Source organism: Podarcis erhardii (genome assembly GCF_964252035.2).
Source record: "Podarcis erhardii genome assembly, chromosome: 3".
Lineage (NCBI taxonomy): Eukaryota > Metazoa > Chordata > Lepidosauria > Squamata > Lacertidae > Podarcis > Podarcis erhardii.
The window spans coordinates 13,843,059-13,987,237 of NC_138507.1; the positions used below are offsets into that span (position 1 = coordinate 13,843,059).

General features: G+C 45.0%; 1 protein-coding gene across 2 annotated transcripts; it reads left to right on the forward strand.

The window, feature by feature from the left end:
- The first annotated feature begins 38,152 nt into the window (after positions 1–38,152).
- SNAP25 (synaptosome associated protein 25) lies at positions 38,153–114,151 on the forward strand. 2 transcript variants are annotated; one of them, XM_081857473.1, is made up of 8 exons: positions 38,153–38,303; positions 89,728–89,864; positions 91,585–91,626; positions 98,482–98,530; positions 104,705–104,822; positions 109,163–109,288; positions 110,088–110,232; positions 112,481–114,151. In XM_081857473.1, the coding sequence occupies exons 2-8, from the start codon at positions 89,793–89,795 to the stop codon at positions 112,547–112,549; spliced, it is 621 nt and encodes a 206-aa protein (XP_081713599.1). In that variant the 5' UTR covers positions 38,153–38,303; positions 89,728–89,792; the 3' UTR covers positions 112,550–114,151. The 2 variants fall into 2 exon arrangements, with proteins under 2 accessions (XP_081713599.1, XP_081713598.1); XM_081857472.1 differs by lacking the exon at positions 104,705–104,822 and adding an exon at positions 104,975–105,092 and having other exon boundaries at positions 38,160–38,303.
- Positions 114,152–144,179: the final 30,028 nt, after the last annotated feature.

The window sequence follows — 144,179 nt, forward strand, 5'->3', positions numbered from 1 at the left end:
CGTTGGCTCCTGATTCGCCATATTGCAACGCTCCCTGGCAACTGCTCTTACCGCTACAGGCTCTTAAGAGCCGCTTCAGACACTATGGAAAGATGAGGCATGGGGACATGCCAGCTCCATCTGAAAAGGCACTGTTTTATTTCTGCACTATTTATTTCCTCAGCGCAACTGCAATATCCTGGAAGGCATTTTGAGACACGGGGGCTGGATGCAGATGACCGTTTGCTGCACAACGTCAGCAGAGAAACCGGGTATGGAGAGGCAAATCTGACTCTGCCAGCCTCAGCTCACACGGTGAGATTTTCTGCGTGGTCAGATGCCACCTCTTGTACGTGGCCTGACTCTACCCCCTATTACAAGGGATTTCTTTTGGGCAACAGCAAAATATGGCACGGTATTCTGGTGCCTTCTCCTCTCAGCCACCTGGAATCCCACTGAGCTGTGCACCTGGCAAGGTTGCTAGAGGCGGCTCACATTTATATTCCTTGCCAATGACTTCTGGGTGCCCAAATTCTTGCAGCTGAGAATTTCAGCACATTGAAGTCTCAGTCGCAGCTTGCCTTCACTCTGGCCTGTCACTCCTATGAAGGTAAAGGTAAAAGACCCCTGATTGGCAAGCCCAAGAGGCTCAGTGGTTTAGCCTCCGTATGACTGAGCTGTGAAGGCTACTCCTCCGGCTCTCCTCCGACAGTGATCAATGACCTAAGCCTTTGAATGAGACTTCAGGCACGCTCTCCATTCTGCAGAGTACCCAGACAACAGCAGAAGGAGACAGAAATATGTACTACATTGCTGCTTTATTTCTCACTATGCAAGACAGAAAAGAATATTGGTCTGCTCTCTGTGAGAGACAGAAAACAACAGGAACAAAAAAACAGGAAACCAGTAACTTCAGCATCCGTCTCCCATCTCTCGGGAGACTTCCAACAGCCTGGAATGTCAACAGAGTCTTGTGACTCCAAGAACTGCACAGTGGCAATAACAGAAACCTAACAAGCACCACCTGCATCCCCCATGATTATACAGTGGTTCCTTGGGTTACAGACGCTTCAGGTTACAGATGCTTCAGGTTACAGACTCCGCTAACCCAGAAATAGTACCTCGGGTTAAGAACTTTGCTTCAGGAGGAGAAAATAAATCGCGTGGCGGCGGCGTGGCAGCAGCAGAAGGCCCCATTAGCTAAAGTGATATCTCAGGTTAAGAACAGTTTCAGGTTAAGAACGGACTTCCAGAATGAATTAAGTTCCTAACCCGTGGTAACACTGTATTGTATGTACATTATTGTATTTATAGTTCAAATTGGGGGGAAAGAAATACAGTAAATGGACAAAAGTACAAAGATGAACAACATGTTTAGTGGTAAGTGTACCCCTGTGTACCCCCAGAAAAAAAGAACTGTATATCCTGAGGCAGAACTAGCCCAATAAGGTCTGTTCTTGGATACCAGCTTTCCAAGGTCTCAGGTAGAGAACTTTCCCAATCCTCATACCAAGGAAGATCCAATTTTAAAAAGCCAGAGTCCTTTGTTAGATCTAGAACAATCTGCATGCTTGCTGTCGCTGAACTACCTCTACCATTAGGCCAAGTGAGGCAGCCGTCTCAGACAGCTGATTCTGAGTATGATGAAAGAGTAGCAAGTACTTATTTGTTGCTGTTGTTGTTTTCTTATTGTTACTATCAATTGTATTGTATACAATGATATGCAATATAATTATACAATGTAATATACAATATGATTTTTATAATATGATATAATAATAAAAGTTATAATTATAATTATAATTTGAATCCATATTTTATATCTCTCCATATTGTCCATAATATTCACTACATTACAGTGTTATTAAAATCCTGCTAATGTTTTCATCTGCTTACAGTAGTCTTCTAGATAATTTTTTAAAAAATTTCCATTCTTTGTTGAAGTTTTGATCTTCTTGCTTCTTGGGTTTCTGGTCAGTTTTGCCATTTTGGCATAGTCCAACAGCTTGGTTTGCCATTCCTCTCTGGTAGGGGCTTTGTCTTCTTTCTGTCTCTGGGCTAGTAACATCTGTGCGACTGTGGTCGCATACATAAAAAGTATTTTCTGTTCCTTTGGGATGTCTGTACCTACAATTCCTAATACAAAAGCTTCTGGGTTGTTGTTTTTTTACAAAAGTTATTTTAAACATTTTTTTTTTCAATTCATTATCTATCATTTCCCAAAATGCTTTTATAACCGTACACAACCACCTCATATGGTAAAAGGTACCTTCTTTTTCTTTACATTTCCAGCAGATATTTGTACTTGTCTAATATGTTTTTGCTAACCTACTGGGTACAATATGATTATTCAATAATACAATCAAAATAATACTGTATTATTTTGACTACTGGGGGGAGGTGATTGCGTGAATTGTTCTGCTTTTTTAAAACTCAAGTTTCAAGATAACTTGACTGGCCTCAAATACTGAGCACCTTAACTTGTGGGGCAGCATTTGATTCTTCGTCGCAGACAGCAAAATGTCTTGGTCTGCCTTGTGAGCTATGACCACAACCAACCCCTCCAGCTGTCAGGGGTTCTAATAAGATGTCAGATTCCTCCATCCCTATCCTTTGGCGCAGTCCAGCTTCCTTTTTTAAAAAAAAAATAGTATGAATCTTCTGGAGGGAAGGGCCTGTGGCTCGCAGCCAAACATTTCTGCCCCCTCGCCAAGTTTTGAAGTAGGCAAAAGAGTTGGGGCGTACATGGCATGATCTAGCCTATGGCAAGCAAAGCTGTCAAGGCAATTATCCAGCCATCGCCAGGACCTGTACGACTAGCAAGTAGGGTGACTCATGAGCTGATGCTGTTCTTCTGGTGGGAAGACTGTTCCAAATTTGTAAAATTCTCTGGAAAATGATCACTAATCATGCTCCCATCTTTTAAGAATCCTGAATTCAAGCCAGGTTTCTGAATTCTGAATTGAATCCCGTGGATCTCTTGTTAAATATTAAGGCTGGGAATCTTGGGTCCAAATGCCTATTTTAAGCATTCCCAAATGATTGCCCACACTCAGCGGGAGTCTGGATTTCTTTCTTTCTTTGAACATTTCCTCTGTGTTGTCTTTGCCACATGGCATTACATAAAGCAAACACATACACACCAATCACAAAATCCTTTTTGGCATGCAGACTTGGTTGAGCAGTTCTTTGGAATTGAGAGTATTTGGGCAGGCTGCTGCTGTATCGCCTGAAATACATGGGGGAATGTTGGAACATCTGGAATTAGAAAGCTGGGAGGAATCAGTTATGACAATGCATGAGAGCCTGTTCCCTTCATTAAAGCAGCAACAAAAATAAAATGATGACTATTTATCTCTTTCTTGGGTTTAGAATTCACTGGTTGAAATTGTTATGGTTTTTAAGATGGGGGTTATGTTAATTTGGAATTATTTTTAATATAATGTTTTTCCCTGTAGCAATGACAAATTGAGTCATTATTGCGGTCTGAGCATGGGCTGTGAAAGTAGTCTGATTAGAACAGAAAGCCTTTTTTGCAGCACAGAGGTGTTGCATTCAAGGTATCTCATAATAATAATAATATAATAATAATTTATTATCTATACCCCACCCATCTGGCCGGGTTTCCCCAGCCACTCTGGGTGGCTTCCAACAAAGATTAAAAATACTGTTTTTAACGCTGTACTGTTTTTAACACGATTGGGAGCCGCCCAGAGTGGCTGGGGAAACTCAGCCAGATGGGCGGGGTATAAATAATAAATTATTATTATTATTATTATTATTATTATTATTATTATTATTATACATTAAAATGTCACACATTAAAAAATTCCCTAAACAGGGCTGCCTTCAGATGTCTTCTAAATGTCAGGTAGTTGTTTATCTCTTTGACATCTGATGGGAGGGCGTTCCACAGGGCGGGTGCCACTACCAAGAAGGCCTTGCCTGGTTCCCTGTAGCCTTTCTTCTTGCAGTGAGGGAACCGCCAGAAGGCCCTCGGCACTGGACCTCAGTGTCCGGGCAGAACAATGGGGGTGGAGACCCTAAAGAATGATGCCTGATCATTCATTTGGAATATATTTTAAAGCTTGGATTGTGGGGGGAAGGGGCTCTGCCTTCTTCAGTATATGAAGCATCAGGTAACAGGTGATGGGGCTATTCAGATTATGTGAAAGGCATCTTTCTACCTGATACCCTTGAGAGCAGGAAGCAAATGTATCCCTCCAGGCCTCTCTAGCTGCCCCTTCTCCTCATGCCAGCTTGAGCCACGCCCCGTAGCAGCCCCACTTTGCCCCCACCTCACGAATGCACTCCAATGTGACACTCAATCTTCCATTCAACAATGCAAGGATTTCTGCTTGTACAATGAGAAGTTTGCCCCTTCTCCTTCACCTCTTTTCATGCCCTCCCCCAGCCCAGATCTGTTCCTGGGGGTCCCCCTGACCCTCTGGAGCAGATCTGGGGAGGGCATGGGTTTGCACAGGGAAAGAGAGGGGGGGAAACCCCATTGTGCAAGCAGACATCTCTGCATTGAGGGGACATGGCAGTTGAATAAAGGTAAAGGCACCCCTGACCATTAGGTCAAGTCGTGGCCGACTCTGGGGTTGCGACGCTCATCTCGCTTTATTGGCGGAGGGAGCCGATGTACAGTTTCTGGGTCATGTGGCCAGCATGACTAAGCCGCTTCTGGCAAACCAGAGCAGCGCACAGAAACACCGTTTACCTTCCCGCTGGAGCAGTACCTATTTATCTACTTGCACTTTGACATACTTTCAAACTGCTAGGTTGGCAGGAGCAGGGACTGAGCAACTGGAGCTCACCCCGCCGCGGGGATTCGAACCGCGACCTTCTGATCGGCAAGTCCTAGGCTCTGTGGTTTAACCCACAGTGCCACCCGCGGCCCTTGGCAGTTGAATACCACCCCACAAATGCTTTCGCCTACCTGCAATGTTGTCCTTAAACTCTGATCAAGCATTTTGCTTGCCTGGATGCAGGACAGAACGGGGTGGGTGGGTGTGGATGTAGAATGTAAAATAAATGTAAAATCCACATTGGTTGCTCTGTCTACTTCTTTCCTCTGGCAAGAGGAGAGCTACTGCCAGTTGGAATAGCACTGGGCTACATGGACAATAGCTCCTTTCACCCCCAAAACCTTTCCTCATCTGTTTGGCCCCTCCCATCTCATTTTCATTCTCATCTTGGCTCACCTGGCCCCTTCCGCTGAGCCAGACATGACCCAGTTGCCTGTAGATTTCTGTAGATCTTCTGCACCCACTGCCCAGATTTAGTATGCACAGAGCAACAATTCTGCATCTTTCACCTACACACACACACACACACAATCAGCAAAGTGAGAGAAGCTTTTGTGGCAATCACACATCTTGGCTTTTATTTTTAGCTCTCCTCGTCTCCTGCTTCCCTTTCAGTGCCGCATTGCTCTGCATACTGTCTCTTCCCCATCAGTCTTGCCAGGGCTGTTTCTCAACCCGGCAGGAAAATTCTCATTGTGATGTTTTGAGCATCCCTCAGGTGCAAATTCTGGCCTGGAGATTTGCATTCAAACCCAGTCCTTGGCATCTGCTTTATTTATGTTAACGAACCAACCCTTCCAGAAAGGTAGCCCCCCCCCCCTTTTAACAGTACCTCTCAGGCCAAATGTTTCTAACCATGCACCCTTCTTGTTAGCCTATTTTTGGTAAATAAATATTTTATTATGGTATGATAGGCTGACAAGCTGTGTTTATTCCGTTTCTGTTCACATGGCCTCATATAGAAGGGGGAGGGAATTATTTACACTGAATGGGTGGCATCTGTTTCTGGCCCCTTAAGACTGCTCCAGTCTTTTTGAGGTCAAGCATTCAAAGTTCTTCATAGCTAGTGAAGAATATGAAAAGCCTTAGGCTATAGAGAGAGAGGAAGGAAGGAAGGAAGGAAGGAAGGAAGGAAGGAAGGAAGGAAGGAAGGAAGGAAGAAGTTATAAGTTATGCAGGAGTTTGTCAATGGCATATGAAGACCTAAAATACTAGTGGACCACCAGATGCTGTTAGACTACAACTCCCATCATCACTGACCATTGGCCATACTAGCTGGAGACTGGTGGGAGTCGAGCATCATAGTCTTATGAGTTCAAGGGTGCTAGACTCCCCTAAAGGCCTGGGTCTGGTAGAGGTTAGAATCAAATAAATACCTGGAGTCTTAACATGGGTGGCAAATTTGGCGAGTGTTAAAATATAAGACAGGCCAGCTTCCTGAGTTCAAGAAATCACCTGGGAGAAGAACCATTACGGAGAATGAAAGGAAAGTAATAGGCCATTAACAAAGCAAATACTCTGTGACAGACGGCAGATGGGTGTCAGCTCCTCCTTCAACAGAGAGTTAGTCAGAAGACAATGCCAGATTTTTAAGACTGAGTTTAGGATTGCAGTGACACTGATGTGACCTAGAAGAGGTTGCAGTCTTTTAAATGTGGCAAGCTGCAGAGAGACAGAGCCATGGTTGGTGTCTGTTATTATCCATGGCTTCAGTTATGGGAGAAGCAAGACACTTGGAGTGTTAATGCTGTGAACCCCTCCATTGCACATATGTGTAAATAAACCATATATCATAAAGACACCGCAGTCTGTGCTGTACCTCATTTCCAAAAGGAAGCATGGACCCTGGGTTAGCAAGAGAGTAACTCCTGGTATCCCATACCACTAGGAGGTTGGGTGCTGTGCAACAATATGGAGGGCCGATGTCAGGGAAGAGCCAGAATGTGCAGCTTCGTCAGTAGCAGGGGAGGCTTCTGAGCAGGAACTGGCAGAAGAGGAAGACAGGGAACTGACACATGAAGCAGAGCAGGGGGTGGGCCGTAGTCAGGAGGAGCAAGGGGTCAGGGATGGTGAAGAGCCCTACAACCCACCAGCGCCAGCAGGGGGCTTTCACACCAGCACATTCAAGGAGGGAAATGAAACTTAAAGAGCAAAGACGTATCGCGAGGTTTCCACACCTACTGTGTTGGCACTGAAATCAAAGGAAGCCACTCTCCGAATCTGACTCGACAGTTTCGGATGCATGATTTTGAACTGCAGCTGTTCTTTGTATATATGTAATAAAGACTGTAAATATCACACTGTGTGTGCTGGAGTTTTACTGCAAAGAGGGAGCACCACCTTTACAGCCACTGATTGCCCATCACTGACCTAAAAGAAATAAATGGTGACTGGATCTAGCTTGTTGGGAAACTGTTTGCTTCAGTTCCAGATATGAGATGCCATGGGGGTGGGGAGTTAATCCAAATGAAAATAAAACTGAATCAGAGCTTGAAAGCTCATGGCAATTTAGTCTACAATCCAGTGTGAAGTTCCATTAAACTGAACAGGGCTTTCTTCTGAGTAGACCCACATAGGACTGAATTGCTGCTGCTGCTGCTGCTGCTGCTGCTGCTTCTTCTTCTTCTTCTTCTTCTTCTTCTTCTTCTTCTTCTTCTTCTTCTTCTTCGTCGTCTTCTTCTTCTTCTTCTTCTTCTTCTTCTTCTTCTTCTTCTTCTAGCTTTAGTAAAAGCTGAACTGTAAATCTCTGAATTGCCAAGAACCAGAATTGGAACTGATTCCCTAAGGTTAAAAAAAAAGTGGGAACCATTTCAGACTAACAGGTTTGATGTTTAATCAAAAGAATGTATTGTTAAATTATCTGAACCCAGTGATTTCAGATATTTTCATTGCTTACTCTGGGATTTTGTTACCTTTGAATGAGAACACAAGAACTTAAGGTGCTAGATTAGGTCAATGGTCCATCAAGTCCCTATTCTCACAATGGCTAGCAAGCAAGACCTGAGCACAAGAGAACTCTCCTTTCCATTGGTTTTCAGCAAATGGTATTCAGAAGCACCAGAGAATTCCTTCTTGGGTACTAGGTTGACAATCCCTGTCCTGGAGCAACAGAAAACAAACTTGGCTCCATCATCTATGTGATAGCCCAGGAGATACTTGAAGAAGGCTATAATCATTTCTTCTTCAGACTAAACATACCTGACTTCTCCCATTTTTCCTCCTAAGACCTGGTCTCTGAGGTCCTCACCGTTTTTGCCATCCTCCTCTGGAAGCATTTTAGTTTGTTGATACCCCTTTTATATTGTCAGCATTACTCAAAACTGGATGTGGGGCATTCATGCTCCTCAATGTGAAGGTGCGGGGTCAGATCTCACAAAAGATTTCAAAGCCAGAGTGAGTATATTACTCATTCTTGAGAGGAGCAAACATAGCAGCACAAAGGAGATGATAACGAGTGAATGCAGAGGGGAATATGGGATGTATTTACTTCAGGACAAAGAAAGGAATGTAAGCACAACCTAATCATGGCTTGGCTCACTGCACTCAAGCTTTCTTAACCCAGGTCAGGGATGAAAAAGGTAGCTGGGAACAGCGAAGTGCCGGCTAATCAAAGATTCTCAAGGGAAAGCTAAAATACTGAGGGAGAAAGAGGGACTGTCACACTGGGTTGCCGGAACTGCCTGTCAAGATGAAAGGAAGTATATAATAAATAACCACATAGCCTGCCTCCCTGCCTGCCTGCCTGCATTAGAGTGATTCAGAATGAAATGGTTGATCAACACACTATCCTTGAGAAATGATCCTGGCTTCTGCCCAAACACACACAGAAGCCCTTACTTGGAAGTAAGGAACAGGTCTTCATTCAGGCAAGTCATGGTACACATTCAGCAGCAGATACAGTTCTCAGGCAGGGCCAGCGCAAGAAATTCTGGCACCTGAGGCGAGCCACAAAGTGACTCCCCCTTCCCCACGAGGGAAGAAGCTGGGAGCAAAGATTGACATCAGGAGCAAAGGGGGTGGGAATAAAGATCTACATCAGGATCCACTGCCCCTGTGGGTCCAGCCACCTGAGGCAGCCACCTCACATTGCCTCACGGGTGGGCCGGCACTGCGCCCAGGAGTCACGATTCAGGAGTTCAGGAGCAGGGCAAAAAGGTCAGAACCGGAAAGAACGGTTCATAGGTGTATGAACGAGTTTTCCCAACCCCTTCCACCAAGCTTATAAAGAGAAGGCATGGCATGATCTCTCACAAGGCTCCCTTGCCTTGAGAATAGCGAGACTTCAAGAAAACGCTCCTTAGCAGCAGGTGCACCTGCTTATACCTACCAAGGCAGTGCCTGGTTTGAAGTGAGATGACTGCGTCCTCTGATTCAACATCCTGCTCAGTCACTATCACTTCCTGTTTAGCCCCCATCCCACCCCACTTCATTGATCAAAGCCCTCTGCATTCACAGAAAGTTTCGAGGGGAGAACCAACATCCATGCTCCCCCTTCCAAATCAACTGAAGTTGGAGTAGAAACGGAAGACCCTCTTCCAACGCAGTTCAGCCACCTCCTTGTTTCTTCTTCCCAATCCCAATCCTGACAGTGCTGAGGGAATTGTGACAGAAAACAGGAAAACTGGGTTGTGAGAGTCCTTTGCTTCAGGGAAAGCACCGTGGATGATGTTCCACTAGGATTTGTTATATTTCACATACTATTTTTGTACCTAACATAGTTTTGTTTTTGTTTTTTACTCTGTGTGTGTTCATGAAAATGTCATGTATGGGATCTCAGAGCTGGAGAGAAATAGACCATGGTCCATCAAGACTTTGGTTATGACTACAAAACCCACATTGCAGTGCAAGTGTGAGTGGAAGTGGATACACGTTTCTATATATTTTAAAGCTTAAACTCTCTGGTGCATTAGCCCACTTTCATGTGTGAAAGTTTCCCGATCGGGGGCTGGGAGGTGGCGTAGGGGCAGGGGAATGAGAGAGTGGAAATGCAACCATAACTAATATTAGAAGCTGTGGATTGTTTTTCCATGAAAATCCACTGCTTTGGGACAGGGGAATTGAGGGAGAAATTAAATTATTTCAATTCATTCATGCAGTATGGTGCAGAGAAAGCTTTATCCTTGCAAAAAAGTGATAGGGAACTTTAAGTTAAATTTGACCAAACTGCAGGAGGCAGTGGAAGACAGGAGTGCCTGGTGTGCTCTGGTCCATGGGGTCACGAAGAGTCGGACATGACTAAATGACTAAACAACATGAAGAAGAAGTTAAAATGAGTTCTGCAGAAACCATCCCACTGTCATTACATCCAACCGCTTTGTTTTGTTGATCTGAACCCAGTGACTCAGAGATCATATGCCTATCTTTGGCTGATTAGATGAAATGCAAAAACATTTTGGTCACAAAACCGGAGTTATTCAAAACATGAGCATGGCATTTTTATTGCAATGTGTCATACCTGTGCAAAAGGTTATGCACATTGAAGAAACAATCCCAGATGCACATAGCACTTTAGCAGCGAGTCTGACTTTGTTTTTCCAGTGTGGGGGAGTTGCTCCTGTGTGGGAGAATTTCTTTCTATTGCAGATCTATACTCTGTGCCATGAAGGAGAACACAGACACACACGAGCGAAGAAGCTATAATTACCAAATAAGCAATAGAACTGGTGCACTGCATGGCAGGGATCCCGATAGAAATAGGATGAAGCCAGAGGGATAAAGACAAGCAATTGTTAGGCAGGTAAGCTTGACAGAACCTGCCATTCCAAAATGGTCTATTAATACACACAGAATGCTTTTGCCTGTACACGCTCATCATTTCTGCATACTAATTGAGTGCAAAATAAGAAGACTCCAAATGTCAGGCTAAGCAGGTCTTACAACCTTTTGATCCTGCTGAGAAATGCAGTTCCACCAGGACTTAAGTAGCTTTCATCCCACCACCATTGCACGACAAGGCCACAATACCTGAAGGAGCATCTCCACACCCATCGTTCTGCCCGGACGCTGAGGTCCAGCGCCGAGGGCCTTCTGGTGGTTCCCTCCCTGTGAGAAGCCAAGTTACAGGGAACCAGGCAGAGGGCCTTCTCAGTGGTGGCACCCGCCCTGTGGAACACCCTCCCACCAGATGTCAAAGAGAAGAACAACTACCAGACTTTTAGAAGACATCTGAAGGCAGCCCAGTTTAGGGAAGCTTTTAATGTTTAACAGACCAATGTATTTTAATCTTTTGTTGGAAGCCTCCCAGAGTGGCTGGGGAAACCCAGCCAGATGGGTGGGGTATAAATAATAAGTTGTTGTTGTTGTTATCCACCCTCCCAGCATCAGGCCGCGGTTTAAATAGACTCCACGGCCACGCCCCCCAAGCTCCCATTGGAGCACCCCCCTGGGGTGACCATGGAGCCATACTCCATCGAGAGGCAGGACACCGCCCCAACCAGCGCTAAAGAGGGGGTGTCCTGCAGCCAGATTTCAACCCTGACCCTCAATTAAGAGGATCCGACTTCCACACAAGACATTACTGTGCAAATACAATGGACATATAAGCATCCTTTTAGATTAGGAAACCAGCACTGGTTGCTACGAGGATCGCCATATTTCTAGAAGTACACAAAGGTTTTTTTCAATTCATTATAAATTATTTCCCAATACTCTTCTACCCTTTTAAAAGTCCACCACGTATGAAAGAACGTTCCCTCAACCTCTTTGCATCTCCAGCACTTACCTGATTCAGTCTTATACATCTTAGCAAGCCTACTCAGAGTTATGTACCACCTGTAAATCATTTTCAAGTAGTTCTCCTTCAAGGAATAACATGCTGTAAACTTCAGATCGCTCTTCCAAAGTTTTTTCCACAGATAAAAATGTATATTATGTCATATATCTATTTTTTTTAATGATGTTTATTATAGTTTCCAATTAATACAAAAAATAAACATACACAAAAAATAATAAAAACACAAAAATACAAAAGCAAAAAAAGAACAATTAAAACAAATATAATTTCCATTACTCATTTCCGTTAACTTATTTCCCAGACCTCCTCTCACCTCCCCCTTTTGTATTCCAATTCCAATTCTTAACTCAACAAATCCTTATTATAACTTATTTATAACTTATTATAACTTATTGCTCAACCTTTACATTACAGCTGGTAACCGCTTAATTTCTGTCCAACATCATTCTAACATTCATTAATTTTGTAATATTTCTGCAAATAGTCTTTAAATTTCTTCCAGTTATGTCATATATCTATTGCCCAGTGTGTCATAGAGACTTTGACAAGCTTGACTTTTGTTTCCCAATCTAATAACAGATTGTACATTTTAGATAAAAGTTTTTCTTTGTTTTGTATAAGCTCTTTTTAAAATTGTGAGCTTTGGTCTGAGAAACCATTTTTCTTATCTATTTTAAACATTTCTCTCTTTTTTAATTTTTATTACATTTTATTGAACAAGAAAAACCTTAAAATACATACAGTACTGACATAGAAACATTCAGTGAATTGTAGAGATTATAGAGTATAAATAGAAAAAGAACAGAAAAAGAAAAAAGAAAGAGAAGAAAAAGAGATGAAGGTGTGAATAGAAAAAGAACGTAATTATATCTGATGTGCAAATCAGTGAAGAAAAGAAATTTCTGACTAAGCCCATTGTACTGATTTATAATTAAACTATTATTTACACAGTGAGATAAAGTTGTTTTTCTTTGACTTAATTTGACATTTTCCAACAAATATTTTATATTGCATGGCTCATTCAGTATCTGCCAGGAAGCTTTTATTGTCCCAGTACCCTTTGAAATATTCCTTAATAAGGATATCCATTCCTTATTAACTTCTTGTGTTGAGTTTCCTTTCACTGTCCCCCTTCTCCTTGCTAGTTGTAAGTACTCTATTAATTTGGCTTGCCACTCAATCTTTGAAGTGATGATTTCGCTCTTCCATTTTTTTGCTGTTAGAATCCTTGCTGCAGTTGATGCATACATGAATAGTGGTCTAAACTTCTTTTTAATTTCTACTGTCATAAGTCCTAAAAAAAATGCCTCAGGTTTTTTAGGGAATGGGATCTTAAACATTTTCTTTAACTCGTTATAAATGATGTCCCAAAAATCTTTGATCTTTTCACATTCCCACCACATGTGCATATAGGTTCCAATACCTTTTCTACATCTCCAACATAACTCTGACCTATTCTTGTACATTTTGGCTAATTTTGCTGGTCTATTATCTATTTTAAAGATTTCATGTAACTGATGATATTGTAGCCAGTCCATAACATGGCTCCTTACAATTTCCATTGATTTCAGTTTAGGTTCTCCCTCTGTGAAATGCAGCAATTCCCTGTAAGTTGCCCATTGTCCCAGAATCAATGTCCATTAAAATGTGGAGTACACACAGACTAACTTGCGTATCAAAGCCCTGTGGCCTGCAGTTCCTCATTGTCCAATAAACACACAAGCACGTGTATTTAGGATTATGGGCTAAAACAGGCCACAACTTTGTTGGTTACAGATGTGAGAAGTTTGGCTTAGGCATTGGGTGAAACCAGGCTATATATTGACTCCTGCCCTTCTTCAGGGAGTCTAACTAAGGGTAAACCACCAGAAGGGAGACAGGGGAGAAAGAGAAGCCCCCCCAGCCATGCCATGGTTTAAGACACCCACAACCATGCCCCCCCCCAGCCCTGATTGGCCGGGCAAGCGTGACGCGATCAGGGTTGGCACGAGGGGGGCATCATGAAAGGTGGGTGGTCTTTTTAATAAAAAAATCCTGCCATAAATTATTATGATTTTTATGTGCAGGATTTTTTTTTTAAATAAATTTTATTAGAGTTTATAAAGATAAATACAAAACTTAATATCAAATATCTTTTTTATCTAACATTAGTCTAAATAAGATTTAGAAAAAAAGTAAAAGAGAAAAAGAGAGAGAGATACAAAGAAAGAGAAAGAAAAAAACTTAAGAGAAAAGATTTCAAATTCTTCATTTGTCTGCTCTGTATAATCAGTACTCACTTCATCCACTCCAATATAAGACCCCAAATGCAAATGTCATTATTTCACTTTTTCCACGCAAAAATCTATGAGAGGTTTCCAATTTTTAGTAAACATTAACAGCGACTTTCTCTGATTAAACATGTCAATTTTGCAATCTCAGCAAATTTTAACAACCATTCTTCCCTTGCTGGTAATGATGAGTCTTTCCATCTTTGTGCATATAATGGTTTTGTCGCCTGCATGATTTTGATATATTTTTTTGGTAGTATGAGGAAGCTTTCAGATTGGCTGTTGCCTGTTTCCAGTCTGAAATAGCATTATCCAGGAACAGTGTGGTCACATAATCATTTTGTACAGGGTACCACATCGAGTTACAATTTTGCATTGTTATGAAGTAGGTTGCATGGTTGCAGTTGCAGTTCCAGTCGCAACTCCACACTCCCCTGACAGTGACTAAAATAAGGTGTTTATATATATATATATATATATATATATATATATATATATACACACACACACACACATACATATACTTTAAAAGTTTATACATTTTACTAATTTTAGACATTTCACTAATTTCACAATCATTTTTACATTTCAAAATATATACTCTTATAAAACTGCAGATTATTACAACAATCCTGCCAATGTTCTTATCTCTTATCTGTAAATATTCCATAAACCATTTCCATTCTTTTATTTTTTAAAAAAATTGTTATCTTGATTTCTTATTCTTCCGGTAAGTTTCACCATTTCTGCATACTCAGTTTTTGTATCCATTGTTCCTTTGCTAGGATTTCTGCTTCTTTCCATTTTGGGGCAAGTAACATTCTTGCTGCTGTAGTCGCATACATGAATGAGTTTCTATTCTATTTTAGGTAGTGAGATGTTATAAAATGGAATCAAGCAGACAATGATCTGGGTTCCAAATGGCCACAGCTTTATTGATTACAGATGCAGGTGGAATTTTGGCTCAGGCATTGGGTGCACATGGGTTCGAATCCCAACTTAGCCATGAAGCTCAATGGGTGACCTTAGGTCGTTCACTGCCTTTCAGCCTAACCCAGGGGTCAGCAAACTTTTTCAGGAGGGGGCTGGTCCACTGTCCCTCAGACCTTGTCGGGGGCCAGACTATATTTTGAAAGGAAAAAATGAATGAATTCCTATGCCCCACAAATAACCCAGAGATGCATTTTAAATAAAAGGGCACATTCTACTCATGTAAAAACACGCTGATTCCCGGACCGTCCGCAGGCCAGATTTAGAAGGCGATTGGGTCAGATCCGGCCTCCAGGCCTTAGTTTGCCTACCCATGGCCTAAACCACCTTGTGGGATTATATGAGGAGGAGGAGAACCATGTATGCCATTGAACTGCCTGGAGAAAAAAGTGGGATAGAAATGAAATAAATATATAAATTAAAAAACAAACCTATTTACATGGAAGTAAGCCCCACTGCACATAACAAAACTTACTTCTGGGTAAATATGCAGAGGAAAAGCGCCGGGGCCGGATGGCTTACCGGCCAAATATTATAAAACATTAAGCGACCAACTATGTCCAACTTTATGTGAAGTTATGAATAATATTCTAAAAGAAGGAAGGATTCCGAATACATGGAAGGAAGCCTATATCACATGAATTCCTAAAAAAGATGTGGACGCCTTAGAGGTGAAGAACTATAGGCCGATTTCATTATTAAATGACGACTATAAATTGTTTGCAGATGTAATGGCAGAAAGATTAAAAAAAGTATTAAATAGCAGAATTCACAAAGACCAAACGGGCTTCCTACCAGGGAGACAATTGAAGGACAACGTAAGAAATGTGATAGATATCATTGAATACTTGGAAACTAGAATAGATAAACAGGCGGCCTTGATTTTTATTAATCCCGAAAAGGCATTTGACAATGTCTCTTGGCGTTTTTTGATGGAAAATTTGAAAATGATGGGGATGGGAGAAAGATTTAGAAAACGTATAGAAGCTATCTACCATGAGCAAAAAGCAAAACTTGTAATAAACAACACTGCATCAGAATTTTTTGATATATCCAAAGGGACTAGACAAGGTTGCCCCTTGTCTCCTCTATTATTTATAACAGTATTGGAAGTACTTACTAAGAGACTGAGGGAAACAGCAGAGGTTAAAGGAGTTAAGGTAGGGACTAAGGAACACAAAATCAAAGCCTTTGCGGATGATATTGTACTAACATTAGAAGATCCAAAGCATAGTGCGAAAGAAGCTTTACAAAAATTTGAAGAGTTCGGTGCTGTGTCAGGCCTTAAGGTTAATAAAAATAAGACCAAAATGCTGACTAAAAATTTAACTAAAGAAGATACTGCAGATTTAGAACAAAAGACGGGAATTATGACAGCAAAGAAGGTGAAGTACCTTGGAGTGTGGATTACAGCTAAAAATATTAACTTATATAAGGATAACTATGAGGTCACCTGGAAGAATATTAAGAAAGATTTAGAAATCTGGGAGAGAATGAGATTATCTTTTCTGGGGAGGATAGCGGTTATCAAAATGAATGTCCTGCCTAGAATGTTATTTTTATTTCAAACCATTCCTGTACTTAAAGGTTTAAAGCAGTGTAAAGAGTGGCAAAGAGCCTTGGCGAGATACATCTGGCAGGGAAAAAGACCGCGAATAAAAATGAAAATATTGGTAGATAGAAAAGAAAGAGGGGGTTTCTCCCTACCAGATTTAAGTTTATATTATGAAGCGGCGTGTTTATTGTGGCTGAAAGATTGGATAAGACTGGAAAATAGGGACATCTTGGATTTGGAAGGCTTCGATAACAGGTACGGGTGGCACTCATACCTGTGGTACGAAAAAGTGAAAGTACATAGAGGCTTTCTAAACCATATTTTTAGAGGACCAATATTCCAAGTATGGGAAAGAAATAAAAATCTATTGGAAAGGAAGACACCTTGGTGGATTTCACCAATAGAGGTGTTAACTGTCAAAAAAAATAATATGGAAGGGAAGAATGCCACATATGAAGAACTTACGAGGAAAACTGATCAAGGCACGAAGAGATTAAAAACTCATTTACAGGGTGGCTGCAATACCACCAGGTAAATGATTTGTTAAAAGAAGATAAAAAGAAATTAGGATTTGAAGACAAAAAAATCTAAATTCAATGTGGAAGTTATAGAAGGTAAGAATAAAATATTGTCTAGGATATATGATATTTTACTGGAGTGGTACACAAAAGACGAGGAGGTGAAGGAGGTCATGACTAAATGGGCGATAGACATTGGTTATAACATCGACTTTGAGAGGTGGCTGGAATTATGGAATACTAACATGAAGTTCATGGTGTGTACGGCACTAAGGGAAAACCTGTGGAAAACGATCTATAGGTGGTACCACACGCCAGTGAAACTGGCTAAGATTTATAGGTTGAAGAACAAAAGATGCTGGAAATGTGGAGAAGTAGAAGGTGACTTCTACCACATGTGGTGGTCATGTAGCAAAGTGAAAGGCTTTTGGGAATCGATCTATAACGAACTTAAAAAAAAAAATTAAATTCACTTTCCCCAAAAAACCCGAAGCTTTTCTGCTAGGAATGATGGGTAAAGAAATTAAAATAGAAGACAAGACATTATTCCTATATGCCACAACAGCCGCAAGAATCATGTTAGCACAAAATTGGAAAACGGAGGTTATACCCAGTATAAGTGATTGGCAGGTTAAAGTGACAAATTATGCCGAGCTCGCTAGAATAACAGGAAGATTAAGGGATCAAGATGAACAGAAATTTCATGATAATTGGAATAAATATTGGATGTATATTGGAACTAAATTTCAGATGACACTGGCGGGGTTGGAATAACTTTAACAGTAAGGGATTACTATGTATAAGAGATAAAATACGTGACCATAAAATTTATCTGATACTTACCAAAGGAGTGGAGGGAAGTCCAAGTCTCGGCAGAGCCTAAAACAACATATTATACTTATGATCTGTGGAGTGGATATAATATGTGCAAGTTATGTAATGGATTTTGTATATGTCTATATGTATATATGTGTAATATTAATAAAAATTTATCGTAAAAAATAATAATAATATTTATCACATCTCCTGAAACCTGATGTGCCATTCTCCCACTTTCAATAATACATAATTCTTCACAATTACAGTCATATTAAAGTTAGAAATAACATTCTAGTTCACCAGTTGCACTCTCTCTCTCTCTCTCTCTCTCTCTCTTTTAAGCTGGCCTGGAAAGTCGGATGATATAACAGGGGATTTTTAAAAACATCTTCCCTTTCACTAAAAATTAAATCTGAGTGTTGCGGGGGCGGGGGAGTGTTGTCATTTTTAGAAAGGAGAGTTGTGAAGCAGGGACTGTTTTCCTAAAGGACCTCCAGCAACCTCTTCACACATCCCCAATGAGAAACATGCTGTAATGAATACATTTTACTGAACATGTCATGAGCTGTATACAGTCGATTCCGTTATAGCAAAATGTACAGGGAGCTCGTATGCTTCTGTGCTGAGGTGGCATTGATGAGTGTACACGTATTTTGTTAAGGAATCACATTCTGAAGACCGGTGTGGTTTCTCTGGCGTCTAGAGTCAGATCTTATTAGCGTTGCCAGGCCCTTCTTTATGTGCAGTCAGCTTTCTTAGGAAATCTGTACATCTGCTTGGAATATTTAAACCTTCTTTCATCTGGTCTCAAGAGGGTTAGGGGCTCCCGGACCATACCTTAAAGGACAAGGTCCATTTCAAGTTGTGAGTGTATTGTATAGACACCTGAGAGTAATGACAGGTCTTCTGAGGAAGACCTGCATGGTTGTTGTTTTTAAAAAAAGTGGGGGCGGGGTCTGGACTTCCTCTATTTAGGGAAATGTTTCCCAAACTTGGGTCTCCAGCTGTTTTTGGATTACAACTCCCATCAAACCTAGCTGGCATTACCAGTGGTCAGGGATGATGGGAACTGTAGTCTGAAAATAGCTGGAGACCCAAGTTTGGGAAACGCTGGTCTAGGGCATAGGTGGGTATCAGATAAATCCATAGGTGCCAGCTCCTAGGGCTGAGGCACTCCCCCCCACAATGTTTTTTTAGGGGCCCCAATTTTTTGGGAGGGGGCGGTCTCCCTCAATGTTCAGAGGGTGTTTGGCTCCACCCCCTGGTGATGTCGTGTGCATGACATCAGGATGTTGCATTGAGCCCCCTCAATCATCTTGAGAACTTGGTGCCTCTGGATGAATCCCAGTGATCCCATTCGTGGATCACTGGCAATTTCAGTTGCATGCTGCATTGAGCAGGGGAGTCAGAATGGGTGGTCTTCAAGCTCCCTTTTCAGATATGTGATTTGGTGGGATTTTATAGTCTTAGCCAACAAGGACTTTCTCCTGTTCTTGAACCAAAATCAATAAATGAATGCCTACTTAGGATCATTTAACACAAATTAGCTCTGCCTCGATGTGGGTGGCGCTGTGGTCTAAACCACTGAGCCTAGGGCTTGCTGATTGGAAGGTCGGCAGTTCGAATTCCCACGACGGGGTGAGCTCCCGTTGCTCGGTCCCTGCTCCTGCCAACCTAGCAGTTCGAAAGCATGTCAAAGTGCAAGTAGATAAATAGGTACTGCTCCAGCGGGAAGGTAAACAGCATTTCCGTGTGCTGCTCTGGTTTCACCAGAAGCAGCTTAGTCATGCTGGCCACATGGCCCGGAAAAACTGTCTGCAGGCAAACGCTGGCTCCCTCGGCCAGTAAAGCGAGATGAGCTCCACAACCCCAGAGTTGTCCGCGACTGGACCTAACGGTCAGGGGACCTTTACCTTTACCTTTTAGCTCTGCCTCAGGTGTCGAGAGATCCTGAGGACACACTCTTGAATTGCCAATTTAAAAACACAAACTGTGGACCAAGGAGATGAGGATAAAAAAGAATGGCTATCCAAGATGGAAGGCATACTATAGCACTGATCAAGGTCCTAAATCACAAGGGAGCTCTATTCAATTACAAATTGGATGGAGAATATTGGCTGAAAGGGGGCTTTTTAGTTCATTGTGAGTCTCACTGACTCCTTGCCTCAGCTGAATCCACCTTAGATGGCACCCAACATTTCTCTGCAGCCCAAAATTGCAGGGGGAGCCTGTCCATCATCCTCAGTCTTCTTACTTGTGAATCCTGCAACACAGTTCAAAAAGCACTGACCTAGAATCCTTGCTAAACGATGAGGGAAGCATGCAGTGAACTCAAGTGAGTGAAAACACCATTGGAGGTAAAGAAAGGAAGAAAGAAGCACATATCCTAGACTTCTTCTGGTGGGAAGAGCTGATACATTAATGCAGGCGCCCCAGGCTGCCTACATCAAGCGATGCTGAAGGAGGGGACAGGCAAAGCACTGCCATGTTTATTATAGATATTTCATCATTACATAACAATAATAAAGCCACACTTAATAAGGATGTAAAGTGATGGTGGAGTAAAAATGTGACATGTGAACAAATCACTCATGAGGAATGCATGGGAAATTGCATGCTTTGGACCTACCATTATTATATAAGTGCTCAAGTTATTTCTGGAGAAGTCGAGGGAGGGAGGGAGGGAGGGAGGGAGGGAGGGAGGGAGGGAGGGAGGGAAGAAATTCCTTCAAGCAGGCTAATCAGCTAAGCAGCATTCAAACCTAGAAAGGCTTCTGTGCGATGCTGTGCAGAGACAACAGTTCTTTGGGACTGCTATCCGAAAAGGAACTTGCTGAGAAGTAAGCTCCGTTTAACTGAGCTGGGCTTACTTCCAAGTAGACCTGTATAGAATTGCAGTGTCAGGTTTCTATGAAACAATGGGAGATGGGTTTTGTGCAAGAAACCCAAGGTGCTGCAGTGGTTAGAACAATGACCTAAGACCAAGGTTGGAGTCCCCACTCAACTATGAAGCTATCCAGGACTGGCTGGACCCAGAGGAATGGTGGGAGACACCTGCTGGGGATCTCCCAAGGGAAGTAGGCTCAGAGACTGGGGATTGATGATGGGATGACAATGAGTGGTCAGGGGGAGAAGACTGGGAAAATGAGTTGTTGGAAGCTGATGGGATAACTAAGCTGCTGCTGCTGCTGCTGCCTCTTCTTCTTCTTCTTCTTCTTCTTCTTCTTCTTCTTCTTCTTCTTCTTCTTCTTCTTCTTCTTCTTCTTGAATTTATATGCCTTCCTATACCCGGGGGTCTCAGGGAGGTTCACAAAATAAAATCAAGAAATAAAACCACAGAATACCTAATAAAAATAAAAATAACAACGAAATAGCCACCCCCCCAAAAAAACCCCACATTTTAAAAGGGCATAGGATGTCAATCAAATAAACCAAAGGCAGGGTTAAAAGGGAACGTTTTTGCCTGTTGCCTAAAGGTGTATAATGAAGGCACCAGGCAAACTACCCTGGGGAGGGCATTCCACAGATGGGGAGCCACTGCAGAGAAGGCCCATTCTTGTGTTGCCACCCTCTGGACCTCTCGAGGAGGAGGCACACAAAGAAGGGCCTTAGAAGATGATCTCAGGGTCTGGGTAGGTTCATATGGAAAGAGGCAGTCCTTGAGGTATTGCGGTCCTGAACCGTTTAAGGCTTTATAGGTCAAAACCAGCACTTTGAATTCAGCTCAGAAACTAATTGGTAGCCAGTGCAGTTGGACCAGGATCGGTGTAATATGCTTAAACCGTCTTGCTCCGGTGAGCAACTTGGCCGCTGAATTCTGCACTAGTTGAAGTTTCCAAACCATCTTCAGAGGCAGCACTGCATATAACACATTGCAGTAATCTAGCCTTGAGGTTACCAGAGCATAGACAACAGTAGTTAGGCTATCCCTGTCCAGACAGGGGCGTAGCTGGACCATCAGCTAAAGCTGATGGAAGGCACTCCGGGCCACTGAGGCCACCTGAGCCTCGAGCGACAGCAAAGGATCCAGGGGGACCCCCAAGCTACGAACCTGCTCCTTCAGGCAAAGTGTAAGCGCACCAAGAGCAGGTGATCTCCCAGCCATCTGGTCGAGGGAACCACCCACTAACAGTGCCTCCGTCTTATCTGGATTGAGTCTCAGTTTGTTGGTTCTCATCCAGTCCATTATCAAGGCAAGACACTGGTCCAGCACTCCCACTGCCTCACCTGCAGATGTAATGGAGAAACAGAGCCGAGTGCCATCAGCATACTGCTGACAACGTACTCCGAACCTCCGGATAACCCCACCCAGCAGTTTCATGTAGATGTGAGCTGGGGGAATCTGTGGCAGAGAGAAGTCTAGAATCAGAGGCAGAAGCTGAAGCAGGGGGGGAGGGAGGCCAAGAGGCAGACAGGAGTCAGGCTGGTGAAGAAGCCAGTCTGTCTTCCCCTTCCTGCTGGACAAGCTCCCTTCCCCACTTGTCTCCCAGGACCAAGAGAGGTATGAAGTGGGAGGAGCAAAGACAGGCACACAGGCATAATCTCCAATAGCTTAGGAAGGACCCGGGGTAGGAGGAACATTAGACAGCTGCAGGAAGGTGGGGACCTTCAACCTCCACAACTGCCTCATAGGGGAAATATCTACTGAGAAGAGTTTCATAGAATCATAGAATCATAGAGTTGGAAGAGACCACAAGGGCCATCGAGTCCAACCCCCTGCCAAGCAGGAAACACCATCATAGCACTCCTGACATATGGTTGTCAAGCCTCTGCTTAAAGACCTCCAAAGAAGGAGACTCCACCACACTCCTTGGCAGCAAATTCCATTGTCGAACAGCTCTTACTGTCAGGAAGTTCTTCCTAATGTTTAGGAGGAATCTTCTTTCTTGTAGTTTGGAACCATTGCTCCGTGTCCGCTTCTCTGGAGCAGCAGAAAACAACCTTTCTCCCTCCTCTATGTGACATCCTTTTATGTATTTGAACATGGCTATCATATCACCCCTTAACCTCCTCTTCTCCAGGCTAAACATGCCCAGCTCCCTTAGCCGTTCCTCATAAGGCTAAGGTTTGTGCTCTTTAGGCCTGGAACTCCTGAGTAGAAGACCTTGGTTCTTCTAAGAACGAGTTAACTTCACTTACTCTGTGTGATTTATTGCTGACTCTCTCCTGACCATGGGTGCCAGCCACTCACTCTTAGCCTAACCTACCTCAAAGAGTTGTTTTGGAGATTAACTGGAGAAGGGAAGAACCAGGTAAGCCACAATGAGCTCCGTGGAGAAAAGTAGGGTTCTAAATGAAATCAATAAATAAAGCACCATTTTTAAAATTACACACACACACAAAACCAGATAAACATTAAAGTGACTGGCTAATCAAAAATAAGGGATGCGGGTGGCGCTGTGGGTTAAATCACAGAGCCTAGGACTTGCCAATCAGAAGGTCGCGGTTCAAATCCCTGCGACGGGGTGAGCTCCCGGTGCTTGGTCCCTGCTCCTGCCAACCTAGCAGTTCAAAAGCACATCAAAGTGCAAGTAGATAAATAGGTGCCGCTCCGGCGGGAAGGTAAACGGCGTTTCCATGCACTGCTCTGGTTCGCCAGAAGCAGCTTAGTCATGCTGGCCACATGACCCGGAAGCTGTACCCCAGCTCCCTTGGCCAGTAAAGCGAGAGGAGCGCCGCAACCCCAGAGTCAGCCATGACTGGACCTAATGGTCAGGGGTCCTTTTACCTTTACCTTTAATTAAAAATAAACATCAATAATAAGCATTAAAAGGTATTCAAGAGAGAACTGAAAGTCAAAGGTGAGGACTCCTGCCAAATCCCTGCTGGAATTAACAATTTTATTATTTATAACAATAAAAGAGTGTTCCACAGTATGGGACCAGTGACACTAAATGGCCAGCTTTAAATTGAAGCCAGTTGGGCCTCTGTAACTTGGGGGCAACTATCAGCACTCTTCAATATGGGCTCAGTGGCTCACACTTATAATGGGTGTATTTATTTATTTAAAATGTAATTTATTATAATACGAAACCTAATTAGTATATGCATATGAGATATAAGTACATGAGATATGTGCTGATTAGTATAAGATTTGTATTTAGTATTCACTTAGATGTTGTTTTCAAGTAATCTCGCAACATATAAGTAGCAAAAGCAACACAAAATCCCCACATCCCAACCGCAAATCGAAAACCTCGCCGATAATCTTTAAGCCTTAAAAGAGTTTAAGACAGTCTTTCCCTGTTCCTTATAAAGGCTTTGGAGCCAACAGCATCTGACACTGAGAATTTTGGACAAAATCCAAATGAAGGGAACATAAAGCTTGTGCAAGCACATTTGAGTCAGGATAATTGGCTTGATAATCCCTTCCCCTGATTTCAGATTCATACTTCATGCCCTCTCTCTAAGAAGAATGAGAAGAACTCTGCTGGATGCAAACAAGCGGTCATCTAGTCTAGTTTCAAGCAGCAGCCAACAACCAGAAGCTTCTGGAAAATTCAGATGAGCAAGGCCTGAGCACAGCAACCTTTCCCTGCCGGTATTCTGAGATAAATTCCCTGTGCATATGGAAGTTCTATTTAGCTTTAAAGGCAGATTATTGCAATGAAGCGGTCAAGCCCCTTTGAGACTCATCTTAAGCCACTAGCCCAAAATGGAAAACGAGAGAAGCCCCAACTAAAGAAGAACGGCAGCATAAACTGATGGAATATGTGCAGCTTGCTGATCTAACATATAGAATAAGAGAACAAGAAGAATATACATTTAAAGAAGACTAGAAAATGTTTGTTGAATACATGGAGGAAAATTGTGTATATTTGAAAACATGGGCAGCATTAAGATAAATTCAACAGTGTAAATAAGTTTTGATGGATGTAATAATGGAATACTGAATGGCTTATATAAAAAATGCAAGGATTTATGTTGTGCAAAATGAACCACAGAAAGAGAGGAAGGGAGGTCATTGCTAGTTTAAGGTTGTTTAAGTGAATTCTCTAAAATGTAAAACATATATATATATATATATATACACACACACACACACAGAGAGAGACATATACACACACACATATATATACATATATATATATATAAAGAGAGTCATCTTAAGCCAGGATCCGCAGCCACTGTGTGTGAGAGTATGTGTGTTAAAAATTCTTTCTTTTGCCTATCCTGAATTTACTGCCTATCAGTTTCATTTGGTAAACCCAAGTTCAAGTTGCTTCAGTGTTGGCTTATGGGATCAAATAAGGCCACAACTTTATTGTTATGGATGTGAATGTTTGGCCATAGGCACTGGGGTAAGTGACTCCATCACTCTAGCCCACCTACTAGCAGTACCACTAAGGGTAAAGCCAAGCAGAAGGCACTTCCTATGACCTACGTCAAATTGGGGCATCCCCTAAGCAGTCCCCGTTGGAGGAGTGGTATGGCCCTAGCCCCTGTCTGGCCATTGGACAGGAGCCACTCCTCCCGGATCCTTTTAGCAGGATATCCTTAATCGTGGAGGGGCAGGCAGAGGCTACAACCTCCCCTCCAACCAAGATCTAAGCTTACCCAATGCCTATCTGCCTTACAGAGTTGTGACGATTGCTATGAGGTAGGAGAAAACACAAATGGTGGAGCCAATTTTGCCAGCTGGGAAAAATTCCTGCCCTGCCCCCAAAATACGGCAACCGACATTACCCATAGCAACATCGTCCCATCAGAAGACAACCCTAAACTAAGGGAGGGAGGGTAGGAGAGCTGGCACAGCAAACAAGAGGCCAAAATGCCAGGCAGGCCTGCAATTTATCCTGGCCCTGGGCACGAGGCCAAGTGCCGTCATTGGGCAGTTGGTCCTGCAGCCAGGGGAACGCCCTCCAATTCCTGCTGCCATTGGCCTATTGGGTGGCAGGAGGATGATCCAGCTTGCCGTTCACTGGTTAACATGGCGGTCCTGGGGCCGTCCTCAAAGCCGCCCACCGAAGAAGATGCAAACGGACTTCTAGTGAAGGAGGAGCTCTATTTGCATTTTTCGTTCATCTCTGCTATGCCCCTTTACCCACTATTTATATTAACTAAAAATGTAAAAGTAAAGAGACCCCTAACCATTAAGTCCAGTCGCGGACTACTCTGGGGCTGCGGCACTCATCATCTCACTTTATGAGGGAGCCGGCGTTTGTCCGCAGACAGTTTTTCCAGGTAATGTGGCCAGCATGACTAAGCCACTTCTGGTGAACCAGAGCAGCTCAGGGAAACACCGTTTACCTTCCCACCAGAGTGGTACCTATTTATCTACTTGCACTGGCATACTTTCAAACTGCTAGGTTGGCAGGAGCAGGGACCGAGCAACGGGAGTTCACCCTGTGACGGGGATTCAAACCGCCAACCTTCTGATCGGCAAGCCCTAGGCTCTGTGGTTTAGACCACAGCGCCACCCGCGTCCCAATTATTAACTAAAAAGCACAGAGCGTAATCTTTTCATCCTATGAAAAGCGTCCCAGCCCCTTGATCATTTGGTTGTCCTTTCTTTTTTTTATTTTAAAATAAGAAGCAGAGAGCCTCCCTCACTCCCTTTCTTAACCTGAGTCCACACACAGGTAAAAACTCATCTTCACAGCTGTTTAGGTCTTGTGGGTTCCCCTCTCCATAAAACATTATTATTTTCAGTTTGCTGAGTCACAGAGTGTTACCCAGAATTTTAAGTAGTCGGACAGACAGCAGCATTACTTTTCTTATATCTGAGAGGAATATCAAGGCAATATAAATTCAAAAAGCAGGGCTAAATAAAGGTTTCAAAAATCATCTTATGTCAAGGGTAGATCTCTCCTGGTTTTGATCAATGTCCTGTCATTTAAGTTGTTCTTTTTTAAAAACCAACACCTTTGTAATGTAATGATAGGCTTTACGGGAGAGGCTTTCTGGAGGAGCGGCAGGTTTCAACATTGTCAATGCCACTCTGGGAAAGTGTTCTAGACATTCAGAATTCCCAAATTCAGGGAGAAGTTCAGCAGGGTAATTTTTGCAGCAGTGCTACTCAGCATCCAAAGCAACTGCCTGGGAACCAGATGCCATTGTGCCATAGGGATATTAATGAGAAGCATTATAGTAGCAAACCTGGAGAGTACAATTTGCTGCCATGTTAATTAAATCGCCATAGCGATTGTGGTTTTTTTCCCCATAGTAAATGTTTTTTTCTGCAATCCTATACACACTTAAGGGACACGGGTGGTGCTGTGGGTAAAACCTCAGCGCCTAGGACTTGCCGATCGTCAGGTCGGCGGTTCGAATCCCCGTGGCAGGGTGCGCTCCCGTTGCTCGGTCCCAGCGCCTGCCAACCTAGCAGTTCGAAAGCACCCTCGGGTGCAAGTAGATAAATAGGGACCGCTTACTAGCGGGAAGGTAAACGGCGTTCCGTGTGCTGCGCTGGCTCGCCAGATGCAGCTTGTCACGCTGGCCACATGACCCGGAAGTGTCTCCGGACAGCGCTGGCCCCCGGCCTCTTAAGCGAGATGGGTGCGCAACCCCAGAGTCAGACACGACTGGCCCGTACGGCCAGGGGTACCTTTACCTTTATACACACTTGCAAAGGAGCAAGCCTTCTGGTTTTGAGCAGTCATGTATAGGACTGCACCTTTTAAAATTTTCATTTCACTGATATTTGTTTGTTTGTTTGTTTGTTTGTTTGTTTGTTTGTTTGTTTGTTTATATCAAAGGCCTGTAAAAGGAGCATTCATGTTGGGGGAAAACTTTTTGCAAAACAGGTATTTTTAAGGGATATGAGCCCAGTAGTCTCCTGTTGTACTTTATAACTCCCTTGCATGCCTGGCCATGAGTGCAATGGAATGGTTGGTTCTCCATAGATACTTAAATGTTCATAAACTACACTGTGTACATGTGTTTATATGGTGTTGCATGAAACAGGTACTCTGCCTATTGTGGGGACACAGTCCAGGCTGTGAGCTCCTTAATTTCAGGGGGGGGGGGTTTGGGGGGGGTTAAAGTGTGTGTGTGTGTGTGTGTGTGTGTGAGAGAGAGAGAGAGAGAGAGAGAGAGAGAGAGAGAGAGAGACTATTTTGTGTTGTTCAAGAGCTTTAAACCCTTTAGGCAGTAATCCTATACTTACTTCTCTGGGAACAAGTCCCACTAAACTCAGTGGGACCTACATCTCAGGAGACATGCATAGGATTCTACTGCAAGCCTGCAAGTCTATACAAAATTTACCTGGGAGCAAAGTCCCTAGTGGGACTTAAGTTTGAGCAGACATGTACAGGATGTTGCTTTTAAAGAGCCTCGGCAGCCATAGTATAAAAAGCTTTCAAAGAGAAGCAAAAAAATGTCAGAGTCCAGTTGAAAATCTCCCATCGTTTGTAGAGTTTCTGTGAAGGTTTCAGTGCTGCAATGCAGTGCTATTTTAGAGAAACAGAATGTGAAATGGAAGCAAGCGGAAGGCATTGTTGGTTACAGAGCTGCGAGGAGATATTGTTTTTCTCAAATGGTTGCTGATTTGTTTTTTGATCTGTATCTCTGAAACCTTTAGCCTATAAAAAAGAACCACACATGCAAAAAACCACAGTGTCCTTCACTGCATGGTTAAAATGTCCCTCTCGGGATCTGTGCATATTCTTTAATTCCGTGAGTTATTGCAGTGAAACTGTGCTTCATTCCAGGCCCTGTTTTAAGTACTGGTTCTGACCTTTAACACCTTCACAGCCTAGGAGCAGCTTGCTTGCTGGTGTTATAGGAAAATCCTTGGGCTCACTTGGGTTGCCAAACAAAGACACCAGCCAGGCATATAGGAGCAAAACAGCAGCCTGTAGGCCTGATCTTTATTAAAAGAACTATTGCAACAGGACTTCTACCCACCACATGGAAGAAGCAGGAAGAAGCCCTGAACAAAGGATGGCTCCCTTTTAAAAATAATTTTCCCTTTTTACCCACAACACCCTTAGTGAAGCATCACATATACATCATAAATAATCATAATCATAATCATAATTTATTATTTATACCCCGCCCATCTGGCTAAGTTTCCCCAGCCACTCTGGGCGGCTCCCAATCAAATGTTAAAAACAGTACAGCATTAAATACTAAAAACTTCCCTAAACAGGGCTGCCTTCAGATGTCTTTTAAAGATAGGATAGCTGCTTATTTCCTTCACATCTGATGGGAGGGCATTCCACAGGGCGGGCGCTACCACCAAAAAGGCCCTCTGCCTGGTTTCATGTAACCTCACTTCTCACAATGAGGCAACTGCCAGAAGGCCCTTGGCGCTGGACCTCAGTGTCCGGGCTGAACGATGGGGGTGGAGACGCTCCTTCAGGTATACAGGACCGAGGCTGTTTAGGGCTTTAAAGGTCAGCACCAACACTGTGAATTGTGCTTGGAAACGTACTGGGAGCCAATGCAGATCTTTCAGGACTGGTGTTATGTGGTCCCGGCGGCCACTCCCAGTCACCAGTCTAGCTGCCGCATTCTGGATTAATTGCAGTTTCCGGGTCACCTTCAAAGGTAGCCCTACGTAGAGTGCATTGCAGTAGTCCAAGCGGGAGATAACTAGAGCATGCAGCACTCTGGTGAGACAGTCTGCTGGCAGGTAGCGTCTTAGCCTGCGTACCAGGTGGAGCTGGTAGACAGCCGCCCTGGACACAGAATTAACCTGCGCCTCCATGGACAGCTGTGAGTCCAAAAGGACTCCCAGGCTGCGCACCTGGTCCTTCATGGGCACAGTTACCCCATTCAGGACCAGCGAATCCCCCATACCCACCCACCCCCTGTCCCCCCAAAAGAGTACTTCTGTCTTGACAGGATTCAACCTCAATCTGTTAGCCGCCATCCATCCTCCAACCGCCTCCAGGCACTCACACAGGACCTTCACCGCCTTCACTGGTTCTGATTTAAAGTAGAGGTAGAGCTGGGTGTCATCTGCATACTGATGAACACCCAGCCCAAACCCCCTGATGATCTCTCCCAGCGGTTTCATATAGATATTAAAAAGCATAGGGAAGAAGGACGGAACCCTGAGGCACCCTACAAGTGAGAACCCAGGGGTCTGAACACTCACCCCCCAACTTTCTGGACACGGCCCAGGAGAAAGGAGCAGAACCACCGTATAACATCACAACTATGTCATAATCTGGGAGTGGTCTTCTGGCAGAAACCTGAGCATCAGGTTTGCCCCCATCCCTCCCTTGACCTCCACTTCACACCCATTAAGTAAAACAAAGGTATGTATGTACATGTTCCTGTCCTCCTGGTCAAGTTAATCACACCCCTTTGTCTTGATCAATATCCTTTTCAACTATTGTCTCTGGAATGGCTACCTGTCTGGCACTCAGGGCCAGGATGCCAGCGAGTATCTTCCATGCAACAGGCTGCTGAGTATGTGGTGTCAGGCTTGAGGGATTATGGCTGCCCACATCCCAGACTTCCCCCTTAGTAGCCATTCCTTTCCTAAGCAGAACAAAGTTGGAATGGCGCAAACCCAATACTAGAGCGATTTTTATATTACTTTCTAAAGTTTTCCCATTGAGCCAGTACAAAGATACATTTATCAGTGAATTGTTACATCTGGTAATGTGCAGCGAGGCCCTTTGAATACAGATGGGGGGAATACTGTATGATGAAGTGTTTTGTGGGGACATTTGCAGGAGTCGGTGGGGTGTATGATGTCCGCTGGAGGGGCAACCCCCCAACCTTTCCATAAATTCCGTTAACACTGGCCATACAAGATATTCAACAGAGGGCTTCCTGTAGGTGCCCTCGCCATCTGAAATAAGACAGGTGGTTTTCCAGAGGCAGGGCCTTCTTGGTGATGGTGTCAGCTTTGTAACATTCTCTCCAGAGGCACCTACACGGCTGTCTTCTCAGTGCCGCAAAGAAGCCCTTTTAACTCTGCTGCTTCCATCCTATGTCAAGGTTGAATATATGTGTAAATAAAACCAGATATCCTAAATACATCACAGTCTCCGTTGGCCTTCATTTCAAGGAAACCAAACCCTAGTTGGGAACAGGCCTTTGTGGAATCTCTCACCACTCAGAGATTGGGGTGTACAGTACTGTCAGGTGGCAGAAGAACCAACCCAGGTTGCCAGGAACAGATAAGACAAGGAAATGTCCTTACCGTCTGCTTTTATTCAATATTTACAGAGAGAGGCTTGATAGCATTGCCCTGAGTGAATCTCCACCTCCTCTGTCTCTCCCATTTCCTCATGAGCCATCACTGTTGTTGTTTAGTCGTGTCCGACTCTTCATGACCCCATGGACCAGAGCACGCCAGGCACTCCTGTCTTCCACTGCCTCCCGCAGTTTGGCCAAACTCATGCTGGTAGCTTCCAGAACACTGTCCAACCATCTCGTCCTCTGTCGTCCCCTTCTCCTTGTGCCCTCAATCTTTCCCAACATCAGGGTTTTTTCCAGGGAGTCTTCTCTTCTCATGAGGTGGCCAAAGTATTGGAGCCTCAGCTTCAGGATCTGTCCTTCCAGTGAGCACTCAGGGCTGATTTCCTTCAGAATGGATAGGTTTGATCTTCTTGCAGTCCATGGGACTCTCAAGAGTCTCCTCCAGCACCAGAATTCAAAAGCATCAATTCTTTGGCGATCAGCCTTCTTTATGGTCCAGCTCTCACTTCCATACATCACTACTGGGAAAACCATAGCTTCATCACTACAGGTGCTGAAAAGTGCCCTCTGCCTTTGACCTCTTTGCTCTCCTACTTTCAAGGCCCACCATGTTCTGGGAGGGGGGGTCTGGAATGCTTTCTAAAGGCACTGAGTCCGTCAGCTGTCACTCCCCTGGTACTGCTTCTTTTTCTGCTTCCCCCTCCTCTCCCATTATTCCTCCGCTTTCCCCCTCATCTTCCTCTGAGCCGTGACCTCCCTCAAACCCCTGCTGTAATTCTGAACTGTCGTCTTCTTCTCTGGAAGGGTCAGGCTGGGGAGGCGGTTTCCACCATTCCTCCTCTGCCCAGTCCCTGACAAGTACAATCTGTAGAAGATATGATCAGGAATAACAGGAAAACTGCAACTCTATGAAATCAAATCACAGCCTTCTTCTCCTGCTTTGTTTTCAGAGCTATTCCCTTACAAGGGAGTAGTGATTTCATAACCGAACATATGCACATCAGTTGGTAAGCTGATTTCCCCCCATTATTTTATTTTATTTTATTTTTTTCACCGAAACAAAATGGATCCCATCCAAAATGTAGTCCTACTAATTGGAAGTCCATAAGAAGAAGCCACCTTTTGGGGCCATTTTAGCCCTGCACTTCTCTTCACTTAAATCCAAGAAAAGTTCAAGCTTATTCCCCTTGATTCTAGGGGCCACTCCACACAACAGAGCCAGGCAACCGTGTTGTTATATGTCACTACAGTGGTACCTCGGGTTACATACGCTTCAGGTTATATACGCTTCAGGTTACAGACTCTGCTAACCCAGAAATAATGCTTCAGGTTAAGAACTTTGCTTCAGGATGACAACAGAAATCGTGCTCTGGCAGCGTGGCAGCAGCAGGAGGCCCCATTAGCTAAAGTGGTGCTTCAGGTTAAGAACAGTTTCAGGTTAAGAACGGACCTCCAGAACGAAGTACTTAACCCAAGGTACCACTGTACTACCTGATTTTGCTGCAGCACAAATTCATACCAGCCGTGTTTCCCTTATTTAATGAAACAGAGTACTTTATGATCTTTATGGCTGTAACCCTGAAAGCTCCCACAGCTGTTACTAGGTATTTGTGCAGACTCAGGGGGAGTCATGATTGTTTTTCTTTGACCACCTGCCCATCCTTCCCTCCCTTGTGCTGCGTTTCAAACTGCTCTCATTTTCAGAAGTAGCTTTCAGGAACATAGGAAGCTGCCTGGTACTAAGCCACTGGTCCACTTAGTTCAGTTCTGTCTACTTTGCCTGGCAGCAGTTCTCCCGGGTTTCAGGCAGGGGACCATCCCATCTTTGCCTGGAAATGCTGGAGATTGAACTTTCTGCATCCAAGACCAAGACTCTACAACTGAGCCATTGCCTTTCCCCAGCTACAGTCCTTCTGTGACATAAGGATGGAAAGAGTATTATTTTGGTGGATAGCCGAAATCCAGCTGTGTGCAGTCCTCTTGGGTTTTGGCCTCTTTTATCCACCAGCTCAGCTTCTATGATGCCAGCAAGGAATATTCCAATTTCACATAGTGGAAATAGACACCAGAACTGAAAGTGAGATGACTTGCCAAATATTTCCAGTAAGGACAGGCTACTCTGGAATTTAACAACAAGTATCCTAGGGCACCAATCAACATATATTAACAGGAAAACATTTGCCTTCCCACAGGGATGCTTGCAATATCTTTGTGGGGAGCGGGTACACAACATGTACAGGGGTGGGAGAGGGGTAAAGTCCTGTTGCACAAGTGCTAATCCTTGCACTAGCACAATTACTTAGTTGAAGGCTGTCCATGATATTATGTCATACTCCCTTCCTCTCATGCCCTCAGAAGTGCACGTTTTCAAATCCAGTTTGAATATGATGTGCCACATTAAAGGTAAAGGGTAAAGGGACCCCTGACCATTAGGTCCAGTCATGACTGACTTTGCGGTTGCGGCGCTCATCTCGCTTTATTGGCCGAGGGAGCCAGCATACGGCTTCCGGGTCCTGTGGCCAGCATGACTAAGCCGCTTCTGGCGAACCAGAGCAGCACACGGAAACACCGTTTACCTTCCCGCCGGAGCAGTACCTATTTATCTACTTGCATTTTGACGTGCTTTTGAACTGCTAGGTGGGCAGGAGCAGGGACCGAGCAACAGGAGCTCACCTTGTCGTGGGGATTCAAACTGCTGACCTTCTGATCAGCAAGTCCTAGGCTCTGTGGTTTAACCCACAGCGCCACCCGCGTCCCTATGTGCCACATTAATTTCTGCTTATTTCAGTAGGCTGAATCTCTTTCCCAGTGCCTTTTTAGAAATGCATCCAGACATGGCTCGAGATTTTTGAGATTATTACAGTGCCACCAGAGTATTTAGTTAGAATATATTAGAAATAATTTGTATTCTGGTGTGTAGAAGGTGGCAGCAGCACTCAGAAGGAATTGTAAGGCTATGCACACATTTGCATCTTAAAATGCTGTGGGATAACCAGCCTCATATAACCAATATGCTTAAATCTAATTAATGCATGGAGGGGTTAATACCATAGAGTAAGCTGTTCTGCTAGGATTAGCTAGGTCACTTCCCTTTACCTTGGGAGGAAATAGGCAACAAACCTTATTGCCCCTTCACCACTGTCTAGCTGAGAAGCTCAGTGTGCAAAGAGGTTTGAACTGGTTGTTCTAGCTCAACCACATGGCTCTCACAAGCCACTCTTGAGTTCTTATATCAATAATTTAGGAATTTTCACCACTTTGTAACTAAGCTAAGTTTTACTGCCTGTGCAACATTTCTGACTGATGTATGAAAAAATACAAGAATCAGACCTTTGAAGAGTTTGTAAGTCAAGCATTTTTAAACTTACCAAATGTGTAGTCTTTTCCTATGCTGGAGGAAGTGGGAAACTCTGGAAAGAACTTGGAAGGGCATATTTTAATGGTCTAACAGCTTATATTTCCACACTGTACTTTGCTGCACATTCTGTGACTTTAAATCTCTGCTGGGGTTCTTTCACCAAAGAGTACTTTCCCACATAGAGGGCAACAGCCAAGTACATTTGGAGGGCTAAGTTGGCTGGGGCAGGGTAGGGGGTCCCACCATCTGCTTTTTGGTTTGAGTTTATAACTTTATTCTAACAAGACTCCCACACCTTAGACTAGCTCTGCAAGGGCTTTCAAATTGCTCCAAACTTGGATCTTGGCATCCAGGAATGGATGGTTTGATTTCCCTCCCTCTTTAACTTCCCACCCCAGAACTCTTAATCATTAAGGTGTCATCTGTTCATGCACTGTCATCCATGCATGTGCAATGGCCATCTCAAATGTACACACCTCAGTTTAACTACAAACTGAACATGGTTTACACTTTTAAATCTGATGGAAGCTGGTTTGAGGGGAAACACTTCATATACTATTTCTCAAGTGCGCATGCACACCAAAGCTCATACCAATAACAAACTTAGCTGGTCTCTAAGGTGCTACTAGAAGGATTTTTTAAATTTTGTTTTTACTACCAACATGGCAGACCAACATGGCTACCTACCTGTATCAAGAAACTACAGGATAGATATGGCTTGTGATGAAATGTCAGGTGTACAATGATTCAAAAGACAAATCTTGGACAAAAAAATAGCTTTTTTTCCTGGCTCAAATGCTAGGCACCTGGGTTATTTATTTATTCATTAGATTTATATTCTAATTCTAAGGTGCTCAAAAGAGCACCACACATGGTTTTCCCCCTTCCCAATTCATCTTCACAACAACCCTGTGAGACAGGTTATGCTAAGAGACACTGACTGCTCCAAGGTCACTCAATGACCCTGGTCTCCCAGCTCCTAGTTCAACACTCTTAACCACTACACCACATTACCTCATGTGGCATGAACCTGGCTTTATTGGAGCTGTAATATGCACAGAGCACAACTAGTGGAATGCATGCAAAACCCTTTTGAACATTTGTTCCCTTCACTTGTCATTTCTATGCTGAAGGAAACCTTACTTGACCTGGCTGCCTTTAGCCCTTAAATGCTTGGTGTTGCCAACGCCCGCCAAAACCCACTTCCTTACCAGACAAGGCCCATTTCCTGTTTCTTCCCCACATCCCTCATGATGTAATCTCCCGCAAGACCAGGGAACTTGTCTCTGTTGCCTGGTAACGTGGCCGACATTCCCCTCCCAAACTCAGCTTCAGGGCCACCCCCACACATCTGTTAGGCATCCTCAGCCTTTTTTTTAAAAAAAACAACAACTAGCAATTGAATCGAGAGCCAGATGGAATGATACATTTAATAACATTTCCTTCAAATGAAGATTGGAGATGTGGTGCAAAAGAACCGCAACACCACATCGCAGGTGATCAGGTGGACTTCAGTACCTGGGTCAATGTGTCTGTGGGGAATGGGGGAAGTAGAGTTAGACAGGAACCTCAGCACATCTTATATAAATAATGATATAATAATTTACTTACCATATATCTTGCTCTTCTGCTAAAAAATACCCTGGAGATGATCAAGATGGTATATGTGGTTCTCCCCATTTCATCTTTGGGGAGAGATAATAATAATAATAATAATAATAATAATAATAATAATAGTAATAATAATAATAATAATTTATTTCCCCAGCCATTCTGGGCAGCTCCCAACAGAATATTAAAAACATGACAAAACATCAAACATTAAAAACTTCCCTAAAAAGGGCTGCCTTCAGATAACTATCTGACTTTCAGAAGACATCTGAAGGCAGCCCTTTATTTCCTTGACATCCGATGGGAGGGCATTCCACAGGGTGAGCACCACTACCGAGAAGGCCCTCTCTCTGGTTCCCTGTCGCTTCACTTCTCACAGTGAGGGAACTGTCAGAAGGCCCTCAGAGCTGGACCTCAGTGTCTGGGGCTGAACAATGGGGGTGGAGACTGTAACTGGCCCAAAGCCACCCAGTGAATTTCATGGCCTAGTGGGGATTTGAACCCTGGTCTACCAGCTCCTAGTCCACTACTGTAACCGCTACACTACACTGGTCATAAAACTATATGTCATAATATGGTTCGCTAATGCTTTCCCCTGGACAATGGAAATCAAATGCAAATCACACAGGCACTGTGGGAGACCAGAACTGGCACGCAGCATATGCCCTTTGCATCGACTGTGTTTGCAAATCTTTCAGTAGCGTGAGTGGCATGATATTGTACTATGGAGCCATGCGCAACCACACACCCCCTTGCTCCATATGGCCTTTACACTATGGTTCACAAGTGTGGCCCTGTGCTCTGGATCATTGCACAATCGCCTCAAAGATCTCCAAAGACGGCACCTAAATAAAGATTTTCATGGGCTGTCCTTACAAATACGTATCTTTTGGGAGGTGAAGTTAGGGGGCCTAAGTTATGTTTAACTTGTTCCAAAAGTGTCATCCCATCTCATTTCATTCAATGGGAGTTGTGCTGGTGCAATCGAAAGAAGGAAGGACTATTCTCACAGCCAATGTAAGCCAGAAAACCTGGCAAAATCAGGCTCTTGTTGGAGCAGCAGTACAGATCACACAGACTGTTGAAGAGTCTTCTTTATTACTTGTTCTTCCTTTCCTTGTCACAGACCTCCTTTTCCTCGTTTTAGAACACCTGTATTTAAATGAGGTGGTTTTTGTTTGTTTTTGGGTGGGAGAGCTATCCTTTCCTGGGTTTTCAGTGCACAATTAACTATCAAGGTTTTGGTGGGGAGGGAGGGGTGAAGGAGAAACAGCAATGCTCAAAGGGGGCCAAATAATCTGTATTTCTGCTTTTCTCCATGTTCCACACAAGCTCAGTGCTTGACAGGCACACTTTTAAATTTTGCACGGTATTTGATCTCTCTCCTGGAGGGCCCCATGAATCCAGGCAGAAATGTTTTTTTTAGTGGGGAAAGATACATTTCAGTCTCAACTCATAACGAAGCTTAGTTTCATTATGATTCTGCTAGACTGAAGTAAGCATGCAATGGTGTGATTGATGCTTGTCTTAATAATCTAGGAGTAATACTTTACGTATGTCATTAGATATGGATTAAATAGAATGTGGCATTTGGGCAGATAAGAGCAAGAAAGCCTTCTCAGAGTTTAGCTTAAGCTTTTAAAATGAGCAAAATAGATACGATCTGAGAAATTTGGATTCATTCCATCCGTGTACTGCTGTTCTTTAGACTAAGAGTTTTTATACACTGTAAATATAAAAAATAACTTTTGAGGTTTTAACAGCTACTCTACAGTGTAAAGCTGTCGACAGGAATGTAAAAACAAAACAACAAGGCGATTTTGTTTGCGTCCCCTTTGCTAAGGAGGAGGGGTCCCAACCAGACAGATTGGCATAATTAAAGCCCCTATGCAAAGTTGGCTTGCTTGCTGGGGGCACAGAAAACAACACAGAGAAGGAGAGAGAAATCTTACATAAAAATAGAAGCCCACGTCGACGGGCCATATATGGAGTACTGGAGACTTCAGAGGAATACCCTTTTCGGACCACCCCTTTGGCGAAAACAAATCATTACCGCATTATTGCTCTCCCTCCCCGCCCCCAACCAAAGCTTCAGCTAACAAATGCCCTGCAAAGGTGAACAAGATATCTTCAGGCTACGGTATGCACTAGGAAAGGTCACGCCCCGTTGTGTCTCCTTTAAATAATTTCAAAACAGATTTATCACTTTTAATAACCGGTGGAGGAAAATGCAAAGGATTGCGGTACAGTGCAGCAACAGCAGCAGCTTCTGATGAGTCAAGCTCCCACAGACGCCAGCCTGCCTCTCCAGTTCCCCTCGCCCCCACCCGCGCGAGCCCTCCTTTCCCTCTCCTCCTCCCCTCAGTAGATGTCTATTAAAAGCTGCTGACGTTGGAAACGACGGCCATCTTTGATGAGGGCACAGCTCCCATTCCATTGAAGAAGGAGACTCGGGGAGGTCAGCAGCGGCTGTGCTTACTTCCCGACTGCAGCAGTGCACCCCAGTCTCACAACCTTCGTCGGAGGCAACCGGACAGAGCTCTTCTGTAGCCAAGGTAAGAGAAGCACCGGATAAAAGCCTCAAAGGAAGCCTTTTCTCCCCCCGCTTCCCCCGCTTGCAAAGGTGTGGAGGAAATATATTGCTGGGAGAGCTGTAATCTCACCAACCATGTTGTTGTTTTCTGACTGAGCAAAGAAGAGGAAAGGAGAAGAAATGAAACCCTATTTCACATGGCCGATTTTTTTATTCTTATTATTTTATGTTGCTGTGCGTTTTAAGAGTTTTCCTGCAGCCTTAACTCTTTGTGCGTGAGGGGGCGGGTTAGGGAGAGAATACTTAAACCTATATCGTTTCTTCTTTTAAGAGATGGTGGTTGTTTTCCTGTCTGGGAACAACCAACCTCTCTCTCCCGCGTTGTCGTGCATGGCTCTCGTCTGCGTATCTGGCGCTGGAGTGTCGAGGTGGGATACGATATCGGGCGGAGGTTGGGGTTTTCTTTTCGGTTGTTTTGCCCCCCCCCCCCGCCTCCCCGCCCTCCACATTGGCCGACAGCCTTCAATGGCAGATAGAGGTTCAGCACCCTGGATAGCGGCTACGGCTGCGGACTGCGTCGCAGCGGCGGTAGAAATCCATCAGGGCAGCTTGCGCAGCGAAAAGCTTCACTGCAGCAGTGGGCTTCGATTCAGCACCTCGGACAGCTAACCTCCTGCATGGAGACTGTAGGGTCGTGGTCAGCACCTTGGACAGCTCTCGCCTGGTTGCAGAGACCCCGACTTGCAAATAACTGCAAAATGATAACGTGAAGTGGGGGGGGGGGGAGTTAGAAGGCAGGGGACTGAAACCAAACTTAAATATGTCAGACAGATTGTATGTGCGCGTGTAGAGGCACATTAAAATCTTTAAAAGGCGACGCCGATCTAGTTCCAAGTTTCCAGCTTCTCCTTTGCGTCTTTTTGTCAACAATGCTTTACCCCCCCCCCACCGCCCAGCGGTGCCTCTGTTTACACGCCATCACCCGAGATCACGCTGTTTCTCCATCTCAGAATATACGCATTCATCGCCACTTAGGAAAGGCAAAAAGCAAAAAGCCTTTCCTAACCTCCGTATTGCAGAGTCCAGAGCTGCGAAACCTCGGCTTTTCGCTCACCCCCCAAAAAAACCAGTGGATCCTCGTTTTCCTGCGAGGAAAGCCTGTGTTTAAGCAGATAAATTCTAAAAGGTGACGGGGGAGGGGAAAGCGGTGGGGGAAGGGGCGTAAGATAGCTTTTGGTGCCTTCACTTTCCAATATTAAAGTTCGTATTATTTGCTTGACACGTTGTGTGCTCTGTTTTCAATAAGTTAAAAAAATCGGGTATTTTTTTATGTCTCTCCCTCTCTCTCCACCCACCCCGCCCACCTCATCACTTTAATGACGACGTTTGCAATGGCCAAATTGCTAAACTTCCATTGGGTTTGAAAACAAACCACTCGTGAGCCCGGCGCCCTGTAATTTTCCCATAGACTGGGTTGGGCACCTTCATTCATCTTTTCCTTGCTAGTACACGTCGGAGGGCCATTCCTTCGAGGCTATGGGAAGCAATGGGGCCAGAGCCTCTGGGATGCAGTAGGGAGATCGGTGCTGGATGTGGGGGTTTTTTTAAATAAAAAACAAGAACAACTGGCCAACCCACTCCCAAGCCCTCGACCGGAGGGGAGGGGAACCGAGCGAAGAGGACTCTGGTCTCGTGTGCACCGCAGAGCTTCCCTTAACTGTGCGTGCATCTTATGTAACCGATTTGCTGGAATGTCTAAAGCAACATTCCTGGCCCACATAGAACATGCGGGGTTCAGAACTGTCGACGCTTCTTCTTGTCATGGGGGAGGGGTTGCATTGAGAGGAGAGAAAAGGACAGCGGACCGGGGGCCCCTAAGCAAGGAAGCTTCAAGGGAGATTGTTTACTTAAGTGTGGGGGGAGCAGGGTATTCACAAATACAGCTTTGCGCTTCCTCGGAGCTCCGGGCCACAGAGCGCTTCACATGTTTGCGTCAGAGGAAAGCTCTTACGTGCGAAATCACCAGTAAAAACGATTCCTGTTGGTTTTCTTCTTCATCGCAGGCGAAGGGGTGAAGAAGAAGAAAGCGAGCGGGAGGGGAGGAAGCCTGCAGTGTTACAGGGGGCGGGGGCGGAAAAAAAAATCCTTGCGTCTGAGACTGATAGGAAAACCAGGGGACCGTGAGGCTTTGTTTCCATCTTAGCAGCGTCTCTGGATAAGTGATGCGGGGCGAGATCTCAGGTGGCGCCCATTCATGGCTGCAGGGTGGAAAGAGAGAGAGACGCGTCAGCTCAGCTCAGCTGACGGATTAAGAGGGCTGATTGAGAAAACTCCCGGAGATCAGGCAGCAAGCACCAGATTTGATGCGCCCAGCCCGACGTTTGCTTCCCACTGTCACGTTTCCTGGCCTCTGCGTCCATCTGCTGCATTAACTGCTGGCGTGGAGGAAGCACGTTGAATCAAGGGGTGCCTACATCGAAAAGAGGCTACTTAGCTGGGAGTGGTGAGGTGCGGTGACTTCTTCCTGTCTCCCACCCCCCACCCCACCCCACCATTCGGTTGTCTAAAAAGCTTTCAGGTCCAAATCGCAGTGGCTCTACTGAGCAGAGCTTGTTTTCCGCTCGGGTCCTGGTCTTGGTGATAAGAATCAGGTGGGGTTATTATTAATCTAGCTGGCGACGGCTGCCCAAGGCCAGATCTCCCAGCAGATATCTACGCAGCAAAACAGAAGCGAGCGAGACTTACCACGTGACAATCTAAACACCTTTCCCTTAATCGATTTGTTAAACAAATTAACCCCTCCATGAGATTGTTGTTATCGTGTTTTTGTTTTTGTTGTTTTGTTTTAAGGTGTGGGCTTGTCAGGTCCATCTGGACAAAGCAGGGAGGGGAAGAGGGGGGTGGTTTGAAGGATGCTGTCGCAGCAGACAAGGCGAGCAAAGGGTGTCTTCCTCGGGCTCACGACGTTAAGCAGCAGCAATGTCCTTCGGGTGCCTCGTGACTCAGAGAATGGGAACCCAGAATAATCTCGAGGAACCGCGAGCAGCCAAGACCGAGCAATCGTGCCTCGCAGTAGGAAGGAGAAACAAGGTGGGAGTGGAGAATGCAGCTGGCAGATCTGAAGAGGACCGATTGGGAGGGATGTGGGGCAGGCTGTAACCCCAGAACCTGATTTCGATGCCAAGCCCATCATGGTCTTGCTGCTTCTGAAGCACAGATTCTGCTTGAGATCTTCCCATAGGCAGCTGGTTGGTCTCCCATAAGAACATATCCTTATGAAGCAATAACAGCGTTTCTAAGCATGGGCAGAATGCCTTTCTTGCAACAGCCAGGTCCAGGAAGGTTCTCCATGTATGACTTCCAGGTGCCTGGATATCAAACAAATGAGAAGATGGACCCTAAAAGAACTGACAGCGTCACGTTGCAGTGGCTGGCATGTGGAACAGAGACAGAGGGTGCACCAACCAACCAGCAATGCAGACCTGGAAGCAAACAAGCCAACACAAGCAGAAGTGGAGACCATCTCTTAGGGAACAACCTGAACAAAATCTTTCCATTAGGACCTGCCAATGCATAATTCCACAATGGCTTGTTTGATTGCCAAATGTTGCAGGCAGCGGGAATTGGATGAAGCTGATGGCTGCTGCTTTTGCAAAGAGTGCAAATCAGCCAGGAGGATATTTCCAGACTGCAACAACTGAGATGACTTTGGGCCTTTGGTTCCAAAGAGCTGTCAGAGAGGGTATCCCAAAGAACGAGTAATGCATGCCCATGTGTGTCAAGATTATTATTGTTGTTGTTGTTGTTTATTAAATTTGTGTAATGAATTTGTAGCACCACTACAGAGGGCCTTCTTGGTAGTGGTGCCCACCCTGTGGAATACCCTCCCATCAGATGTCAAGGAAATAAACAACTATCTGACTTTTAGAAGACATCTGAAGGCAGCTCTGTATTGGGAAATTTTTAATGTCTGATGTTTTCCATTTTTTTTTTATATGCTGTAAGCCGCCCAGAGTGGCTGGGGAAACCCACCCAGATGGGTGAGGTATAAATAATAACAATTATTATTATTATTATTAACCCTTCAAAACTACCTTCTCCTGAGTCAGAACACTGATTTGTTTAGTCCAGGCTGGTCGTAAGCTGACTCAGGCAATGGTTTTGCCCATTCCTAACACCCAAGTTTCTCACTCACTCAAGGATTTATGGCAAGGATTTGATGTTTAGTTTTATATCTTGGAGCAGCTAACTTTTTTGCCCTGAACATTGGCTACCCCTCAGAGGGTTATATGCCAGTGATGAACTGAAGTAGGTGTGGTCAATGTGCACACACATGCATGCACCCCCAACACACACACACATGCATATGGACCACACTCCCACAGCAGAGTGTTTTTCCTGCCCGTTGCTGGCTAGGAGTCTCTTTTCTTACTCCAGTGCTGCATTGGGGAAGAAGAATAAATGATTGATATGCCTTTTTAATTTGCAATGACGCCTCTTCCCTGTCTGATGCAGCAGCATTGCAAGAAAGTCTTAGGGCTCGGCGAACAGGATGCAGTAATGCTTTGGGTTTCCTGTTTTCTTTGAGCAGTTGTATGTCTTTAAATATTATTCACAGATGGGGAGAGTGATGTTATGCTTAGGTTCTGCTTGCTATGGGCATCTGGTTGGCCACTGTGAAAGCAATGTGCTGGACCAGATGGGCCTCTGGCCTGATCTTCTGTTCATTCACATTTCCTGCTCCCTTTATGTTTTGATATGAGCAAATGCATATTTGAATATAGTATATGTTTTTTATATTACATGCATGCCTTGCTCTCAGCTGCCCATCCACTTTATGCTTTTCCTCTGTGATATTCTTTTGCCACTGTAGGTGGATTGGGTTGGGAACTGAAAATAATACCAGGCAGGGAACCATCTGACATTTGAACCATTTTCCCAATCTAGGAATAGCAATTTTTAGCTTCTCATAGACTGTTTAGATTGTGTCCCACATGTAGTATAGTGTTTTGCCTGTTGGTCATTTCAGTTCTCAGACCTACTTCCAGTGCCAAGATAAACTAGCAAGGGGTGAACTGGCCACATCAAAAATCATAATAAATATCCTCAAATCAAAAATAAAAACTTGTGCTGCTTTGTGAGACTCATGTCATGATAGCCAATAGCAGGCTTCCTCCAACTCGGCCCTCCAGATATTTTTGGTCTACAACTCCCATGATCCCTAGCTAGCACGACCAGTGATCAGGGATGATGGGAAATGCAGTCTCAAAACATCTGGAGGGCTGAGTTGGAGGAAGCCTGGTCAATAGGGTGCCAACGAGAAGTTCTCATAATTTATTACTATTCAGTTTCTCACCCACCTTTCCTCCAAGGAGCTGAAGGTGGCATACATGGTTCTCCCTGCCCTCCATTTTACTATCACAACAACCCTGTGAGGTAGGGTAGGCTGAGAGAAGGTGACTGGCTGAAGGTCATCCAATGAGCTTCATGGCTGAGCTGGGATTGGGCTCCAGGGTCCATTATGTCATGCTGCTTCTCAACTCCTGTTAGCATAGCATAGCACAGAAGGTGTCAGGTTGGCTACCCCTGGCTGTGTGGCTGCCCCTGGTGGCACTGTGGTCTAAACCACTGAACCTCTTGAGCTTGCTGATCAGAAGGTCAGTGATTTGAATCCCTGCAAAGGGGTGAGCTCCCATTGCTCGGTCCCTGCTCCTGCCAACCTAGGAGTTTGGAAGCACACCACTGCAAGCAGATAAATAGGTACCGCTGCAGCAGGAAGGTAAATGGCATTTCCGTGCGCTCTGGTTTCTGTCACAGTGTTCCGTTGTGCCAGAAGCAGTTTAGTCATGCTGGCCACATGACCCGGAAAGCTGTCTGTGGACAAACGCTGGCTCCCTCAGCCTGAAGTGAGATGAGCATCACAACCCCCTAGTCGCCTTTGATTGGACTTAACTGTCCAAGGATCCTTTACCTTTTTACCTTTTCTGTGTGACAAAAACAGAGGAAGGCAATTCAATCTTTGGGTTGGGGCAGGTTAAAGCGGCTTTCTGCAGGTGACACCATAAGGAAGAAGGGTGGGTGGGGATGCTTTAATAGTGCAAAAATCAATGCCTTAATGGTTAGCAAGTGGGAGCTGTAGTCCAATGACATTGGAGGGCACCCTGCTGGCTACCCCTGGAGCAGCCAGCATATACTGTATGCACTTAGGAAATAATTTAAGCATGTACTAAATTGCATGGCAACATTTTCCATTTCACAATAGGGAAGTGGGAGCTTAGCAAGAGAGACAAAACACAACCGCAGCAGCTCCATGTGATGTATCTGTGGTTGGACTGCACCACATCAGACTGTACTGAATGGTTGAATGCCCCTGCTGCATAAAGCAAATCAAAGTTAGCATGTGCCTAGCTAGATCATTCTCTCTGACATGCCATTACCCACCCCCAAACTCCATATATAGCCTTCTTCTGAGTCAACAAATTGCGGGCATTCACCATCCCATTCCTCTTCTGTACCATCTGAATTGGCCATACAGTCTGGCCGCCATCTTATAGCATGGAGCTGCTGATTGTGGAGCTTGGTTTCCCAGACAAATTCTTAGCCGCATTGTTGAACCCGAGCCTTAGGGCTCAGCTGACATCCTTTGACAGAGTCTTGAAATATCATTACTGACATAAATTGATGGAGCTGAAGTGAATTCATTCTACTGTAATTAATTTCTTCTGGTGTTGATGCTGGACAATGGCCTGAGCAATCTTCCTTGCCAGCTGAATTTAACTTACATTGATGAACATCTCTGCTGAACAGAGCTAAACTGTTTGCATTCTAATTTACTGGACTGGGAGGGCAGTATTTATATATCTGCATTTCACCTCTGTAGCCAGCTAGATCTTTAGTAAGCAGCATTTAAATGTTATGGCTCATGTGGGGAAACCCCTGTCATGCAGAAGACCTTGCTTTTCCGGCTTTGACTCTATACAGTGGTATCTCGGGTTAAGAACTTAATTTGTTCGGGAGGTCCATTCTTAACCTGAAACTGTTCTTAACCTGAGGCACCATTTTAGCTAATGGGGCCTCCTGCTGCCGCCGCACAATTTCTGTTCTCATCCTGAAGCAAAGTTCTTAACCCGAGGTACTATTTTTGGGTTAGCGGAGTCTGTAACCTGAAGCGTCTGTAAACCTGAAGCATCTGTAACCCGAGGTACCACTGTACCTATTTATCTGGGAGTTAGTTCCCTTGAACGTAATGGGACTTGCTTCTGTGTAGGCATGTATAGGGCTCTGCTGGCAGGATCTTCCACACTGGGGGCTATCATCCACCCAATTATTTCTTGCTCTAGGGGTGAGTGTTACAACATTGCTTCTCTGTCATAAATGCAGTAGGAATGTGCAAAGCAGAGCATGTTATATAATTCCAGGACATGCAATTCCAAGATGCAGTGTTGATTCTCCCATCTCAGCCAGTTGGGAATGACGCATACAACCAATTTTCTACCTCCACTGCAATTTTTGGAAACCTTCTGCAGTTTAAACATTAAGAGGCTACCCATGCACGCACATGGGTGAAATATATTGTTATGCCTCATCCCCTTTATCATAGCTTTATAGTGTCCCTTCTTTGGCAGTGGTAGATGCGGTATCTCATCTTTCCCAGTTGCAGAAGCTGAATTTCTAATCCAAGGGGAAAGAAAGACCAGAAGCAATTTGTCCTGAATGTTTCACTGTTACTTTGGATGATGAATTCTCATCTGGCATTGACCAAATTGAATTCATGCTGGCTGCAGCTATCAAATGCATTTAGCTTTTCAGCTGGAACTATCCCAAGCCATGTGTGTTTTGTGTTCTAAAAAGCCCCCATTAAAAACTGAGATCTGGGCATCAAAATCATTTATAACCACATTAATGACACCTAATGGGAATATGTTGATTTACACCCATCAGGTATTTTTTCCAGTTATATGTGTGCCACTACATTCATACAAACTGGTGATTTAATCTCAGGATTGCAAATCTGATTTTTCTTCTTCTTTTATGCATTCATTGTTTCATAGATTTTGAGGTATTAGAGATTAAACTGTTGTGTGAATAGGTGAAATAGTTTCTCCTACCCCGACCAAAATGCATTTCTTTCAAACTGTGAAAGTGATGGCGTGGTTGAGGGGTTTGCTAAAGAAAGAATATGTAGCCCTGTGCTAAAGGGGAAGAGGGTTAGTCTTAGGAATTGGGTTTGTTGCATTCCTGGAAGCAATCATTTTTGGTCAAACCTTATGCCAAGAGTCTGGTAATTCTGGGTCAGAATCTCCCCTTTCTAGCAAGCAAAAATAATTTTCAGTTGACAGGTTCACACATAAGAATCTAGTGCTGATGTTGACAATTTGAAAATATGAAACTGCTTTGAATATATGAAAATTGAGCCCCAAACACTGGCTCATCAGGCTCAAGAGAAGACATCCTTTCAAACCCTTCTGCTACCCAAGAACCTCTTAAGTGCAGATAGTGGGACCTTGTGGGCTATGAAGAAATGCATCTATCAATCTTAAGCATAAATAAATAAAACTAATGGATGAAAGCAAATCTCTTACTTTGAAAAGAGCAGCATATTTTGCTTGTAATCATTGCCTTACCATGTCTGCAGGTAAGCCAGTCCCCCCTGCAACCTGGTGCCCTCCATATGTCTTCAACTGGTAGGGATGATGAGGGTTGTGGTCCAAAACATCTGGAATGGGGGGAGGCTGATGTTAAACTTTTGCTAGATTTGAGAATTTATTAATTTTGTATACCACCCTTCATCCACAGATCCCAGGGCAGTATACAAATTTAAAAATTATATGACTTTGCATTGAAGAATAACATTTTTTAAATGCACACACACACACGCGCACACACAAATCATTCTATTATTGTTCTTCACTGTGCCTGGGATATGACTCAGCAATAAGAATATTTACATGTGGAGGGAAGGAACTATCATTGAAAGTACACTTCTAACAAGGGAGGGAGGGACCGTTTGTATACATGTACAAGTAATTATGTTTTGCATGTTGTTTTCATTTTTCTAATATTTAACGTCCACTATTTACTGCTAGAGAAACTGGATAACTTTAGAATGATTGTAGCTGAGCATAGAGGGACGCGGGTAACGCTGTGGGTAAAACCTCAGCGCCTAGGACTTGCCGATCGCATGGTCGGCGGTTCGAATCCCCGCGGCGGGGTGAGCTACCGTCGTTCGGTCCCAGCTCCTGCCCACCTAGCAGTTTGAAAGCACCCCCAAGTGCAAGTAGATAAATAGGTACCGCTTTATAGCGGGAAGGTAACGGCGTTTCCGTGCGCTGCGCTGGTGCTGGTTCACCAGAAGCAGCTTGTCACGCTGGCCACGTGACCCAGAAGTGTCTCCGGACAGAGCTGGCTCCCGGCCTCTTAAGCAAGATGAGCACGCAACCCCAGAGTCGGACACGACTGGCCCGTACGGGCAGGGGTACCTTTACCTTTACATGAGCATAACTACTGATAATAACTGTCAACTTCTGTCTTTAACCATGAATACAAAAAGATGCTTCTTTACATGTGATTTCTGACATGACTGCCTTGTATTTGGTTTCTCCTTTGAAGCCTGTTATCTAATTTAGAAATGTGCCATTAGAGCCACAAACAAAAGGAAAACTTCTCATGAACCGTATCAACAAGATCAATAACTATTAGCAGAGCTTGTTTGTAGTCAGTAGGCTTCAACGCATGCATACCCCACCTTAAAACAAAAAAGTTCCCTAGCCATATCAAGACTAGTAGGAAGTCAGTGGCAGGGAATATTTTGCATTCCATATCCAGAGCTATATTCCCTCCAGTACAACATTCTGGAGGCCAAATAATAATAATAATAATAATAATAATAATAATAATAATAATAATAATAGTTTATTTATACCCCACCCACCTGACTCGGTTTCCCCAGCCACTCTGGGCGGCTCCCAACAGAATATTAAAAAACACAATAAAACATCAAACATCAATGCCAATGGTGAGAAGGACCAGAGTCAAAAGTGGGAAGGGCAAAGGATGTGGTTCTTACTTTCGTACAGTAGGACTATATGTTGGTGTGATGTGAACAGTGAGTTAAATTGCACAGGCTTGAGCTTGAGCTCTAGCATATTCCCCAGGCCTGGATCTTGTGAGATAAGGGTGCCAGGTGCACTGGGTTACCATAGCAACACCAGCAAGGTTGAATGTCTGACTTGTTGAATCATTCAGCCTCCCATTGGTTCAGGAATTAAGCCTGCACGTGGAGGCAGGCATAGTAGTCTCTAGGGCATTGCTTTCATTACGTCTTGTCCTGTTGCACATCTATGCACTGTTCTCTTTGCTGTCAGGGGCTGACTCTGCGAGAGTCAGGAGAAGAGGCTGTGGGTTTTACACAGCAGCGTTTGCTAGCATGGTGATAGTATTAGGGGATCTTCCTGCATGTATGTATCTTCAAAGGCCAGAAGAAATGCATATATAGTAGACAGTAGTGTTTTGCTGCATCTTAGAAACACCTTTTTACTTCGAACTGTGCGGGAGAGGCGTCCTCGCCCTCCTGTAATCGGGAACTCTGGGAGAAGCTGTCTGCTGGTGACAGGGAATCTCTGGAAGACTCTGCTGGGGCTCTGCATACTCTGTTGACATATCACACTGGTTGAGATGTGGTGACGTCAGGGAGTGGGCAGAGGAGGAGTGGTGGAGACAGCCTCCCCAGCCTTTTCATTCCAAGAAAAAAGAAGAGGAGTGAGCTGAGGGTTTGGGGGGGGGGCAAAGCAGTGGGATCGCCACTGGCACTGCCCTTCCAAGGGCTTGACAATCCACCTACCTATAGTTGTCACATTATCACGCTGTGACTTGGTGCATGGAGCCCCTCTGAAACAATATGGGGTGGTTATGTAATCATCTGAAGTGCCTTGTAGAGTCTGCCCAACATGTATTTAACTCCACAAATAAACTGCGTCACCAGCTAGAAAGCATTTCCTCTCTCATCATACAGGGCACAATCTATTTAAGATGCTGATAGTCATTATCTAGTGTTGTTATATTGTATCCAGTGCATATTTTTTGAAAACAGGCAAATGGCTCCGAGAGAGATGGATTTTGGATGCGGTAGCAGTTAGTGTTTGTGAAAGCCTGTTTGTCCTGTACCCTTTAGAAAATGAGAGCATAATGAAACGGATTGGAAAAACCTCCAGGGTTCTGAGTAGTCACTGAGCACTGATACATAGATGTCATCTTTCATGTTGTGCTGTAGGGAAAGCTTAACATTTTTTTTTAAAAAAAGAATTCTACACTGTGCAGGGATTTCTAAGACATCAATATTCTCTCCTCCCCTCTGGTGGCAGAAGCCTATTAGGCTATTGTGTCCATCTATTCTGTATCTCAAATTTCACAGTTTCGGTCCCTGCCCTGAGAACACATTCTGACCTTGAGAATGTCCCATTCACTTATTAATAAAAAGTACACCCTTATATTTATGGCCACAGAAGAAGTGACAATCCATTGCAACCTACTGTTGTCAAGGAGAAAAACGGCGCCCGGGGAAATTATCATTTGTCGTTACTGAATCTATCATGTTTGTGTACCACCGTTCCCTCAGTAAGATAAAGGTGGTGTCTAGAGATGGGGAATAAATGTGACTCTGTTCAGATTCATGAAGCTGAATATATCTAATCTGTGCTTTCCAAAATAATTTGAGCATCGAAACACAGCCATCCCTCAAGATTCACACTTATCTGAATTTTGTGATGCAGTTCTCCAGCCAAGCAGTGTTTATAAAAATGCATATATTAGGGAAAATGTGTGCAAAAAGGAATATATTTGTGAAAATGATATACAAAAATGCATTGCTTGCAAAAAAAGTGCATATTAGTCAAAACCACAGGAAAAAACCTATTAAAAACACTAAAATATTGAAGGATTTTCATGAGGATTTTTTTTAAAATGCAAATTGCTGCAGAAACATGAAGAACAGGAATTAAGATCAGAAAGTGAGAATCTTAGAGAAATGAAATTAACAGACCCTTCTATCCCTAGTGGTGAACATAACCTCCCTCCCATTGGGTATAGGTTAGACTGATATATTGGGATTGGTCCAAGCTGAGATAGAGAGCTTCATGACTGAGAGTGTATTTGATTTAAATCTCCTAATTCAAAATCCAGTGCTCCAGTCCCTATACTACACTGGGTACATGAAGGGTGGAGCTAAGCAGTTTTTACTGTGCAGCAGAATAGATTGATAACACTCAGCTATCTCTCTCTCTGTGTGTGTGTGTGCGTGTGCGTAAATACTAGCTCTCTGAAGGAAGGACCTTAGCCATTGTTAGATACTCAGAGCAGACACAATGTATTTTGATGCCCTGGGTCAGAACAGCAAATGGTGCCCCCATCCCAAAGTCAAGACGCATAATACTAAAGGCAGGCAAGTTATTTTGACATCTGAGGCAGAACATTCAACAAGCACCTCTCCTACACCCTAGCAGTAAAAACACAATAAAAACAAATTACATAACTAACATTTTGCTGCCCTTTCTTGACACCCAAACTCTGCTGCCTGAGGTGGTTATTTTACTCTGCCTAATGGGAGGGCCCTCTGCCAACCTAGCAGTTCGAAAGCATGTCAAAGTGCAAGTAGATAAATAGGTACCGCTCCGGCGGGAAGGTAAACGGCGTTTCCGTGCGCTGCTCTGGTTTGCCAGAAGTGGCTTAGTCATGCTGGCCACATGACCCGGAAACTGTACGCTGGCTCCCTCGGCCAATAAAGCGAGATGAGCACAGCAACCCCAGAGTCGGTCACGACTGGACCTAATGGTCAGGGGTCCCTTTACCCTTTACCTTTAATGGGAGGGCCAGTCTGAGTGCATTGCAGAACAGGCTGGTAGCATTCAATGGATCTGTAGATATGTATTTATTCATATAGGTTTAAAAATGAAGACTACATGCATACTGACACTCTCTCACACACACATACCAGTAAATATTTGGGACCCAGGAAATGAGGCCAATATTTTGATAATTATCAGTTTTCTCATTTTGCTCTGGATTTGGATGATGACTGGCTGGACGCAGAGGAATGCTGGGAGGAACCAGTTGGCAAACCACCAAGGGAAGAAGGCTCAGAGCCCAGGGAGTGGCAGTCGGACAACAATGAGTAGTCAGAGGGAAAAGACTGGGAAGAGGAGGTGTTGGAAGCTGATGAAGAGACAGGGCTTAGTGAGCTGGGAGAGTCCGTGGCAGAGAGAAGCCTAGAATCAGAGGTAGAAGCAATGAGGAAAGGAGGAAGAACAAGACGTAGATATGAGTCAGGCTGGTGAAGAGTCACAAATGTATCCCCCTCCTGCTGTGACAAGCTCCTCTCACCACTGTCTTCCAGAACCAGAAGGAGACTGAAACGATCAGAGCAGCAGCAGGCTGCATGTGGGCACTGTTAATAATAATAATAATAATAATAATAATAATAATAATAATAATAATAATTAATTTATACCCTGTCCATCTGGTTGGGTTTGCCCAGCCACTCTGGGCAGCTCCCAACAGGATATTAAAAACATGATAAAACATCAAATATTTAAAGCTTCCCTAAACAGAACTGCCTTCAGATGTCTTCCAAAAGTTGGATAGTTGTTTATTTCCTTGACATCTGATGGGACTACCAAGAAGGCCCTCTGCCTGGTTCCCTATAGCTTCACTTCTCACAGTGAGGGAACCACCAGAAGGCCCTTGGAGATGGACCTCAGTGTCTGGGCTGAACAATGGGGGTGGAGATGCTCCTTCAGGTATACTGGGCCAAGGAGAAAGCCATTGAGAGGAGGGGACTTAAATGACTGTGAGGAGACAGGGACTTTCAGCCTCAGCAACTGATTCATGGGTTAAGACCTACCAGCAGGGCTTTTTGCAGCCGGAACTCAGTTCTGGCACCTCTCAGGTGGGCACCATTGCCATTCTAAGAGAACAAGGGAGGTGTTTGTGGTGAGTTCTGGCACCTCTTTTTCTAGAAAAATAGCACTCCCTACACGAATGAGGTGCTGTGCTCATTAGGCCTAACATTCAGCCAAGTCTGTGCAAAATGTGTTTTTGTTAATAAAGAGTTAACTCCAACTTTGAATGGTGTGATTTCCTGCTAGCTCACACTTTGACACATACTGATATCAGAAAGAGGACTAATTATACCTTGTTATGATAGCCAGAAATAGCAAGTAGTCTCATGGCATCTTGAAGAGTATTCTGGCTGGCCTTACATGGGCAAGAGCCTACTTTGCCAGACGTGTGAAGAGGTCCAGAAAAAATTGTGTGTGTATATACCACTATGAAAATGCAATCTAGCACAATGTAGCAAAGGAAATGCAAGGAATTATAAAGTCAGGTGTAAAAAATATTACAGTCCATTTAGAGTGATGAAGGTAGATGCAGAATCTATTGACAGTCTTTCTGCAGATCTATTTGTCCTAAATTTAATTAATTGGGTTGGGAGTTATGGTTTTATCCTTCCTCAATTCTTCTTCCATATTTCTCATTCTATTTAGCTTTTTGTCAAACATTCTCTCAGCTTTATCATTTGACCTTCCTGAGCTCCTCTAAAAATGATTGATCCGGAATCCTTAGTCCAAAGTTTAATAGTTTCAGCAAAAATGGTGGGGGCAGAGTGAGCCACTGGAAACTCATAGCTGAGTCTTTTTGGTACCTTAATTGGGTCTCCAAAATAATAATAATAATAATAATAATAATAATAATAATAATAATAGTAATAATAATAATAATAATATTTTATTATTTATACCCCGCCCATCTGGCTGGGCCTCCCCAGCCACTCTGGGCGGCTTCCATAAAAACCAAAAATACAGTAAGATATCACACGTTAAAAACTTCCCTGAACAGGGCTGCCTTAAGATGTCTTCTGAATGTCAGGTAGTTGTTTATCGCTTTGACATCTGCTGGAAGGGCGTTCCACAGGGCGGGCGCCACTACCGAGAAGGCCCTCTGCCTGGTTCCCTGCAGCTTTGCTTCTCGCAATGAGGGAACCGCCAGAAGGCCCTCGGCGCTGGACCTCAGCGTCCGGGCAGAATGATGGGGGTGGAGACGCTCCTTCAGGTATACTGGACCGAGGCCGTTTAGGGCTTTAAAGGTCAACACCAACACTTTGAATTGTGCTCGGAAACGTACTGGGAGCCAATGTAGGTCTTTCAAGACCGGTGTTATATGGTCTCGGCGGCCGCTCCCAGTCACCAGTCTAGCTGCCGCATTCTGGATTAGTTGTAGTTTCCAAGTCACCTTCAAAGGTAGCCCCACGTAGAGTGCATTGCAGTAGTCCAAGCGGGAGATAACCAGAGCATGCACCACTCTGGCGAGACAGTCCGCAGGCAGATAGGGTCTCAGCCTACGTACCAGATGGAGCTGGTAAACAGCTGCCCTGGACACAGATTTAACCTGTGCTTCCATGGACAGCTGTGAGTCCAAAATGACTCCCAGGCTGCGCACCTGGTCCTTCAGGGGCACAGTTACCCCATTCAGGACCAGGGAATCCTCCACACCTGCCCGCCTCCTGTCCCCCAAAAACAGTACTTCTGTCTTGTCAGGATTCAACCTCAATCTGTTAGCCGCCATCCATCCTCCAACCGCCTCCAGACACTCACACAGGACCTTCACCGCCCTCACTGGTTCTGATTTAAAAGAGAGGTAGAGCTGGGTATCATCCGCATACTGATGAACACCCAGCCCAAACCTCCTGATGATCTCTCCCAGCGGCTGCATGTGAATGTTGAAAAGCATGGGGGAGAGGACAGAACCCTGAGGCACCCCACAAGTGAGAGCCCAGGGGTCTGAACACTCATCCCCCACCACCACTTTCTGAACACGGCCCAGGAGGAAGGAGCGGAACCACTGTATGACAGTGCCCCCAGCTCCCAGCCCCTCAAGACGGTCCAGAAGGATGTTATGGTCGATGGTATCAAACGCCGCTGAGAGATCCAGCAGAACTAGGAAACAGCTCTCACCTTTGTCCCTAGCCCGCCGGAGATCATCAACCAGTGCGACCAAGGCAGTTTCAAGTGAAGCACTTTGTTTGATTTTTGCCTATAAACCAGCTTGAAGATAATGAAGATCTTTAAGTACCGGTGGAATATTTTCATCATGACAAACAACTTGGCAGCCATCAGGGGTGCCAACTTGAGTAAAATATGGGGCCTTACCTGCCCCATATAATCAATCACAAGACACACTGTATGCACACCATTTGAATGGCAAGGCCCATCAACTTGGGGGGGCAGCCCCCTCAAATATTTTATTGGGGGAGCGAAAGAGCCCCTAGGAGTTGGCTCCTATGGCTGCCATATTCTAGAACCACTGAAATTTCCCAACACTTTTCAGAGGTAGCCCCATATAGAACACATTGTGGTAATCATGCCTGGAAGTTATGAATAACTGTGGGCAGGCCATCTTAGACATTCTAAACTTTGTGCAAATGAAACCTTTTAGATGCTTTGGTCCTTGACATACATCTATAACAATATGAAACTGATTTGATTACAAAGGACTTTGACATGCCCCTTAGATGATTATGGACAAGTGTTTTTCTCTTACATTAGCGCCTATGTGCAATGAAAAGAAGATAAAAGAGAGCGCACTTGATGAAGTATAAAGTAAAGCCATTGCACAGTGGTTGCAACCTATGGCTCATTGATTGGCAAGACACAAAGATTGGTATGTTTTAAGCCCCCTTCACCCCATTAGCGTAAAACTTCCTGGTATATTTCATCCATCTGGTAAGTGTGAATTATAGAGGAAAAGCCAGAATTATTCGTGAAGCTGACTCCATCTAGACTGCAACCACAGGAATCACTATGGCAATATCTTTGTATAGCCCAGTTCATTCCTTTCTCTCTGTGTGTGATTATATGCACTTGTGTGTAGGAGAATACAGGCCTTGGGACAACCTCAGTGCAAAGAGTGAATGACATTGTAATTCCTTCCTCCTGTACAGCTTTAGTGTTTGTGAGTCTAATGCAACACAGGATGAAAGAAACCTCTTGACCTCTATCTCCACCCCACCAAATCTAGCTCTTCCGAACAGGTCCAGCAGGTCAATGATGAACCCTCAGTAGTCTAACTCTCTAGAGATTTTGCATGGGGAATGTGTAGGCCGATTATTGCATCTCTTTAATGTTTCTTCGTTTTTCAAATCTAGCATCCACAAATCAGCTTTCCTGTTGTTAGCTAACAGCACAGCTGGTACCAGCCTGTGTATGCCCAGATGCCTGTAGGAAAGCAATGTTTGCAGAGGGTGGGTATTTTAACGGCAGCTCAGATGGCATCTTATCAGAGAGTCAAGCCTGTGAACAAAGCAGTAAATATTGTCACACAGTTGGGTGTGGCATTTGAAATGCATGGTGGAGACCCGGCAGACTTTCACAGCATGCCAGCAGCAAATCAATGTTTTGGATTGACTCAAGGTGTAGAATGTTTGAGCAAATGTTCAGTGGGTTTCATGAGAGGGGGCTGGAATATTTCTGAGATGATACAGCTGAAACGATGCATCCTCAGCAAATATTTGAAAGGTAACAATAATAATAATAATAATAATAATAATAATAATAATAATAATAATAATAATAATAATAATTGCCCCTGAAGAGAACATTCCACAATAACCGCTCCCCGCTTAAAACGGGGGGCGCCCTTTGCGTGGACGCGCGCAGCCACTAGATCTGAAGCGGCTCCAACAGCATAGGCTTGGCTTTGCCTCCCTCAGGTGGGATACCTAGAGGTCTCCGCCTATCTCAGTCAATTGTCCAATCCCACCTGGGGGAAGTGTTGCCAAGGAGAACAGGCCAGGCAGGGAAGGGATTACCTGCCCACACAATAGAGGGAGGATCTTACCTGGGAATCCTCACTTGGCTCCAGAGCTTCTCCCGCCCTACCCACCCTCAGTTAATGTCTTCTTTTGCAGGTTAATTTTTCTTCACGGGTTTTGCAGGTTAGCCTTTCTTCACAGGTATGCGGGCGCTGCTACGTTAAGGTCGCTGTTAAAGGGCCGGAAAGGAATTTCCCTGCATTGGCAGGTTTCGCCTTTCCTGTAGCAAAACGTCACAACTTTGGCGGTATCAGGCCTTGGGCGGAATTCTTTAGTCCATCTCCCTCTTTGCGGCGGCAATACCAGGGTTCCCCGTTAAAGGGGTTTCTGAAGGGAGGCTTTGACCGTACGCCGAAAGGTCATCATTGCTCTCCCCTGCGGCGGCGTAACGGGGGCGGCTATCTCTGCTTGAACATATGTTCTCCAGAGCCAGCCCATCCCCCCCACTCACACTGGATAACCCTGATGCTCCCTAGGCTGGGGACTGGGGAGGGAGAACGCCCAATGCCTGAGCCAAGGTCTACCCACATTTGAAATTTAATAAAGTTGTGGCCAATTTAATCCCATAGCACGTTGTCTTGAGTCGTTATTCCACATGACAGGGGGGGGGGACCGTGTGGGATCTGGGGACTCCGCCTGTCCACGCAAATGAGGAGTCAGGGCAGAAAAGGCTCATTCTTGTGTTGCCACCCTCCAGACCTCCTGTGGAGGAGGCATGCGAAAATGGACCTTTGATAATTATTGCAGGATGTAGGTTGGTTCATATGGGGAGAGGTTATCTTTGAAGTACTGGGGTCCTGAGCCATTTAAGGCTTTATAGGTCAAAGCCAGCACTTGGAATTGGGCCTGGAAACTAATTGGCAGCCAGTGCAGTTGGGCTAGGATTGGTGTTATATGCGCAAAATGTCTTAGTCCAGTGATCAACCCAGTTGCTGAATTTTGCACCAACAGAAGTTTCTGAACTGTCTTCAGAGGCAGACACATTCTAGTAATCTAACCTAGAGGTTAGCAGAGCATAGACAACAGAAGTCTGGCTTTCCGTGTCCAGATAGGAGCATAGCTGGGCCACCAGTGAAAGCTGGTGGAAGGCACTCCATGACACCGAGGCCACCTGAGCTTTCAGTGACAGGATGGCTCCAGAAGGACTCCCAAGCTGCATACCTGCTCCTTCAGAGGGAGCGCAACCTCATCAAGAGCAGGCAACCTCCTGTCTATCCAGTCTAGAGAACCACCCACTATAAGTGCCTGTCTTATCTGGATCGAGCTTCAATTTATTGGCTTTCATCCAGTCCATTCTTGAGGCAAGTCCAGCACACCCACTGTCACAGTTGCAGATGTAAAGGAGAAGAAGAGGTTTGTGTCATCAGCATATTGCTGACAACATACTCCAAAACTTTGGGTGACCCCACTCAGCAGTTTCATGTAGATGGTGGTGCTGGTGGGGATTCAAACCCTGAGGAACCCCACATTGAAGGTTGCACAGGGCTGAAAGCACTCCCCAAGCATCACCCTATGGAAACAACAATCTAAGTAGGACCAGAACCACCAGAAAGCAGTCCCACCCACCCCTAAAACAGACAGCCACTACAGAAGGATACCATGGCTGATGGTATCAAAAGCTGCTGAAAGGTCAAGGAGAATTAACAAGGACACCTTTGCCCTGTCTCCTCACAGAGATCACCATCCAGGGCAACCAAAGCAGTTTCTGTGCCAAAATCAGGCCTAAATCCCAATTGAAATGGATCAAGAAAATCAGTTACCTCCAAGAGCACCCATACTGATAATAATAACCCATAATTATGGTACACATTGTTTATGGTCTAAGAAAGCCTCTGTATTTGGGTCCAACCTAAGGATCTAGCCCAGAAAAGAAACTTTTGAAATCATTAGAAAATGATGCACAAGAAAGAAGTGCCTTGATTATCAACATCATATGCAAGAGCTAGCGTGTTCAGACTTCCTTATTTATTTATTTCTCATATCAAGCCAGAAATGGTTCAATTGCACCTAATTATTTAGCATGGAAAATGAAATATCAAGCAGAATGTCACAGGGAGCCAACCAACTCATCAGCAGTTCAGTAACTGTCTGACCATCTAAAGAGAAACACTTGAAGTATGACTCAGCTGTTTGTGTGGGATGATAATTTGCATCCAGTCATTTCTAATGGAATGTGGCCTCTCTTTTTCATTCATGGATATTCCATTAGCATGTTCCCAAGACAGGTAACCTGCTTACAATTAATTGCTGAATTTCTACAAATAATCACTGCCTTATGTTCTGGGTTTCTTATGAATTCACTGCAGATATCCAAGTTTTAACCCTGCACTGCTTTGTTTGCAAATGGGAGTCATATCATACGTACACTGTTCTATAACGCTGATGCTACGTGTTGATATTTATTTACTTGCTTACTTACTTACCTTAGAAATGTTGTTTGCATGTGAAAATCCTTTGAGAAAGGTATAGGTTTTGTATTTTTCCTCCTGTAAATATGTTTTATTTCTTTATTTTGCCTCACATTCTTAGCACCCACGTACACCCACAGAGTTATATAAAATGCAGCACAGCAAAATCTGGTAGCTATTAACTTTATAAGATTGAGTAGTTAAGTGAAGGTACTCAAAGTCCAAGCATGAGCTCTGTTCAGCTCAATTTGAAATTGGCTTGGTATTCATAAGCTTTCTTGATGAGTATTGGGGGAAAGCTAATCTCCTCTCTGGGGGTTCTGTACAAACATGTAATGTTGGCACACATGACCAGCCCACCCATGAGGCAAAGTGAGGCAGCTACTTCAGGTGGCAGGATCCACGGGGGCAACAGATCATGAACCCAAACATCATGAACCTTCTGCTTGCTTCTTTCACACAGAGAAGCTTCCAGAAGCTTCCAGAACCCTCTTGAATTAATTTGGATAGGAATGATCTCTACACCTCAGATCAATACTTTCTGCACTAAGAAATGCAAACTGACACTGGGTTCTCCTGGGCTCTGCACCCGGCTGGGGTGATTCAGAACAGGGGCCCTTCGCTTCCACAACAGCTGTTGGTTTCCACTTCAACTGTTGGGTAAGGTTGATTTTATTCCCCACCTTACTCCCAATGTAGATCTTCACTCCCCCCTTGTTCCTGAATTAGATCTTTACTCACCCTTTCTTCCCTGGTGGGGGTTGGACGCCAGTTTGCGGTCTGGCCGGCACATAAGCTAATAGTGCTACACATGTGCATTACAGTGGTACCTCTGGTTAAGAACTTAATTTGTTCTGGAGGTCCGTTCTTAACCTGAAACTGTTCTTAACCTGAGGTACCACTTTAGCTAATGGTGCCTCCCGCCACCGTGGCGCGATTTCTGTTCTCATCCTGAAGCAAAGTTCTTAACCCGAGATTATTTCTGGGTTAGCGGCATCTGTAACCTGAAGCGTCTGTAACCTGAAGCATCTGTAACCCAAGGTACCACTGTATTGTATTGCTCCCTGGTGTTCTGTTTTGAGCCCCAGACAGGGCTTGGCTTGGTTTCAGTAGCACCCTGGACAGCTCCATGCAGAGACTCCATAAGAGCAGGGCTCAAATGTTGTTTCAGCACCAGGCATCCTCAAGCTGAACCTGAGGAGCTGCAACTCTGTCTCAGTAGCTACCACTGCTTTCCATGTGAGAAATCTCTTCATCTAACGGGGCACAGCTCAGTTAGAGTCTTCAGAATCAGAAGAGGGTAGTGCACCAGTGCTTTGGGTTCAGTATACACACTTGGGGCTCACCCTGAGAGCAATTTCACCCTGAATCCTTGACTTCATCCCCTGAAGAAGAAGAATCATTAAGAAGAAGCACTTAGGTATCTGGAGTATTATGTCCATTTATGTGTTACACATATACTAGAGTATGCAACCAGGATGGTGAGGGAGAAGCTTTAGGAGACAGTCAGCTCTTCTGCAAGATGCTGCTTCACAAAATGGCTGACACCCCAAAAAAGGCTGCCCCAATTCCAAGCAGTGTTTTATAACAACAAAATGAAGCACGAAGCACGAAGCCAAAGTGTGAGAGGAAGCAACTTCTCCCTTTCTTAGGCAGAGGCCCAACTGAATCTCGTACCTCGTCTTGTCAGTCTTCAGCAATGAAAGAGGATTCAGCATTTCTGTCTTATGACTGTAACATTCTAGAGCTGGATTGTGCAGCAGACAGAAAATCCTTGCACAATCCATGTGTTGAAAAAGGGCAGTGAGCATTAAATATTTAAAAAGCAGCTGATTTTCCAGCATTATTTAAAAGGAGTTGCAGTGCAATCCTTACCATGTCTCCTCAGAAGTAAGTCCAGTTGCAGTCAGTGGTGCTTACTCTTCTGTGAGTAGGGTTTGCTGACTGAATAACCTGTTGTTGTTTTTTGGAACACGTACTCAGAATGCAGAATTCAGAGTGCATATATTTCTGAGGCCAATACTAGGTTGCATCACAATCACCAAAAAATATTATTATTATTATTATTATTATTATTATTACTACTACTACTACTACTACTATACCCCATCCATCTGGCTGGGTTCCCCCAGCCACCCTGGGCGGCTCACAGCATATATCGAAACATAATAAAACGTCAAACATTTAAAACTTCCTGATACAGGGCTGCCTTCAGATGTCTTCTAAAAGTTACCTAGTTCTTTATCTCACTGACATCTGAAGGGAGGGTGGTCCACAGGGAGGGTGCCACTACTGAGAAGGCTCTCTGCCTGGTTCCCTGTAACCTCACTCCTGGTGTTTCTTGTCATCTGAGTTGTCCGTTGATTATATCTCTTTAAATATTACTTCATCTGACTGTAAATAAAGAGAGATGTTTACTTCTGTGTATCGTGAGCTAGGATTATATTCTAGTATTGGTAATGAGACACCAAAGCAGAGTTCCAGAGTCTAATAGCTTTGCAACAAGGCAGCATGCAACAGTATAAATATTTTGTCTTTTTGATACAATGGTGCTACCCTCTGTCTCCGTGCTCAAGGACAGAAGAGTTATTGGACGTATCTATCATTCCCAGGATAGAATACCCACAGTCTAGGGGAATTTATGGGAAGAGTCATAGCCCAGAGGTAGACCATCTGCTTGCATGCGTCAGTCCCTGGCATTCCAGGCAGGGAAAGATAACCCTAGAGAGCCCTTTCCATTCAGTGTATACAGTATTATACAAGATGGACGGTTGGTCTGATTCAGTAAAAGGTAGCTGCTTTTAGAAATGGCGGAACTGACAGAGAAGATCAGGAACCAGGAAGAACAAGTATTTTTTAAAAGACTGGAGTAAATTCTTAATTTATTTAAAAGACCACTGTAAACAGTTAAAATCATGGGCAGGGATGTAATGACACTTCTAATGTGGAACTAATTATGGTAACTATGGCTATATAACAGATGCATAATGGTAAAAGATGCAGAAACCCTTATCTTAAATATGGAACCCATGGAGGGAGGGAAGGAGGTTCGATGGTGCAAAAGAACCTTTTATTTTAATGTTTGAAATGGTCAAAGCTAAACCAATAAAAAATGTTATTAAAAAAATGAACACCCCCCAAAAAAGTTAGCTGCTTTTGACCATTAAAAACAGTGGTGCAGTTTCATGCCTCGCAACTGTGTCTACATTCCTGATTTCTTAGAGCAAGCTAGCAAAGAAAACATTTGCCAATCTTGATTTTTTTATTTTGAGGGGGGGGGGAATGAAAAGAAAACAAATGCTCCAATCATGCACAGTTTGGCATATAAATTGAATCATAGCAGTATCGTGACAAAGGGAATAAAGATGAGATTTGCTTTCTGCTGCGGTGGTGGTTAGCACATTTGCTGAGAAGAATCACTGCTTTGCTGAATATTTTTAAAGTAAAAATAAAACCACGAGCATCTCAAAACATATATACATATTGTTACAAAAGTTGGGTGCCACCTCCGCCCTCTGCTGAGCGATAGCAAGATCCCAGGGGGTTCCAGGGTTTAGGTTCCTTCAGAGAATTGGGACATGGCAGAGACTGTTGTAGCTTTAATAAATATGGTTTATTCACCTGTTTACACCTTCAGTCTGCATGGAGGGTGTCCAGATCTCATAGCATGAACATTTCAAGAGGGGCTTGCCCTCCACAGCAGGGCAGCCATGGAGTTCCAAGCCATATCTCCCAGATAGTCCTCACACAGCCTGCCCAAGCTGGATCCCAGTCTTTCTTCCTCCTCCTTCTCCCCAGCAAGACTCCCTTTCCCAGTCACCTCACACCCAGTTACCCTGGCAACCTTCCCAATCCCCAGTCTCTGTTCACATCTCAGGGCAAAGGGGAAGGGCAGTTCTCTTGCATTGCCAATGTCTCTCAAGGGCCCTGTATTGTTTCTTAATGGCCCTTGCTTGGCCAGGTCATTTTACGTAGGCTAGCTCAAGAATTCCTCTGCAGCTTGTATTCTATCTTCATATTCCAAATATGCAAAATCCTGCTGTTTATTGATTTCTAGGGTTTGGGGCTGTCCACCCCACTCAAATCTATAACAATATGAAAAAAGGAAAGATGCTGCAGTGTCCAGCCTCGGTAGACCTGTTTGCTGCTGCCCACATCATTTATAGCCCACCCATCTGGCTGGGTTTTCCCAGCCACTCTAGGCAGCTCCCAACAGAATATTAAACAGAATAAAACTTCAAACATTAAAAACTTCCCTAAACAGGGCTGCCTTCAGATGTCTTCTAAAAGTCAGATAGTTGTTTATTTTCTTGACATCTGATGGGAGGGGATTCCCTAGGGCGGGAGCCACTACCAAGAAGGTTCTCTGCCTGGTTCCCTGTAATTTTGCTTCTTGCAGTGAGGGAACCACCAGAAGGCCCTCGGAGCTGGACCTCAGTGTCCAGGCTGGACGATGGGGGGTGGATACCTTCAGGTATACTGGGCCAAGGCTGTTTAGGGCTTTAAACGTCAGCACCAACACTTTGAATTGTGCTTGGAAATGTACTGGGAGCCAATCTAGGTCTTTCAGGACCGGTGTTATGTGGTCTCAGAGGCCACTCCCAGTCACCAGTCTAGCTGCCGCATTCTGGATTAGTTGTAGTTTCCGGGTCACCTTCAAAGGTAGCCCCACGTAGAGCGCATTGAAGTAGTCCAAGCGGGAGATAACCAGAGCATGCACCACTCTGGCGAGACAGTCTGCAGGCAGCTAGGGTTCTTTTAAAATGAGATTCAGAAGTCCTACAAAACACAAGTGAGTGAGAAGATTAAAGATTTTTTAAAAAAACAGCAAGCAATATGCACAAACCAAGCAAGCGCTTCAAATTGCCACTTGGAAGCTCTCAAGAAGCGGCGAAGTGACTTCCCCAGGTAGCCTCAGTTTGCACAGCCCCGCAACTGATCGATCCGTGCACAACCTTCTCCCTAACTCTGCCCAAAACCATCCAATTTAGACATAGCTAGCCTATGTGGCTTACCTAACTGACTATGTGCAAATCATTCATTACTGGGTATGTGCAGATTATTCATTAGTCACCCCCTCCCAGTGCCTCACTTTCTCAAAACAATGTCCAACATCAAAGAAGGCACCTAGCACTACCCCTTCCTTCCAACTGATTAGGGCATTAAAGGCTGTTCTCATCAGTGGCGTAGCGTGGGGGGTGCAGGGGGGGCCGGCCGCACCGGCCGCAACATTGGGGGGGGCGCTTGCCACCTCCGTAGTCGCCGAAGAGCCTCGGGCGCAGGCTGTAGCAGAGCCCCATGTCTCGCGGAACCGTCGAGCTGTGTGCACGTCCGGGCTGAAGGCGTCCGGCAGGCAGCGGCTCTCAATGCTCACTGCGGTCCCCATGCGTCAGGGCTGCGGAGGGCGCACCAGGCAGCCCCTCCTCACAGCCCCGCCGCCGCCACTGCTGCTGCAGCTGCTGGGCCATGTTGCATTTTCCTCGCCTCTCTGCCCTCCTCCTCCAGGCCAGCGGCGTCGTTTGGGCGGCAGCGCCAGCGGCAACTCGCCTCAGATCACCTGACACGGACCCACCGCCGCTGCCGTGGCTACCTTACCGTAAATACCCCAGCCCAGGCAGCAGCAAGAAGAAGCTGGCAGCGGTGGCAGGTTAGGGGTTAGGGGCGCAAATTACTTGCCTTGCCCCGGGTGCTGACAACCCATGCTACGCCGCTGGTTCTCATGTCATCAAAGAACTTAACAAGAGATAAGAAGGGGAAGGAACAGAGGCAGTAAGGGCAACCATGTCAGATCACTAACTCCTCAAAATACAATTTATCTTCCAGACAGATTGCCTATACAGTGCCCTCCAGTGGACCTCAGCTCCCATCAGCCCTGACCATTGATCATGCTGCCTGGGACTGATGGGAGTTAGAGAGCAACAGCATATGGAGAGCATCATGTTGCCTGCCCATGCTTTATAGCATAGCTTTGTTGCCAGACTGTTAGAGTAACTGCTTTTCTCCAGAAGTGGCCATGCATTCAATCCTGGTAAGCCTGGCTCATAGCCAAACAGAGGGTGTTTAAGTTATTGCTTGTCCACTTTATTTCCAAACTGAAATTTCCAGCCCAAAACACATCAAAGGTGCATGGAAGTAAACAGAACCTTCCTAGGAGCTGGATTTAGAAATCCACTGGTAAATCCAGAGGATCTTTAAACACAGTCATTCACACTGGAGCCTACTCCCCATTTGTTGCTGCCACTTTTGGAGAAACAAAAGGAACATCACAAGCAGATTTTTTAGGCCAAGGAAGTTAAGGTTGCAATGCACACTTAACCTGGGAAGAAACCCCACTGAACTTGAGGGGCCTTACTTCTGAGTAGGCATCTTTAGGAGTGCACTGCTCAGCTATCATGCGACAATTACAGTTGTACCTCGGAAGTTGAACAGAATCTGTTCCGGAAGTCAGTTCAACTTCCAAAACATTCAGAAACCAAGGCACAGTTTCCGATTGGCTGCAGGAAGCTCCTGCAGCCAATCAGAACCCGCGTCCGACGTTCGGGTTCCAAAGAACGACTGCAAACTGGAACACTCACTTCTGGGTTTGCGGTGTCAAAATGTTCGACTCACAAGGCGTTCGGGATCCAAGGTAGGACTGTGCAATAATTATCTGAATGGTTGTCTGAAGCCATCAATTTGTGAAAGAGGCACAGCTAAATATGAACATCACTTCCATGAACTCCCACCTCCCATCTCCGCAAAAAAACTTATTTTACTCATGTTTCTATGCATCTACCTGTAGATTCTATATGCACACCCACACAATCCCTCCACCTCACCTCTCATATACCAGAATAACAATGAAAGAAAAAGACTCGGTATGAATCAGCTTGTTTTATAGTTCTCCTGCCGCCTGGTAATAAAGCAAGGCAAAGATTGTTAACGTAACAATTAGTTTCAAGCAGTTAGCTTGCAGTTGGATTTTCCCTTGGCAGGAGTGTCATGGGGGAATGGGGAATTCAGGTTCACTGTTAGAAAGGAGAAGGCTGTCGAGGGAAAAGTACAGGCTGCAATTTTCAAATTGTTTGCTTCCAAGTTGACATGCTTGCTCGATTCAGGCACCACACTAAGGCATGGTTTGTGCTAACAATTGTTTAGAACGGAAGCCTATACCTACCCAGACCTGCAGCCACGTGCTTCTCTGAGTGCCGTTGCCAAATGATGATGGGTGGCTATAAGAAACAGAGTGTTTTCTTAGTGGTAGCACCCCAAGTGTAGAACGCCCTCCCCAAAGCAGCACGCCTGACCCCATGTGGATTTCAGTGGGTTTAAGGTCTTTTTGCCCTGCTGTCATCTCTATGGTGGGCATTTATTCCCCTGCTGTTTTACTCTGGTTATGAGCATGTGTTGTTTGTATTTTTGGTTTAAAATAGCTTTGTTATAAATCACCAGAGAGCCTGACAGGAAATAGTTTGCTCGGCAGAGCTGGGGTGGGGTTAGGGATGTTCTGACACCGACCTCACTGTCGGCCAGGTCAGTTGGCTTTGTTGCCCCCTGGCCTGGGGGAGGCAGGTAAGATCCTCCCCATATTGTGTGGGCAGGGTGGTCCCTCCCCCTACCTGGCCTGATCACCTTGGCAACGCCTCCCCAGGCGGGATTGGGCAGCTGGCTGAGATAGGCAGAGACCTCCAGGTATCCCACCTGGAAAAGGCGAAGCCAAGCCTGTTTTAATGGTGCTGCATAGGGTCCAGAGGGCTGCGCACGACCCCACATTTATTGTGTGGGGAGCGGTCATTGCTGAGATGTACCGAGTGCCAACCAGCTAGAGGGCTTTGCTGCTTGCAAGCCACCGGCTAAAGTGATGTATCACATCGCATTTTATAATGACACAGAAAGGGCATTGCCTCCACCTGTGGGTCAGTCCTTGGCGCATGAAGGTAACGAGATGAGTTTGGCAGCAAAAGGAAGAACACCTGCTCAGAGTTTTGTCCTGTGAAGCTGCATTGCAGCAAGCTAGTGGCATTGAGCGGGTAGAGGCGTTGTAGAGTCCTGACTCCATTTGAGGCCACAGCGCACCAGGGATCACGCCAGGCAACGGGTGAGAGACCACTGCGATGGCAGAAACGGCAGCGCTGCTTGGGATTCCTCTTATTCTCCAGGAACTTAGAGCTCTCGAGCCAGAGCCCCGCGGATAACAGGCAGAAAGGCGCAAAGTGCTTTGTCACCCAGAGAGATCAATTTTTACACTGTTCTCCAGGAATCTGCAGTGGTGTCTGGTTCCCCTCTGTGCTTACCGCAGTGGATGTCAAACGCAGCGTTTGTCTTACTCATGCTTGCCTTGAAATGCAGCCCGGCTCTCTGAGAGAGGCCTCCCTGTAGCATTGTAGCCATGATGATGCTGATTTGTGCCCGCATGCTGTTTCCTCGGTGGTTTTGTCAAATCCTCTGCCTCATCAGGCCAGCTCCTTCTAAGGCAGGATGAATTCAAAGCTTGGCATCCTCAGTGCCACCCTGTGGTCAGCAAGACTCAGAAAGCCTTGTGACTAAGGCCATTTTTTTAATTTTTAATTTTTTGCTTTCGAGCATGGCTGCTGGCTCTGAGTCATTCCTCCCCCTTTGGCCCCCACCGCTTTTTTAATATGTTGCTGTGGAGTCACTTTTATTAACATTGCTCTTGGCCTGGGGCCCAATGTGCCTCTAATTCCTAATGACAAGAGTCTAATGTGGCTCCTCTGAAGGTTACTTTGGATTCCTAGCCATGTAAATAAGAACAAATGTAGCCCACGGAGCATTTGTGTGCAGTCTAACCTGCCCTTTTCATGGGGGGGGGGGGCACTTCTGTATAGGCTTATAGAGAAATGTAATGCTTGTTTTTCCACCGCTCTTAATGAGTGCTGCTTTTAACGATTGCATTTTGTGGTTTTAGTATTCTGTATTGGGTTCCGGTTTCTTTTGTAAGCTGCTTTGAGTATTTGTTTTAATTGAAGACTGGGGTAGAAGCTGTGGGCATCCGTCTGTCTTGGGAGATAATAGAAGGGGAGACCTTGTGTAATGCCTGCTGTGGCTGTAGAGACTGATACAGGAGGGGTAGAAGGATTAAAACAATTTGGAGACACAGTTCATTTCTTGAGGAAAGGGACTTCTGGTGAGTGCTGTCCTCTGTCCATGGTCCCTAGCAGCCTGCCCGGGCAACAGCCACAACAAGGGCGTTCCACAGGGTGGGCGTCACTACCGAGAAGGCCCTCTAGCAGTGAGGGAACCACCAGAAGGTCCTTGGTGCTGGACCTCAGTGTCTGGACTGACCAATGAAGGTGGAGATTTCAAGGTGGTAAACATAGGCATTTCAGATAAAAATGAAAATAATTTATTATTTATACCCCGCCCATCCCACTGGGTTTCCCCAGCCACTCTGGGTGGTTCCCAACAGATTAAAAACAGAATAAAACACCAAATATTAAAAACTTCCTAAACAGGGCTGTCTTCAGAATCCTTCTAAAAGTCAGATAGTTGTTTATTTCCTTGACATCTGATGGGAGGGTGTTCTACAGGGCAGGCGCCACTACCGAGAAGGCCCTCTGCCTGGTTCCCTGTAACCTTACTTCTTGCAAGGAAGGAACTGCCAGAAGGCCCTCGGAGCTGGACCTCAGTGTCTGGGCTGAACAATGGGGATGGAGACGCTCCTTCAGGTATAGTGGGCCGAGGCCATTTAAGACTTACAGGTCAGCACTAACACTTTGAATTGTGCAAGGAAACATACGGGGAGCCAATGTAGGTCTCTCAGGACTGGTGTTATACGGCCACTCCCATTCACCAGTGTAGCTGCCGCCTTCTGGATTAGCTGTAGTTTCCGGGTCACCTTCAAAGGTAGCCCCACCTTTGGGGCTATGAGGAGGACAGGGGTCCTGTGTTGGTAACTGCATACATTTCAGTAGGTTTAGCTTTTGCAGGAGAGAATTTCCACTTCTAAGATGGCTGTTGCAGCCCTCTTGCTGGGCTAGAACTCCAACCACCCCAACCGTTGGCTATGCTGCTTGGGACATAGATTTGAAATCAAGCAACATCTGGGAATCCACAGATTCCATCCACCCCTGCATTAATGGTATAGGAAGCTCTTCCTTCTCTCATCTTATCACCTGAATTGGTTTTAGGGGTAGAGTGTTAGATATTTGAGATCCCAAGAGAGGGAGGCTACTAAGATTACAACTAAGATTGCTACATCAACATCAGCTGTCACTCAGATTGATTGATTTGCAATGTTCACATTGCTAGAAATATACTCTATATCCTACAATATTAAACAAAGTCAGAAACTTCAGCTAGTACAGAATTCAGAGGCCAGGTTGCTCACCAGAGGGTTTGAGGATATTACACTGATCCTGGTCCAACTGCACTAGCTACCAATTAGTTTCTGGGCCCAATTCAAAGTGCTGGTTTTGATCTATAAAGCCTTAAACGGTTCAGGATCACAATACCTTAAGGACCGCCTCTTTCCATATGAACCTACCTAGATCCTGAGATCATCTTCTGAGGCCCTTTTTCGTGTGCCTCCTCCTCGAGTCGTCCGGAGGGTGGTAACATGAGAACAGGCCTTCTCTGCAGTGGCCCCCATCTGTGGAATGCTCTCCCCAGGGAAGTTCGCCTGGCACCTTCATTATACACCTTTAGGCGCCAGGCAAAAATGGTCCTTTTTAACCAGGCCATTGGTTGATCTGATTTACATCACTTCTTAAAATGTGGCTCTTTTCTGGGGGGTGGGGGGGTGGGGAGGGTGTTATTGGGTTGTTGTTTGTATTTTGATTATATATATTGTTGTTTTTATGTTGATCTTTTCTGTGTATCGCCCTGAGACCTCCGGGTATAGGGCGGTATTTAAATTTAATAAATAATAATAATAATAATAATAATAAGTCCCAAACAACTTGATTTGGGGCACAGCTGTTGTTTATTTGCTACATTTGTAAGTTTCATGACTAGGCAGAGATCTGATTCCAGCATTTGGTGATTCCAGTTCTTTGCTCTACCCCAGGCATAGGCAAACTCGGCCCTCCAGATGTTTTGGGACTACAACTCCCATCATCCCTAGCTAACAGGACCAGTGGTCAGGGATGATGGGATTCATAGCCTGAAAACATCTGAAGGGCCGAGTTTGCCTATGCCTGCTCTACCCACTACACAAGACTGCCTTTTGTTTTTTCTGTGGGATTCCTCTTTCAGAGCTGCTTGAATCATTTTCTTACGTTTCAACTCCTGAACCTTTCAGTGAATATAAAGGTGGCCAGGGAAAAAGAGTGAGGGGAGGAATAGTAACCCCAAGCTGCTATTTGATAAGATTGAAGTGAAATGTATCTTGAAACATTCTCTCACTCCCACTGCTGCATTTCAAATTGCACTTGCATGTCGCAGAACACATGCGCTCCCAAGTTCACAATGTTCACGCTGAAGTAATACACATGAAAATACAGTATTTCTCAAAAAAAGGGCAGGTTGGTTGTGGATTGCCGGTTGTGGATTTCAGGTAATGCATTCCGTACAATGTTTCTCCGATGAAAATAGGGACATCCCATTCCATAATGATAATTTTACTTTTTTTAAAAAAAAAGTATGTATTTGTTTTTTAAAATTAAAAATTTTCAGAGCTATATCAAACATAAATCATAAAAACAAGATTCCAAGGAATCTCATGGGCTTCCCTCTTCCCCTTTGTGGGCCCTATTGTTAGTCATTTCCTCCTGCATCTTTTGTAATAATCCAAGTCTTTTACATCCCCATTGTGTCCAGAATTCACCCTTAAACCACAAGTGATATTCCAATCCTGCTAACAATTTTTACTGTTTACAATGGTGTTTAAGATAAGTTATACATTTTCCCCATTCCTCATTATATATATATAAAGCAAAATAAAACATTAAACGCTTTAAAAAAACACCTTCCCTATACAGGGCTGCCTTCAGATGTCTTTTAAAGGTTGTACTGTTATTTATCTCCTTGGCTCGGGGGTCACAAAACTCCATACCCTTCATCATTTCTCCAATGAAAATACGGATGTCCTAAGAGAAAGCAGGACATTCCGGGATCAGATCAGAAACCAGGGTGGCTTCTGTGAATCCAGGACTGTCTCTGGAAAACAGGGACACTTGGAAGGGTCTGGCAATGGCATTTGTAAATGGCTTCACAAACCATCAGCAGGAGTACAGAATAACAGGAGCCTGTACCCAGGCTGTAATCTAATCTTACAGATTTCACAAAAATGCCTTCTGCTGAATCAAACCTCTGATCTGTTTAGCTCAGAACTGTCTGCAGCTATCCCAGGTTGTCAATCCAAAGCCTGTCTCAGCTTTGACACCTTTTGACTAAAAGTATCAGGGATTTGGGAAAATATGAGCCCTGTATACGATCTGTGATCCCTTTATACAATCACAGGAGTGAATGAATGGACAGTGAATCTGCATGTAACAATAGAAGGAATCAAGGTGTTCTCTAAGTCAGTACATGGAGAGAAGCAGTTCTAGGAAACACCAAGAGAGGATATAAACCCAGAGCAGAAGCCATTTTGAATTCAGTTGTAGCAAAGGTATCACATTTATTCATTTCCATCCTTCAGTCCCTTGTGTTGTCATTTTACAAAGTTTGCAGCAGCAAACAGGGGAACTCGGGGAGCTCTGTGGACAATCGCTTTGTGAAATAAGATCCAATATATATATAGGTTTTACATAAATTTATACATTATAACTTTAACCGTTTCAAAACATTAAAATAAAAAGGTTCTTTCAAACCTTTGGAACTCCTCACCTCCCTCCATTTCCAAAGAAAATAAATTCCTTTTTTTTCGCTCTGTGTCTTTTACTGTTATCTATCTGTTATATGGGACGTGGGTGGCGCTGTGGGTTAAACCACTGAGCCTAGGACTTGCCAATCAGAAGGTCGGCGGTTCGAATCCCCACAACGGGGTGAGCTCCCGTTCATTGGTCCCTGGTCCTGCCAACCTAGCGGTTTGAAAGCACATCAAAGTGCAAGTAGATAGACAGGTGCCGCTCTGGTGGGAAGGTAAACAGCATTTCCAGGCGCTGCTCTGGTTCGCCAGAAGGGGCTTAGTCACTGTATACTGGCTCCCTCAGCCAATAAAGCGAGATGAGCGCCGGAACCCCAGAGTCGGTCACGACTGGACCTAATGGTCAGGGGTCCCTTTACCTTTACCTTTATCTGTTATACACCGAAATGCAGTAGCAAAACAAACCTAAAGAAGGAAATCAATAAAACCTTCTGCAGAGGGGAAGGGCTTGATCCTTGGATAGAAACAGTCTGAGCAGAAAGGATTTAGCTTGCTGCATCTTTCCATTAATCTGCTGCTCACGCGACATGCTGATGCCGTAGAAGCCTTGCTGATTGGTCACGGGGAGACGGAGGGGGGTGCAATTTCAATGCCTGTATTAGTACAAGATAAATCCTCTCCTGCCAAGCTATGATTTAATCACTGGAAACACAAAGGTTGTGTGTTTGTGTGTTGGTTTGTGTTGAGTACTCCGAGGGGTGGAAACGAAATTTGGTGTTCAAGTTCTTCTATCCTGGCTTCCCAAACCAGGCGTGTGCAACCAGTTTAGCGTCCTGGAAATATCAATGATTTCCCTTCTTCTCTTTCCATGGTTCATTTTGCATATCATAGATTCCTGCATATTTTACAAAAACTGAACCATTTAATAATAATAATAATAATAATAATAATAATAATAATAATAATAATAATAATAATAATAAATTTATGCCCCGCCCATCTGGCTGGGTTTCCCCAGCCACTCTGGGCAGCTTCCAACAAAAGATTAAAAATACATTAAAGCATCAGTCATTAAAAACTTCCCTAAACAGGGCTGTTTAATACTTAACATTCCATTAATATAGCCATCAAATGTTATTTACACTGTTGAATTTATCTTAGTGCTGCCAGTGTTTTCAGGTGTACACAATTTCCCCCCATATATTCAATAAATGTTTTCCAATTCTCTCTAAACAAATGTTCTTCTTGTTCTCTAATTCTGTATGTTAAATCTGCAAGCTGTGCATATTCCATCAGATTACGTTGCCATTCTTCTTTAGTTGGGACCTTGCTCATTTTGCATTTTGGGGCTAACAAAACACGGGTGTGTGGTTCTTGGGGCTTCTTCGTAATAACATTCCTGCGTGCCGTAGCTGAGGACCAGAAATCTGGAAGTGAACCGGCACCATGCTTTGGAAACGAGCAAATAAGAATTATGCGTCTGTGGGGTTCTGTTGAACACTCCTGTGGCTAATATAATTTGTTAGTCAGCCTACAAATGTCAAACGCTATCAAATGTGTATGAATAGCAAAGCTACGGGTTTTTATGCAGTCGTCGGCCTCAGCTCCGAAACATTATCGCAGGAGCAATTTGACCTCCAATTAACGGATTGGCGTGAATGCTTATATGATTTTGTCTTTCAAGTGGATGAATATGCCTGCCAAAAGGGATGGTGGCAAGCCTAAATCAAATCATTTGTACCTTTTCTTTAACGAGTCACACCTGGAGAACCCAGGGATTTTATTTCCAACGTCAAGCCGTTGCTGTCTAATGATCACGTTGGGAACCATTGACTATGGTGAATGTTTGCTTACTTTGCCTGGGCCAACAACTAATGGAATGAGCAAATACAGTGCTTTTTTCCAGGGGGGGGGGTCGCAGGGGTACGCATGCCCCTAAACATTTTGTGAATCTTTGTACTTTTGTCCATTTACTGTATTTATTTTTCCCGATTTGAACTATAAAATGGTGGTTTTATTGAGTCAAAATGAGAGTACCCCTAAACATTTTTATTTTTTTTAAGAAAAAAAAAAGCACTGGGCAAATGTGTTGACTATCTAGGGTTCTGAGGCTCTTGGGACCATTCCAGTCAGATGTCAAGGGATGGAAAATGATAAGGAAGACACAGCACAGAGCTACAATCAAAGAACTTCCCCCTTTTCCAGATGTGTGATACATAGGCAAATTTATGCAGTCTTCACCAACTGATTCATAACTAAGCAGCATCATACCACTTTCAAGAGTCAGGGCTTTCACCCAATAAGATCCTGGGAACTGTAGTCAGTGGCAGACGAAGCCTCTCTGGCACCCGGGGCAGGGCGCCGAGGGGCGGGGCAAATCGCCAGGCGGCGTACGTGAGACGCTGAGGGAGCCGGCGTACAGCTTCCGGGTCAAGTGGCCAGCATGACTAAGCCGCTTCTGGCGAACCAGAGCAGCGCATGGAAATGCCGTTTACCTTCCCGCCAGAGCGGTACCTATTTATCTACTTGCACTTTGACGTGCTTTCGAACTGCTAGGTTGGCAGGAGCAGGGACCGAGCAACGGGAGCTCACCCTGTCACGAGGATTCGAACCACTGCCCTTCTGGTCGGCAAGTCCTAGGCTCTGTGGTTTAACCCACAGCGCCACCCGCGTCCCCCTATTACCCTTACAGAGCAACAGTTCTCAGTACAGTTTAGCAACCCAATTGCTGTTCCTGGCAACTCTGAGAAATGGGGGGGGGGGGGAGTAGGAGGTCTCCTCACAACCCTCAGCGCCCTTAGCAAACTACAGTTCCCAAGATCCTTTGGGCGAAGCCGTAACTATTTAAGGTGGCATGACGCTGCTCAAAATCTACAGTGCAGATGGAGCCTAACGCTAAAACAATTTAATAACTTATAGTGCAATCCTCACCATGTCACCTCTCTTAAATTCAACAGGGCTTATTCCCAGCTAAGGGGGGTTAGAAATGGTAGCCCGAGATTGTTTCAACTGCCTAACTCCTAATTTTAAAGGAGTATTTGATAGAGTTCATTTAAATACAAGAGGGAAGCCTCTGGAAAGAGAGTAAAAATGACCACCTCAAGCTACAACTGCTCAGCAACGATAAGAAGTGTATTACCAAATATTCATTTGCACACTGAGGACTGTTTATATTCAGTGCTAAATGCAAGTCCTCTGCTTTCTGGTGATCCACTTCAAGTCAGGTGGGTAGACTACCAAACCAATGTGATCCCATGTCACATCTGGAGGGGGGGTTGGTTTTTGCATTTTGGTTAAATGGGAAAAATACTTTAGGGTAATATCACAGAATCACAGAACTTAAGAGCTGGAAGGGATCCAAGGGTTATCTAGTCCAACCCGCTGCAATGCAGCAATCTCAGCACATGGTTTCCCATCCAATTTGAAACCATACCAGACCCTGCTTAGCTTTGTAAGTGTGCTAGTAGTTTTATTGCGGCACCTCTAGGAGGGGTTAACAAAAAGGGGAAATCCTCGGATGCCAAGAACCAGGTTAGAAAACTCCAGCAGAGATTATTTTAAAATCACAAAATATGCAGCAACATAAAGCCTAATTTACCGTTAAATCCATAAAATATCCCCTTCTAAATTGCTCCCAATTTTCCCCAGTTCCCTTAGCATAAAGAGAGATGACCCATTTAATAAGTTTTGTTTTTTTAAAAAAGTTTACTTACAAATTCCTCAAAGGTCAGAATCATGTGCTTTTCCATACAACAGCAAGAAAAGACAGGCAGTAGAACTTAGGTTCTAAAACAGTAAATATTTCTAAATTATTTGAAACACAAAGATGGCTTGCTTAAAGCCACACAGTCTAAGCTTGGAGCCTCCAGATTAGACCTCCTTACTGGTGAGATTCACATGGTGGAAGTAGGAGAACAAAGAGTTTGGTAACCCTTCCTCGCCCAAGGAGAGGAGGTGTGACCTAGCTAAACCTGGCAGGACAACTTAGTCTATGGTCTTAACCCCTTCATGCATGAATTAAGCATGCTGATTAAATGAAACTGGATTTATCCCACAGAGGGCACAACTGTGTTACCCCTGCCTTCAAGAATGGACACACACTTGTGTGGGTCAGCCAATGATTACTCATTCAGTTTCGGTGGAGGGACGGGAGGATTGCAGGATTTAAGAAAAAGCTTGGGGAAAAGACTCTGCAGGCTGACTTTGTCTGCTGATCTGCACATCTGCTCTGTGAAAGTTCTGGCATGTGATCTCGCCTTCCAGAGGGATTCAGGGAGCTGCTCCTCACAGTTCACGGAGAAGGTCCATGTGACAGGCCTCTGTGCAGGCGGCACGAGGGGGTGGAAGCTGCCTGTTCCCTCCTCCCTCCCTCCCCTTTAGTGCTTACTCATTTGCCTCAGGGCTTGCCACAGAGCCGCTCAGATCCTGCTTATTAGTCATGACTGTACGCTGCTTCGATCAGTTGGCTTTGTAAGATGACAAGGCTCGATTAAAACACAGTCATATCTGGTGGCTGAAGGGAGATGGTGAGGGCAGAGTGTGCGTTCTATGCACGCATTATGCACAGCAGCTAACATAGAGGGGTGGGTGGGGACTTGCATGGCTGTTTAACATTCCTAAGCTCCACACACACACACACACACACACACACACACACATACACACCTGCCACAAGGAGTTAGCCAGTATTATGCATTAGCACACATGTGTGGGTATGCATCAGATGATAGTGGAAAGCCTCCTCTGTGTGTGCATCTTTGCACATGTGTGTGTTTGCACACATGTATAAGCACAAACATGTGTGTGTTCATATGCAAGGCTGTGTGCATGTTTTCTCCTGGTGAATTTATTATTATTATTATTATTTTGCATGCTAGATCAGATACTTCCACTGAAAGCCGCTCCTTCTGCTTACATCATAATATTAGTGTCTCCGCTGCTCAGAAAACGTAAAGGGTGGTGGCGATTTCTTCTCTTCGCTGCATTTTTTATTTTTTAAAAAATTAATACAGCAGCCATTCTGCAATGATATTTTGTTTGCTTAGCTTTTACTCAGAGCCGAGAAGGAATAAAGAGATGCACATTGCCAGAACATCAGGCAATGAAGTGGAGACTAGAAAAGAGAGAGAAGGAGAGCTGTTAATCATCCGTTCTGTGAAATACAAGAGCAGAATACTAGTTCTCTGTTGTTGTCAATTTGGAATTATCTTGTTATGAGTGGGGGAATGGGGTGGGGAGTAGGCTGTCTGCAATACCCTTCTAACTCCTAGATCCAGTGTTAAAATATAACCGGGCTAGCTTTCTAATGAGCCGATCACCTGGGCGATGGGCCAGTAAGAGAACAAAGGGTTAAGGGGCTTGGTGCTAGATGGCAAATGGATGGGGGCTCCCTCCCTTAACCAGAGTTTGGGGGCTGTGATGTGAATGAGAGGGAAAGCAGCAAACTGGAGAGAGAGCACAACGTTTGACTTCTGTTTGAATCCAAGGCTGCATGTGCTGGTCCCGGGGGGGGGGGGTACCGTGCGGCGTGGTCTGAGTCCGGTCCTGGGTCGAGGGTCTGGAGGCTGTCAAGGGCAAAGCGGGGTCCAAGGCAAGGATCCGGGCGTGGTCAGGAACTCCAGAAGAGCAGGTCAGGGTGCTGGCAGGAACAGGCTACCAACAATGTTGCTCCCGCAACCTGGGACTGGGCTGGCTGGCCTTTATCTCCTCTGAGGCATAGGGCGGCCCCGGCCCACAGGTGACCCGCCTCTCCTGGCCTTAAGGCGAGCACTCCTCCTGCGGGAACTTAGTTCCCTCTGCCTCTCTGCCCTGAGCCTCTGCAGCTCTGGAGAGGGTGGAGGGTTACTGGACCCAGAGGCAACCTCACCTTCCCCTGACGGAGCTGGGAGAGGAGCACCTGCAGGCAATGGGTCCTCAATCACCTCTGGAGCCAGAGCGGATTCAGCTGGTGTCTGCTCCTGAGGATCCGGCACAGGTGAGGGCCCTTCAGGTTCAAGCCCCTGCCCCGGCTCAGCCGGCCCTGGGGGCGGGGACTCCTGTGCAGGCTGGGAATCCTCAGGTTCAGCCTCTGAATCCGATTCCCAGGCCATCACACTGCAGCTATGGGAGAAACAGGACCCTCTTGGAGTGTTAATGCTGTGAGCCCCTCCATCACTGGCTCAGGTTGTATATTTGTGTGAATAAACCATATATCCTCAAGACACCACAGTTCCTGGTGCTCCAAAAGAAAACACAGACTCTGGAATCTCCCACTGCTCAGAGATTGGGGTGCCATGCAACAATAGGTTACCAGGGTAGAAGTTAATCATATTTTTACATAACCAAGGCCTCTGTTTTGTTCTTGTTGATGCTGCTGCTGATAATGATGTTTTAAAAAACAAGCACTGCCTTAGCTTGCAACGCGTGCATTTGAAAAGAAAAACAAAACTTAACATCGGGGGCAAATAAAGCACACAAATAAAATATCCGCTGTTTGTTCAGGCAACAGAGCTAAAATGTATTTGGGTTGGTTTTCACTGCCTTTTAACAGAATATCCCCAAGGCAGCTCTGTCTTGTTGATGCTGCCCCTGTGTGCATGCTTTGAAAGGGGCCGGACTTTTAAAAGAGAACCTTGTCTGTCCAATGTGCTGGTTTTGCTATGGAAAATTACAGTACTTTATTTGACTTTCCTGCAAGGCATGCACACACTTCAGCTGGGTTGCCCTGCCAAGATTGCTAATTCTAGTTTTCCTTTGTTATGGGAAGAGAGACGAACTGTGGAATAACAGCACGGCATCTGGGCTGGAATAAAACTGAGCATTAATAGAATACTATCCAAGTATTCTATTTCAAGTTCATAATAAAAGGAGCAGCACTCGATTGCTGGGCTGTGTTTGTTTGACTTCCTTTCGTTCTTAGGCTGAAGTCTGAAAACTGATGAGTAGCCTCTATTGAATTTCACTGGGGACGTGGCGTACTTTGTTTTGTGGCCAAACCATAAAATAAACAATCTGAGGCATATGGGATCAAGGGAAGAATGCATTGACTCGGTGCAGCTGTATGATGCTCTTCCACATGGAGCCATAGTTTAACATTACATGCTAACCGGTTTAGCATATGACTCAGGGAGTTCCAGATTTGACTCTTGCCATTGTCTTGAACTCTCTGCAAGTCTCTTTCTCTCAGCCTCAGTCTGGTGTCTGCAATATGGGCACGATAATGGTTGTTTGCCTACATAGTTGTTGTAAGGTTGCAGGTTTATATACATTTGAAACACTTGGATGCTAAAAAGAAAAGCAGAAAAACAAAGCAATTATGATGCATTGAGGGTGTGGTGCATCCTTCTGTCTGAACCCTCTTATCTTTGTACATACAACATTCAGGAAAGTTTGGGGTTTGCTGTTGCTGGGGGTTTTCAAGGAGAGAGAACAGATTGGAACTGCTGCAGATATGAACCCCGTTTTCTGCAGGTGGAAGGTGCCTTCAATGCACATATAACCAACACTGAAAAATTTGGATATGTATTACATGGGCATTACAGTCATCATCTCAGTGTCCTTGAACACATTGGATGCAGCTGTGTGTGAACATCCCCATCCAAAACTATTGGGCGGAATGAGGGCCAGAGCATTCTTTGAATCAAGTAAGAGCAGATGAGCTCTGTGGTCTTCCCAACCAGTTGTGCGAGGTAAAAAAAGTACATTGGGATTTGAACCGAGTGGGCCAACTAAGTTTTACTCATAGTAGACCCATTGAAAATAATGAACTAGCCCAAATTAGGTTAATTATTTTCAGCAAGTCTGCTCTGACTAAAACCTAAGGCTTATCCACACTTACGTTTTGCTCTGCACTATCCAGGCAGGTCCACACTTAAAAGTTCTGTGTCCAAGTATATGCTTTGTGTGTGTGTTTGTGTGTGTGTGTGTGTGTGTGTGTGTGTGTGTTGCCCTGAGCTTTCCCCATGAAAGCCCGCTCTTTAGCGTTCAACTGGAGCAAATGTCAAACTGGGATTTCTGCAGATTGCTGTTTGTGCCAAGTGAGCTTTAAAGAGTGGGCTTTTGAGGGGAACACTCTGGAGCAAAAGGAAAAAAGGGCACTCAGACACAAAGCTTTAAAGCACGACCTGCACCTGGAAAGAGTTGAGGAAAAGTCAGTGTGGATAAGCCCTTTGTAGGGGACGCAGGTGGTGTTGTGGTCTAAACCATTGAGGCTCTTGGGCTTGCCAATTAGAAGGTCGGCGGTTCGAATCTCTGTCCTAGCTCCTGCCAACCTAGCAGTTCAAAAGCATGCCAGTGCAATTAGATAAATAGGTAGCGCTGTAGCAGGAAGGTAAACAGTGTTTCCATGTGCTCTGGTTTCCATCATGGTGTTCCATTGCTCCAGGAGCGGTTTAGTCATGCTGGCCACATGACCCGGAAAGCTGTCTGTGGACAAACGCTGGCTGCCTCAGCCTAAAAGCAAGATGAGCACCGCATCCCCATAGTCACCTTTGACTGGACTTAACCGTCCAGGGGTCCTTTACCTTTACCTTTACAGAAGACTCCATGATAAAATTGCTGCTTGCATCAACAATGGCATCATTACAAGAGTTATGAGTAATCAAAGATTTGATCCTGTGCTTGGAGAGGTCAGATTACATTGACATCAGCCCAACCCAGAGCTCTTTAAAAAGAGCTCAACACCTGACCTAGTAGGTATGATGCAGCAAGCATTTGAGAGCTAACCTGAGGCACTCCTGATGTCAACTCCCATAAGCATCAGCCAGCATGACCAAGGGTCAGAGGAGATGGAAACAGTTTTGCAGCAACATCTGGTTAGCTATCCCTGGCTTAGCGCTTGAACCATGGATCCATTGGATAGATTTATTTGTTGAATTTGACCAGAGGTTATTGAGCCGAGGAGAAAAGGAATCGTGGCTTGCAACCGTGGTGTGCATCATAGCCTTTTATTCCCCAGGAAGAGACACAAGGAAAAGAAGGACCTAAATTCCCCACAGCCTGTAGTTCCACAGACGGAGAAGTGAACAAAGGATATTTCTCACCAAGAAAAGACTTCTTATACTTTCCCTTAGATCTCTGCACAGATAGATTGAGCAGAACAGAAGTGATTGTGCTTCTGAGTATTTCTGAGCCATAGGACTTCACCACAGCTACCCTGAGGGTGGGAAATGAATTTCCCAACGCCGGATCTTCTCTCTGACTTAGCTTCTGCCCCCAGTGGCTTGGCATCTGCTCCTTGAAAACTCTTTCCAGCTAGGAAAAATTGCAGAGAGCAAGGCGTGCAGCACTATTTAGAAGTTCTTTCCAGTACAGTGGTACCTTGGGTTAAGAACCTAATTCGTTTTCGACATCCGTTCTTAACCTGAAACTGTTCTTAACTGGAAGCACCACTTTAGCTAATGGGGCCTCCTGCTGCTGCTGCACCGCCGGAGCACAATTTCTGTTCTCATCCTGAAGCAAAGTTCTTAACCCAAGGTACTATTTCTGTGTTAGCGGAGTCTGTAACCTGAAGTGTCTGTAACTTGAGGTACCACTGTACTTGGGAACGGTCATCTATCTATGGGTAGATCCATCTGGTATGAACCAGATGAAACTCAGCAATTTTAGTGTGATTCAGAATTAATGTGTGGAGTAAGATTCTACAGCAGGTTCCCCTCCAATACTAAGGGTTATTTCAATCCCGTTGATTTCTTTATTTATATATATAGTGGAACCTTGGTTCTTGAATGGCTTAGTTGATGAACAAATTTGCTCCTGAATGCCAAAAACCTGAAATGGTTGCGGTTGTTGGCTATTGTTTCCGGGGCACCTGTGCCAATCGGAAGCTGCGCCTTGGTTTTCAAAGTCAAACAGACTTCCCGAACAAATTATGTTCGAGAACCAAGGTACCTGTGTGTGTGTGTGTGTGTGTGTGTGTGTGTGTGTGTGTACAGGGCTTTTTTTAAAAAAAAATATATCTTTAGGGGTACTCTCATTTTCCTACTCATATTGAAATGTTGTTGTTGTTGTTTAGTCATTTAGTCGTGTCCGACTCTTCGTGACCCCATGGACCAGACCACGCCAGACACTCCTGTCTTCCACTACCTCCCGCAGTTTGGTCAAACTCATCCTGGTAGCTTTGAGAACACTATCCAACCATCTCGTCCTCTGTCGCCCCCTTCTCCTTGTGCCCTCCATCTTTCCCAACATCAGGGTCTTTTCCAGGGAGTCTTCTCTTCTCATGAGGTGGCCAAAGTATTGGAGCCTCAGCTTCAGGATCTGTCCTTCCAGTGAGCACTAAGGGCTGATTTCCTTCAGAATGGCTAGGTTTGTTCTTCTTGTAGTCCATGGGATGATCAGCCTTCTTTATGGTCCAGCTCTCACTTCCATTCATCACTGCTGGGAAAACCATAGCTTTTACTATACGGATCTTTGTTGGCAAGGTGATGTCTCTACTTTTTAAGATGCTGTCTAGGTTTGTCATTGCTTTTCTCCCAAGAATAAATAATGCCCCTCAATGAGGCCAAACTTAGATTCACAAAATGTTTAGGGGTATGTGCACCCCTGCATCCCCCCAGAAAAAAGCAGTGCATATATATAGATATCGTTTTCTGTTTTACAATTTAAAATACTCCTTTTACATCCTCAAGATATCAATGACTTCCCTTCTTCTCTTTCCATGCTTCCTTTTACATATCATAAATCCCTGCATATTTTACAAAAACTATACCACTCAGTGTTCCATTATTGCATCCATCAAAACTTGTTCATGCTGTTGAATTTATCTCAATGCCGCCAGACATCTGAAGGCAGCCCTGTTTAGGGAAGCTTTTAATGTTTAATAGGTTATTGTATTTTAGTGTTTTGTTGAAAGCCGCCCAGAGTATACAGATGGGCGGGGTATAAATAAATTATTATTATTATTATTATTATTATTATTATTATTATTATTATTATTATTATTATTATATTATGTGGGGGCGACCTTATCTAAATTATATAATTTGGTATTTGAATGATTGGTATTATTAATTGTATTACAAATTAGCATTATTATAATGAGGCTATTATTGGATTATAATTGAAAATTAATAAAAATTACTATCAGCAAAAAAAAAAAAAAGAAGAAGAAAGAAGGAACGATAGTATAGAACACTAAAAAAGAAAAGAAAAAGACTGACAAAGCTATTTGCCATTTATTTTGATGGGAATGTCAGAACCCCAATCACCCAACTGCAGGATATTGCCTTGTAAGCTATAAAACATTATTATAAAATTGATTCAATCTAAAAATGGTTTATTCTAAAAATGGTTACACAAGCAATGTTATATATAACCAACTATAAATATTCTTTTTTTTAAAAAAAAAAATCACAATGAAGTCCCATTTGGGCATATATCATCAGGATAGCTGAGCTTGCATTTTGCCAACAAGTAGGTCAACACAGGGTTTGATGGCTGTCACCCATAGTCTCAGATCATTATTGATATGTAGCCTGCCGCTGTATTTCATCTTCACAGCAGTCGTTGCTGAAAAATCTGTCTTGCAAAAATATGTACCACCAAATGGCAGCAGCACAAATATAGCTTCATCGGCAAGGTCAGTGGAAACTCAGTAATTTTAGTAACATGAAGCCAGAATTCAGGTAACCTCTCTTCCAAAAATCTATCATTGAGGGTCCTATGTATCACATGACAATGGGTTGTCCTTCTCATGTAGTCAAAGACAACTTGGCGACATCACTTGCAAATTGAGTTTTGCACCCACTTGAACGTATGTTTCTTTTTAAATAAATAAATAAATTATACTTTTCAAATTTATACATTTCACTAGTTTTACAATCATTTTGACATTTCAAAACTTGACTTCCTTCCCCCTCTTTCTGTGGTTCCTTAAATTTATTCTTAATATCTTCTGCATATCCAAATTAACTTAATTTGCTCATTTATTCGTCTTCTTTAAATATATACACTTATGAAACTGCAGGTTACTACAATAATCCTGCCAATGTTCTTATCTGCTTACAATTTATCTGTAAATATTCAATAAACCATTTCCATTCTTTTATAAACCATTCAATAAACCATTCAATAAACCATTTTATAAACCATTCAATACAATTTATCTGTAAATATTCAATAAACCATTTCCATTCTTTTATTTCTTATTCTTCTGATAAGTTTCGCCATTTCTGCATATTCCATAGGTTTTTGGATCCATTCTTCCTTTGCTGTGACTTCTTTTTGTTTTGGGGCAAGTAACATTCTTGCCACAGTAGTCGCATACATGAATAAGTTTCTATACAGTTTAGGTAGTTTTGTCCCTATAATTCCCAAAATTAAAGCTTCTGGTGTTTGTTTGTTTGTTTGTTTACAAAAGTTATTTTAAACATCCTTTTCATTTCATTGTACAGACGTACCTTGTTTTGCGACCGGGATCTGTTCCGGAGCCCCAGCCACTAGCCGAAAAGGACGTAGGGCAAAGCGCCACATCTGTGCATGCATGTGGTGTGGTTTACACTTCTGCGCATGCGGGAAGCGCAATTTAGCGCTTCTGCACATATGCGAGTGGCAAACCCGGAAGTAACCCATTCTGGTACTTCCGGGTTTGCCGCGGACGTTCGCCGGAATGGATGCTAGACAAGGTGGACGTTAGCGGAGGTATTACTGTATATCATTTCCCAGTGGAAAATGAACTTCTGTTTCTTCAGCAGAAAAGGAGTGACAAATTTTGACTAAACAAACTTCAAATCACCCTTGGCTAAACTATTAATTAGCCCTGGTGGCAGAACTGGTGAAACTACAACTAATCCAGAATGTGGCAGCTAGACTGGTGACTGGGAGCAGCCGCAAGACCATGTCCTGAAAACCGACATTGGCTCCCAGTACGTTTCTGAGCACAATTCAAAGTGTTGGTGCTGACTGCGTCCTTTATCACCTTAACCATCATCTATGTTATATCCAATATAATACTTATCACTCATGCAATTTGTGAAAATTAATCCAGGTAAATAAAGATTTTAGTTGGGAACAATGTTGTTTTAAAATACCCTCTATAACCTTCCCACGCCTTTGTAAACTTTTGGATTGTTTGATTCCTTCAATGGGATTTTATCTCCCTTCCAATCTCTGGCAACCAACATTCTTACTGCTGTTGTTGCGTATTAAAATATCATTTTCTTATCACCTGGGATCTCTGTGGACAAAATACCTAGATGGAAGGTTTCTGGTTTTTTGTTTTACAAATGTTTGTTTGAACATTTTCTGGGTCCTGTTATTAATCATTTCCTCCTGCATCTTTTATGATAATCCATATCTTTTACATCTCCCATTATGTCCAGAATTCAACCTTAAACTACAAGTGATAGCCTACTTATGATTTTAACTGTTTACAATGGTCTTTAAGATAAATTATAAATTTTCCCCATTCCTGCCAATGTTCTTATCTGTTTACAATTTATCTGTAAATATTCAATAAACCATTTCGATTACAATTTCACACCCCTCCACAAAGGAGTCTTTAAAAATACCCCAAACCTGGGGGCTTAATTCATGGATGATGAAATGATCTTGAAAGATGTTGTCACCATCCTTCCCTCATATTTGGCTTAACGCTACGATAAACTATTTTTCTAGCTGCTACAATGAGTGGTTGTCTGAGGCTCTGAGCATCAAACAGATTCAGAATCATTACCTGAGAAATTTTTTTGTCTCTCCCTTCTCTAGCCTATGCACCACAGCACAGCTGTAACGTTAATTGCACGCAATTAAGACAATTTATTGCAAAGATATCAATTAGTAGTAAATTGTGCAGATTCTGCAGGGTCCGTAGCTGGAAATCTGGAATTATTCTTCTGTGCAACGTACTTTTTGCAAATGAGTAACCTTGTTGAATTGCTCTGCTGTTTCTATAAATAAAGATAAGCCAGGCCTCCTGGGGGGCATCGTAAATTATGACTAAATACTGGTATACAATCCCCTTTTCTTAAAGAAATCATTTGCGGTGCTTTACAAACACGGATGACCTTGTCAGAGCAATCCACATATTACAAAACACTTTTGCTGTTCTGACCCCTGAGGAGCTGGATGTGGGTGGTACAGCATATCGGAAGCTACACTTCTAGGAATAAGGAAAACCTCTGTTATAAGACAGCATCTTAAAAAGTAGAGACATCACCTTGCCAACAAAGGTGCGTATAGTAAAAGCTATGGTTTTCCCAGTAGTGATGTATGCAAGTGAAAGCTGGACCATAAAGAAGGCTGATCGCCAAAGAATTGATGCTTTTGAATTCTGGTGCTGGAGGAGACTCTTGAGAGTCCCATGGACTGCAAGAAGATCAAAGGCATCCATTCTTAAGGAAATCAGCCCTGAGTGCTCACTGGAAGGACAGATCCTGAAGCTGAGGCTCCAATACTTTGGCCACCTCATGAGAAGAGAAGACTCCCTGGAAAAGACCCTGATGTTGGGAAAGATGGAGGGCACAAGGAGAAGGGGAAGACAGAGGACGAGATGGTTGGACAGTGTTCTCGAAGCTACCAGCATGAGTTTGACCAAACTGCGGGAGGCAGTGGAAGACAGAAGTGCCTGGCGTACTCTGATTCATGGGGTCACGAAGAGTCGGACACAACTAAACGACTAATCAACAACAACAACTGTTATAAGAATCTCATATATAAAATAAATATTCATAAATGCAGTGCTTTTTTCTAAAAAAATGTTTAGGGGTACTCTCATTTTGACTCAAGAAAATCACCACTTTATAGTTCAAATTGAGAAAAATAAATACAGTAAATGGACAAAAGTACAACGATTAACAAAATATTTAGGGGTATGCGTACTCCTGCGTACCCCCAGAAAAAAAGCACTGCATAAACGTACAAGGCAAACACACATACACAAGCATATAAACCACGTGTCTGAAACAGTACAGGAGAACAATCCTGAAGCCATTTTGACTCTCCCAAATTAACCTCAAATATTTCTCTGCAAGGAGGAAGGAAATGGGAAAAGCTTTCCAATTGTATTTGGACTGTAGGGGCTTACACCTCGGGTAAGTATCTGTTAAGCTAAGCAAACTATCAATATGCATAAGAAATTCAGGAACTAAACCACAGTGGTACCTTGGTTCTCAAACTTAATCCGTTCCAGAAGTCTGTTCCAAAACCAAAGTGTTCCAAAACCAAGGTGCGCTTTCCCACAGAAAGTAATGCAAAACGGATTAATCCGCTCCAGACTTTTAAAAACAACCCCTAAAACAGCAGTTTAACATGAATTTCACTATCTGACAAGACTATCTAACAAAAAGCAAAAGCAAATCAATAATCAATGTACTGTACTATAAAATAAATAAGACAGTATTGTATATGATAAAAATTAAAATTAATTGTTTTTCTTACATGCACTGATGATAGTCATTGTTTGGATGTGGGGCTTTTATCCATTTCCGCAGTCACACAATCAATCAATCAGTAGCTGAACTGGGTTCCGCACAGTCACAAAAACAAATGAACCGAAAAAGCCTCAAAAACAAAAAAGCAAAATAAATAGCAAAAACAAAAGCGCCAAATACAGTGGTACCTTGGTTCTCAAACTTAATTTGCTCCAGACGTCCGTTTGACTCTCAAAATGTTTGAAAACCAAGGCGCAGCTTCTGATTGGTGCAGGAGCCTCAGAAACAATAGCCAACAGCTCCACATAAATGTCATGTGTGCCATCTCTGTCTCTGGCCATTTCTGTGTCTGTCATTTTTTTGCTCCACCCATCTGCACATGTCTATTGCGTCTTCATTGCCATTCCTGGTTGTTTTTCCTCTTCATATTCTGGTGGGTTCCCGGGATGCTCCCCCAATCTCTACCTACCCCTCCCTTCCAAGTCAATCTTCCTGTTGACAGCCAGATTGCAGCACAACTACAGTGGTACCTCGGGTTACAGACGCTTCAGGTTACAGACTCCGCTAACCCAGAAATAGTACCTCGGGTACTCGGGTTAAGAACTTTGCTTCAGGATGAGAACAGAAATTGCGTGGCAGCAGTGCAGCGGGAGGCCCCATTAAGTAAAGTGGTACCTCAGGTTAAGAACAGTTTCAGGTTAAGAACAGACCTTTGGAACGAATTAAGTTCTTAACCTGAGGTACCACTGTATTTCTGAAGTGGAGGAGACACTGAAAATACATTCATGTGGAATACAGTTTTGACAATCTGAGTCTCCGATATAACGCTTGATGGCTTATTTAAGGTTTGTTTGGTTTGTCATGTCTGCGAGATAGCGGTTATGTCAACATCCAGGCAATTGCCTCTTGTTCAGATTTAATTAACAGATGCATCTCAGTGAGAAGAGTCCTCTCTCCCACAGTGGTGATGCGTCATCGAGGAAAAGCGATTTCATAAACTGAAATCCTCTCACTGTCAAGGGGCCCAGGTTTCGGAGGAGTTCCCTGATGCCAAGTTCATCCTATCAACTAAAGTACGGAAAGAAGGAGGGCACAAGGAGAAGGGGACAACAGAGGACGAGATGGTTGGACAGTGTTCTCAAAGCTACCAGCATGAGTTTGACCAAACGGCGGGAGACAGTGGAAGACAGAAGTGCCTGGCGTGCTCTGGTCCATGGGGTCACGAAGAGTTGGACACGACTAAATGACTAAACAACAACAACAAAGTAGTTTAGATGCTCTCTGAAAGCTGGGTCAGCCTTAACCGCTGTAAATTATGACTGATGGACTTCAGTCCTTATAGAAGACAGGTGTCAGTTCAAGGACTCAGCTCCCCCCCCCCCTTCCCACACTTTGGCAGTAGATAAGTAGAACAAAGCGAAAGGAGTCTCTTACCAGTTAGAAATTTTAATGATCACAGCGAGAGAACAAAGAATCCATTCCAAGGGATGAAGGTGCTCCCAATTAAGGGTTCCACCCACTTCCCCCCTAGTCATCCATGTCACTTCTTCGTCTGGCAACCTGATCTTGCAACCTCTGTGCTTTCTGTGCTGCCACCTTATCTGCTCTCCTTGACCTTGGGCTGAGCAGATGGGTGCTTTCCAGCGAAAGTGCGTCTGTTAACTCTCTGCCCCAGTTCTTCTTCTCCTAGCTGTTCACCACCCAGTTCTTCCCAACTTCTGTCTTCTGAACTATGTCCCTTTGCAAGCCACTGTTCCAAATCTATACTGTCCCCCTGCTCCTGGGAAGATTCAGGATCCTGATCAGCAGCAGGGGGGAGGGGGAGGGGGAGGCTCCCACCATTCCTCATCTGTGCAGCCCTCCTCAGCACAGTCCCTGACAACAGGTGTGCTTCATCAGTTTATGCCAATAGTGAAATTTCACCGTTAGGAATTTATGGGACCTCCCATGGTGTGACATAGAAAAAAGAAGGGTGTCCTTGCTGCTTTTCCTCAGAAGCTCTTCCTCAGTGGGGAACATTTTGTGCTGTACAACATCCATGATCAGAAAGCATTATGGCATTATGGAAACCAGCTTTGCAAGCATGGCAATGATGCTCAAGGAATATGTTCAGCTTGTATTCCAATGTGAATGGACCTGTTCCATACCTCCTTTTTCAATACACATTTTCACATGGATTTGAGAGTTTCTAAAAATCTGCACAATAACATGGAATGGGGTGTGTGGAACAGACTTTAAAATGTGCGATTGACATGGACTGGAAGAAGACTGGGGAAACTCAGTCAGATGGGTGGGGTATAAATTAGTATTAGTATTAGTATTATTACTTAATAAGTTATCAAGCACCATTACTTTATCCTTTCCTGAGGGCATAGGGGGTAACAGAGAAAGCCATGTCCCCATATTTCTTCTTTCAGTGAAGACAACTTTCATGCAGGACAAAGACTCAACCCACAGTCCAACCATTTCTACTCAAGTTTTGAAGCTTGGGGAACGGGAACAGCTGGGGCTTTGTGGTACATTCTGTTCCTTATAAATTGCTGTTTTAATTCTGTCACCAACTTTGGATAAAGTTCTGACCATCTGAAGTAAAACGTTGTTTGTGAGATCTTTCCTTGCAGTCACTTTGCATCAGATTAGCAGCTCCACGGAGGCTGACTTGGTGTCTTTAGAAAACAGAAATGAATCAGTTCTTCTTCGTGATTGCACCAAGGAAGCAAACATTTGGGTTCCTATTGAAGAGGGTGACTAATACCCCAGAAATAGAACAACATCACCTTGGGAACAATCTATGACTGTTCTCTAGCTCATAAGAATTGCCTGGCACAGTTAAATGATTTGACGGTGAGAGCAGTAATCTAAGAGGGTTCTTTGAAATTACCTGGCACTGACGCACGGATATAATCCAGAAGAGAATTGTTTGTGTGAGGCCACTAATCTAATGTTGCTTTTCAAAATGATCATCATAGCATGCAAATGTCCAGAGTGAAACCTGTTTGATTTCGCTTCACTGAATTTATTCCTCTTTCTCTCTTTCTTTCTTTCTTTCTTTCTTTCTTTCTTTCTTTCTTTCTGTGTTCTAGGCTTGCTGACAGGACCAAGGAAATTTGCTTGACGCAGAGGGCCAGCCCACACACCCACAGCCAAAATGGCCGAAGATGCTGACATGCGCAACGAGTTGGAAGAAATGCAGCAGCGTGCTGACCAGATGACCGATGAGGTGAGGAAAATGTGGCTGGAATGATAAGCAGGGGGGGGGGGAACCACAGCCTCCTCCTGCAGCCTGTTGTCTGCAGGCTAAGATCCTCACCCAGATAAATGTAGACTTTTTCTGTTGCTTCCTGCTTTCTCAGCTCCGTCATTTTGATGTTCTGAACTCAGAAGTGAGAAAGCTGCTGCTAGACCTTCCACCATCCTTAGCCGTTGGCAGGGGCGGAGGAAGGGGTGTGTGGTTCGTACGGACCACCGCAGGTGTCACTCCTGAGGGGGTGACAAAATGCCAGGCGGCACTCACCATGGGGCCTGCAGCGCGCCCAAGCAATGCATCTCTCCTGGGAGAGACGCTGTGGTTTGGGCGCACGCAGGCTCCATGCTGCCCAAATGGTTCGCCCGCTGCCTCCCCCATCCCAGCAGTAGGGCGGCTGAGTGGGAGGAGGCAGGCAGACTCCGGAGGCCCCATGGTGTGCCCCACCCCTATGGGCAGCTCGCCCTAGGCGCCCAAGTGGCTTCCTCCGCCCCTGGCCGTTGGCCATGCTGGCTGAGACTGATGGGAGCTGGAGTCCAAGAGCAAGCAGAGAGCTGTGGCTTCTCCACCAACTAAAGAAGCAAGAGTTTGAACCCAGGGCCTTCTGCATGAAAAACCAGGTGCTCTACTAATGAGCTGTGGCCCTTCTCATGAAAGAATGCAGAAGAGTAATTCCAGAGGGGTCAAAATATTGTCCAACAACAAGGCCTCTCCCAGATTCTGCTGTTGACTTTGTGAAGTCTTCATGTAGGAAGGGAGAATGCCTCTGGTGACTTAATTTTTTAAGTGTCTTCTGTTTGTTTAATACATACCAGAAAGTGCAAATTGAGTCATTTTCCTGTGCCTTTCATTGATGCACCTCGGCAAGCAAAGAAGAACCTGTGGCCCTCTAGAAGTGGTTGGACTTCAGTTCCCATCAGCCCCAACCAGTATAGCCAGTGACCAGGGATGGTGGGAATTGTAGTCCACCAATATCTGGAGAACTATAGGTTCCTCTTCTCTGTTCTAGGCTTTACAACCAACAAACAAGCTAGGGCATTTAGCTAGGTACAGATCTAACAAGCTTCTTTGGGCAGCCTCTTTGAGCAGTATATTGGGTGGGGAAAGGTGGCATAAATTATCTAAATAAGCAACCACACATGTACTGCTCATTGAAGGTATATTGCTCCTGGTGGGGTTTAGTCCATGATATGCCGCCATCACAAAGAACTCTAGAATGAAGCTTCTCCCCCATTGGTGATACATTTATCACCAATGCTTCTCCCAACTAACCTGCAAATTTTTGGTTGTAAGTTTCTCATGACTTCCTCTACTTAGAACCTGGGCAAGAACCTTGTCCTTTTCAGACACCCAACCTGAAGAAGCCATAGCCTGTTGTAGTATAGTTGGAAAACAATCAGAAGAGTTAGTGTGGTATAGTGTTCGACTAGGACTAGCAGGACCCAGATTCAAACCCCTGCTTCACGAAGCTCACTGGCTAATTGTGGGCCAATCACTATCTCTTAGCCCAGCCTATGTCACAGGGTTGTTGGGAAAATAAAGTGAGAGGGGAAAGAGAACCATGTAAATAAATTAAAACAAGACAGATGTCATCATTTTTTTTATTTGACGTATTTATGCTCTGCATGTTTCTGAGCTGAAACGGTTTAGCAATTCTAACTCTCTTCCTCTGTTTTTTCCCCCATTTCCTTCTCAGTCACTCGAAAGCACTCGCCGTATGCTGCAGCTTGTTGAAGAGGTAAGGAATCCACGGCTTAACTTCAGTGTTTTCTCAGGAATGCTGAATGGTTTGCAGGAGTTGACCCATCTCAAAGCCCATGATGCAAATGATGGCGAAGGTCACACTCACTGGCTCCTGGAGATTGTCCCATCTATGGAATGACCTCTCTAAACGCAGTGGTTTGTTTTTCTTTCAAAGCACTTCTACAGTTTTGGGTGAATGCACATGCTCATCCAGCATACATTAAGCCAGGTGGTGGTTCCCCCTCCATGCTCATTGTCAGGAACGTGACCCCCCAAAGCGCAGCGGAAGAGTCAGCCTAAGAAACTAAGCTAAGCGAGCAAGAGGCCAACTCTGCAGATGAGAGCTGGCTGTCAGAGTCTAGAAAGGGCAGCCCAGCCCCCCTCCTTCTCAGGAAAGATGTTATCTCACAAGGAGAGGGAGAGTTAGAAGGTGGCCAGAGCATTGCCAGGCAGCCAGCAGATAAGCCAGTGTCTGATGCTGTGTCTTCTGGGAGTGGGGAGGAGGCAGGCCAGCCATTTAGTCTCTGTACTAGGAGACTGGAGAAGCTCAGAAACAACAGAAGGGAAGGAGAAGAAAGGTGGGATTTTGGCGTCCTTCCTGTTGGAGGAGGGACGATGATTCAAACCGTTCAGCTACTGTTAATGCAAGCTGGCAGGGGCCGTGCTCTGGATATTTATCTTGTAAATAAACATACATAAAAGTGAGGGAGAGTCATTGCTGCTTATCAGACAGCTTGCCTGCCAGAGATCGTTATACTCATAGGCACATAGTTTTCTGGTAACATGAAGGACAATGCCATACAACGGAAAGCTTCCAGAAGCTGCTTTTTGGTAGTGTGGCAGAAAAATACATAATACCAGAAATGTTGTATTACTGCTGTCCTGTTAAGATGGATAGAGCCAACAACTTTCAATTTGACATGAGTATGAATCCGTCAGATTGGCAGGTATCAAAGTTGGCTTTCTCTGTGGTGAGTCATGAATTCAGAGCTCTTTTTGTCCATGCTGTCACTTCTGGATGGAGGTGGTAGCTCTCATTGCACCTTCCCTTTCAAATGCAATGCTGTCCAGAGTAAATGCAACCCAAGCCTGCAAGTGCACTCCAGATTGTGCATAAAATAGGCTCCAGCACTACTGCTCATCAACTGATAGGCAATAGAGCTGGATTTGGTGGTCACATACCCCATGCCTGGGCTGGGCATGGTGTTTTGAAGTCCTGAGTTTGGGACTTCCAAACTCCTAATTGCTTGGCGACAAGGTGGGCATTCCTGCCCCCTTTCAAATTTGGGCCACAAGACTAGACCCTGGCCTGCATGGAGCCCAAAAGGTTCATGACCCCTGAGCTACTCTGCCCACCAGCAGCTCTCAGATGAGGATCATGCCCGTCAGCTGCTTTCTGATCTTTCTTACTGGAGATGCCATTGACTGAGCCCAGATACCGGCTGAGTGCAAACTATTTGCTCTAGTGCTGAGCCTTTCCCCTGTTGATGGTGATGTCTTAGCTGTGATCGTGCAGCAAATTTATAACAGGGCACTGGGGCAGAACGAAGGCCTTTTGCAAAGGGGAAGAAGGCAAATTTCACATACAGGTCAGTGTCACCATTTTTGGAGCAGACATCCTCTCCTATTGAAACATTTGACCTCTGGGCCAAGTCTGGAGGAGAAAAACATGAAAGAAAAGGCCAGTTCTCATGATAAATCAGCTTGGCATTTAAGCATGCTACTTTCAGAAAAGAACAGCTATGCAGGGAAATGTCATGAACTACTGGTGTTAGAGATGGGCTTAATTTTTGTGCTGTTCTATTTTTCATTTTTGCAGTGATAACGATTGGGAGGGTAGGGGAAGCATGTATAAAATCTTCTCCCAAAGATCAGGACTGTCCTAGCATAAAGCTGCAGTCCTGAGCACATTTACTTAAGAGAGTAAGCTCACTGGCCACTGGGAGGGCCATAGCTCAGGAATCTGCATGCATCAACATTGAATGCAGAAGATGCCTGCTTCGAACCCTGGTGCCTCTAGGTGGGGCTGTTAGTATTCCCTGCCTGAAACCACGGAGAGCCACTTCCATTCGGTGTAGACAATACTAAGCTAGATTGAGTCATTACTCTGATTAGCTTCAGACTTTAGATTAGCTTCAACCAGAGTCAGGGCCTTTTCAACACTGGCTCCGGCCTGGTGGAACGCTCTGTCTCATGAGACCAGGGCCCTGCAGGATCTGATTTCTTTCCGCAGGGCCTGTAAGACAGAGTTGTTCCACCTGGCCTTTGGCTTGGAGCCAATTTGATTCCCTCCCCCTCTTTCTTTTTCTTTCCTCCTCCTGTGATGAGGCTGCATTTTAATATTTTAATGTTTCAATATTTTAATGTTGTATTTTAATCTTGTTTTTAAGTTGTATTCATTAAACTTGTTTTTATTATTGCTTGTTAGCCGCCCCGAGCCCAGCCTTGGCTGTGGAGGGCAGGGTATAAATAATAATAATAATAATAATAATAATAATAATAATAATAATAATAATAATAATTAGTGTAAGAAATCTTCCTATATGCCTAATTAATGCTGCACATCACCTTTTCCTCTGAAGTCATGACTCTCTTGAAACACACACACAAATGCACACATTATGGCAAAGATTTTTTCCCTTGTTCGCATGCCCCAGTGGAAATGAAAAGGTTTCTTTATGATGGGGGAAGGTTCTCTAAAAAAGGGCTCCATTTTTTTGCAGGAGTCAAGAAATGAGCAGGAGTGGGTGGCTTCTTGGGGGAGATGGTTGCCTTCCAAGTGATTACCTTTCCATATTTTAATGGGCCATTGGGCTATACCAGCCTTTAACCTGGTGCCCTTCAGATCTTTTGGGCTACATCTCCAAAACGTAGTAGCCCAAACCATGTGGAGAGCACCTAGGTGGTTAAGGCTGGGCTACAGTGTGGTGTCAACACACGCAAATGGTAAATAAGGAGCTCCTTGTACAGCTGGGAGGCGCAGGACTGAGAAAATAAATTGTAACTCATGCCTAAGAAATGGTTCTGCAGCCATTCTTGTGTCCTTAGGCAACTGACACATCCTTTTAGTGTCTTCTAACTGCTGGCAATGTCAGGATGTCCTAGTAGTTTAATGTCTCTCCTACCTCAATCAAAACAAGGTTGCTACCCCAGAGTAAATGGAATAAAATGTGTTTAATTGCCTGCTTTTAGACTGTGTACTCTGTTCCTCCAGCAGACATGATATGTTCCCTTTCGATCTTGAGGAGTGCTTATGGGAGATGCTAACATACAAGTGTTTGGAGTGGTTTCTCACACACAATCTCTTGCTGCACATCCCATCCTGTTCAGGGGGGTCTCCTGACCCCCAGGAGAGGCTTTTCATTTCCATGAGCAGGTGGGAACAAGGGATGGACAAGTCCTCTTCTACCATCCCCTTCCATGAGCTCTTCTTAGCAGGGCTGGCCCACCCATGAGGCAGAGGGAAGCAGCTGCCTTGGGCGGCCAAAACTCCCAAGGTGTTACCTCTGTGGGTGCCCACTGTCCCCCTGCCTCCACCGGTGGCAGAGAAGCAGTGCCACCACCAACACTGATTCCCAGTGAGATCTTGCAAGACCTTGCCAGAACCTACAGTAGGTGCCGCCACTTTGCTTCTTAGGATTCAAGCCTTTCCCTTTGCTTAGACAACTTTTGACCCACCAAGCTGAAACCATAACATCTCAGAGAGAGAATATTCTCATAACTTTTCCGAGAGCTCCCCTGTCCCCCCAGCCTCTTCACTTTTGGGGAAACTCTGCCTCCCTCAAAAGAGACTGTTCAGTGAAATCCTCCACTCCCTATCCCTGTTTGACTCAGCATGGGTATTTGTGAGGGCCATTCTCCATCAAACTATGTGTGGCATTCACTAACCAAGGTTCAGATTCTGTTTCCGGTTCTCACTCAAGCAGAGACTATTCTTTGTCTTGTCCACATTCCTGCCTCTGCCTTCCTTCACCTTAATCTTGATTTCTGGTTTTTTAATATTGTATTTATTTACCCTTATTGTGACACGAGTGGCGCTGTGGTCTAAACCACTAAGCCTCTTGGGCTTGCCGATTGGAAGGTCGGCGGTTTGAATCCACTCGATGGGGTGAGCTCCTGTTGTTCTGTCCCAGCTTCTGCCAAGCTAGCAGTTCGAAATCACACCAGTACAAGTAGATAAATAGGTACCGCTGAGGTGGGAAGGTAAACAGCATTTCCATGCGCTCTGGTTTCCATCAGGTGTCACATTGCACCAGAAGCAGTTCAGTCATGCTGGCCACATGACCCAGAAAGCTGTCTGTGGACAAACGCCGGCTCCCTCGGCCTCAAAGCAAGATGAGCGCACAACCCCATAGCGCACAACCACATAGTTGCCTTTGACTGGACTTAACTGTCCAGGGGTCCTTTACCTTTTTTTACCTGTAGAATATCACCCACTGACTCCATGACAAAATTGCTGCTCCCATCAACAATAGCATCATTACACGAGTTATGAGTAATCAAAGATTTGATCCTGTGCTCCGACAGGTTAGACTAATTGAGTTCAATGGAAATTTGACTGGACTTAACTGTCCAGGGTCCTTTAACTTTCACTTTTTTTTACCTTATTTACCCTTAGTATTAGCCACATATGCATACAGAAGTAATAATAATAATAATAATAATAATAATAATAATAATAATAATATTTATACCCTGCCCATCTGGCTGAGTTTCCCCAGCCACTCTGGGCATTTCCCAACAGAATATCAAAAACATAAAGCAAGGCCTCATGTCGGTGGTAGGTGGCAGAGGGGGGAAATGGTGGAGCAATGAATGAAAACTAACTTGGTGGGTGTGCTTACGCATCACAATTCTCTGTCCTTCACCCAGGCAAGCAAAAGGCGCTGCCGAAATTTAATAATACATTGCAGCCAGGCAAAAACACCCAGGGTGGAAAGCAGTGCCAATGAGGGGTGCGGTCTAGATAGACTGGGTGTGGCCTGGAGCAGAACCAGACAAAGAACCCTTGAAGGCCACATTCTGAAGTTCTCCTCACATGAAGTTCTGCCTCACATGAACACCCTACCAGATAGTCATGCCCTGTAGGAGAAGGGAGACGATGTGATCTTATTACCCCATCATTTGTAGGAGAGACTAGAGGAGAATATTGTCCAAATGAGGCCTAGGTCCACAACACTATTAGTCCAAGGGTTGCACATATTTGATATAAACCATTTCTTAGCTGTTTTGCCCACCTTGGTGTTAACAGTTCTGTTCCCATTGCAGAAGGAAGAGGATCAGAGCTGCCGCCATTTTGTTTTCTATCCTAGGGTGCATTTTGAATTTTCGGAAGTTCAGGGTAGCTACCGCCATAAAATATGGCAGCCACTCTGAACTGGTCTTTGACTATAATAATAAATTATTATTATTATTATTATTATTATTATTATTATTATTATTATTATGGCAGCCACTGGCAGAGGAAGAGGAGTGCGGGGGGAGCACACTGCCCCCGGTAGTGCGATCCCGGTGAGGTGCCATCGCGGCTCCCCACCCCCCACCCATGCTGGGCACCACGCCCCCAGGATGTGTTCCACGCCCCCAGGACACGCAGCATCCCTGCCCCCGCCTGCTCTCCACCCCCACCCCCACCCAGTGCTGGAGCATGAAGCTCCGCCACTGATGGCAGCTACAGAAAAATACAACCTTTGACAGAATGGGTGAATTGTTCCTCCAACAGCTCATTTGATTGGAGAGGTGCAGTCTAGACAAAGGGCAGTGGCTATTCCATGCAGCTATTCCATGCAGCTCTTATTTTTAAAATCTGAGCTACCAGGGGAAACTCCCCTGTTTCTTTTCTTCTTTTTTAAAAAATGTCTTGCAATAAAGCTAAAGGTGATTTATTCAAAAGCAGACCCCAAGGCTTAAAAATGCTGCTTGGGGGCTAGAGAGGCATTGGAGATTAACAAAGTACACCTATGTATGTATAATCAGAAGTAAGAATAATTGAGTTCAATGGAAATTACTCCCAGACAAACAAATGAAAAAACAAAGAGAGGAAATGGACCATTTCACCTTGAATTATGGGGTCCATTTTACAAATTTTAAATCACTGTTTCTCCCCAGCCCCAAAATTTGGTTCACACATCCAGTTTTTTTAAGACGAGCCTCGCTTTTCCTTTTGCTCCTTCTCAAACTGTCAAGTATTGCAATGAATACTAATGCAGTAGAGAATCTTCCATTTATTTCATAGTGTTAATGGATGTGATTGAGGAATTAGATTCACTTAGCATTTAAAGCTGAACCTACCTGATTCACATTCCCCCAAAACAAGATGCAAACCGAAACACAGCAATCCCTCAAAATTCACATTTTTCTGAATTTTGTAATGGAGTTCTCCAGCAGAGCAATGTGTTCAAATACGCATATGCCAAGGTAAAATATGCATTAAAATGCATATATTAGTGACAATAACATGCGGAAATGCATTATATTAGGGAAAATAGAAATCCTGAAGAAAAAATGTCTATATTAGGCGAAATTGCATTTGAAAATCTGTATATTGGGATAAATTTTCACAAAAATGCTGATGACTTCTTTTTTACAAACATTGTAAGCAAATGTAGAAATGTGGAGAAGTAAATTTAAGACTGGAAAAATGAGAAACTAAATGAAACCAACTGACAGCTTCATCATCTCTCATGTGATGGGTTCCTGTTGATTCCCTTATCCCTTGCCATTCCTTTCACTGTTGATCTTTGAGCTTCTAATTTTTTTCCAGATCTAGGGTTGCTTGTTCTCCCACTAATTTCTTTCTTTCTCTATCTCTGTCTCTTCGTTTCATCCTCTTATTCTTACTGGAATGTAGAGCAAAGATGCTGGTATCAGGACCTTGGTTATGTTGGATGAGCAAGGAGGTAAGTTCAGATCATTTACATCATCATCATAATTATTTTATTATTTGTGCCCCGCCCATCTGACTGGGTTACCCCAGCCACTCTGAGCAGCTTCCAACAAAGATTAGAAGTCAAAAGCATCTTTTTAATGAAGTGAATGATTAACTGTAGATATCTTTTAAAGGTATCAGTAACGCATGCATGTACGAACCTGGTTACCAGTGACAGAAAGCTGAAAAAGTCTTTTCCCAGCATTCATCGGAATCAACAGGAATTCCTGAACCCAACATTTCCAAAATAACCCCACTGCTTTTTAGAGTGTGTGGTTTGAAGACTGCAGCCTTTCAATTTTGCCCATGCTTATCTACACAAAGTATCTGTAAGCCAAAGCTCTATAAGTCCGCAGTGCGCCTACAGAATTCTGCACAACCTGACGTTGCCCCATCATCTTTGAAGTAAACAAACATAAGCCTTTGCACACATGGAACATGGACAACATTGAACAGAATGGGGTACATCCACCTTGCTGTTGGCTCACTAGAGCTCTCTCCAGAGTAGTTAAAGCGAGGCAAGGGTGCTTAGTAGTTCATAATCAGTTTGACTGATGGAAGCTCCATTTCACTCCTAAGTACAGGTTACTTGGGGGATCAAATTCTCCAAACTCTGGATTTAAGAAGTAATCCCGATACTCAATTCCTATTGAGCATTGAGACCTAAAGGGCAAAGCTGGTTATAGAGAGCATGCAACCATATTGTTATTTAACCAAATTTGTATCACTTTTTTTTAAAAAAAGCGTTGTGCAGGTTGGATAAATGCGACTTGGGGAAAATGTGATTTGCCTATTGTGTGCAGTTGGAGCAGCTGGGCCTCTGGCTGTCTTCGGGGACCCCTCCTGTCATTTGTACCTTAGCAATGTATGCCTCGGCAGATGATCCGATTAATGAAACCGTTTGTTAACCTTGCCATGTGATCTTTTCCCAGATGACTCTGACAGCTGAAGTTACTTAGGATTGTTAGGTGTTATATAGAGGATTCTGATATGGATCATTGGAACGTGCAGATGACAAAGAGTATCACATTCCTGTGCGTGCCATACCCCTTTTCCCTGCCCGGTTTTCTTAAGGCACCTGTTTACTTTGATGCTGCGAGTAATTTGCAAGACAGAAGCCTCCTGAGTCAACTTCAGTGAAAGCGCTATATAGGAGAACAAGGGTTTATTTCTGGTATAGAAAGCAAGTGCCTTTGAGGTCATCAGTGCAGTGACGTGATGTGCTGAGTGTGTAGCCCACATGGCAAATCAGAAAGCACCTCCATGAAGCCTCTTGGTTCCCTTGCTGATATCTTGAGGAATTCAGTTGCATGTGAAGATCCCCAAAATAAAGACACAATAGACACAGAATTTAGTTTAAGGTTTTTGGCATTAATTTTGGCCACAACTTAATTGATTACAGCATGTGAGGCATTGGTTGCAGACTACATGAAGCTGCACAGTGGCAGGAACAGGACCGACACTGGGCACCACCATATGTCAGTAAGAGAAAGGGGAGCAAGAAGCTGACTTCCATCTCACAGCTCACCCCAGATGCTTCCAGGGGCTCTGGTGTGGCCCTAGCCCCTGGACAGGGTTCGGACAAAAGCAAGGAGAGCCTCTGGATTCCTTTAATGGAATTCCCTAGCAGCAGCAATGGAGGGGCAGGCACAGCCAACCACTTTCCCTCCATGAAACATTGAACCAATGCCTAACCGCCAACCTTACAAAGTTGTGACGATTTGCTACACGGTAGGCAAAAACCAAATGGCAACAGCCAATCAGCCAAATGGCAAAATTCCTACTGGGCCCCTGCTCCAAAACAGACGACCCCTACACAGGCATAGCAAGGCCAAAGAACAGCCCTAAATATAGGGTGGGAGGGTGGGTGATCCGATGCACGTCGCAGAGAAAGCTGAAAGCTCCCAGCAACGTGCAGCAACTTAAATAGCCCCTCAGTAGCCAATAGATGAGCCAACAGGCCAAATTTCTGCCCCAGCAACCGAGGGGCAACCAATGGGGTGTTGTGGCTATCCAGACGGTCACACCCCACAACAGGGAGGCAGTTTAAGTGATCTCACCGCAACACATGCCCTCCATGATGGAGGACACGATCCGCCATTAGAAGGGTTGTTAAGCACATTTAAAGGGTGTGTTTTCGTGAGACGTTTTGGCATGTCCCATGTATCTAATTCTGCTCCAGGTGAAAAAAAAATCCAGTTTCAGTTCTATATGCTTTGGTTGCCTATCAATGGTTAGTAAAACCAAGCCCAAAATGATAAGACTACACTAGTGGCCAAAATTGTGGAAACCTTTTGGGAAAAGTGTAATTCTGAGGTTTGATGGCTCACAATACCATTTTGTTTTAGAGTAATGCCATAAAATTATATATCAATGGAAAGATAATTTAATGAAGAATGTAATGCAACAAAGTTTGTTCAATTATCTGTATTCTATCAAAAGTTATAGCCAAATAACTAGAAAAAGTACAGCTTGCTTAGGTAGATATGCAGTAGCTTTCCTTCATGTGAATGTAGCCAATGAGCATGAGTGTTTAGAGAGCCAATCAGGTGATATGAGCCATCAAACCTCGGAAATGCACTTTTTCCAAAAGGTTTCCACAATTTTGGCCACTAGTGTAGCTGTGCTAGAGAGAGCATAATATGCAGTTCTGTCCTAAACACATTTACTCAGAAGTAAGTCCCACTAATCAATAGATTTTATCCCGTAAAAAGTGTGTTCGGTACTGCAGCCATAGGTTCCCATTCCAAAAACATATAATTCAGTCACTGTGGCTATGTTACATTGAGTTATATTAGGGGTCAAAACTGGATTAAGTCCAAGCGCTTTAGGTTAATTGGAGTTTACTAGGTCTTAACTTGCAGCAGGTCTTGGTTTTGCTGAATTCTGGGACACACTTTCAGTCCTAGGCTCATCCCCACAACATACAAAGTAAACAACAAAAGGCCTCTGAGCATGTACAGAGAGCTTAGCCTTCGTAATTGAATAATGTTAAAGTGTGCATGCAGCAAGTGATTAAGGACATGGAAGTCATGCAGGAGAGTTTCCAGGCATGCATGAGCCACTGCACCTTTCTGTGCGGCAAAATTAATTGTCTGTTGCATCAGGCATTCTTCCTGCGCATTCTCTCTACTCCTGGCAATTGTCCCTTAGCTGGCTGCTCAAGTCTTGAAATAGAAACAGGCAGCTGCTGCTTCTACTCCAAAGCCACCTGAACATTGCCCTACACTGAGGTCATCCTCCTGCAGCTAACTAAGCTGGCATCCTGGAAGATTTGCACGGGCAGAGCAATGTAAAGCTGCCCTCATGGCAAGCAAACTCTGCCCTTATGTACCTGACTCTTCCTCTCTTGTTCTCTCACCTATTTATTCCACAAGCTCACTCAAAGCAGGACCCTGAAACTTAGATTTTATTTGATTTTACTCATTATATTTCTACGCTGCTTTTCATTCGTGTGAATTGCAAAGTGGCTTGCAAGCAAGCAATAACTGTAACATAATAGAACATCGGAAATGCAATGTAAATCATATAGAACGATTGACAAATCGTCAATAAAACAATTGCAATCTGTCCCAATCATGCTATTGGCAAAACACCTAAAAAATAAGCTAAACAACACAATTACAACAAAATTCTTATTACAGTCGTACCTTGGAAGTCGAACAGAATCCATTATGGAAGTCCATTCGACTTCCAAAACGTTCAGAAACTAAAGTGCGGCTTCTGATTGGCTGCAGGAAACTCCTGCAGCCAATCAGAAGCCATCGAAGCCCCATTGGACGTTGGGCTTCTAAAAGAACATTCAAAAACCAGAACACTCACTTCCGGGTCTTGATGGTTCAGGAGCCAATTTGTTTGTGAGCCAAGGCATTTGAGATCCAAGGTATGACAGCATAGGATTCACAAAGTACTATTTTCCCCTCTCCCACAAACCAGTCTACCAGTGCTCATTGTACAGAGGAGGACTTTGTAAAAGCTCAAGGGCCTTGATTTCCTCCGCTATGAACATGGATGGAATTTTCTCTTTATGTTCTCATGTCTTCCTCTGTTCCATGGATAGTTAAGGCCTCCAGACTCAAACTCTCATAATCACTAACAACTGGCTGTGTGGTTTGGGGCTGATATGAGCTGTGCATCCTAGTTCAGGAGTAGACAATATGGTGCCCTGCAGAGTACCACTCCCATCAACACCAGCCAGCACGGCCAGTGATCAGGAGTGATGGCAGTTGTTATCCAGAACATCTGGGGATCACCGCATGGGCTACCCCCGTCCTAGTTTATGTAGCCTAGACCAGCAGGTACTCTACATGCATAAGACCCTATGTTCAATCTTGCTTAGGAATGAGGGAGGAATTTGGTTCCGTAAGGCTATTGATGGAAATCTATCCAATTAATGCTTTCCGAAACAGTATGCAAACCATTCTTTTCTCTCTCTCTTCTATTTAACTTCAGGAGCCAGCCTTGTATTTGTTGTTTGTGAATCAATTTCTTCTTTTCTTCTACTAATCTGTCGAAACATGCATCTATATTTTCGTTCCAATCTAGAAAATGAGAATACAACTTGCTTCAGGATTCTAATATTTCATTTCTTTTCCCTGAGTAGCTGCGATGATTTTTCCTCCTTGGATTAAAACGTTTCTTTCCTATAACTGGCTACCACACTGTGTTTGAAAGCTGGGCTCTGAATCAGATTGGTCTCTTAAGGAGAACCAACTTGGGATAGGCCAGTAAAGTGATTTGGTCTACACTGGTGTTGAAACAATTGACTAAGAGGGTGGTGTCTGACCAAGTTTTACTCAGTAGACCCATTGAGATTCATGACCATGCCTAAGTTAGGGCCGTTTATTTCAATGGGTCTAATTTGAGTGAAACAGTTGAATACCACCTATTGTCAGTAAGGTGGCAACTCTACCCATGCTTAGATTGTGCTGCATGGTTGCTTCTGCAATCTCAGCGCATATCATTACATTGGTGTGGGTTATTTTTGCTTGTGTAGATGTAAAAGTGGCATGGAACCACTGTCTCCTGCTTGAGAAAATGGGGGGGGTGCAATTTGTGCTACCCTAAGTAAGCACCAGGCTGAGGGTGTTCATGAAAGTCATTTATTGTTTGCATGTGAACCCACTGTGATGGGCCGGATAGTTATGTTAAACTGTTATGATGAAAAAACAGGTTAACTCCACTGAAGTAAAAGGAATTACATTGGCCTAATCATGTCCTGGAAGTCATGGCAAAATGAGGTATGCAGCAAGAATAGGGAATTATGCTAGTCAAAAACAGGAAAATGCAACAGTTTGTATCCTTATGTAGTCCATCTGCTCTGAAGCTACTTTGGAGCAAATAGAAGTCCTCTCATCCACTTCTCTGGGCATCAAACTAGGTCTGCCGATTCTTGTAGTTCCTCCTACTGCAGTGGGGTTACTCCTGAAGTATAACAATGTCACTGACAGAGGAATAAGACCCATGGTCTTCTCTTCTTTAGAGATGGACCACGGCCAAAAAATCAGATCTGAAGAGCCTCAGTCTTTGAAAAAGTTTGTATCTAGACATGGATCTTAACTCAACTCCTCATATCCATTCTTAATACCATTATTAACTGTCTGCTTTCCCACCAACTCTCAAGTCAAACCAATTACATTTTCAACCACCATCAAACTCATAAGTGGAAGTACTGTAGATATTTTCCATGGAAGGCCACCATTTAAATTGTGTTGGAGTTTTTTTTGTAATTAATGTACATACATACAAGGTAATAACCCCATTTCTTTCTTTCTCTTGGATACCATTGATGTCTTAGTATCTGGATGTATAGTATTATGTTTCTGGATACTGAGGTATTTGGTAGCACCTCCACGTTTACATCTTGTTCAAATGACTAGATCTCATTTTATTTTTTATTTTCATTGTATGTGAATGTGTGTGTGCTTTACCATATTAGCAAAGGGCCTCACTCTTCAGCCTCTAGGTTTGCTTCCATCTTAGCTTCAATGCATCATTTGCAATTAATGCATTGAAATCCCCCTATCACGATTCAGTTTCTCCATCAAATCATTTGTTCATGTTCTGTTGAAGACAAACAGCTGCAACCGCGAAACAAAACAAAAGTACAATTCATTCCATACTGTCACCCCTTTGTCCTGACCAGAGCAACTCGATCGTGTCGAAGAGGGCATGAACCATATCAACCAAGACATGAAGGAGGCCGAGAAAAATTTAAAAGATTTAGGGAAATGCTGTGGGCTTTTCATATGTCCTTGTAACAAGTAGGTACTGGGTACCAGCTCTGCTCTGTAATGTCCAGTTCTTTGTCATGAGTGAATGTCTGAAGTTTTATTTTCTTTTTTGTCTTTTTTCTTTTCTTTGTCCCTTTCCATCTGCTTCATACTGTGGGGATAAAATACTTGTGTTTAATCAGAACAACTGGAGCGCATCGAAGAGGGAATGGACCAAATCAATAAGGACATGAAAGAAGCAGAAAAGAATTTGACGGACCTAGGAAAATTCTGTGGTCTTTGTGCCTGTCCATGCAACAAGTAGGTGTTGCCTGCCTGCCTGCCTGCCTGCCTGCCTGAAATTTTGAGCACCCAAGGCTGATCGCAAGCTAGCAAGCCTTGTGATGCTCATCCTTGCTTAAGGCACCTGGGCAGGATGAGCATGTGGCATGCAGAGAGAACAATTCTGGTTCCAATGCGTTCATCTCATAGCGTAGACCAGAGGTTCCCAAATTTTAGGGACCGACAAACCACTCTTGCCCTGCTTTTATGAAAATAAAAAATAAAACCCTCCAAGGTTCCTCCTCTTCTCCCCACTGTCAGCATCCAAATTCCCAAGCGCTATGGATCCAACCTTTTATTCCCAAAAGCAGTTACCTGGAAACTTGAATGTTGACACTGGGGGTTTTTGGCTTCACATCAGTCCCAGTGGAGAAGAAGTGGCAGATTGCCCTTCCCCTCCATGGATGGTCACTGGTGTGACATGGGAACGAGACGAGGTCGGGATCATGGTGGCTTCGTTAGCTATTTGAGAGCCACATGCCATCATCTCAGAGTTCACGAGTGGCTTATGGGTTTAATGTTTGGGAATCTTTGGCAAAACAGTGAGATCACCGTAGCTGCATTTAAAATCAGGCATACCACACTGAAACCTTCACTGTGGACACTTTTAAATGATGAAGATTTCAACATTTTACAGAGTGTGTACTATGTCGTAATAACCTAAGCTTCAAAAATTATGGCGCTATCTCAGAATACTGACTTTTCTCTCTCGTTCTCAAGCTTTAAAGGGAATGCTTTCTTGACCATGAGCTGTGCTCCAAAATTGCATAAAATGACCATTTGGAGCCAAAAACAATACCAACATCCTATTTAATCAGATAATCTCTCTTTGCGAGGTCTGGAGACGTGCCGTAGTTTCTTGTCTGATCCCAAGAAATGGGGAATTTTTAAATTTATTTATATATATTGGCAGGAAAACTAGACCCATTTTGCTAATTGTCGTTCCCCAATTGGATAGTGTACACCAAGCAGAAATGTTGAAATGTGCTGGGTTTGCTTGCATGTTATTGTCACAAAATGAAAATGCAGCATTAAAAAATGTGATGTCTGAACTTTGGAGGGAGGCAGTAGACATGAAAGAACAGGCTTTCTGATGGATAGCATACTTAGTATGCACTGACACTGCATGAAGGAATTACTAAAAATACAGTAATAAGTAGGCTGTCCCAAATGGTGTGTATGTCAGCGAGTGACTGTGTTCAAGTGTGTTTGTAATCTTCTGTTTCAGCATTTCATTAGTCCAGCTTTACAGTAGGATATTCCCCTACTCACCTGGGGTGAATAATAATTCCTCTGGGTGAATAAATTGCCAAACATTTCTGGGAAGGTATGTTTCTTGTTCTGATGTGCAAGGCTGGATCAGTCCTTCAAAGCAAGCAGCAAAAACCAGCCAGAGCCCTTGCAGAACTTAAAGAGAATATTGAAACAGGAGATGCCAAAATCTGCAATGGCAGTAGAAAGTTTGGATGGCTGAACTTTATGCTGGCTACCCTTTTGCATAGATAAGAGAGTCAACCAGTGGGTAAAGTTGTGTGTGTGTGTGTGTGTGTGTGTCTGTCTGTCTGTCTGTGTGTGTGTGTTGAAAGGGGGAAAGAGTCTATTGTCCTAAGCAGACCTGACAATCTAAAGGAAATTCTAATCTCAAGTGTCAATTACTGTGCTAAAAAAAGTCACCTGAACTAACAAAATCCAACTAGCATTCAGGCTGGTAGAATTGTTTGTTTACCTGTTCAGTCATGTATTATTATTATTATTATTATTATTATTATTATTATTATTATTATTTGTTAGCCACTTTATACCAAAAGAGTCTCAAAGAGATTTAACAAGACAAAACCCAAACAGATAAAATCAAGTCAAAGCCAAAAAGATGACCAACAGCATACAACACAAAATTTCTGGATTGCTTATCAAGCAACACAGCAACTTCTTCTAACAATCCCTGCTAGTATGCAGCCTGTTCATCTGTATGGTTATTAAGAAGCACACCCTAATGAGTTTTATGGGCCTTACTACCAAATATCCCTAGGATTTCAGCTGGACAGCACAACCCTAACTATATTTATTCAGAAGTAAGGCCTCTTGATTTTAATGCAACTTACTTCTAACTTAACAATGCAGTCCTAGGCATGTCTACTCATAAAGAAGACCCACTGAGTTCAATGGGATTCATTCCGGAGTTGACATTGAGGGCAATGAAACTAACACCTAGGTCAGCAAGTATATGTTTGTGCTATTAAGTCCAATGGTGGTTTATGGAACTACAGTCAAACCTTGGTTGTCAAACGTAATCCGTTCTGGAAAACCATTTGACTTCTGAAACATTCGACAACCGAAAACTGACAGCGGAAGCCTCAATAGAATAGGGAAACTCAAAACAGAAGTCATGTAGCCCGTTTGGCTTCTGAAAATCGTTCAAAAACCAGAGCAGTTACTTCCTGGTTTTCAGCTTTCAGCAGCCAAAAGAGAACCGAGGTTTGACTATAGTAAGGATTCTTCATTCAGCCCACTCAAGTCTCCAAAAGCACCCAGCTTAAAACAACTTTCTTCGTGCAATTTATAAAATAAAGCACTCATTAAAAGTGTTGTTGATTAGCACATTGTTTGAAATCTATGGCCAAATGGAAAACGTTGAACAGTGTTCAGATCATACATGCCACTATTACGAAGTAGCAATATTGGACATTTCTTACTAACGGCACCCCAAATTTTCAAATTCTCCTTTCTTCCCTCAGATAGGAGAGCTTCATATTTAAAACACAGACTTGTACATACCTCATTAATAAAAGTAATTGCCATCTTTGGTTTAAACCCCCAAGAGAGACTTCCTGAAAGGCTGATAATTCTGACAATGAGCTTCCATCACGTCCAATTTGTAATCTCGGATAGCTTTTGTTCTGAAACAACCCAAAGGAATGCCGCGCATGCTAATATTATCTGTTGCCTCCTGGTATGCCTGGATTTTAATTTCTCCGTGGCGACTCAGTCAAAGATGGCTCCTCGGTTGCCCTGTGCAATTGAATTCACAACGTGGCTCTCCAAGACATGGCTTTTCAGGGCTGAACGTTTTAAGATTTGCAACATAGCTGAAGATCCATTTTTGCCTGTGTCCCACTCGCTGCGTAGGCTGTTACTGCTAGTGCATTAACAGAATGTTTGAACCACTGGGATTAGCTGTGCTTTACGGAGAATGCTTCACTTTCTTATTCATGCCTGTAGCTGGTGCATGAAAAAAAATTATATCTAGAAGAATTTCCCTTTCTGATGCTCAACTGCTACACATGCTTGTATTATAGTTATTTATCTGTTTCTTCATTTTTCCCGCACTCATCCCACTATGGCCTAATTTTACTTTTTGTCTCTGTGGACAAAGGTTTGTACATCAACTCTGGATGTATATTCTTTCCAAGTACCGATATATTATTAAAATATCTAATCTAAATTGCCATATATGACCCCAGAAGGCAAACAAGCCAAGATTGATTTCACTGGAAATCACTGAAAAGTTTGGCGGATACAGAGGTTTATTGTGCCACACATAAAAAAGCAAGTTGGCCATGGTTTTGTGTTCAAAAGAGACCAGATCTGTGTGTCTTTTAATCTTAATCTGTCGCTGTGATGTACACACTAACCTCTGTGGTTTCTGTCTTCATGTCTGTACGGCCGTATGTTCTCTGTGTTATATGTCCAAATATCCCATGTGTCATGAAATACAGGTTTTCTAGTTGTGTTTCATTTAAAAAAAACAACAACAACAACAAAAACGCAAGCCCAAATTCTTGCTGACTTGGCAATCACAGGCGACATGATTGGAAATGAAATTTCTAAACATTGCAGTCGTTGTGGCAGCAAAACGATGAAAATGAAATCAATCCTTTTGTTCAGTTGTATGATATATCGGTATACCAGACTGTCCCGTCCCACCCCCTTGTATGAAACGCTCATTTGCTTGACTCGGCTCTTAGCTTGAAGAAATAACAATAGTCACATTTCTTGCAGTTGCTTCCGCCCAGTTTCTGCTTCGTTACTCACCGTCTCTTTTTGCATAGGCTTAAATCGAGTGATGCTTATAAAAAAGCCTGGGGGAATAATCAAGATGGGGTTGTAGCCAGCCAGCCAGCACGCGTTGTGGATGAGCGAGAACAGATGGCTATCAGCGGTGGATTTATCCGCAGGTGAGGCTTGTTCTGGGAATCTTATTTTTACCCATTCTTACTCCGCTTTCTTTCCTGTAACTGGCACATTCAGACCATATGGTCCTATGGAGAGGGTTTATGGTGATGCTGTACTGTTGTTTATTCTCCAAGTTGACAACATCCAAGTCAAATGAGTCTGAGTCTTTTGTAAATTTCCACTGACATCCTATGTCCTATGTGGGAGAGGTTCTGAAAAAACTTCAGATTGGCCCACAGGTTGGTGGACTTGTAAAAGGGTAAAAGAGTACAGTGGTACCTCGGGTTACATATGCTTCAGGTTACATACACTTCAGGTTACAGACTCCACTAACCCAGAAATAGTACCTCGGGTTAAGAACTTTGCTTCAGGATGAGAACAGAAATCGTGTGATGGCGGTGCGGCAGCAGCGGGAAGCCCCATTAACTAAAGTGGTGCTTCAGGTTAAGAACAGTTTCAGGTTAAGAACAGACCTCTGGAACGAATTAAGTACGTAACCAGAGGTACCACTGTACTGTACTAAAAGAGTACAGTGGAACTTGGGTTACGTACCGTCATCCTTACGAATGCTTCGGGTAACGTGGCAAATTACTATCTCAGTCTTTTAAGGGTGTATATACCACACTTTAGGATAAAATCTTTCCTGCGTGGCTTAGAGATGAGCACCTGTTTCATGACTTTCTGAAAGTAAGAAGCGATCAAGTGCATTGCTCTGAACAGGCAAAGAAGTCTAGCAGTTTGGAATGAATATGTAGCTTTATGATACAGTTCAGATCACCTTTACTCCTTACTGCTTGACAGGGTAACAAATGATGCCCGAGAAGGTGAGATGGATGAAAATCTGGAACAGGTCAGTGGCATCATTGGAAATCTCCGTCACATGGCCCTGGATATGGGCAATGAGATTGACACACAGAACCGCCAAATTGACAGGATCATGGAGAAGGTAAGGGCTAACCTGCTGTTCGTACCCTATATTCCTTGTTCTGAGCATGATAATAAGTTTTTCTTTTCTGGATCAAAATGTTGGGATAAAAACTAAGAGTGTGTTTAATTTCCCCTCCAGTTTGTGGGGTTGTAGGGGTTGTAGGGATGCAGGTGGCACTGTGGTCTAAACCACAGAGCCTAGGGCTTGCCGATCAGAAGGTTGGCGGTTCAAATCCCCGCGACGGGGTGAGCTCCTGTTGTTCGGCCCCAGCTCCTGCCCACCTAGCAGTTCAAAAGCACGTCAAAGTGCAAGTAGATAAATAGGTACCATTCTGGTGGGAAGGTAAACAGCGTTTCCGTGTGCTGCTCTGGTTTTGCAAGAAGCGGCTTAGTCATGCTGGCCACATGACCTGGAAGCTGTCTACGGACAAACGCCAGCTCCCTCGGCCTATAGAGTGAGATGAGCACGCAACCCCAGAGTCATCTGCAACTGGACCTAATGGTCAGGGGTACCTTTACCTTTACCTTTTGGGGCAAAGCATTTAGCTTCTATGCTAAAGTGATGGGTGCTGGGACTTCCTTTTTAGCAGTATATAAAGGCTTCAAGGCATAAGCCTCATGGCATTTGCATGAAATTTGTTTCTGGTCTAGATAGATACCTCTAGGCCAGCCTTTCTCAACCTTAAATTCCCAGATCATAGAACTGTAGACTTGAAAGGGACACTGAGGTCATCTAGTTCAGCCGCCTACAAGACAGGAATCTCAGCTAAAACATCCATGACAGATGGCCATCCAACATCTGCTTTGAAACTTCCAATAAAGGAGAGTTCCCAACCTTCCCGAAGTCTTCGGTTGCCTCAAAAGATAATTCCTCCATAATGCATATAGGACTAGGTATCAAAAGATAAAATCAGAAAAAAAATTGGTATCTCACCATGCGCAAAAGATAGGAATGTAAGATTGAGACTGCCATAAATGCACACCTTCAGGGAATGAAATCTGCAGCTAGGTAATTTTCTTTATCCAGTAACTGAATGTAGTGACAGATCCTCACCGGACTCGAGAATAAGTATAGCAACGTTAGCTTTTCAATGCCCAGCTGTACCTTTTGTTAAGGGAACTGGAATGGCCCCTTTCAATCCAAATATAAAATGCGTCATGCTTTATCCTGAAGTTCTGGAACTCCTCGTCACTGCAGAAGACCTTTTTACACATGCACACAGTAGCTATCAGTAAGTGGAAAGTTCAGCTCATCTGAATGTGAATTTGGCTTTATTGTCTACTCTGCATGTATCTAGAATCAAAGAATCATAGCATTGTAGAGTTGGTCATCTAGTCCAAACCCCTGCAATGCAGGAATCTCAGGTAAAGCATCCATGACTGATCCAACCTCTGCTTAAAAACCTCCAAGGAAGGAGAGTCCACTACCTTCTGAGGGAGCCTGTTCCACTGTCAAACAGCATCCTACTGCCAGAAAGTTCTTCCTGGTGTTTAGTCGGAATCTCTGTTCTTGTAACTTGAAGCAGAGCAGGGGAAAACAAGCTTGCTCCATCTTCCATGTGACAGCCCTTGAGATATTTCAAGATGGCTCTCAATCTCCTCTGTACCAGGCTAAACATACTCAGCTCCCTCAACTGTTCCTCACAAGGGTTCGTTTCCAGACCCTCTCTCATCTTGGTTCCCAGATGTTCTCGAACCATAATTCCCATCGTCCATGACACTAGCTAGAAATGATTGCTTGCTTGCTTGATTGATTTTTATACTCTGCCCTCCCTGGCCAAGACCGGGCTCAGGGCGGCTAACATCAGGTATAAAAACAATTGATTAAAATAGAACTTAAAAACAAGATTAAAATACTACTTAAAATGCAGCCTCATTTCAGTGGAAGCCCAGATCAAAAACTGTTTGGGGGGAGAAAACGTCAAATCTTCACCAAGGCCAACTATCCAGACTAGTCCTACATGGGCCAGAAAAGCCAAGAAAGTCCCCAAATAGGGGTTCCATCACAGAAGGAAAAGGAAAAGAATGATAGTTGTAACCCAACAATTTCTCGGAACCCAAGGTTGAGAAAGGCTGCTCTAAGCAAATAAAGATGGTGGTTTGTTCGTTTCTCACCAGCACTGAACTTTTTGTGCACCCAGCTGCACTCTAAGCAACCTGGGTCATCCCCAGGTAGACTGGACTGGAATATTACTCAGGATAAACTTCAGCCAACTCATTTGCACCTATTCCACAATTACATCTCTCTCTCTCTTTCTCCCATCTAGGCTGTTTCCAACAAAACCAGGATTGATGAGGCCAATCAACGTGCAACAAAAATGCTGGGCAGCGGTTAGATGTGCCCCTGTGCTGATTCTCCTTCTAAACACTGTCCGCAAGGGCAGCACTTTCATGCTTTTTTCTCATGGTATTTACCAACTAGGTTTGCACACATGCACATATCAAAAACACACACACACAACAACAACCACCCCTCTCTTTCTGCTCTCCCAGCCCAGCCCATATCCCAGTTGTAAATGTTGTCCTGTGTAGGTTGTCAGCTTTCCAAAAATGATACTTGTAAATTATTATCTTCCAGATCTCTTCCTTTCCAAAGGTTGTATATAGTACTGATTCGATGGCTATAGCTCATGACAACGTTTGATATATTTGTTGGATTTTCTATTGCCCCCTCCCTCCCCTCTCCCTCTCCCCACATTTCTTTCTGTCTGTCTGTTTTTGGTTGGTGAGGTTTTTTTAAACAACAACAACAACAACTTTATGATGTTTTTTGCTGAATGACAAACAAATGTAGGAATGCTCAACGTGCTGTTAAACTTTTAACTATACAGTATTGTTCTTGTAAAACTGTTAACATTCCACAGAGCCACCCGCAAGAGTATTTTCTTTGGGTGTCATGTCGTTTAAGCACTTAAGAATTTGGTGTTTTTCTCTCTTTCTCTCTCTCTCTTTCTCAGTTCTCCATCGCTCTCTCCATTGGTCGTTATGAGTTCATTGATTAGACAGTGTGGAATTCTATAAGTTATAACAAGCATTGCACTAAAAGAAATAATACTAATAAATAAAAAGTGACGTGATTTTATGCATTTATTGCATGAGAAATAGACTTTTAGACTCCTTAACTTAAGTGAGACTTTTCCATGGCAGTAGCAACATCGACAACAACAAAAAGAAAAAAATTAAAATTAGCATGCTCCGTATTGGGACACTGTCAGGACTATGTTATAATACCAGCAAGTTTGCAGTAGTGCCATTTATTTCTTCTTGTCAATATATATATATATATTATATTATAAATATAAATATATATAGTTATGAGCCATGTTCATTTCTTTTCTTTTCTCTTTTTCTTTTTTCCCCTTACTTTTAATTTCAAAAAGAGATGGATTTGGCACTCATTTAACCATTGCCAGCAAATTAAATGTTTGGCTGATACTATTGTCGAGGACAAAAAAATATATATTTAAAAATGAAGAAAAAAGCATCAACAAATAAGAAATAAGTGTAATATATATAGTTTGTCTGCTGCTTTCAAAGACTGTCTTTTTTCGGGGGGGAGGGAATTGCTGTCATATGAAATGTTGCAGAGAAATGTAATTTTTATAAGGCTCTCTCTATCTTTCTAGCTACTCTCTCCCCTCTCTCTCTCTCTCTCTTTCCATTTCTCTCCCCCTCCCCCAATGTGGTTTGTTATTGGTAGAGTTCTCTGTTTGCTTACCTAGAGCTATGCACACCAAAATCACTGCGATGTTTAGTAGCTGTTATTAATTAAAAAAACAAAAAACAAAAAATAAACTACATGAATGAAAATCTAGATAAAACTGTGAGATTAAATATAGTTGCCGCATGTACTATGAAATTCCTTCTGTCTCCTGTCAGTTTGTGATGTGATTGACATTTTGTAGCTAGTTTAAAAATATTAAAAATTATAGACCCTCCGAAGGCTTTTTTCTTAATCTGTTTTTGTTGGCTCTTTGCTGCTCATCCCTTGTTATTCACCACCCATCAGGAAAGAAAGGGATTCTGTGACGATCGGGGGGACCAGGTGATTCTGAGCAAGCAGCCTGCCTCCCGAAACGCAATGGAAATTTTGTGTTTGAGGCGAGCAGAGAAAATAGCCCTGCCCTGCAGATCTGTGGCGTTCCTGCAGCCCTAGGATATTTCAGTTCTCCCTCTTGTGAGGGTAGAAAGAGAGAGGGAGATGCTGCTACCCTGGGCTCCTCGCCACCTCCGTGGAATCTCCCCTAGATTGCGCCAGGAGATGTCTTGCCAAATGCAAGGTGCTTCTTTTAAAATGAGATTCAGAAGCAATACAAAACACAAGTGAGTGAGAAGATTAAAGATTTCCTTCTAAACAGCAAGCAATATGTACATACCAAGCAAGTGCTTCATTCTGCCACTGGGAAGCCCTCAAGAAGCAGTAAAGTGACTCAGTTGGCACGGCCCCATGACCAATTGATCTGTGCATGAACTTCTCCTTAACTCTGCCCCAAACCATCCAATTTAGACATAGCTAGCCTGTGTGGCTTGCCCGACTGGCTACATGCAGATCATTCATTAGTGGCTATGTGCAGATTATTCATTGGTGGCTATGTGCAGATTATTCATTAGTAGCTATGTGTAGATCATTCATTATTGGCTATGTGCAGATTATACATTAGTGGCTTCGTGCAAATCATTCATTACTGGCTATGTGCAGATTATTCATGAGTGACTATGTGCAGATTGGGACGCGGGTGGCGCTGTGGGTTAAACCACAGAGCCTAGGGCTTGCTGATCAGAAGGTTGGCAGTTCAAATCCCCGCGATGGGGTGAGCTCCCGTTGCTCGGTCCCTGCTCCTGCCAACCTAGCAGTTCGAAAGCAGGTCAAAATGCAAGTAGATAAATAGGTACCGCTCTGGCGGGAAGGTAAACGCGTTTCCGTGTGCTGCTCTGGTTCGCCAGAAGCGGCTTAGTCATGCTGGCCACATGACCCGGAAGCTGTATGCTGGCTCCCTCGGCCAATATAGTGAGATGAGTGCCGCAACCCCAGAGTCAGTCACGACTGGACCTAATGGTCAGGGGTCCCTTTACCTTTACCTTAATGTGCAGATTATTCATTAATGGATACGTGCAGAGTATTCATTACTTGCTTCTTGCAGATTATTCGTTACTGGCTATATGTAGATCATTCATTAGTGGCCATGTGCAGATTATGTGCAGCCATTAGTGGCTATGTGCAGAATTATTCATTAGCCACCCCCTCCCAATGCCTCACTTTCTCAAAACAATGTCTAACATCAAAGAAGTTACCTAGCACTATCACTTCCTCCCAATTGATTAGGACATTAAAGGCTTTTCTCATGGCATCAAAGAACTTAGCAAGGGATAAGAAGGGGGAAGGAACAGAGGCAGGAGGGGTAACCATTTCAGATCACTAACTCCTCGAAAGACAATTTATCTTCTGGATAGATTGTCCATACAACTCGGTGAAGACATGGATCCAAAACAAGCAAAACGCAGTGTTGCAAAATTTGGATGCCCCCAATCTCTGCCACGCTGTGGCAAGTTTCTAGGTGGTCCAGGCAATCCCCAAGGGTCAGTATCCCTGCGAGAATCAAGATGCGGCAGAGGCTATCATAGCTTTAAGAAATCAGATTCATTCACATATTGGCATGGACTGCTTGGATGCAGAGGAATAGTGGGGGGAATCAGCTGGGGAACCCCAAGAGAAGAAGGCTCAGGGCTCAGAGCCCAGGGAATGGTGGTGGGATGACGACGAGTTGTAAGAGGGAGAAGATTGAGGAGTTGTCAGAAGCTGAAGGGGTAACTGGGCTTAGTGAGCTGGGGAGTCTGTGGCAGAGAGAAGTCAAAGGCAGAAGCTGAAGCAGGAGAGTGGGTTGAGGGAGGCCAAGAGGCAGAGATGAGTTGGTGAAGATTCATAGGCATCTATCCCTCCTGCAAGCTCCCCTCCACCCTGGTCTCTCAGAACTAGAAGAGGGAAGAAAAGAGTGGTGGAGGCTCCTCCCCCTCCCAACCTTCTCCCTTTTCTTCCTCTGACCACTCATCGTTGTCCCACCACCACCAGTCCCCAAACTCTGAGCCTTCTTCCCTCGGGGGTTCCCCAGCTGGGTCCTCCCACCATTCCTCTGCACCTAACCAGTCCCATATTTTCACCTGAATTTAGATGGAGGGAGCCCAGATCTTACAGCATGGTCATCTCCAGAGGGGTTTGTTCCCCACAGTAGTGCAGTTCATGAGTGCAAGGCATCTCCCCCAGCCTGCCTTCAGCCAACTGGCCAGATTCATTCCAATCCTCATGCCACCAACTCTTCCTGAGACATCGCACCCAGTTACCCTGGCAACCTTCCACACCTCCTGTTTCTGATCGCACCTCATGGCGGGGGGGGGGGGAGAACAGATCTCTTGCATTACCAATGGCCTTCAATCATTACGTGGTCTGCCAAAACCTTCCGCAGTTTTCAAGTAGTCCATAGGGTGTTTGGGAACTGCTCACTTAAGGCATGCTGAATCATAGAATAATAGAATTGTAGGGTTGGAAGGGACCACAAGGATCATCTAAGTCCAACCCAAATCTTTTGTCCAACATGGGGTTTGAACCCACAACAATCAGATTAAGAGTCTTGTGCTCTCCCAACTGAGGTGTCAATGGCCTGTTTTATTTCTGAATGGCCCTAGCTTGGCCAGGTCATTTTGCTTAGGCTAGCCCAGGAATTCTTCTGCAGTTAGCATTTTCCCTTCATATCCTGAATAACCAAAATCCTATAATTTCTCTCTGCTATTTACTAATAGACTCAGTTACCTCATAGCTGTAACAATACACTAGACCTGAATCGTTAACACAAATAGAAGTCATTAATATTGCAGTAATTGAAATTAATAAGATTTTGGAATGCAGATACCATAAAAAATCATCAAACCATCAAGTCTAGCACATGGGGGCCACCTAAATTATTTAGTTTGGTATTTGAATTATTGGATTTTATTAACTGTTTTATAATTTGGCATTGTTATAATGATTATTCGTTACTGGCTATATGTAGATCATTCATTAGTGGCCATGTGCAGATTATGTGCAGCCATTAGTGGCTATGTGCAGAATTATTCATTAGCCACCCCCTCCCAATGCCTCACTTTCTCAAAACAATGTCTAACATCAAAGAAGTTACCTAGCACTATCACTTCCTCCCAATTGATTAGGACATTAAAGGCTTTTCTCATGGCATCAAAGAACTTAGCAAGGGATAAGAAGGGGGAAGGAACAGAGGCAGGAGGGGTAACCATTTCAGATCACTAACTCCTCGAAAGACAATTTATCTTCTGGATAGATTGTCCATACAACTCGGTGAAGACATGGATCCAAAACAAGCAAAACGCAGTGTTGCAAAATTTGGATGCCCCCAATCTCTGCCACGCTGTGGCAAGTTTCTAGGTGGTCCAGGCAATCCCCAAGGGTCAGTATCCCTGCGAGAATCAAGATGCGGCAGAGGCTATCATAGCTTTAAGAAATCAGATTCATTCACATATTGGCATGGACTGCTTGGATGCAGAGGAATAGTGGGGGGAATCAGCTGGGGAACCCCAAGAGAAGAAGGCTCAGGGCTCAGAGCCCAGGGAATGGTGGTGGGATGACGACGAGTTGTAAGAGGGAGAAGATTGAGGAGTTGTCAGAAGCTGAAGGGGTAACTGGGCTTAGTGAGCTGGGGAGTCTGTGGCAGAGAGAAGTCAAAGGCAGAAGCTGAAGCAGGAGAGTGGGTTGAGGGAGGCCAAGAGGCAGAGATGAGTTGGTGAAGATTCATAGGCATCTATCCCTCCTGCAAGCTCCCCTCCACCCTGGTCTCTCAGAACTAGAAGAGGGAAGAAAAGAGTGGTGGAGGCTCCTCCCCCTCCCAACCTTCTCCCTTTTCTTCCTCTGACCACTCATCGTTGTCCCACCACCACCAGTCCCCAAACTCTGAGCCTTCTTCCCTCGGGGGTTCCCCAGCTGGGTCCTCCCACCATTCCTCTGCACCTAACCAGTCCCATATTTTCACCTGAATTTAGATGGAGGGAGCCCAGATCTTACAGCATGGTCATCTCCAGAGGGGTTTGTTCCCCACAGTAGTGCAGTTCATGAGTGCAAGGCATCTCCCCCAGCCTGCCTTCAGCCAACTGGCCAGATTCATTCCAATCCTCATGCCACCAACTCTTCCTGAGATATCGCACCCAGTTACCCTGGCAACCTTCCACACCTCCTGTTTCTGATCGCACCTCATGGCGGGGGGGGGGGGGGGGAGAACAGATCTCTTGCATTACCAATGGCCTTCAATCATTACGTGGTCTGCCAAAACCCTCCGCAGTTTTCAAGTGGTCCATAGGGTGTTTGGGAACTGCTCACTTAAGGCATGCTGAATCATAGAATAATAGAATTGTAGGGTTGGAAGGGACCACAAGGATCATCTAAGTCCAACCCAAATCTTTTGTCCAACATGGGGTTTGAACCCACAACAATCAGATTAAGAGTCTTGTGCTCTCCCAACTGAGGTGTCAATGGCCTGTTTTATTTCTGAATGGCCCTAGCTTGGCCAGGTCATTTTGCTTAGGCTAGCCCAGGAATTCTTCTGCAGTTAGCATTTTCCCTTCATATCCTGAATAACCAAAATCCTATAATTTCTCTCTGCTATTTACTAATAGACTCAGTTACCTCATAGCTGTAACAATACACTAGACCTGAATCGTTAACACAAATAGAAGTCATTAATATTGCAGTAATTGAAATTAATAAGATTTTGGAATGCAGATACCATAAAAAATCATCAAACCATCAAGTCTAGCACATGGGGGGCCACCTAAATTATTTAGTTTGGTATTTGAATTATTGGATTTTATTAACTGTTTTATAATTTGGCATTGTTATAATGAGGCTATCATTGGGTTGTAATTGAAAACTAATAAAACTTATTATTATCAATACCTGAATTCCACCCCCTTGGATTTTAGGGGAGGAAAGCAGGAAAGGTCAAAGGAGCACAAGGATGCTCTGACCTCACTTCCGCTTTGCCAGCACAAGCAAAGGACAGGAACTTCTCTCTCCCACCCTCTCCTTTATGGTTGTGGCTTGAATCGTGAGGATTCCACTCAACAAAGTGTGGAGTTACAGGACTCACCGGAAAAGTGGACCTTCTATGAAGAGATGGAGAAAGGAAAAGACGGGGCATCAGGCTGGTCTTTGTGGAGAGGGGGGCAAGAACAAGGGAAAACTGGAAGGGGCAAAGTAGAAGGGCTAGTTATGCTGGCTGCTGTTTTTGCTGCCCACAATGAACAGATAATCTTCATACACCCCTCTCCTTTCATGCATTTGAAAGGCTCTGCTTTGCAGATTGCAGAAAGAAGAGTTTTTGACAAGCAATGGAGCAACTTAAGCAAGGGAACCAGCGATGCTTTTCTGCAGGGATGGAGGAAGTGGGACTGTCTGCCATTAGCCCTGGCCTGCATGGCAAATGGTCAGCAATTGTGGGAACTGTAGTTCAGCAAGATTGGGAGGGCGATGCAGGCTCCCAATTCCTGCTTTGATGCCCTCACATTATGGGACGCTGGTGGCGCTGTGGTCTAAACCACTGAGCCTCTTGGGCTTGCCGATCAGAAGGCTGGCAGTTCAAATCCCTGCAACGGAGTGAGCTCCCATTACTCTGTCCCAGCTCCTGCCAACCTAGCAGTTTGAAAGCACACCAGAGCAAGTAGATAAATAGGTACCACTGCGGCAGGAAGGTAAACGGCGTTTCCATGCACTCTGGTTTCCATCATGGTGTTCTGTTGCGCCAGAAGTGGTTTAGTCATGCTGGCCACATGACCCAGAAAGCTGTCTGTGGACAAACCCTCGGCCTGAAAGCGAGATGAGTGCCACAACCCCTAAGCCCTTTGACTGGACTGGAATCATTATTCTTTGTGGAAAGAAGAAAAGAAAACCAATAAAAAAAATTACCAAACCCCCAAAAGGTTTCCTTGGGCTGCGTTCTTTAAAGGCCAGATCTAAATTGAGGAAAGGAAATAAAACAATCCCATCCAGTGTACAATCCCAGTCATGGTCCAGCAGGCAAACAGCTGGAATTGAGGAATCAGCATTCTAGAGACACTAAATAGCAAATAACATTCCAGTCAACCCTGACCTCTGGTCTCTTGTTTCCTGTTTTGATCGTCTGCCTTCTGCGCGGAGGCAACGTGGATTGTACTTTGTGTGGCACAAAGGGGGAAGGGAGGGCGTCGGACTCCCATCCATTAAAGGCTGAGCTGAAAATATACCCAAGTGGGGGCTCTTAAATGAAGCTCTTCAAAGAAAGTGCAGGATTAGACTGGATTAGCTGCCGACGTCACAGAGCCACACACAAAATGAGTTATGTAATGTGATTCTCTTTGTAGTGCAGCGACTGGACAAGTGTGCAGTTCCTAAGAATGACAGAAATGGAAGGGAACCTCGTGTGGTTTCACTTAATGGGATGCAAAACAGAATAAGCAAGAACAGGACCAAGAGGGGGGAAGGATATTTTGACAAGATGTTGGCCTCCATGTGTATCAAAGGACTGCTGTGTTAGCAGCACCAAAGCGACCTCCCCGAGGCACAATTCTAGGCAGTGTCTAGTCTAAGGAGATCCTGGGCTGCCCAAAAGATAAGACCCCTCTCTTGGCCTCGCTGATGTGGTCCAAAGGAGAGCAAAGCAAGACGTTTGACAAAGGTTTGGCTGCAGGAGCTGCTGGAAGGAGGCGTACAAGGCACTATCCAACCGATTTAGGAACTAAAATCAGGATTTGTATTGGGTTTATTCCGAGCCTTTTCTTCTCCCACAGGTATTCTGCAAAGCAGTGGAGGTTTAGAATCACCGTTTTCTTTCTCCTAGATGTTACAGTGATAGTTTGGCCCAAAACCCTACGTCGTGCGATTCACTCAAAGACGATGCCAAAGGCTGGCATATGGCCGCCTGAAACTATTAGCAGTGAAAATGCCACGTTTCGTGATAGGCCCTAAAATGAGTCCTCCATGCCCTCTGTGCCCTCGGGGTCACAGTTTTGGCCAAAAAACCAACATCGTACAATTCACTCTATAACAGTGCCAAACACCTCCAAATTGCCCCCTGAAATGTTTGGCACTGCAAACGGTGCATTTCCAAGTAGCCAACAAAATGAGCAGTAAAGAAAGAGAAATATTTGTTTTCTACCCCTGGATATTTTGGAGATAATCAAGCCATGAAGCCAGGTTTGAATGACGCAACAAGCTGGACTCTTACGGTGTGGCAGAGCAAGAGGGAGGGAGGAACATCACAGAGTTTTTGCACCAATATACTGCAAGTTCATATTAAACTATAGTTTGTTTTAAACCATGGTTTAATGTGGCTTGCGGGGATGCGGGTGGTGCTGTGGGTTAAACCACAGAGCCTAGGACTTGCTGATCAGAAGATCAGCGGTTCGAATCCCCGCGACGAGGTTAGCTCCCATTTCTCGGTTCCTGTTCCTGCCAACCTAGCAGTTCGAAAGCACGTCAAAGTGCAAGTAGATAAATAGGTACCGCTCCGGCGGGAAGGTAAACGGCGTTTCCATGTGCTGCTCTGGTTCACCAGAAGCGGCTTAGTCATGCTGGCCACATGACCCGGAAGCTGTACGCCGGCTCCCTCGGCCAATAAAGCAAGATGAGCGCCGTAACCCCAGAGTCGGTCACGACTCGACCTAATGGTCAGGGGTCCCTATACCTTTACCTAATGTGGCATGCAAACCAGGGCATTATGAATCCAAACTGTAAAAGACACTGACTTTTTACTGGGTCTTTTACTCGTTGTAACACTTTAAAATCTTTACCACAAGCTTCTGCCCCCCCCCCTTTTAACTAAGCTTCTATTCTGTCCTAAAAATAATCCATCTATTTTTTTCCTGGGGAGAGAGGATCTTTTCATGTGATTATGATAAAACCAAATGCATTTGCTTTCTCTGTACAGAAATAATCCTCTTGGCTGAGGCTCAGAATCGAGTCGTGTCTCCGCTTCCCTCAGTTATTTGCAGAAATCTATTTCTTGCACACCCTGAAATTGCATTTTTGAGGCCTAGCCATTGCCACCGGGTTTGCTGCTTCTCTTGCTGCAGACCAATGCCCCCTTGCTGAAAAGAATAGAAATAAAGGGATGAAATTAGGATTTGGACTGGGTTTTTGCTTTGCTAGGAGTCAAAGATGTTACAAATCTGCAAAAGTGTCTACAAGGCCTCATGGGAGAAGGGGAAGGGGAAGGATGATTTCTAAGCAGATTTGCACATTTATTTTCCAGTCCTGACATATGCAATTGAGTCTTGTCACCTTCTTAAATGCTTTGACGGCTGCTGTGTGTGAACAAAGCTGCCTAAATGCTCATTCATTTGGGGGAAAGCAGAAGGCAGGCTAATCCTGTTTCACTGATGTTTTGAGAAATCTGACATGTTCGAATTGAGGGGTGTGTTCAAATGAGCAGGATTATTGGGATTCTAGCCTTTTACAACCGTCACACAAAGACTTTCTAAGTGGTCTAAATGCCTAACCGTGAAGCAGTAGAGGCAGGGGCATAGCATGGGGGGAGGGGGGCTGCTGCTGCTGGGACGTTTGCCCTGGGTGCATTGCGGGGGTCTGATCACACCACCCACCACCAGCCAGTCTTGCGCCACTTTGCAAGGCTGGGATCTGATGCTCACAGCTGCTTTGAGGAGGGCAGCAAGAGAAGGATGGCATGAGAAGCCACCTGCACTTCGATCCCAGGCCCTTGGGGGTGTGGCTGTGATCGAAGGGCAGAGGACGTCATTCTCACGATACAATACGATAATCTTTATTGTCATTGTTCCATACGGAACAACGAAATTGAAAATCTACATCAGACATTCAGAAACCAACAAGCCTGCTATCCCAGCTATCCCAGCCTGGTTAGCCCCCTAAAAACTCTGATACAGTGGTACCGCGGGTTACATACACTTCAGGTTACATATGCTTCAGGTTACAGACTCCGCTAACCGAGAAATATTACCTCGGGTTAAGAACTTTGCTTCAGGATGAGAACAGAAATTGTGCTCCGGCAGCGCGGCGGCAGCAGGAGGCCCCATTAGCTAAAGTGGTGCTTCAGGTTAAGAACAATTTCAGGTTAAGAACGGACCTCTGGAACGAATTAAGTATGTAACCAGAGGTACCACTGTGCCCCATAACTGAATACAATATACTCCCATAGAGACTACCTTACATTGTGTTTAAAACCAAAATCACATTTGGAGAGAAACTGTTTCTCAGGTGGCTAGTCCTAGTCTTTATAACCCTGTTACCTTCTTCCAGGGGATGCGGGTGGTGCTGTGGGTTAAACCACAAGTCTAGGACTTGCCGATCAGAAGGTTGGCGGTTCGAATCCCTGCGACGGGGTGAGCTGCCGTTGCTCGGTCCCTGCTCCTGCCAACCTAGCAGTTCGAAAGCATGTCAAAGTGCAAGTAGATGAATAGGTACCGCTCTTGTGGGAAGGTAAACGGTGTTTCTGTGTGCTGCTCTGGTTCGCCAGAAGCGGCTTAGTCATGCTGGCCACATGACCCGGAAGCTGTACGCTGGCTCCCTCGGCTAATACCAATAAAGCGAGATGGGCGCCGCAATCCCAAAGTTGGTCACGACTGAACCTAATGGTCAGGGGTCCCTTTACCTTTACAGTGGTGCCCCGTAAGACGAATGCCTCGCAAGAAAAACCCGCTAGATGAAAGGGTTTTCCGTTTTGGAGGCGCTTCGCAAAACGAATTTCCCTATGGGCTTGCTTCGCAAGACGAAATGTCTTGCGAGTTCCTGCGGGTTTCCCCCCCTTTCCCCCCCTTTTCCTAAGCCGCTAAGCCTCTTATCAGCTGATCCGCTGATAAGCCGCTTATCAGGTGATCCGCTAAAAGCCGCTAAACCGCTAATAGCGCTAATCCGCTAAACTGTCAATGGGCTTGCTTCGCAAGACGAAAAAACCGCTATACGAAGAGCCTCACGGAACGGATTAATTTCGTCTTGCGAGGCATCACTGTACTTTTACCTTATTCCAGAAGGCAGAAGCTGAAAGAGATCATTTCCGGGGTGCGCACACCACCTTCCCAAGAGCGGCTTTGCGAAGCTAGGATCATTCCAGCCTCGCAAGCGGCTCAGGGCTGGTTTTGCTCTGGGGGCATCGGTGGCGAGGGCTGTGTTTGCGTATGGTGAACTCCTTTTGCCTTCCATGCGCTGCCTCATGCTTGAACCCTGGTGCACATGTGCACCCACCCACCCTGGGCATTATTAAAGCACGCTCTGCCACTGAGTACAGGCATGCCCTGATCTGGGCATGTTTACTAAGAAGTAGAATCAACTCTATTTAATGGGGCTTACTTCCATGCCAGCATGCATAGAGTTGCAGTCTTTGGTACATTTCCTAAGGATGATGGAACCCATTTCTTAGTCTGAAGGCTTCTTTTTGGGTCATCCTGCCAAGAGGATACGGCTGGCTTTAATTACTGACTGTGTTGCAAACCTGTTTGTCAAGGGTAAGTAAAATAAGAAAACATACCTGGGGAAAGCAGCAAGAACTGCCTACTTTGAGCTGAGTACCAGACAACTGCTCTAAGATAAAATTAATGTCTCCTCGAATAAATAGAAGGAAAGGGAGTTCCGTTCAGAGTTCCTATACACACACACACACACACACCCCGTATTTTTCCGTCTATAAGACGCCCCCATGTATAAGATACCACCTATTTTGGGGGACCCATATTTAAGAAAATGAGGGGAGATGGCCCCATGTATAAGAATACGGTATATATAATTTTTATTAAATTTTCTGTTTTACAATTTAGAATATTGAGAAAACCTTACAATCTCAATGCCTTCCCTTCTTCTCTTTCCATGGTTCATTTTGCATAACATAAATCCCTGCATATTTTATATAAACTAAACCATTCAGTATTCCATTATTACATCCATCAAAACATATTTACACTGTTGAATTTATCTCAGTGCTGCCAACGTTTTCAAATGTACACAATTATCCCCCATATATTCAATAAACATTTTCCAATCTTCTTTAAACGAATGTTCTGTGAGAGTTCAGAACTTAACTGGTTAAGTGTTCTGAGGTGTGTGTCACTTTCTGACGTCAGGAAGCTAAGGAGGAGCTTGTTGTTCCTGTACTTCCTGTTGTTCTCTCTGTGTCTTGAGAGAGACGGACATGTTTTACCATGGCTGAAAGAAGCCCCGGTCTTAGATGGGCTGTAATGTTCCAATAAAGAGCTGTAAATAGACAAACCTGTCTGTGTATGCTTGCATGGAGAAAAGGGAGAAAAAGACTGCTTTACACCGCTGTATGCTACTCTGCGAAGCCGTGGCTAAAGAGACAGCAGAATTTATTGCGCAGCACGGAAGGAAGTGTGCTGGACGCTGCAAACGGCTGATTGAGATCGTAAACTAATCAGTGGCCACGGCTCAACGATCAAGCTCCAAAGATCGTTATCTCAACAGGTTATGGAAGGTCAGTAAACGCTCGTAAAACAGTCGGCTTTGAGCTACTGGAATGCTTTGAAGCTAGCCGGAGGTTGGAAGCTGCATTCCGTGAGTCTAGCCTGATGCCGGAAAGCAGAGTGAGTTTTTGCCTGCTTCTGAGAGGCAAGAGAGCTGCTGAGAGACAGAGCTAAACGCTGAGAGCAGCTGAAATCGTTCCTCCACGGAAGGGAGAGCCGGAGCAGCTGGGCCGTTTCTCCACGGACAGGAGCCGGAATCAGCTGGTACTGAGTGAGTACAGCTTGTGGGGCACCTTGGGAGAACGGGAGAATATGGCAGAGAGCCAGGATATACCGGTGGAAAAGCTCACTTTAAAAAGTTGGGCAACCTGGAGCAGAAGAGTAAGGGTGTGCTGGTCCCGGGGGAAGGTACCGTGGGTGTAAGCAGAGTCCACACGAAGAGGGGCGAGGTCCAAGACGGGGAGCCGGGCGGGGAACAGGTACGCTGGAACAGGAGGCCGAGCTGGGAACTGGAACACCGGATAGTCAGGAACAGGAGGCCAAGCAGGGATCAGGAACACAGGAAGGTCCAAAGCCAACAACGACGTTGCTCCCGCAACCTGGGGCCAGGCTGACTGGGCTTTTATCCTCTTCTAAGGCCGGGGGCGGTCCCGGCCCCCAGGAGCCCCGCCTCCTCTGGCCTTAAGGCGAGCACTCCTCCTGGGGGCAACCAGTTCCCTTCGCCTCTCTGCCCTAAGCCTCTGCAGATCAGGAGAGGCCGAAGGGTTACTGGGCCCTGGAGGAGGCTCACCTGTGGCCACTGAGTCGTCAAGCCCCTCTGGGGCCAGAAGGGCTTCACCTGGGGCCAGCTCCTGATGCTCTGTCACAGGTGCAGGCTCTTCAGCATCTAGGCCTTGCCCCAGTTCAGCCGGCCCTGGAGGCGGGGACTCCTGTGCAGGCTGGGATTCCTCTGGTTCATCCTCTGAATCGGAATCCCAGGCCATCACACCATCCCCCCTCCCAGGCCCCCCCCTCAACCGAGGGTCCGGACCCGGCTTGCCGGGGTACGTCGCATGGAACTCTCGGAGGCAGGCAGGTGCGTGGACGTTGGCCGCTGGTTCCCAGGAACGGTCCTCCGGTCCATACCCCTTCCAGTCAATGAGATACTGCAGCTTTCCCCTGCGGTATCGGGAGTCCAGGATGCGTTCCACCTCATACTCAGGCTCTCCCTGAACCAACACTGGCTGCGGACGGGGACGGTTCGGGTGGAACTCGTCGGGTGGGGCCACCGGACTCAGCAGGGACCTGTGGAAGACCGGGTGAACCTTCAGGGTTGCGGGTAACCGGAGACGGAATGCTACAGGAGAGACTTGGTCCACGATAGGGAACGGGCCGGTGAAGCGGGCGTCCAACTTCCGCGAAGGTCGAGAGGGGTGGAGGTGGCGAGTGGAGAGCCAAACCAGGTCACCGACGCGAAGTTCCGGCCCCACCTGGCGGTGGCGGTCGTCCTGGGCTTTGTACGCTTCCTTGGCCTGGTGCAGTTGCTCCACCAAAAGCTGTTGCTGGGACTGGAGCTCTTGAAGCCACTCCGTCACCGCCGGGACCGCGGATGCCGGCAGCACATCTGGAAACAGCCGTGGATGATAACCGTAACTGGCCTGGAACGGGGTCTGCTGGGTGGACGCATTCACCGCGTTGTTGTAGGCGAACTCCGCCAATGCCAGGTGGTCGACCCAGTCATCCTGCTGGTAGCTGCAGTAACACCGGAGGTACTGCTCCAGCACCGCGTTCGCCCGTTCCGTCTGGCCATCGGTCTGTGGGTGGTAGGCTGACGAGAGGCAGACCTCTGTCCCGAGGGTCTGGTGTAATGCTCGCCAGAACCGGGATGTGAACTGAACGCCCCGGTCGGACACCACGCGCTCTGGTAGGCCATGCAGGCGGAAGACATGCTGAAGGTACAGCTGAGCGGTTTCCTTGGCTGTGGGTACAGATGGGCAGGGGGTGCAGTGCACCATCTTGGTGAAATGGTCGGAGAACACTAGAAGGCAGGTACAGCCACGAGACGGGGGTAAGTCCACTACAAAGTCCAACGAAACCGTGTGCCAAGGGCGCGGTGGAACTGGCAATGGCTGAAGTAGGCCGGGGGGGTCGCCCGGTAGGACCCTTGGCGCGCCGGCAGACATCACAACCAGCAACGTAGCGAGCCACGTCGGCCTTCAGGCGGGGCCACCAAAACTCACGACTGACCAGATGGGTGGTCCGATACCGTCCAAAGTGCCCCGCTGCTGGGGCATCATGGGCCATCCGGAGAACCTCCAGCCGCAGTGGCCCTGGCGGGATGTACAGACGGCCGTGGTGCAGCAGAAGGCCCTGATGCAGGACCAGCCCCGGACACTGTGGGCTGGACCCTTCAGCCAGCTCCCGGAGTCGTTCCTGGGCCCAAGCGTCGACCCGCTGCTGTTCCCGCACCCGAGCCTGCAGTGGTTCCGCCTCCTGGGTGGCCAGGAACGCAGCTGGAGGTAGGATCGTGGTGGGTTCTGCTTGCTGTACCGTGTCTGCGTTGTCTTCAGGTTTCCGGGACAGGGCATCTGCCTTCTGGTTCTGAGAGCTAGGGATATAGCGGATCCGGAACTGGAATCGGGAAAAGAACAACGCCCACCGGATCTGTCTTTGGTTCAGCTTGCGGGTGGTCTGGAGGTACTCCAGATTCCGGTGGTCGGTTCTCACCTCCACCGGATGTCGTGCCCCCTCAAGATGGTGGCGCCAGACCTCAAAGGCCACCTTGATGGCCAGTAGTTCCCGCTCCCACACAGTATAGTTACGCTCCGCTGGTAGGAGCTGGCGGGAATAGAAGGCACAGGGCAAGAGTGGCGCTTCAGGTCCATTCTGTTGAGACAAGACGGCACCGAGAGCCGTACTGGAGGCGTCGGTCTCCACCACAAAGGGTCGAGAGGGGTCAGGATGTTGTAAGATCGGCGCCCTCTGGAAACAGGCCTTCAACCCCTGGAACGCCTCCTCTGCCTCCTCGTCCCAGGAAAACGGCGTCTTTGGGCGCAGTAGCCGGGTCAACGGGGTGGTGCGATGAGCATAATCTGCGATGAAGGTCCGGTAGTAGTTGGCGAACCCCAGGAAACGCTGTAGGTCCTTGCGGTTCCGGGGTGCCGCCCATTCTCGAACCGCTGCCACCTTCCCAGGGTCCATCTGCACCCCATCTGGAGAGAGCCGGTGACCAAGGAAGTCCACAGTCCGCTGATGGAACTCGCACTTGCTGAGCTTTGCGTACAAACGGTGCTCACGCAAGCGCTGCAGCACGGTCCGGACATGTCCCTCATGGCGAGCCGGGTCACGGGAGTAAACCAGTATGTCATCCAAGTACACCACCACGTACTTGTCTAACAAATCCTGGAACACGTGGTTGATGTAGCGTTGGAACACAGCAGGCGCGTTGCATAAACCAAAAGGCATAACCAAGTATTCGAACTGCCCGTACCGGGTCCCAAACGCTGTCTTCCACTCATCCCCGGCTCGGATCCGAATCAAGTTGTAGGCCCCCCGGAGGTCCAGCTTGGTGAACACCTGTGCCCCTTGCACCCGCTCCAGCAACTCCGAAATAAGGGGCAAGGGGTACCGGTCTGGGATGGTGATTTTGTTCAGGGCTCGGTAATCATGGCAAGGACGGAGTTCCCCACATTTCTTCTTAACAAAGAGCACTGGTGCCGCAGTAGGCGAGGTGGAAGGCCTAATGAACCCACGCTCCAGGTTCTTGCGCAAGAAGTCCTGCAAAGCCTCGCGCTCTGGCTCTGTTAGAGAGTATAAGCGACTCACCGGTAGGGGCGCTCCGGGCTGGAGGTCTATGCCGCAGTCAAAAGACCGATGCGGCGGCAGCTGGTCTGCCCCCCGTTCCTCGAACACGTCTTGGTAGTCCCGGTACACGGCTGGGAGCGTGGGTGCTGCCTCCTCCGTGGGTGCGGCCACTAGCATCTGCGACTGAGCATGGGAACATGGATCTGGGAAGTGTACGGTCCGTTTGACCCAGTCAATCTGAACGTTGTGAGCCTCTAGCCAGTCCATTCCGAGCACCAGGGGGAAGCGGGGCATGGAGGCAATGTTCAAGGTTCGCACCTCCCGGTGCTGCTGGAGAAACAGGACCAAGGGCTGGGTCTCCCGAGTGACGGCACCCGAACGCAGGAGCCGTCCGTCAATTGCCTCCACCTGTACCGGTTCTGGCTTGTTCTGAAGTGGCACCTGATGATGAGCGGCAAAGGCAGCGTCCATATAGGAGCGGGTTGCCCCCGAATCTACCAAAGCGTGGGTAAGAATCCAGGGCCCACCTGGAGGGTAGAGACGCACCGGTACCATGAGATGTCGCAATTCTACTGGTGAGGGCCCTTCTTGCATGGTTTGGGACCCCACGTTGCTAGGGCCTTCGGCTACCGAGGTTGGCGGTTTCCCTGCGACTGGTAGCTTCTCGGGACAGGAACGGGCGTAATGTCCACCCCCACCGCAGTAAAGGCACAGGTTCCCCTCCCGACGCCGCGACTTCTCCGAGGGGGAGAGCCGAGGTCGCGCAGCCCCGAGCGGCGTTGGCTCGACTGGCAACTCGGCTGTGGGCGTGGACCTGCTGGGAAGGACTGGCGCCAGGAGTCGGGAGTGCTGGCGGTCCCGGGTCTGGCGATGGTCCTCCAACCGATCGTCTATCTGCAGGCTCCGCTGAATGAGGGTATCCAGTGTGGTGGGACGATCCATCATGGCCAACTGGTCTAGTATCTCGTCCGACAGTCCCTCAAGATACTGGTCCCGTAGTGCAGAGTCATTCCAAGACAAGTCTTGTGCCAACAGCCGAAATTCTGTGGCGTAGGCGGCGGCTGTGGACTTGTCCTGTCTCAACCGACGAATCGCCCGATTGGCTTGGCTCTCCTTCAGTGGGTTACCAAACGCAGTCTCTAAGTGGTTACAAAACCCCACATAGTCCGTTAGCAAAGGAGAGTCTTGCCGGAGCAGTGGCAAAGCCCACTTGGCCGCCTGGTCCTTTAACAAACTGATTAAAAAATGCACCTTGGTGCGGTCGTCAGGGAAGTTCCGGGCTCGCCCCTGAATGTACAACTTGGCCTGGGCGAGGAACATGGGAAAACTGGCCTGGGTCCCATCAAATTTCTCTGGCAAGGCCACTGGGTACTTGCCTGGAGCTAGGGCGTCGGCCCCAGGATCTGGAAAGGCTTCCAACCGCTGCTGAAGCGCCGCAACCACATCGCTTAGCTGCTGAACGGTGTGGGTCAAGGCCTGGTTTTCCTGGGCCAATGCCACCAGCGCAGCCGCCTGGTCAGCCATGGCCTCTGGCTTTTCCCGAACGCACCCCAACGAAGGGGGAGTGCGGGGCTGGCGGGAGCAAACTGTGCTGGTCCCGGGGGAAGGTACCGTGGGTGTAAGCAGAGTCCACACGAAGAGGGGCGAGGTCCAAGACGGGGAGCCGGGCGGGGAACAGGTACGCTGGAACAGGAGGCCGAGCTGGGAACTGGAACACCGGATAGTCAGGAACAGGAGGCCAAGCAGGGATCAGGAACACAGGAAGGTCCAAAGCCAACAACGACGTTGCTCCCGCAACCTGGGGCCAGGCTGACTGGGCTTTTATCCTCTTCTAAGGCCGGGGGCGGTCCCGGCCCCCAGGAGCCCCGCCTCCTCTGGCCTTAAGGCGAGCACTCCTCCTGGGGGCAACCAGTTCCCTTCGCCTCTCTGCCCTAAGCCTCTGCAGATCAGGAGAGGCCGAAGGGTTACTGGGCCCTGGAGGAGGCTCACCTGTGGCCACTGAGTCGTCAAGCCCCTCTGGGGCCAGAAGGGCTTCACCTGGGGCCAGCTCCTGATGCTCTGTCACAGGTGCAGGCTCTTCAGCATCTAGGCCTTGCCCCAGTTCAGCCGGCCCTGGAGGCGGGGACTCCTGTGCAGGCTGGGATTCCTCTGGTTCATCCTCTGAATCGGAATCCCAGGCCATCACAAAGGGGCTGGTTCCTGGTCCATGGGCTTTGGGAAGGAAGCCAGAGGGAGCCAAAAGCACCACCCCTTAGCTGGGACGATGGCCAGCAGAAAACGCAACAAGAGCTGGATATGCTCAGAGCATGCATTCATGCATCGCTGAAACCCCATTTGGAGGGTGTACAGTCAGCAAGGGCTGCCTGGGATGTGCTGAAGGGCTTGTGTGAAGCTTCAGCAGAAGGCCAGAGCCCTGGAGACGCTGGACTGGCAGGCCCATTTCCCGATGTATCGGCCTCTAGGAGCGCTGGTGAGCAGATCGGGGGGGCGAAGAGTTCCAAAGGCAAGTTTAAGAAACTTTCCACAGGAAGTGCTGAAGCGGAGAGGAGCTTCAGGGGGGGCAAGGCTGGTGGGAGGCGCCGTTCCAGGAGAAGGAAGGCCAGGCCAGCTGGGAGGAGCCCCAGGCAGTGTTTTTCCACTGGAGTTCAACGTCTGCGTCGCAATTGCCCCCACCGGAGCACACAGGCACAGCAGGATGTTGTCAAGGACACTTCTCATGGGAATCAGGCGGGTTTCCATGGCAACCAGCCTGCAGAGGCAGGCAGGCGTGGGATTGAGTCCGGCCGACGTGGTAAACAACAGGAAGAGTCTTATCAAGTCACTGCGAGCATGGCTTTGTTTGAAGACAGCTGTGCGGAGTTTAGCCTTGTCATCGACTCTGCGGCTAACCGCAACATGGTTCCAGAGACCCCTGCAGTCGAGATGTGGAATTGCACGGCAGTTCCAAAAGGACAGGGACAGACTGTTAAGTTTGCAAATGGACAAAGAACTAAAATTTCTAAGTTTGCTAATGTTTATCTTTCTGTTTTGCAGGAACAGATGGATTTTTGTATTGTCCCAGAGGTGCATCACTGTTTGTTATCTGTGCCTTATTTGTTGAAAAAAGGGTTTCAGGTTTGTTTCCAGGATGATGTCTGCACACTCTCCAAAGGGGAGAGGGTACTTGCCAAGGTTAAGAAGGGGCAGAATGATCTTTTCATTCTTAAAACGTCTCTTGGGGGTGAGGGGAAGGTTGAGAAAGCACAGGCGCAGCGTGCTACAATTCCCGCTCATGTTACTTGTGCTTGTGCATGGCATCAGAGGACCAATCATAGTCCTGTAGAAGAACTGCAAGTGCTTCCTGAGGTTACCAGAGGGTGTAAAATTAGAGATTGTGGACGTGCCATTAGTTGCGCCACTTGCAGACAAGCAAAGGTGAAAGGGTGCAGTTACCCAAAGGTGGAACGGGTAACCACTAAACCTTTTGGGCTGGTACACATAGATCTGTTCAATCCTGTCAGGGAACAGAGTCTAGGGGGGGCCAGGTATCTGCTAACGTTTCAGGATGATTTTTCGCAGAACACCTGGACCCACGGTCTCAAATCCAGGGAGGATGCAGCACAGCTGATCAGGAGCTGGATTGAGGGGGTGGAACTAAGGTTCTCCACCAAGGTGAAAGCAATCGTCAGTGACAGAAATGCTAGGTACACTGGTTCTGCTTTGCAGCAGTTCTTTCACAAAAGAGGGATAAGTTACACAGTTACTTCACCCAGTAAGAGGGGGGTGGCAGAGCTGAGGAGTGAAGCTCTGGTTAAGGCTGCACAGGTGATGCTAACGGAAGCTAGGTTACCTCCAAAGTTTTGGCTGGAGGCAGTCCGATGTGTGTCTTTCACCTGGAATCGTGTCTACAACTCACTGGTAGGTGACACACCGTACTCTTTGTTGAATGGCAGAAAACCCCAGGTTCACTTTCTGCGCAAGTTTGGATCTCCTGCGGTTGTCCCTGTGCCTAAGGCTTTGCAAGGGCCAGATGGAGCCAAAGTCCAGAAAATGATCTTCTGTGGGTATGAGCCAGAAGCTCGTGCATGGAGGTTTGCTTACCCGTCAGGTGATCAGAGTAAGGTGCTGATCAGTAAACACGCTGAGTTCTTTGAGCAGGATGAAAGGCCAAAGATTTCTGCACAGCGTGATGTTCTTTCAGAATGTCTCTCTGATCCAGAGGACAGTTCTGTTGAGGAGGAAGAAGAGGCTGAGTCTGCTGATGACGATCAGGTCACTGACCAGAGTCAGGAGCAGGATGGGGCGTCTCCACGAGTTGGTAGAAAAGGACAGCCCAAGAGTGAGCCTAGTTCTCCTGTGAGTGTAATGGAGAGGATTCGAAGACGCTTTAAGTCAGAGGGGGAATCCCGTGATGCAGAGGTCACACCTGCTGGTGACAGTGAGCCAGAGGAAACACCAGAGTTTGTGCCTAGGCGATCCAGTCGCACAACCAAGGGTATTCCACCTGAGAGGTACCAGGCCACAGGTGCATGGGTAAGTTTCGCACAGTGCGATTCTGAGAGTTGTGAGGTGATTCCACAGATGCCTAACAGGTACGCCAAGGGAGGGCACAAGGCATTGGGGAGGGGATTGATCTCACAGGGTGTTGCTGAAGATGTTACACAGGTCTTGTCAGAAAGCAACGCAAGGGGGGGTGTGAGAGTTCAGAACTTAACTGGTTAAGTGTTCTGAGGTGTGTGTCACTTTCTGACGTCAGGAAGCTAAGGAGGAGCTTGTTGTTCCTGTACTTCCTGTTGTTCTCTCTGTGTCTTGAGAGAGACGGACATGTTTTACCATGGCTGAAAGAAGCCCCGGTCTTAGATGGGCTGTAATGTTCCAATAAAGAGCTGTAAATAGACAAACCTGTCTGTGTATGCTTGCATGGAGAAAAGGGAGAAAAAGACTGCTTTACACCGCTGTATGCTACTCTGCGAAGCCGTGGCTAAAGAGACAGCAGAATTTATTGCGCAGCACGGAAGGAAGTGTGCTGGACGCTGCAAACGGCTGATTGAGATCGTAAACTAATCAGTGGCCACGGCTCAACGATCAAGCTCCAAAGATCGTTATCTCAACATGTTCTTCTTGTTTTCTTACTCTATAAGTTAGATCTGCAAGCTGCACATATTCCAACAGTTGAAGTTGCCATTCTTCTTTGCTCGTTTTCCATTTTTGTTCAGTTCAGAAATCCTCACATGCAATAGACAAATCAAACAGGTGATAGGTGCTTTTACTGCTAACATATGAACTGTGTGGATAGTGTTGTTATATAGCTTATCCACTAGGTGGCAGTGGATAGAGTCACGAGTTTCCTGCTGTTGCTCTATCCTTCATTCAGCAAGACAATAAAGTTCTTGTCTAGCTTCCCAACTAGGGTCTTCTCTAAGCCCTCCATCACGGGCACCTATATGGTACTGCATGCCATTTCTGTGGGCAGACATGCAAGTGGAGATGTGTTCCACTGGTACACCAAAATCTGTCCTCCAATTTCTCAAATGTTCTTTTCCTCTGCAAAAGAGGCTTCTCAGGGCACTTTAGAATTGCCCTGAAAATTATAAAATAAAATTATATATATATTAGAATTGCTTTAACATGGGATTGAGGTGACTTTATCATTGCAAAGTGGCTGTGGTGGACTCCTTCTCCCCTTGATATTTAATTTTCTACATGCAGGGAATTGTCTTTTTTTTTTTTTTTTTTTTTTTTTTTTACTGCGGAGAAGAATTCAATCCTGTGAGCTCTCTTCTGTAATCTGAAATAGCACAGCTCAGGGATAAATATGCCAAGATAGTAAGAATGAGACCTCCTTGACTCGAATTACTGAGGCATTCTTTATATAGAAGTGGAGCAGATTAAATGTCCACAAGGATGAGCCATATTCATCAATTGGATTAGGTCTGGAGATTTTTTAAGAAGCTTGCTTCAGGGTACTGGGTCAAGGCAATTACTTACTTGGGGTGAAACTTTAACAAGAGGTAAATGTATAGAGAGAAGGTAATCTAGATTGGGGGTTTGGGGGGGTGGGGCCCCTCTCTTTCTCCATATTTCTGACAAAGTCCTTATTTCCTCAGCATTAATTTCTCCATTTCAGATTTTCTCTGTTTCTCATTTTCCCAATCTTCAATTCAGTTCTCCACATCAGTTTGTGATTTTTTAAAGAAGTCCACACGAAAATTAAACAGCATTTTAGTGCTATTTTCCCTGAATATAAACATTTTGCATGCAGTTTTGTCTAAGATTCAAAGCAACTTCCCTTAGTATAAAACATCCTTGCATCATATATATATATTTATGCAAACTTCCCTCCGGCGTATGCATTTTGAGACGCATTCCTTGGCTGCAGAACTGCATTGCAAAATTCGGAGAAGTGTGAATTTTGAGGACTGGCTGTGTTTTGGTTTGTGTATTTTTCCAGAAAAGCACAAATGAGGCAGATTCACCTTTAAATGCAAAATAAATCAAATCTTCCTCCTTGGGTGCTAACCATTAATTGAACAGCATCAGCTATCACTTGGGCGGGGGAGCAGGGAATGATCATTTTCATTGCAGTTATGTGTTGCGTAACAAGAATATCAGGTGCATCAGCATTCAGCATCTGTTTGAGAGTGTGGTGGGGAGGAAAGGCAGATACTGAAGAGCTCTTTCTGAGCATATTATTCATGCATCAACTGTGTTTGTCTCGTAGACACCGAGTTTGTTGGCCTAAATACAGGTTTCCTTTCTGCATCAGGGGGTGATAATTTCTTTCCATGTCACTCAGGATATTCGCAACGAGGGACGACGTCTCCTCTTCCTCGGCTCCAAAGGGAGGAAGCTAAGAAATGTGGGAATGTTAAAGATAGGATGGGCAAGCAATTTTATAGGTAATGAGCTTCTTAATTTGGGAAAGGATATATTGAATAAGTATTATCCTCGTATCTACAGGACCGCCTCTCCTAGTATGCCCCGCAGAGGACCCTTAAGGTCCATGAATAACCATAGTTTAGAGGTCCCAGGCCCTAAGGAAGTCAGACTATCCTCCACCAGGGCCAGGGCCTTTTCAGTGATGGCTCCGACCTGGTTGGAATGCTCTGTCCCATGAGACTAGGGCCCTTCAGGATTTAACCTCCTTCCGTCAGGCCTGTAAGACAGAGCTATTCCTCCTAGCCTTTAATTTGAATTCAGCCTGATCTTTTATTTCCCTTCTGTTCCCTCCCCCTCCTCTTTTATGAAGATCACCCGCTCTGAGACCCCACAGCTAATTCTCCCCTGGGCTCCTCACTGGCCCAAGTAGGACCAATTCAGCCAGCTAGCCCTGGGGATTGATTTTTGAATTTTATTGTTATTCATGTTTTTATACTGTATTTTATGCTGCTTTTATAATTAAGTGTTTAAAATTTGTTGTTAGCTGCCCTGAGCCCGGTTTTTGAACCGGAAAGGGCAGGGTATAAATAATTTTATTATTATTATTATTATTATTATTATTATTATTATTCCTTCACTCATGCTAGTAAGCGATGTAGCAGAGCAGATTCCTCTCAATATAGCTAGAAGCTAGTTTGCAGATTTGTTTGAACCTCTTAGTTATGATTATTTCCTTGTGTCCCCTTTAATCCCTCTTAAAACAATAAAGACACAAGACTCTTTCTGAGTAAAGTAACAAAAAGTTTACTCACATTTCAATTCACAATTAGATCCCTGAAAGGCAGACTTTACTTAGTAGTTGCACAAAGAAACTGTGAGGGCCTTCTCGGTAGTGGCACCCGCCCTGTGGAACGCCCTCCTATCAGATGTCAAGGAAATAAACAACTATCTGACTTTCAAAAGACATCTGAAGGCAGCCCTATTTAGGGAAGCTTTTAATGTTTGATGTTTCATTGTATTTTAAATATTTTGTTGGAAGCCGCCCAGAGTGGCTGGGGAAACCAAGCCAGATGGGTGGGGTATAAATAAAAGTATTATTATTATTATTATTATTAGACTGAACTCACAGGCTGCTGGCTGAGAGCCAGCAGACAGCAAAATTACATTAATACAGCAAAATAGCTGCAGGAGAGCAACAACAAAATAGCAAACAAGATCAGGCAAGACTGGTAGACTAAGAAAATGGCTGCATGATTTGGCTCTTTTATGGAGTCAGTCAGGGCCACACCCATCTCCCAGATCGCAAGCAGGGGGAATAAGGAATGTTGAATTTGACTGTACCAGTGGATTACATCCCACAAGAAACGGATGATTTCTCAGCAGTAAAAGTGGAGGAAGGAGACAGGGGAGGAGGGAAGCATTTTTTTCCGCTGCTGCTTCTTTTAAGGAGTTAACTGGGGCTGAAATCACACCGTCGATAGAGAAGCGTTAAGCAATTCTCGGCATGTACTAATGGTAATAGGATATCAATAATTTAGGAAATTAATCTCTTGGCAAGGGAGCGAGCAATCTCCCCAACTCGACATGCCCAAAGGAAGGAGTGGCATCTGCTGTTTACCGAGCACATCTAAAGCACACTTTGGGGTTCCTCCCCAGCCCTCGGTTTAGTAGCCATTTTTAATTAAGCAGATGGCAACAGAGCTCTCCTAAGGTTCCCAGTGACAGAGCTATGCTTTTGCGCTAGTGAGGGGAAAAGACTTCTGTGCAAATATTTGGTTTCAGCTCCAAATGCAAACATGCAAACCTTGTCATTGAACCCGCCGGAGCTAATGCTCAGCACATCTAAATAATAATAATAATTCACCGCGTTCAGCCTCCGGAGAAGATACAGAAGCAGGGTGCGGAAATCAATGCATTGAATTAGTGCTTATGAGACTGGCAAATAGCACTCCAGACTTATCCTAGACACTGTGGGAGGGTAAACATATCTGCACACGTATATTGGTACAATTCGCCCAACAAATATGAAATCTGTTTAATAAAGGGCAAAGTTCCATTGTGGATTTTTATTCGAGTCCATGGAGATAGACTAGCTCCAGGAAAAAGGAAAAAAACCGATCAGCTTTCAGTTGAGGATGATCACAATTTTCTTTAAAAAGCAAACCTAAAACTGCAAAAACATGGGTATGTTCTGCAACATCTTTTCTCCCACTTGGGGTGAGGGTGGACAAACAGCGGACAGGCAGAAAGTGTCTCAGGCATTTCCCTGTTTTCCTGCAGGTTCCCAGAGGCAGCGGATGCTGGTCTATTAGGGTGAACAGAGCCCTGCTCCACCAAGATCTGTCTGCCCTCACTTGCCTGCCAGCTTGAGCAGGGAAGAGGGTGGCTCTGAATATCAGCTGCCTCCTTCCTAGTCTCAGTGCTGCCTTTTGTATAATGCAACAAGGAGGACGATGGAAACAAATGCAAAATGAGTTTGTCCTTCCTATTATTTGCTTTAGTTCCACTTGTGGCTTCCTCCTCCTCGATTTCTTTTCTTTTCTAAATTTTATTTATGCTTTAATAATAATAATAATAATAATAATAATAATAATAATAATAATAATTTATTTATTTATACCCCGCCCATCTGGCTGGGTTTCCCCAGCCACTCTGGGCGGCTTCCAACAAAGTATTAAAATACAGTAGTCTGTTAAACATTAAAAGCTTCCCTAAAGAGGGCTGCCTTCAGAAGTCTTCTAAAAGTCTGGTAGTTGTTCTTCTCTTTGACATCTGGTGGGAGGGTGTTCCACAGGGCGGGTGCCACTACCGAGAAGGCCCTCTGCCTGGTTTCCTGTAACTTGGCTGCTCGCAGCGAGGGAACTGCCAGAAGGCCCTCGGAGCTGGACCTCAGTGTCTGGGCAGAACGATGGTGGTGGAGATGCTCCTTTGGGTATACTGGGCCGAGGCCGTTTAGGGCTTTAAAGGTCAGCACCAACACTTTGAATTGTGCTTGCAAATGTACTAGGAGCCAATGTAGGTCTTTCAAGACTGGTGTTGTGTGGTCTCGGTGGCCGCTCCCAGTCACCGGTCTAGCTGCCGCATTCTGGATTAGCTGTAGTTTCCGGGTCGCCTCCAAAGGTAGCCCCACGTAGAGTGCATAACAGTAGTCCAAGCGGGAGATAACCAGAGCATGCAGCACTCTGGCAAGGCAGTCTGCGGGCAGGTAGGGTCTCAGCCTGCATACCAGATGGAGCTGGAAGACAGCTGCCCTGGACACAGAATTGACCTGCGGCTCCATGGACAGCTGTGAGTCCAAAATGACTCCCAGGCTGTGCACCTGGTCCTTCAGGGGCATGGTTACCCCATTCAGGACCAGGGAGTCCTCCACACCTGCCCATCTTCAGTTTCCCCCAAATAGTGCTTCTGTCTTGTCAGGATTCAACCTCAATCTGTTAGCCGCTAGCCGTCCTCCAACTGCCTCCACAGGAGGCAGGACCTCACACAGGACCTTCACCAACTCACACAGGACCTTCACCAACTTCACTGGTTCTGATTTGAAAGAGAGATTGAGCTTATACATTTCACTACCTAAACTCTACAGTGCTACCTTGGTTCTCAAATGCCTTGGTACTCAAACAACTTGTAACCCAAACACTGCAAACCTGGAAGTAACTGCTCCCATTTTTCGGAAGCTGAATGTGCTGCATTTTGAGTGTTACGCTTCCGATTTGAGTGCAACATTTCCATTTTGAGTGTTACGCTGAGGTATGGGGGGGGCGGGTTGCTATTTATTTTTGTTTTTGTTTTTGTGGCTCTATTTTTGTTTTTGTGACTTTGTGGAACCCAGTTCAGCTACTGATGTATTGATTGTTTGACTGCAGTACATTGTTTATTGCTTTCATTTTATGGATCAATGGCCTTGTTGGATAGTAAAATTTATGTTAAATTCATGTTTTAGGGATCGTTTTTAAAAGTCTGGAACGGATTAATTCATTTTGCCTTACTTTCTATGGGAAAGCACACCTTGGTTTTGGAATGCTTTGGTTTTGGAACAGACTTCCGGAATAGATTACGTTTGAGAACCAAGGTACCACTGTATAGAACTACCTAAACTATATAGAAACTTATTCATGTATGCTACTACAGCAACAAGAATGTTACTTGCCCCAAAATGGAATGAAGCAGAAGTCCCAGCAAAAGAAGAATGGATACAAATACTTATGTAATATGCAGAAATGGTGAAATTTACCGGAAAATTTAGAAATCAAGATAACAAACTTTTTATAAAAGAATGGAAATGGTTTATTGAATATTTACAGATGAATTGTAAACAGATAAGAACATTGGCAGGATTATTGTAATAATCTGCAGTTTCATAACAGTATATATTTGAAGATGAATAAATGAGCAAATTAAGTTAATTTGGATATGCAGAAGATATTAAGAATAAATTTAAGGAACTGCAGAAAGGGGGAAGTTTTGAAATGTCAAAATGATTGTCAAATCAGTGAAATACATAAAGCTGAAATGTATAAGGAATTCATTGATTTATTTTTTAAAAAGTTGGTTGAGGACTGAGCATGCTCAGTGGGTACAAAATCCTGACTGACAGCTGGAGGACCAAAAACGGGCGGGGAGACGCAATAGAATGGAATGTGTAGCACTCCACCTTGCAACAGATACTTGTATCAATCTTAACATTGCCTTCTGTATCATCAGGAGCTAGCATTGGGGGGGGGTGTCCAGATTTTCATATTTTTCCAGCCTCTCTAACCCCAAAAAGATGAGATATTTTCTAAGACATTTTCAGAAATTCCAGACATGCAACTTTAATCTAGATTCTCTCCATTCCCCGCGCACAAACACCCAAAAAATTCTATATAGTGTGTGTGTGGGGGGGAGTACCTCCCCTTTGCAGTAGAAGTAGGTTGCTTACTCACAGCTACTAAAATTGTCAGTCAAAAAAGAGAAAGTGGGAAGGGGAGGGGTGCTGAGAACATCCGAACTTAATTATATGCTTTGATTTGAATTACTCCTGCTTCCTTTATACAACTCGAAAGAAACATGAAACAAGAAGATTCCCTGTGTGAGTAATTCAGACCTAGTTTACGGTAAGGGACGCCGAAAGCAACTTGTCCCCTGTAGGCAGAAAGCGAGTCTTTGCAAGAACTGTTTGATCTCGCTTGGGAATTGGAAGTGTGGCAGGTGGGGGGATGGAGAGAGATTTTCGCCATTTCCTCCACTCCTTGTGTAAGCTCACCCCAAACTCTGGTTTGTTTCTTAAAGAGAAGGCATTCAAAGGATGAAGTGGGGCGTTTGTAAGTGGCATGCTGAGAAAAGGGAGGAGGAAGTCCCATTGTCCTAAACTTTACCAGCCAGCAGTTGGAAGATCTGCCATGTTTGGTGGAAATCTGAGCTTTTGCAAACTACAAAACACTTCCAAGGTTGCAAAAACTAAATGTGCATCAAACAGGCCAATGAGGACTGGGAACCCTCAGGGATCATGAAATGTTGAGTGCCTGATGGAAAAGAGCAGAAAGGGAAGAGGGGGTGGAATAAACTGCCTGGTTGGCTGGCCGGGCCCAAATGTCAGCTTGTAACATGGGACCGCTCCCTATTTATTTTATTTATTCAATTTATATATCGCCCTATACCCGGAGGTCTCTGGGCGGTTCACAGAACAAGATCAAGGCATGCATCCCATGATTCCATCCTACATATACCATCTCACAAATCATGAAAGAAAACTTTCTGTTTTGATAATGCAATCACATTTTACACATTTCTGAAATCACACTGTGGTCCTCCATATTGGGCTTTTCTACGATGACCCAAATACCTCCCCACTCTGGTCTGGCTTACATAATAGTCTAAAGAAGAAGCCTAGTTTCATACAACAAGCAAAAGTAGGAACTGCTGAAAAGACAGCAGTCACTTTGCGATTCTTCTGGTTGTGCCGAGCGTTCCTGACATTTTTCGTTGCAAAATCATCAACCCCACCCCGCCGTGCCTATTTCTCTGTCTAGGTCACAGAAGAACAAACCAACAGGTAGACAGCTTAACTATTCTTTGAAAAACCGGAGACCTGTTTAATATCTCTGTTGCATAACCTCATTGCATTTCTGGCTGACTGATTTGTATCGATAGCTAGACATGGCAGTGCTTCTGTGTGTGCAAACCCCCCAAAGCAGCACTGGGATCAGGGCCCTTTTAGGGTGCTTTGTACCACGCCTCTCTCCTCATGCCTTTGCACAAGTTTCTCTAGTATTAGTACTCGAGAGAACATGTCACCTAGGGAATCATACCTCTCTGTCTCTGGAGAAACAAATCCTAGATTATCTGCACAAGCACACACTGTACGTTCTAGGAAAGGACCTGGGCTGGTGATTCACTGTTCAGAAGTCAGAGCACGTTCTGCTCTAACACTAGCTACTGACTCCAGGAAACCTCACAAGGTCTTTGCAATACAAATATAAACACAGGGAAGTTTCCACTGATATCTTCAAGTGCGAGCTACATTACAACCAGCTCGTTCCCCAGCCTGATGGTTTTACTCTTATTCCACATCACTCCCCCAACAATCACTCTTGGTGACTTGCAGATTGAACCCTCAGAATGAGATAAATAAAAGTGGGGGAGCAGTGTTAGCTCCAGGATTTGGGGTACCCTCTGACATGCTTTTAATGTTTAATAGGTTATTGTATTTTAGTGTTCTGTTGGAAGCCGCCTAGAGTGGCTGGGGAAACCCAGCCAGATGAGCAGGGTATACATAATAAATTATTATTATTAATTATTATTATTATTATACCCTTCCCCTAACCAGGTTAGACCAGTGGTTCCCAACCTTCTTTTGGCCATGCCCTACCTAAAACCCCTCCCGTGACATAGAATTCTTATTACAGTGGTACCTCGGGCTACATACGCTTCAGGTTACATATGCTTCAGGTTACAGACTCTGCTAACCCAGAAATAGTGCTTCAGGTTAAGAACTTTGCTTCAGGATAAGAACAGAAATTGTGCTCCGGCGGCGCGGCGGCAGCAGGAGGCCCCATTAGCTAAAGTGGTGCTTCAGGTTAAGAACAGTTTCAGGTTAAGTACGGACCTCCGGAACGAATTAAGTACTTAACCTGAGGTACCACTGTATTCAAAAAGAGAACTATTCACGTACAGGAAACCTAAAAGGCCATTTACTGCTAATAACTCATTCTTGAATTGTCCCTCCCTTAAAAATAAAATTGCCCCCCGTGGAACATATGCCCCATGTTGGAAACCACAGGGTTAGACATACAAACTGACAATTCTATTTAGTTGCACCTGCTCTTGTTGGGGTTTTCTGCAGGAAGTGGCAACGGTAGCGCCATTATGTTAGTTTGCCTTCTGTTGTTTTGCGGATGCTGTCAAATGCCCACCCATGCCATCCTCTGGAGCTGGAGGATAGCAAACGTTCCTGCCTCCCATGGGGACATGGTGGGTAGCTGGATGAAACTTCTTGGAACTGTATGACATGGGCTATGAAAGAACCTGGTGCCAAGCATGAAGTTCAATACCTATTATTATTATTATTAGATTAAATTTATATACCGCCCTATACCTAGGGGTCTCAGGGCAGTTTTACTAGAAAGCTGGACCAAGAAAGGCAAGAGGTGGACGTTGTCTGCATAACGGCAGTATCCTTCCCTTTCAAAAATTGCAAATCAAAAGCAGAGTTGTTCATAGTAATCAGGCCTGCTTTAAATACATCAATACTTAAAAATAAAGTAGTTTACACGTCCCTTCCCCAGCTGCTGATTTTGTTTTTATTTAGTAGGATTATTTGACATCATATTGCTAGCTGCCAGATGGTACAGTATGCTTTTTGAAGTGACC

Coding starts and splice junctions, on each gene's coding strand:
- SNAP25 (XM_081857473.1), top strand. CDS start 89,793: ATGGCCGAAGATGCTGACATGCGCAACGAGTTGGAAGAAATGCAGCAG. Junction 89,865..91,584: donor CTGACCAGATGACCGATGAG/GTGAGGAAAATG, acceptor TTTCCTTCTCAG/TCACTCGAAAGCACTCGCCG. Junction 98,531..104,704: donor TATGTTGGATGAGCAAGGAG/GTAAGTTCAGAT, acceptor TGTCCTGACCAG/AGCAACTCGATCGTGTCGAA.